The sequence below is a fragment of the Danio aesculapii genome, chromosome 5 (assembly GCF_903798145.1).
Source record: "Danio aesculapii chromosome 5, fDanAes4.1, whole genome shotgun sequence".
In the NCBI taxonomy this organism is placed as follows: domain Eukaryota; kingdom Metazoa; phylum Chordata; class Actinopteri; order Cypriniformes; family Danionidae; genus Danio; species Danio aesculapii.
The window spans coordinates 60,176,400-60,296,769 of record NC_079439.1 but is presented as its reverse complement, the minus strand read 5'-3'; the positions used below and the strand labels follow the sequence as shown (position 1 = coordinate 60,296,769).

The following is a 120,370-nucleotide window of genomic DNA, read 5'->3' as shown; positions in this document are numbered from 1 at the left end:
GTACAACAGGGAATAGAACACAGCCAGGAACTATATTTCTAACTACAGCTCTAGAGGTGTAGTTGCAAGCGTACAAGTTTGCAACGCAGTTTGCGAATGTTCGTTGGAATGACGGATTTGGAAAATGCCAAATCAACTAACTATGTTAATAACGACGCAACTTGCGACCTTCGTTGGCTATTGATCGTTTTCGAAAACGCACCCCTGGTCAGCAAAATAAAACAAGTGTCATGCCTAAGACATAGACCAATGGATAATGTGTTTACACATGCAAAGTATGGTATAAAATATTAATTTAAGGCAAGCACAGGTTGCCGAATTTACACCTAGACAGAAGTCCATGAATTAAGATGTTATTCTGTAGCACAAAACTGACGAACAGCTGATGACGGCATGGTTTGATTGACCATTCAGTGGCGAGGGGGGGTGTAATTCCAGCCCATACGAAGAACAAATTTTAAAGCGGTTTATTAATTTTATTCCATTTTAATTTTGTGTGTAAAAACAATCTCACTCCAATGTGAGCCAAATATACATTCAAGTAGGCCTACACGATTAATCAGAATGAAATTGAGATTGTGATTGCAAATCAGCAAAAGCTATAAGTGCATCCCAAATCGCATACTTATGCACTATTCTATGCCATTTTGTAATATAAATAGTGTAGGTATTGCGTTCACACTGAAAACTCTGAAAAAGAATAAGTGCACTTTAAATACCCTGATGATGGACTTATTCAACCAGTAAAATGGAAGTGTGGAATGTTGGACACTTCACGCACTCAACGACCACAGCTTTGCTCACGTAGAGGTAGGGGTGGAGCTTTCGGGTGGTCACGTTGGATTACTTGATGTATTTTGGATTGTGAAAGCAAAATTCTCCTACGAAAGTGATTATAGCACCTCCTGATGATGAATGCGGTTATACTCATGGCAGATATTATTTAGTAGTTTGGTCATTTACTGTATTTCAGTGATTTGACAACCGTCAAACGTCATCCAGGAAACGGTTTGAATTTCCGTTTTTCGGTTTGAATTTCCGAACATTAGTGTTCCATTTGGGATGACACTACATACATATACTCTGCTGTTCAGTGTGGAAGTGCATAAGTACATAGTGCATAAGTGGATAGTGTATAGTGTGCCATTTGGGGCGCAGTTTATGATTTTCATACACATTTTGTAAGGCAAACACGCAACTGTAAACAGTTGTAAATCTCCTCTGAAGGCCAGAGGGCGCTCTTACGTGGAAACTGCTAATAATGATTTATTTGCATATCAGCATGTTCACAGGAACATGAAGCTTGAATGCTGAAATTTGATTAAATGACCTGCCTGATTCTATTTTCAAGCAAGTCACAGGTTTGCCTTTGTGTTTGCATCAACAGTAATTCAGTGCCTTCAAACCCCCAGTGAGCAAGCCAAAGGCGACAGTGGCAAGGAAAAACTTCCTGTGGAAGAAACCTTGAGAGGAACCAGGCTCAGCTGGGGGAGCCCATCCTCTTCTGGCCGGCACATTCAGCAAATTTATGACTCAATTATTTTAGACTATATTGAAGTATATTAGTTAAAAAATGCTTTAGAACACTTTTAACTATATTGTATTTTATACAATGGTATTGAGGTAAAGCATGGTGAAGACATTGAGATTACTTTTACAATGTTACAAGTTTTTGAATTGTCACTTTAGATATTATTTGGGAAAAAGTTTTTGGTAATATTATTGTAATATATATATATATATATATATATATATATATATATATATATATATATATATATATATATATATATATATATATATATATATATATATATAAATATATTTATTTATTTTTTATTTTGGTTGTTAAAGGTTTTTCAATATCATTATTCTTGTTTTTGGTGGTTTGTACTATGTGTGTCATTCATTTATTGTATGATATCATGTAAACTAGAAAAGTACTTATGGTTTTCGGTACATTCATTCTTCCATGGCAGGGCGGGACACCAAAATTCATCCCGCCACGGCTAGATTACAGCTTCTCGTTCAAAGCATTCAGTCGCTGTTGTTTTTTTAATAGCAGGTTATAATCGCACCAATATGTATTAAAAGGTAAATGAATTATAACAGCGCAAACTTTTCTGTAACCGTAGTAGTGTTGTGCGTTATTTGTTTAACCCTTTAAGGTGACATGCTGACTGACTGACTGACTGACAGGTGCATGATGCGTGAGGCCAGCAAACATGACGTAGCTTTCAGTTAAGATGAACACAGTTTCCATAATTATACTTTATAGATTATACTTTATAGATGGTTCTACATACAATAACTTTATCTTGCTGGAGCTTATAGCCATTTCACTTTACTTTGGGACACATTAATGCTGCTCTGCAGGTCTATTAGAGCCATTTATAAATATTCCTAGCAAATCTAATAAATGTTGGAGACATACTTGTTAAATAAACGCACTAAATTGCACTTCACACAAGAAAATCTGCACTTGAGCAGCATATATTTGAGGGCGGAAATCGGCATGCAAGCAAAAAAATGTGCATGTTCGAATTACATAAATGCAAAGGCGTAGGTTTGCACTTGACATTGGTGGGGACGGGTGAATCAACCCCCCCCCCCCCCACCCCCCCCAATCAACCAAGAATGAACATTATTTTTACATATATATGCAATTATTTATTTAACTGCTATTAAAATATATTAATAATTAATCCTGTCTTTATACAGTTTATTAACATTTAGGCCTGTAGCCAAGGGGGGGTTTGGGTGGTTCGAAAGACCAAAAGTTGGATTATTATTATTATTATTATTGAATTTTTCTTAATATTCAAATGGCCAAATTCTGACTGAGGAAAGTTGAATGTTCTGGCCAGTTTGTTATTTGCCTGCAGGCTTCAGTTTTTAATTTAAAACAAGTTTTAACAGATTTCTAAAAAAAAATGTAAAGATAGATGATAATAAATTTGTATTTTAAAAATAAGTATCTTTTCATATTTTTTATTTAAAATTTTCATTATTTATATAACTGTAATATAAAACTTACAATTTAAAAGCACATTTGTAAATAAACACTTAAAATAGTGAAATAGTATGGTAAGCAATTTGACAGAATGGTTGAAAATATTTTTGCTACATCAAAAAGCGTGGTTATTATAACCAACAAGCTAATCCAGCAAAAATTAGTTCTTAAAATGTCAGTAAAATGCAATATTTCTAATTAAATGAATAATTAAATAAATAATTAAATGAAAATGAGGCGAATAACTGCAAAAAGATTTAGTTCAGGGGTGTCCAAACTTTTTGGGCTGAGGGCCAGATGCAAAAAAAATAAAAAATTGTCCCGGGCCAAATTTTACATACATCACTGTATGCCAAATTTTAAAATCTTGAATCTTCTCTGGGCAAATTACAGTTGCAACATTCATCAGACACTCCTATATAAATTCTCCTTCAGTGAAGGGTTTCCCGTGCTGTGTTCTATTATTCTATTATTATTTACAAAAAGCCTCACGGGCCGCCACAAAACTGATTGCGGGCCGCAGATGGCCCGCGGGCCGTAGTTTAGACACTCCTGGTTTAGTTTGTCTGAAAACAAATAAACACCCCTTTCAATAAGCTGGCGACAGGCCTGATAGTGTAATGTTAAAAGAATGTTTATCGACTGATAAGAGAGAGTTTAATAAAGACTTCGGTTTATTTTAGCCATAGTGCAAATGAAACATGTCTCATATATCAGTATTATGCCTATACACAGGCTGTATTTTTTTTGACAAATTGTTTCACCTGAAATTAGCATGCTACTCTGAGAGATTAGGTGAAACGATTTTCATTGAAATCATTTACTGTACTTTAGCTGTTTATCCTGCAGTTTTCAGAGCATATTATTCAGACTGTATCAGTCTGCTATAAAGATAGACGGTGCGTTAAAACTAATGAAAACACGAACATTAATGCCATTACCATGATGGACTCATTCAGTAGCGAACATGCGTTTAGCCTATGTGACTTACACTTTTGCTGAAAAAAGCACCTTTAGTTCACCTTTTTTTTTGCTGCCGCCATTCTCGCTTGTGTGTCACCCAGCACACCTTATTCCTGCACTGAAAAACAACAACAATCCACTGCTTTTGGCGCTGCTTGTATCTGAAGGCAGCCACAGCCTCTCACATGATAGTAGAGAAAGGCACAGCCAATTAAAATGTACATATGCGTTTTGGGGGCGGGAGGACTTGAGGAGAGGACGTCATTTAACCTGCGTGTCTAGGTTAATGTTGACAGCGCGATTTTTTTTTTAAGTGGATTAAATTATTGGTGGGGACATTTTTATGGTTGGTGGATATTGGGGGGAACGCATCACCACCGTCCACCCTAAATCTACGCCCCTGCATAAGTGATCTGGACTTGTAATACTGCGCTCACGACATTTGTCATCGAAATAACATCATATGTAGTTGGCAGATCTGTGTAAAAGGCCTGTCACCACAGCTAGAAAATAATCCTAGAGGAAACACTGGTATTACTGGCCCTTTTCCAATGAGTCGTACGGTTTGGTAACCTTTTATGCCTGTTTCCACTGTCAACAGGTACAAAAAAACAAATCGTACCGTACCACTTTTTGGTAAGGGTACCTATGGTACCCTTTCCAAAGGGTACCTAGCACAACAAAAGTATACCAAAAGGTGGAGCCAGACCCGCAACTGAACACTATTGGTTTACAGAGAAACGTCCCTAGCTTGTGCACAAGCCAGGAGAATGAAAACAAAAGAAGCGCCATTTTTAAATACACAGCCGAGACATTACATTGTAATACTATATACTTACAATAACGAGCCATGATTGAATAAAGCTCAAACAAACCTTGCTGTTGTGTTGATGAACAGCCACAAAGCCAAGAAAAAGAGCAGAATCTGCCTTGTGTCCTGCTGTTTTTTTACTAGGCTGTCTAAAAGCACTAGTTGTTTCACATTCTCTAGAGAGCTGGCGTGCGTGTGATTATTGAAGGGCTTCTGACATCCTTTCACAAACTGACAAACGTGAGAGTGAAGCCCAAAAAAAGGAGCAAATGATTCTTTCAACAACCTAAAAGATGAACAAACTGCCATGTTTAACTATTATCATCGCCTTTTAAAGCATTATGAACTCGGATTGATGAAATTACTTTCTAACAATGTGTTAACATTACATGTGCTGATGAAGAATAAAATGTGTTAACATTACATGTGCTGATGAAGAATAAAGATGTAAGGTTTGAACAGACTGTATTTGTTTCATATCATTTATGAACCGAAATAAGGCCTAAATGTATGTTTTGGGAATTTTTGTAATTGGTAACATTTCAGAGACTCTAAGGCTCTGTATGTGTTCATAAATGTTTTATTTATTTTTAATATAAATTGCAGATGTTGTTGTTGTTGTGTTAATGTTAATTTGACCAATGCATGTTTTGTCATTACTTTTGTCTGCTGTCCTATTTTGAGAGCAAATATTAGCCTAATAAATAATAATTTTTAACAAAATGTTTAATTTATGAATTATGTAAAAATGTTCTAAAACGGTTATAAAGGTCTTTCTTAGAACCAAATTTCGACTTAAAATTGACGTATTTTCGATGACATGAAAAAGACGTCTTTTCACCTTTCACTTTCTCACCTGTTTACCACGTTGTTTGGACATCTTACAATTACGTCTTTTCGACGACGTAAAAAAGACGTCTTTTCATCTTTCACTTTACCTGTTTTCCACATTGTTTGGATGTCTGACAATGTCGTCTTTTCGACGACTTTTTGCATGGTGGGACAGTACTGTTTCGCATTATTGATCTGCAGCTATAATCAAATCATGTTCATAGAAAGTTTAGTTTTTAATATTTATATACAAATAGGCCTATTTATGTGTATAAAGCATCTGTTTTGTATATATGTGAATGACCCATATAGCTTTACTTTGACATTTCCTCAAGTGAGAATGACGTCGACTGCAACTTTCTGTTAAATGCCACGACCACCAAAAGAGTACCAATGGTAGCATTTGGCAGTGGAGACACAAGCCTGATAAAAATGACCCGTGTCGAGCCATACTGTACCACTTAGTGGAAATGAGGCAAAAGAATAACACATTGTGGTGCAGTCTGTCTGAAAAAGAGAGTGTGCTGGAAACGTTACAGGCTGTGAGCTTTTTTTAAGATCTAAGATAGTGAAACATGAACTGCTTGTTGCTATTTTCAAGCTAGTTACAGCTTTGCATTTGTGTCACAAACATGAAATGACCTACAACATAGCACACAAGTATACATCAACAGCTATATAGTGCCTTCAAACCTCCTGTGAGCAAGCCAACGGCGACAGTGGCAAGGAAAAACTTCCTGTGGAAGAAACCTTGTGAAGAACCAGGCTCAGCAGGGGGGCCCATCCTCTTCTGGCCGGCACATTCAGCAAATTTATGATTATATTATTCTAGACTACAAAAAGTATATTACAGTGTTAAAACAGCACTAAACTGCAAGAAGATAGTGATAAAGGAATTATCATGATACTACAGAACTTCAATGCTAAAGCTATATTCCAACATAAAATGCAAACTGTTCTGACAAAGAGACTCACTCAGGTGTGAGTTAAAGGATACAGGGAGCCCCTGGTCCGTTGGCAATGGTGAAACGTCCTGCGTGGTCACAATGGTCAGATATGAGAAGCTGGCTAAAGGAAGCAAACACAACCGAAAAGTTTAGCTTGACCAACCGATATTCAAAATGACTGAACATGTTCGTTATTTTGTGTATTATGTGTTCTTGAGACTCCAAAGTAATCAATATGCAATATACCAAGTCGTAAACATTAAAATACACATAAAAACGACAGAAAACTGTCACTTTCTTACCTCAACCACGCAGTTATATTGCACTGTAGAAATGACCGCTCGGTTTGCAGAGACACTTCTCGAACTGTTTCAGAACATGGAACGCGTTCCAGGAATGTTGACGTCACCTCAGACTGGGATCTGCATTTGCGAATAAGTGAACTCGACGTGCTTAACTTAAATAAATAAACAAATAAATAAATACATGCATACATAAATAAATAAACAATGATAATCGCTTATTTAGTTGATCATTACCTTGCTTTTATGTTCAATAATTCAGTCTAATTTAGTTATACGTAATACGTACGTAATTACTAACTGCCAGATTCAATAAGACTAGTTTGTGGGGGAATAGGGAGAGGTAACCGTCACTCCAGTATTTTAAGCTTGATTACAAAACACCTAAATCTAACGCAATCGCAATGATTTGTGTAGAATCAGCATGTTTTATATATTTTTCAAATCAGTGTTGAATCCATTGAGAGTTTGTGCTTAACGCACTAACGGTAAGACCCCTACATTGCTCTAAAATGCAAATGTCCAACTATTGCTCATCAATTTGCGCTGCTAAATTGCTTTTTTTTCATTCTTGGCTAGGTGTAGAGTAGTCTGATTTACTGGAAGTTAAAGGACATACATTAAACAAAGAACATTAGATAATTTAACCTGTTTTCAACATCAATTAATCTACAACTTGTAATTTGCGTCAAGAGTTTGAAGAAAGTCTGGTAACATAGCAGAATAAGTCTTAATCTAACTTTGAGACGTAAAGCGGCATTTCTGAAAGAGCTCATTGTTTATGATGGAGTTTTTACTGGTCTGTGAGCGCCACCTACTGGCAGAGAATGATTTAGAATTTTATTCAGACAGTCAATTTTCAATTGAACAGCAGTTTCAACAAAACAATTTTCGTGCAGGTGCGATTTATGTAACACAATTTCACAATTAGTCACACCATTTTGTGTTAACCAATGTTCAAACCAAATCTACACCCATGAGTGTGACATTTGCTCTTTAATGAAAGAGTGTGTAACAGAATATCTTTAAGAAGTTAAATAGCAACCATTTTCTTCATAGGTTATACTTTAGGCAAAAGAGAGGCAAAACTGGGTATAAAATATAGAAATAAGGTAATATCTCATTAAATTTGCAATAATAATAATAATAATAATAATAATAATAATAATAATAACAAGTATGTTTCCAAAGCAGCTTTGCAAAAGGTGCCAATTCTTAAATTACAATCAAACTCGAAAAAGTTAAGGTGTGAGTAGGGTGGCCAGTACAGCTGCTAATCATATACATAGTTAAATATAATCTGCAGTTATACAATATAATGTATTTTTCAACAATTAAAGTGATATATATTTTTCTATTTGTATTTTTGAAATCTTATGTCTTTGCAACGTGTGTTTATAATGCAGTGTCTGTTGGCATTTAGAGAGGAAAGAGTTTGTTTTTCCTAAGCCCACTCACCTGTGATATATATATATATATATATATATATATATATATATATATATATATATATATATATATATATATATATATATATATATATATATATATATATATATATATATATATATATATATAGTAACAGGCCTGTAGCCAGGCTGGTTAAAAGGGTGGTTCTTTTTTCTCAAAAAGTAGACCCTTTTGCAGTTATTTGCCTCATTTTTTATTTATTATGAGATTTAAATATTGCATTTTTGTGTCATTTTAAGCACTATCTTTAGCTGGATTATCTTGTTAGATGGTCATTATAACCACTTTTTTGATCAAAAACATTTCTTAAAGCTTTAGAATAAAGAATTATGAATAAATGTTTATTTTTTAAATACAAATTTATTACATCATATATCATAAAAAATAGGAATCTGTTAAAGTTTTAAATTAAAAACTAGCCTACTGTAATTTATTAAGCAAATAACAAACTGGGCCAGCACATTCAACTTTCCTCAGTCAGAATTTGGGACGCTGAATTTGAGACTTCAGAAAGCGAAGTCACACGATGCAAAAGCCTTCTTTAATAGGTTATTTTCTAGCCATTTTTACAAATTATTATGGCATAGCAGTCAAAATAGGACAAATGAGATCATGTATGGGACATATTCTGGACTTTGTCAGTAAGGAGTGGGTCTTTCAAACCATCCGAACCCCCCCCCCTGGGGGGTTAATAATTCAAAGGGGGGCTAATGAATCTGACTTCAACTATATATATATATATATATATATATATATATATATATATATATATATATATATATACACGTAGGACTGTAATAACCAAGCATTTTAGTGTATAATTCCCCCTTTAGAAAAATCAGGGTTCTGTTGACTAGATCGAGGGCATAAATTCCTAAGTAAATAAATATGGAAAATCCCAACAACTGGGTTAAAATAATAATGTAAATCTAAAAGAGTGTATGTCCATATTAGACTGAACAGTATTAAAACAATGTAGTCATAATTTACTCAATAATGTCTCACCTTCAGCGTTATGTTGTTATTCAGTTAACTTAATCTTTATTTCTGTAGCGCTTTTACAATGTAGATTGTGTCAAAGCAGCTTAACATAGAAGTTCTAGTGAATTGAAACAGTGTCAGTTCAGTTTTCAGAGTTATAGTTCAGTTCAGTTCAGTGTGGCTTAATTTTCACTGCTGAAAGCCCAAACACTGATGAGCAAATCCATCGATGCGCAGCTTCACAAGTCCCAATGTTATGACCAGCAGGGGGCATCAACTCATAATTAATGTGACTATACTCCTCTTCTAATTGTCCAGGTGAAACGATTCAGATTTGAAAGTAGATTTGAGTAATAAGTTATAGCTTAAAAGGGCTAATAATTTTGACTTAAAAATGTTTTAAAAAAAATAAAAACTGATTTTATTCTAGTCGAAATAAAACAAATAAGCCTTTCTCCAGAAGAAAAAATATTATCAGACATACAGTGAAAATTTCCTTTAGGAATCAAACATCATTTAGGAAATGTTTAAAAAAGAAAAAAAAATTAAAGGGGGGCTAATAATTCTGACTTCAACTGGACGCTCCATAAAATGTTCAATTTATACTTGTAATTTAAAGTTTAATTTTCAAGTACTTTAAACACTTGTGTACAAACAACCTGAAATATAGTAGACTATACAGCAGCATTTTAGACAACTAATAATTCAAAACATCCAAACACTGAACACAACCATTAAAAGAAGACAGTTGGAGTCAAAACAGACTGATAATTCCCATCTTAAATGGGATCATAATTACATTTTTAAGTATTTCAAGTGTTTGATATCAGGAAAAATACTATGAATGTACTTATTTTATATTATGTATATTATTTGTGTTTAACAGAAGAAAATATTCATAAAGGTTGGAAACAAGTGGATGATGATGAGTAAATGATGACCAAATTAACATTTTTATGTGAACTCTCATACAACTACATCCAATCACTGTAAGAAGGCTGCACTGTAAAACCCAGTAAGTTAAGGTAACTCAAACCGTTTGAGAAAACCGATTGCAAAACCATTTGAGTTTAAAATCTAATCTATACGAGTACTGTGAACTTGCTTTATTTAAGTTGAAGTAATGAGGTATTTAATTAACTCATTACCTTTAACACTGAGTTCAAAACTCTTTTCAAATGAGTAAAATTAACTTTCAGTTAATTTTGAGTTAACTACACTCATTTCTTTGGATAAAGTTGACTGCTGGGTTTTACAGTGTAGTTAAAATAGACTTTAGCTGGAAAATTTATCAACAGCATTAAACCAGACAAACACTGCAAATAATGTTATAATTATTTTCTATTAATGAACCACTATACAGTAAATATATACCAAAGGACAAAAATACTTCAAAATTTGATTTAGTAAAAGAACAATAGTACAAATGAAATCAAAACAAACTTCTTTATAGCACTTTTTTTTGTTAAAAGACAGTAAACTTTTTAAACATGACATACAAAATATAAATCACACATTTATTTTCTCAAGGGCACAATATAAAAGAGTATTTTCATTTAAAAACATTTTTAAAAATGCCATCATGCTCGCTTTGAATGGACGTTCTTCTTCTGGGACATCCTTGGTCTCGGTAGTTCTCCAGGTGGGATGAATAAATCTGCAGGTTCTGCTGATGTCTGTGTTTTTGCAGGAGTTGTAAAGTCTATAGTTGCATACTGTGTGTTTTGAACACTTGAAATCTGTCTGTTTTCTCTGCCGGCCACATTTTCAGACTGCAGGACTTGAACGTCTGCATAATGTAAACCATCCTCGTTTGGTTTTCGTTTTTTATTGACCTGGGCATACTGTGGTTCAGATGTCACGCAGTCATATACATGGATGTCAACATGGGCCTGCTTTGGGAAAGAAGATGCTGTCACAAAAATATTTACACATGTTTGAATAAAAGTGAAATGTTGTAGTGTCCTGTTCAATTAACACACCTGATGGGAAGGAACTGAAGGTGGAGCTGCTATAAAAGACGTACATTGTTAAATCGTAACATCACAAGAGTTGGATAATCAAATAACGAACACTGTTGTGATAATCAATGAATTCTTTTATCTATTATCTAATGTCATAAACGTTTGTTTGATTTCTTACCTTTTCCTTTTGCCCGTTTCTGTGAAAGTTTTCTTGGATTTATTCCCCATCTAAGGAAAAAAAACATACTCACATTTTAGTGTGGGTTTGTTTTTTGTTTCCCTAAATGACAAGTTGATAAAAATATTCCTTAAAAATGCACAAGCTCTTAAAAATGTACAAGTACAGCTTTGTATAGTATAAATTTGTATAATTTTTTTATTGATTGGACTACTATACAGTTGAACCCCCCCCCCCCCCCCCCCCCCCCCCCCCTTGATTTTTGTTTTCTTTTTAAAATATTCCCCAAATGATGTTTAACAGAGCAAGGATATTTTCACAGTATATCTAATAATATTTTTTCTTCAAGAGAAACTCTTGTTTGTTTTATTTTGGCTAAAATAAAATCAGTATTTAATTAAAAAAAAAAACATTTTAAGCTCAAAATTTTGTGTCTACAGAACAAACCATCGTTATACAATAACTTGCCTAATAACCCTAACTTGCCTAGTTAATCTAATTAACCTAGTTAAGCCTCCTTTAAATGTCACTTTAAGCTGTATAGAAGTGTCTTAAAAAAATATCTAGTCAAATATTATTTACTGTCACCATGGCAAAGATAAAATAAATCAGTTTTTAGAAATGAGTTATTGAAACTATTATGTTTAGAAATATTGAAAAAAAATCTCTGTTAAACAGAAACTGGGTGAAAAAATAAACAGGGGGCTAATAATTCTGACTTCAACTGCACTAAAGCACATTTATTTTATTTTATCTGGATAGTGTGTTACTTAAATGCACTGAATTGAATCAAGTACAAGTATTTCAAGTACAACAAATTTTAAGCTTCAAATAAAAAACTGATTTTACAGTATTTTTGTTTACCATAAATAGTTTAATTACATTAAGTAGAGAAAACATAATTATGAACATATAATTGTAAACATGTGTGCAATTTTTTTTATTGAATTGGTTAAAACACTTAAAAACAGTTAAAATCCTAGCTGACTGGAATTTATATTAATGTAACCTACACTGTAAAACCCAACAGTCAACGTTAACAAACTCAAGATTTATTGAACGTTAATTCAACTCATTTGTAAAGAGTTTTGAATTTAGTGTTAAAGGTAATGAGTTAATTAAATACCTCATTACTTAAACTTAAATGGAGTAAGTTCACAGTACTCAGATATTTTTTTTAAACTCAGATGGTTTTAGCAATCGGTTTCCTTAAACGGTTTGAGTTGCCTTAACTTATTAGGTTTTACAGTACTGTTGGCTTCAGTTCTCTTAATTTATTGGGTTTCACTGTGCTCAAATTGCTTCGTTTACTTAAATGGATTAGGTTCACAGTACTCATTAGGATTAGTTTTTGAACTTAAATGGTTTGTTGCAATCGGTTTCCTCAAATGACAGGAGTTATCTTAACTTATTGGGTTTTACAGTTTATAGAAGAATATTAATGTAATTGTAATTACAATTAAAGTGAGTTTATTTCACTCAATTTGCAATGGGTTTTGTTTCGAAAGATATTATTTCTGTAATAAGCGCTCTTTTTAAAAGCAAGCTAAATATATAGTTTTCTGTCTCAAAAAGCATATGAAAATAAAGCCTCATGGCACATAAATGCTGGTTCGTCTTTTCTCTAGTTTAAAACGCGTTTGACAACATTTACGCATGTAAACTTACGATATCAAATATGAACAAACACAGAGGATCATGTTTCCTCCCAAAAATCCTACTCGAAAGTTATTTTGGGCAGAACACCAATTAGTAACAGTAATAAATATATTTCCTCCACATCAAGATCCTACTGACGTCAAACAATCACAGACCCGGTCGAAAATAGCTTAAATATTCCGTAAACTGTTCTCGGTACGTTTACAGGAGTTGAAGACATATGGATATACTTACTTGTCCAGTGTTTTGGTTACATGGCTCCCCATGGCAGAGGTTGTCGTCAGCACACAGTTAGCCTTGTGTTGATCATTTGCTCATTTTCCATTTCCTTGTTCTTCTGTAACCGGAGTGCTGCAGGTGTTCCTGTGAAAAAAGCTACCTTTGTACCGCGAACTGCAACGCCCCTATCGTTGAGGCTGATCTTAAGGTCACGAATGTTTTACAATCTATTTAAAGACGTTGAATTAAAATCCTTGCAGTTATTCATTCATGAAAAGAATGAAAGAAGTTTGGTATAGCAACAAAGCCATTTCCTTGTTTATGCACACATTAGTGCCATTGTTCACACTGGGCAGTTTGTATTGTATCCTGGCTTTACTGCGAGTGTAAAAGTTATGTTTATTTCTAGACGACCAATGATTAAAACTATCGTTTTGATTTTATTTATTTTTTTTTTTTTAGTAATTCAGTTTTTATTTCCAAAAAAGAAAATATACAAGTTTTACAATCAGATAGAAAAATACTTTTAACAGCAATCACCCCTTATACCCCCATCCCACCCAATTATATGCACATCAGGAAACTCAGGATAACTGTAGTTTACACCAAGCAAGTAAATAAATCACATAAAATTTGACTTTCATAGTATCATATGAGGGTTGACTGTCTAAGTTTTTTTTTATTTTGATGTTTGATGATAGATTTTTCACAGTCAAAATGTCCAGTTTAGGATGGTTGATTCATGCTGTTGACAGTTCCAATAGTGAATGCATTCATTCATTCATTCATTTGTTTTCTTTTTGGCTTAGTCCCTTTATTAATCTGGGGTCGCCCTTCCAGCCGCAAAACATCACTGGGAAACCCATGCACACTCATTTGCACACATACATACACTATGAACAATTTAGCCTACCCAATTCACCTGTACCGCATGTCTTTGGACTGTGGGGGGAAACCGAGCACCCGGAGGAAACCCACGCAAACGCAGGGAGAACATGCAAACTCCACACAGAAACGATAGTGAATGCAACCAGTGCTTAACAGAGAGCTCATGAGGAGGTTTCCTATGGCAAGCCGTTTTGACTTTTATTCATTCTCAGGATGTGTATTCTTGATATCAACAATTTAATTTTTGATATCAACAATTCAGCTCTTGATATCAAAAAGGTAATTGTTGTTATCATAAATTTAATTGTTGATATCAACAATTACCTTTATGATATCAACAATTACATTTTTGATATCAAGAGTTGATTTCTTAGTTAAAATGCAATTCTTGATATCAATAATTTAATTGTTAATATGAAAAATTTAATTGTTGATATCAATAATTTAATTCTTGATATGAGGAATTAAATTGTTGATATCAAGAAATACTTTTCAAGTAGTAAAGATGTTCAATTGGTTAAACAATTGGTTTGTCACTAGTGAAAATGTTAATTTCTGATATCATGAATGTAATTGTTACTAGTGAAATTAGTAATTTTAGATATCATAAATTACTTCCCTAATTGTTGATATCAGAAATACATTTTTAGATATCAGAAATAACAAATGTAACATGTTGAAATATAATTGCACATATCAAGAATTAACATTTCAACCAGTGAAATTAAGTTCTTGATATCAGGAATTGACATTTTTACTAGTAACAATTCAATTGTTGATATCAAGAATAGACATTTGCACTAGTATCCATATGACAACTGATATCAAAAATAAAAGCTTTTACAAGTAAGAATTGTATTTCTGATATGTAAAATAGAATTTTTAACTAGTAAGAAATCAATTCTTGATATCAACAATTACATTTGAATGGCAGTCTATTGTGACATTTAACTAGTGAAAATACAATTACAGATATCAAGAACTATAATTCTTACTTGTTGAAATTCAGTTTCTGATATCAAGAATGAACATTTTAACTACTGAAACTGAATTGTTGATATCCGGGATTAACATTGTTACAAGTGGAAATGCAATTCCTGATATTAAGAATTCGCATTCTGGATATTAACAAGTTGTTATCAACAATTTAATTCTTGACATGAAAAATTCTTATCCGGTTAAGCAATAAAAGTAAAAATGACTTGCCAGAATAGTCGTTTTGTCTCATAACAGGATATAAATTCTTGATATCAAGAATTAAATTGTTGATATTAAGAATCCAAATTATTGATATCAACAATTGTATTTCTGCGAATGGTGACATCATTGCTGATATTAAGAATTAAAATTGTTACTAGTTGAAATTTAATATTGATATCAACAATTACCTTTTTTGATATCAATACTTAAATTGTTGATATCAAGAATACATATCCTGAGAATGAATAAAAGTCAAAACGGCTTGCCATAGTTTCCAGCTCTGTACCAACATCTCTTTGTAGCAGTTGAAGCAGCTAACCAAAATTTACAGACCTTTGCATTTAAGGGAAATTGAGAGTTATCATTCAACAATAACAATACAGGATCTTTGGGGAAACAAATTTTTGAAACTTTAAATTAAATGTGCAGCACAGAATCCCAAAGTTTTTGCGCCTCCACAAATTCCCACATCATATGTAAAAAAGGTCTCACTCTGGTTCACAGAAAGGATGTGGAGCTAAACCTATGGTATGTCGTGTGCGTGTAGTTAAATATGCCATGTGAATAGTTTTGAAGTGAATAAACTGGTGATAAACTAACATATTTTTTTCTAATGCTCAATCTTTCCCTCCCACTCAAGTTTAACATTCAAAGACAGCTGGGCATTAAACATATAGCAGCCTCTTATTTCACAGTAAATAATATTGGTATCACCTCGTATACTCAATTCATGAAGTGTATTTTATCACTACTAAATTAACCTGGATACAATGAAAATGCACAAATGTGTGTGCTTTTATACTCAACCTTTTACCAAGACTGACTTAAAGGGATAGTTCACACACACACACACACATGCACACACAAAACGCCTTGTCATTTACTCTCCCATTTGGTTTTAAACCTTAGATAGAAGATATTTTTAGATTAAAAATAGTTTTTTTCCTACTATGGAAGTCAATGGATGACAGCAACCAGCATTTTTCTAAATGTCTTATTTCATGTTCAACAGAAGAAACTCAAAGTTTTAATCAAGTAAAAGATGAGTAAATGATGGTAGAATTTTCTTTTTCGAGTGTATTTTCAATTTAAGATGTGCCATCTGCCATGTTATGCTTCATTCAGCATTATCAGTTGACCATATGCTTTCAATTATGTACTGCATCATAGAAGACAATGACCAATTTGACATTCGGCATTGATAAAAACATCATACCTGCATGTTTGTGCTGTATTTGTAATGTGATCTTTGAGGGTCAGCATCAAAGATCACCTCAAAATTCCAGACTGAAGTTGATGAAATAATTGTTCATAACCTGAAATCTGAAAAAATTGTGCTAAATAACAATAAAAATGGTTCATTGGCTTAGAACTATTGTGGGGAAACCACTATAGGTAAATAACAGCATCTATCATTAAACTGATAGGCCTAGTTCAGTGTTTCTCAACCACGTTCCTGGAGAACCACAACCAACACTGCATGTTTTGGATGTCTCCTTTGTCTGTCACTCATTACAGGTCTTTCAGTCTCTGCTAATGAGCTGATAATCTTAATCTGGTGTGTTTGGTTAAGGAGACATGCAAAATGTGTAGAGCTGGTTGTCCTCCAGGAACGTGGTTGAGAAACACTGGCCACCCAAAATTTTAAATGACCTCACCATTTGATCTCCCTGATGTAAATAAACTGTAATGAGTTTTCGTCTCTGTTATTAGAAGCTATTTTGAAAAATGTTGGTTGATGGTACCCATTGATTTCTACAGTGGGAAAAAATACTGTTGATGAGTACCATCAACTTGATTTGTTTAAAATAACCTATTTTGTGTTCAACAGAAGAGAGAAACTCAAATAGGTTTTGATTATACTGAGTAAATGATGACAGATTAAAATACTGATGAAAAGTAGTAGAATAAACCAACAAACAGCTTTTTGTTAAATGGTAGAAGCTTTAGATATGCTTCAATAATATATATATACATATATATATATATATATATATATATATATATATATATATATATATATATATATATATATATATATATATATATATATATATATATTAGGGCTGCACAGTATATCATTTCAGCATCGATATCGCAATGTGATCATTCGCAATAGTCACATCGCTGGATATGCAATGTTGAGTTTGTACTATAATTTATCATTTGCATGTGTTTTTGATTGTATAATGATTTTAAAAGCATTCAGGTATAAGAAATTGTAACATTTGTGACCTTAACTATGACTCATTTTATTGAATTATTTTTATCATTCAGTTACTGTACTTGAATACTGTAAGACTCGGGAAATGATAAAACACTCTTTCAACTGTATCTTTTTCTTCACTGTATTTACAGATTGTTATGCATGAAAATACTCACAACACATGCAAATACAGAAATGTACTGCATATAGCACAGACCACAGCAAAAATGTGTTGGGGGATTGTTTTATTAGATTTTATGGAGATGCACTCCCACTGCAGAATCATCCCAGTTGATATAACATTAACAATTCTTTCCAAATAGAGATATTATGTCACGTGGTGAAATTATATCGCAATATATATCGCAAAATAAAAAATAACGCAATGTTTGATTTTTCCAGTATTGTGCAGCCCTAATATATATATATGTTTATATATATAAAGCTGTTTGTTGGTTTATATATATATATATATATATATATATATATATATATATATATATATATATATATATATATATATATATATATATATATATATATAGCAATTTAGATATATTTCTATATTACGTTTTATTGATATTATAGCATTAATCTCGTTCTTATTTGTTTCATTTATGTTTAACTAACAAATATCAATCGCATAAAGTTTATTAGTAAAATAATGTTAAGAGTATGTAATCCAAATGGATGGAAATTTTATATGCAATCAGAATACATAAATCACGTGCTTAAATATTTTTTTGAGTGTTTGCTGCTTGAGATACATGGTGCAATACAATCAAAAGTTCAAAAGGAAAAGGAAATTAATACATTTATTTATCAACCAGTAAAGACATTTATGATATTACAAAAGATTTCTGATTCAAATAATGAAGTATTTTAAAAATAATTTTGCTTTTTATTCATCCTGAAAAAAGTAGATTTTACCCCACACAAAATATTAAGCAAAAAAAATTTGCACAATCGCCTCACAGCAAGAAGGTTACTGGTTCGAGCCCCAGCTGGGTTAGTTGGCATTTCTGTGTTGAGTTTGCATGTTCTCCCAGCGTTCGCGTGGGTTTTTTCTCCGGGTGCTCCGGTTTCCCCCACAAGTCCAAAAACATGTGGTATAGGTGAATTGGGTAGGCTAAATTGTCTGTAGTGTATGAGTGTAAATGGATGTGTATAGATGTTTCCCAGTGATGGGTTGCAGCTGGAAGGGCATCCACTGCATAAAACATATGCTGGATAAGTTGGCGGTTCATTCTGTGTGGCGACCCCAGATTAATAAAGAGACTGAGCTGAAAAGAAAATGAATGATTGAACTATTATTAACTGATAAAACTGAGAATCAAATCAGGATATTAGAATGATTTCTGAAGAACCACGCAGAACACTGAAAATGAATGATACTGAAAATTCAGCTTTACCATCATAAAAATAAATTACATTTTAAAATATATTAGTAACATTGTAATCTTAATTTATAATAATACTGTTTTGCTGAATACAGGAGACTTCTCTGAAAACATTTTTCAAAAATCAAATTACGCCAAACTTTTGTCCTGCAAGATTCTTTGGAATGGTTTAAATAAAAAACAAAAAACAGAACTTCAAACTATTCAAAATATCTTAATTATTTAATAAACAAACACACGAAAGTGCTGGGCATTCCAACTCCATAGACTTTTCTATGGAATTCTGCAGGATTTATAACATCTTGACTAAACTTTAGAACGCTCCACTTGATTAACTTTTGCTTTCCTTCTTTTCCACTTTAATCTTGAGCTGGTTGATTTGAGGCTCCAGATCCTCAGTTTTTCGTGGAGCCTGAATGCAGAGGATCCCGTCATGAGACAGAGAAACCTGCACCAGCAGCGGATCGACACCCATTGGCAGGATATACGTGCGGGTAAACTCACGACTCACAAAGCCATGCTGGTCCATTCTCTGAGCGTGACGGCCGCTCACTTCCAACAGGTTGTCCACTGTTCGCACACTGATCTCGTCCGGTGTGAACTGGCACACGTCCAGCAATACTCGGTACCAGTCGTCTTCACTTTCTACCTGTGAGAAGCCCCTCTCTAGCTGCTTGTTGATGCGGGGCCGAATGTAGTAACCGTGGTACAATACAGGGGCCAACAGCTCCTTGGGGCTCAGTGCTGAGGGTGAGAGAAGGAACAAATCATTAAGTTACATCAGTAATATATTTTTTGGGATTATTCAATTACAGATCAGTTACAAATACAGTGTATCTGGAAAGTACTTATAGCGCTTCACTTTTTCCACATTTTTAATGTTAAAAGCCTTATTCCAAAATGGATTCAATTAATTTATTTCCTCAAAAATTCTACACACAATACTCCTTAATGACAATGTGAAAAAAAGATTTTTTGAAATTGTTGCAAATTTATTAAAAATAAAAAAGCTGAAAAATCACATGTACATAAAGTATTCACAGCTCTAAATTGAGCTCACGTACATTCTGTTTACACTGATCATTCTTGAGATGTTTCAGCAGCTTAATTGTAGTTCACCTGTGGTAAATTCAGTCAATTGGACATGATTTGAAAAGGCATACACCTGTCTATACAAGGTATCAGGGTTGATAGTGCATGTCAAAGCACAAACCAAGCTTGAAGACAAAGGAATTGTCTGTAGACCTCAGAGACAGGATTGTCTCTAGGCACAAGCCTGGAGAAGGTTACAGAAAAATTTCTGCTGCTCTGAAAGTTCCAATGAGCACAGTGGCCTCGATCATCCGTAAGTGGAAGATGTTTGAAACAACCAGGACTCTTCCTCGAGCTGGCTGACCATCTAAGCTGAGTGAACAGGGGAGAAGGGCTTTAGTCAGGGAGGTGATCAATAACCCGATGGTCACTCTGTCTGAGCTCCAGGGTTCTTCTGTGAAGAGAGGAGAACCTTACAGAAGGACAACCATCTGTGCAGCAATCCACCAATCAGGTCTGTATGGTAGAGTGGTCAGACGGAAGACACTCCCTACATGGAATTTGCCAAAAAGCATCTGAAGGACTCTCAGACCATAAGAAACAAAATTCTCTGGTCTGATGAGACTAAAAGTGAACTCTTTGGAGTGAATGCCAAGCGTTACGTTTGTAGAAAACCAGGCACCGCTCATCACCAGGCTAATACCGTCCCTACAGGGAAACATGATGGTGGCAGCATCATGCTGTAGGGATGTTTTTCAGTAGCAGGAACTGGAAGACTAGTCAGGATAGAGGGAAAGATGAATGCAGCAATGTACAGAGACATCCTGAATGAAAACCTGCTTCAGAGTGCTCTTGACCTCAGACTGGGGCGACGGTTCATCTTCCAGCAGGACAATGACCCAAAGCACAACACCAAAATATCAATGGAGTGGCTTCACAACAACTCGTGAATGTCCTTGAGTGGCCCAGCCAGAGCCCAGACCTAAATCCTATTGGACATCTCTGGAGAGATCTGAAAATGACTGTACAACGTCGCTTCCCATCTAACCTGATAGAGCTTGAGTGGAATATACAAAAATTCCCAAAGACAGGTGTGCCAAGCTTATGGCATCATATTCAAAAAGACTTGAAGCTGTAATTGCTGTTAAAGGTGCATCAACAAAGTATTGAGCAAAGGCTGTGAATACTTATGAACATGTGATATTTCAGGTGAAATTTCATATTGTCATTATGGGGTATTGTGTGTAGAATTTTGAGGAAATAAATCAATTTAATCAATTTCAGAATAAGGCTGTAACATAAAAAAATTTGGAAACACTGAAGCGCTATGAATACTTTCCGGATACACTACTTTTTACATGAGTACATTTTTGAAGAAGAAGAAATTATTTTACTTCCTGCAATTTTATTAAAACAAACAAAATTCTAGTTACATTTTAAAATGACATTATTACTTCTATTTTATGAACATTAAATTTGGTAAGTGAACAATCAAACGTGTGTGCATTGTTTTCACGTTCTATACTATGACGGCCATGGAAAACAATTCTCACTTTCTCTGGATTTTGGATTCATAATTATCAGAATCAGAAAGAGCTTTATTGCCAAGTATGTTCACACATACAAGGAATTTGTTTTCATGGCGGAGCTTCTACAATGCAATAGAATTACAGAGACATGACAAAAGACAGATAATAAATATATTTTAAAAATAGAAGTAGTGAATGCAAATATACAAATTGACAAGTGTATGTACAGGTATATTACCATTTACAACGTTATATGTGCAGCTGTTATGAGCAAATTGGCATGTAAAGTGTGTTGTTAAATAAGTGTATATGTGTATAAAAGTGTATGGCAAGTAGTGATGTTGGTTCCACAATTATTATCATCAAGTGTTCATGAGATGGATTGCCTGAGAGAAGAAACTGTTTCTGTGTTGGGCTGTTCTGGTGCGCAGAGCTCTGTAGCGTTGACCAGAAGGTAGAAGTTCAAAGAGGCAGTGTGCTGGGTGTGAGGGGTCCAGAGTAATTTTGCAGCCCTTCTGCTCGCTCTGGATAAGTACAGTTCTTAGAGAGTAGAGAGGGTTGTACCAGTGATTCGCTCAGCAGTCAAAACTATTTGACATAGTCTTCGGAGGACGGATTTGGTAGCTAAGCTAAACCAGACAGTTATTGAAATGCCGAGGACTGATTTAATGATGGAGCACAACACGGAGGCGGCCATCATCGTCAACGCCATCTTACGTGTTTGTGAGAAAACTTTTTGTTTTATTCCATAAACTACTGATGACCTTTCTTTTCAATTTCAAATAAAAATGTTTGATGTTTATTGACGTTTAAATCATTTTTAGACAACACAATACTGATGTTTTTACCTTTTTGGAAGAATTAAAAATTCAATATTTGATTTGAAAACACAGATTTCCCATTACAATAATTAAACAACTGACCAACTGACATTTTCTGAAAAAAAAGCTCTAATTTGCAAGATTTTTTATTAAAAATCTAAGGGCAAAATGATACATTTTAATTTTAAAGTTAATAATTAAGACCAAGGATGTTCATTCCACTGTGGCAACCTCTGATAAATCAGAGACTAAGCCAAAGGAAAATGAATGAATGAATAAATACTTCCACATATAAAATCAATATATGATATTTTTCATGGAGAGGGTAATAAATGTAATAAAAGAATTATGAATCATGTTTAGAGATTTTACTATTTATACCAGAGATGCCCATACTAGGGCCCGTTGGCCCTCAGTAACCTTTGATTTGGCCCACCATGCCATCTGAGAAGAGTGAGAGACTGATAGGAATGGGTTAGAGACTGTCAATTCAAATGTAATGTAACCCTTTGTTTGTTTTATTGTTAAAATCCAACTGAATGTTTTAGTTAAATGGTGTAAATTAATCAGATTTAGTTTAAATGTACACACTGACACCCCACAATGCAGAGACTTTAGTGAGCAAATCAGGTCAAAGGCAGATTCTGCTTGACTAGTGTATTCAGCAATGAACTCCACTGGCTTATAAATGCGATTGTTTGTTTTTATTGCAATAAGTTCTCATTTAAAAATTAAACTGCATTAGATAATACAAATTAAAGTAATGTTTTCTATTTATTTTGAAATATTATGAAACCTTTAGGAAACTTTAATGTAATAGTGTAATAGTTTGGTATATTTATCTTTGGCCCACGGCTCAATGATATTTGTTTTTTGTTTTTTGTGTGTTTGTGTGTATATATATATATATATATATATATATATATATATATATATATATATATATATATATATATACACACAGAAATATATTACATCACATTACATTGCATATATAAACATCACATCCTTACAATGCATCCAGTGGCATGCAAGTAGAATAATATTTCATGCTTATTCGGCATTCCATTTAACTCTGTATTGTAAATTTCAGAACTTCCTCATTCCTGTTTGAAAAGGCACAGTTTATGTCAGACTTTGAACTTATAAATGTCATGAGACATGCACTTTATAACATGCCCAAAATGTACTATGTGTACTAATGTTAGTTTTATATAGTTTTGAAAAACATTTAATACATAATTGGTTACATTACATAATAAAAGTTAATATATTTTGTTAATGATATACAATACAATTATTATATTATATTATATTATATTATATTATATTATATTATATTATATTATATTATATTATATTATATTATATTATATTATATTATATAAAAAATGGGGATTGATATTTTATAACCTAGAACCAACCATACCGTCACTGTAAAATATTTGACCTTAAATTTATGGTAAATTACTGGTTAATAATTGAATTACTTTGACAGTAAGGTACTGTATGTAAATTTACAGTAAATTACTTTGAGGTACTTCATAATAAAAATAATTCTGTAAATATTTCTAAATATAAAAAAGTGCCTGTACTAGCATAAAAGTTAATGTGTATTAATTTCTTTGTTGAATAAACTATTAATGTTTGAATTCCTATAACTAACATATAAACGTTAAGCCATTTTACAGTAATTTGCTGTAATCATGATGCCAGCCTTACATCAAAAACAACAGTAAATCCAGTAAAGTGACACTCATGTAATTTACTGTGAAAAACTACAGTAACATGTTGTGAAATTCTGGGAATTTATCACAGTGTTCTGATAAAATGTCAAATTGTCTGTTATTTCAATTATTACCACTAGTGATGTTTTATAAATATTATATATGAATATATATAATAATTAAATATGAAATAATACAATAATATTATGTTAATGTATAGAATTTATAAAAATATTTGTATCACCTTAATATTTAAGATTAAATAAAACACAACACATACAAAAACTAAAAAGATATATTTTTGTGGACACTCCCACCACCCAAATATTAATAAATTCAGCTGTTTTGTTAAAAAAAATATTTGACGCAAATTGTAAACAAAACTGGTCGTAAAGAGTGCTAAACTAGGTTTTATTTTCAGCTACTTTATTATTTTGATAAAACATTTTGTATCACTCTAAGACTTCTTAATCCCCTCTGCCAATAAAAACCCCGAAAAGATTAATTATTATGTAAATTATTATCAAATACATAAACACTTATATAACAGTTTTAATACAGAATTTCCTGAATATGTTTGTGATATTCAAGTTTGCAATCTTCACGTACTTTTGAATAAATAATTTTATTCAGATAATCAGAGATATAACAGTATACAGTTGAAGTCAGAATTATTAGCCCCCCTGAATTATTAGCCCCCTTGTTTATTTGTTTCCCCAATTTCTGCTTAACAGAGAGAAGATTTTTTTTTCAACATTTCTAAACATAATAGTTTTAAAAACTAATTTCTGATAACTGATTTATTTTATCTTTGCCATGATGACAGTAAATACAATTTCACTAGATGTTTTTCAAGACACTTCTATACAGCTTAAAGTGACATTTAAAGGCTTAACTAGGTTAATTAAGTTAACTAGGCAAATTTGGTTATTTAGGCAAGTTATTGTATAACGATGGTTTGTTCTGTAGACATTCGGAAAAAAATATAGCTTAAAGGGGCTAATAATTTTGACCTTAACATGGTTTTTAAAAAACTTAAAACTGCTTTTATTCTAGCCAAAATAAAACAAATAAGACTTTCTTTAGAAGAAAAAAATATTATCAGACATACTGTGAAAATTTCCTTGCACTGTAAAACATATATTGGGAAATATTTAAAAAAGAAAAAAATCAAAGGGCGGCTAATAATTCTGACTTCAACTGTATTTATAATCAGATAAAATTAGATAATAGAGAAGGTCATCTCATTGTCATTTATGCATAAGAGTATGTTAAAACAGAAAAATCTGCCCTTAAGGTGATAATTATTATAATCTTCTTGAAGACAAGAAATGTGCGTGTCAATAAATACACTTACAGATCAAGACTCGGGTTCCTCTTACATTTTCTATTTTAATCCTACAGTACTTTACACGTGGCAGTGAGTGTGTTTTGGCAGTTGGTCTCTGAACCTGCTGCACAATTGTTTGATAAGACGATTCATAATCAGTAATGAAGGGAACAACAGGTTCATTTTGGTCACGTCATGTGTGGAATTCTAAATATAAGCTGTTGCTGAGGCCTCACGTTTCCATTTACTGTCAGAGCGCTGGTGCTAACATTATTGCTCAAAACAAATAGCGTCCACAGATGTATCCTTATTTCACATAATTATAATGTTTTGCTAATTATATTGAATGTTAAAATCAAATATATGAGTGTTATGAAAAGTCATTTTAAAGTTATGAACACATTAAAAGCATGTAAGCCAACAAGAAATGCACATGCAGTATGTTCTGCCTAAAGACATTGTCTATTTTTGTTAAGTCCAAGCCTGATTTTACTCACCTTCTGCAAAGTTCTGGTCATAGATTCGAGGAGGAGTACACATCTCATAATCCATACTCATTGGGTAAGCGTGAGGAACGGTGCGGTCGGCCATTCTGACCTCTGCAAAAGCTGCCAAGAGATTACTGGAGTATTTACTGGATTGACAGACTTCAATTACACAAATTTTCAGAGTGTGAGAAGAGCGGAAATATAAAAATGGAGAGGGGTGGAGAAGACTGCAGGAGAAGGGAGATGAGAGACTGCGCACTTGAGACGGGAACGTGATAAATGTTGCTACAAATAGCTTGTAGTAAAAGCTGCAGAGGATACACACACACACACACACACACACAAGCATGGTGAATAGATTTAGTGGCAGGCTCAGAAAGCAAAACAGCAGATTTAGTGCTCCAGGTTAAAAAAAATAAAAGATTAAATGAAATGCTGTTGTTTTGAAAGGATTTTATGCTATATCTTGCACTACTAAAACAGCAGCCTTGCCATTTCTAGGTACAGTGAGTCAAGGAAAGGGTGCACATTTTAACTTAACATTTTATCTTTTAATCAGTAGAATAGTTATGGCTTTATACGCTAAATAGTTATATCTTTACGGTATATAGTTACGTAAAAAAGTTTATAGTTATACCCTTTTATGATATGTTTGAAATGATTTTTAATACCAGAAGCTAAACATTTTGAAGGTGTTTGGTTTTAATTGTTAGAAATTTGAGTACGCAGTCATTTACAAAACGCTTGAAATTGAAGTTCTTGGGCCCTATCAGGCGCAAGACGTGTTTGGTGCGATTTGTTGCTACTTTCAGACCAGCGCAACAGTAATTTTCCTGTTTTGCACAAAGTTGTTTAAACTACAAATCCATTTGCACAACTTTGTGGACTTATGGATGTTCCGGTCTAAAATGAGGTGTGTTAAGGCACATTGTTGGTGCGTTGCTATTTTGAGGAACTGAAATAGACAGTCTAAAGTCCAGAGCGTGTTAGTTATGCACCTATGAAGGTCCAAACGTTAACATATTGCTTAATACACACAGGATGTACAGCAATACACAAATATCTTTACATATAAAAACAATTTAAAGATTAAAACGTTACAAAAATTATTATTTTCTACTTAAATAGAAAAACCACTAACTCCATGCCTTCTTCAAGTCTGGGGGCTTTTTTCGGTTTATTCATGACAATTTTCATTTGCATAATGTTATTATTAGTAGTAATATTTATAGATGTATGGGGCATAAAAATAGGATGTGTGTTAGGATATAACTCAGTTTTTTGACCACACTTCATTATTATTGTTCATTTATTCATTGCTAGAATTTAGAACTGAATTTAGAAATAGTTTCGAAACAAATCTTTGCACTTAACAAACTAAATTAAATATTTAGGCTAATGGATGTCTTCAGCGTTTGCACTGTTTCCTTATCCATGAAAGTAAAGGAGTAAAGTAAAGAGTAAAAGTAAAGTAAAACGAAAGTAAAGAGGCCGAATGGCTCATTCTTTATCCTCACAAAACAGATGGTCTGTTTAACTGTTTTCTCACTAGTGAAGCGTTCAGTTTTTCCACTTACAAAGTCCGCCATGTAAATAGCAAATGCGCCATGGCACAATGCAACTGACTCTTAAAGGGAATGGGAGATGACACTCTGATTGGTTTAATGCACGTTATGCTTTATGCACGTTATGCAGAGCATATTTTTCCATCCTTAAAATTGCAAAAGTGGATTCAGACACACCCTTAATGCTTTTGCGACATGCACTTTAGAGTTTGCGCATAGATCTTTAAAATAGAGCCCTTTATCAGACAGACAGATATGGCTGAAGGTTTTAAGATCGAAGCAGCTTTTAAGTTTCAAAAGCTCAAATTTCAAAAGTTTAAAGACTCTCAAATGGATTAATAGTGTTAATTATAGTGATCTAATAATAGTAATAGATTAATAGTGTTAATAGGGAATTATGTATGGCATCATGCACCGCACAAGTGTACAACCAGCGAGTTAGAAAATTCCCATAATGCACTAAGTGAGTTAACTCATGTCACTCATCTGTGACTCATTACCTCCACAACAAATACATCAATAATCATTAGGATAGTTCTTACTGTAGTATTTCTCACAAATGTTAAGTGAGATCTGCTTCCTACACTGTGCTGTTTATCTGACGCAGCCGAGGCAGAGAGGCACTCTCTGACAGGCAGGTGGAAACGGTGGGCGGGGAGAACTAGCATATGCTTATTTCATGCGACCGCCATTTTAAGACACGAAAGCGAGGCTGCGGTGGGATAAAACCTGGAAGTATAGGCTCAGCACTGTAAACATTGCAGCAGCATGCTGTGTACTACAAACCTCCAGCTGTTACCATGATTTTAAAACTTCACTTTAATATCATCCACTTTTGAAACAATTAAAAGCATATTAGGCATCAAACAACATCACAATCTATTTAAGAGTAATACGCTCAAGTGTCCCCCTAGGCTTCAGTTCATGGCACCAGGTAAACAGTGGGGGCTTCCCTGCTTGCTTCAGCCTATGTAACCCGCTGAGCAATGCAGTCCACTGTAGCACATCCTCATGTTGACTAATAGTGTTGTCCTGGTACTGAAGTTTTAAAAACGTCCTTTTCCCGCTAACATTTAATTACTGCAGAGTGCGTTCTTAAACAGATGATTTGCCATAGGGTTCACCAGTGCTCAACAGAAGTGACTGTGATTGGCTGAGAAGGTCATTAGTTCACAGCTCTTCAGTGAGTGCAAACACAGATACACGGAGACTGGAGCGTTTAAAGCCGCAAAGATCAGTCGAGTCATCAGCGGATCGCTCGTCTGTGCTCGTCTGTAAACAGCGGTGAAGTGTGGTGAACTGATGACCTCCACGGCCAATCACAGTCATTTCTGTTGAGCACTGGTGAACACAATGGCAAATCAGCTGTGTTGCGTTCAACAGCACTTAAATGTTAGCGGGAAATTGATGACTTTTATAAATTACAATAACGAAATTCAGTATCTTGACAAGTCTAATATAGCAAAAGAATTAGTTCACTAACTTGAGTTTGATAAATGGCATCTAAAACGCGTGTTTGGGAAAGATAACATTAGCTAACTAGTGCCATTTCCCTTAACTTAGCTGAAAATGATATCCCTTTTTATTTTCACTTTCCATTCAGAACGGACCTTCGGGTCACTCGGAAAGTTTAAATTTGTGTCACTTTCTCTTTGCTGATAAGATATAGGCTGCATCCAAAACTGCATACTTACATACTATACAGTACGCTAAAATCAGTATGCGAGCCGAGTAGTATGTCCGAATTCATCGAATTCGAAAATCAGAATGAGAAAAGTACCCAGGTGACTTAATACTTCCGGCAAGATTCTGAAGTGCGCATCCCATGCATGCGCCCCATGAGCGAATACATGAATGGGGGTAAAGCGATGCAACTGACGCAGGTAGGTCAGGTGACCATGACAAAATGGCGGATGTAGTACGTCCGAATTCCATTCATACTTTTCACATTCATACTGTATGTACTTTTCTAACAGCAGAGTAGTACATTTAAATTCTAATGCAGTACCTACTGAGTAGTAGGCGGTTTCTGACGCAGCCATACAGCCAGGTAGACAACATTCATGTGTGCGATTCTTCTGGGTTTCTTCCCACCGCAGCCTCGATTTCACTTTTTTAATGTCGGCCGCGTGAAATCAGTCTATTAAAGGCACAGGCAACAAAAACAGCTACATTGTTTTCAAAGCAGAAAATTTCTATATTCTGAAAGGTATAATAAATAATCTGATGAGTTTTTTGAGCTGAAAGTTTACAGATAGACTCTGCAAACACAAAGTATCTTAAATCTTGAAAAGGGGGTAAAATAGGTGCCCTTTAAAGAATATAGACTGATAACATATCTATTAAGACTGCTTACCTCTCCAAAATGATGATGTCCATTCAGCATGTGCCAGCTCAAGTAAGCCCTGTAATATGTTGTCCGGCCGAGGGCTTGTTCATGGGGATTGACTTTGTATGGTGTTTAGCCTGGCACAGTTTTCTCAGCCGCGTTCATTGTCAGTTTCTGTAAAGACTAAAACCTCCAAAATACACATGGGCACATCACCTCACGGGCATCCTAATCTCCGTTGGCATCAAATCTAGCCACTGGAATGCCAAGCAACTACAAAGTTGACTCAATCCTGGCAGGTTCACCGGAGCAGACAGCGCAGTTTCCAGTGCTCTGAACACACGGGGGACCATCAGCACAATTGAGGGCTCACGCTGTAATCCAGCCGGTATCTGCGAGAATTGAAATCCGATCAGCTCTTTGGATAAATGCAGAGAGTGATGGAGGGGAAGGGGAGAATACAGTGGGAGGGCTGCAGTGAAAGAGGCAAATCAACATCATTTACATCATTATTCCAGAAAGATCCACAGTGGGCTCGTCTGCCAGGGGCCGTCAGTATCCCTCTTCTATTTAAGTGCGTAGACAGAAGTGGCAGCAGATTTGCAGAAGCGGCCCAGACACAAAATGGACATCGCCATCCATCCCTCGTTCAGGCGCTCCTTATTTCCAGTCTTCTTTCCCGGCCGGCTCTTAAACCAGCAATTTGGGGAGCCCATGACTGAGGCTGATGTGATGCCCTCATTGTACTCCCAACGATCTTCCTTTCTTCGCAGTCCAAGCTGGATGGAGAGCGGAGTTTCTGAGGTGAGCTACAAAACGTTAGTGTTCAGTGGCTTTATAAAAAGTTGTTGTTGACTTCAGTAAGTTTTTGGTATTAGAGTTACTGTATGAGGAATGTTCAGGAGTCACACGTCATCCTTTAAAGTAAAATAAGATTCTTTTTTTTGTTGTTGGACATAAAAGAAGATATTTTGAAGAATGTTGAAAACCAGCAGCCATTTACCTTCCAAAAAAGGTGGAAACAATGTTTGATGAATTTACAAATTCATTATTGGGTTGACTTTGCCTTTAATGTTTTTAATTAGTGAACAGTTGGCTATACACTTAATACTTTTGATTTCATTTGTTAATGTGTTAACTTTTTGTAATAACAATCATAATTCTATTTGAGGGGCGTCACGGTGGCGCAGTGGGTAACACGAACACCTCAAAGCAAGAAGGTCACTGGTTCTTTCTTGGAGTTCGCATATTCTCCCTGTGTTCGCATAAATTTCCTCTGTGTGCTCCGGTTTTCCCAACAGTCCAAAGATATGCTGTATAGGTGAACTGAATAAACTAAGGGCATCCGCTGCGTAAAACATGTGCTGGATGGGTTGGCGGTTCATTTTACTGTGGCGACCCCTGATTAGTAGAGCCAGACGGAATCTGCTGAGTTTTTTTTTGCTATTTCTGCTTAGAATTGTGCTATAAATCTGCATATTTCTGCGGAATTATTTTGGGAGTATCATAACTAAAATCTTAATACGTGAAATAAAAAATAATATCTTTTTAACTTTTATTTAATGTTTAAAATGCAAATCCAATTAGATTCACTTTATTTGGTAAACAAAGCAAGTAATACATCTACTAAAAGACAGAAAATATTACTGTTCAAGCTGCATTGTACATAAATCACATGGACATTTTCACATTAGTCAATAATATTACTGTAATTAATTTAAAAACTGAATAAATATAGATTTACAAACACTTACTCAAGTAAATAAACAGAATTAATGATGGGCTAAAAATCTGCAGAATTCTGCGGAAAATCTGTGGAATTCTTTGTGCGCAGATTCCTGTGTGGGCCTAGTGATTAGTAAAGGGACTAAGCCGAAAAGAAAATGAATGAGTGAATAATTTTATTTGAATAACACTTTCATACATAAAATGCAACTCAAAGTGCATCACAAGCATATACAAGTTTGAACTCTTTGAATGATATAAACAAATACAAACAAAAACAGAAATCAAAATAAACAAAAAACAAATATATTCAAATACTAAAAACCAAATAGCCACAAGAGAAACCAGACATACCAACACAATCTCATGGCAATTCGTAACTTTTTGATTTAGTGGCTAATTCGTACGAATTCGTACGATCTAATTCGTACAATTTAGTACGATTTGCTCATCCCCCAATGGCGGTTGGGTTTAGGGGTGGGGTTAGGTGCCACGCCTTCTTTTTAAAATCGTACAATTTCGTATGACTGAACTCGTACGAATTTGTACGAATTAGCCACTAAACTGACAAAACGTAAAATACTTACGTTTTCTCGTGAGATCAGGCTGGACATACACACGTATACATAAAACACACATACACACACTCACACACACATCACGCAGTATTATATTCATATTTAAGTGTCAATTAGACAGACTTATCTGACTTCAGTTAACAAGTAGGACACAAATATTTTAGAAAACCATGTTATACGTAGGGCAACACGGTGGCTCAGTGATTAGCACTGTTACCTCACAGCAAGAAGGTCACTGGCTCAAGTCCCGGCAGGGTCAGTTGGCATTTCTGTATGGAGTTTGCATGTTCTCCCCATGTTCGTGTGGGTTTCTTCTGTGTGCTCTGGTTTCCCTATGCATGTTCAAAGACATGCGCTATAAGTGAATTGGGTTAACTAAATTGGCCGTAGTGTTTTAGTGTGTGTGTGTGTGTGTGTATGTGAGTGTATGGGTGTTTCCTGATAAACAAGGGACTAAGCCGAAGGAAAATGAATGAATGCTGATTTGAAGGTGATTTGAATAAACCAAATTGGCCGTAGTGTGTATGGATGTTTCCCAGTACTGGGTTGCAGTTGGAAGGCTTGTGTAATAAAAAAAAATTATGTTTTCACCAAAGTACAGAAATTGTTTCTAAGTTTTTTGCATGAGAAATATTTTACAGTACTTTAGAAATACACAGAAATGTCTCTGTCAGTTTTTTCAAACTATTACATTTGATTTACCAAAGTCACACAAGTGGCAATTTCACATCAGTCACATCCATAACAACACTTTTTCCTCATAAATGCAAAAATGTCAAATAAAATAAAGTCGATCATTTTTGTTCTATAGAGAGCCATCTTTTATCCTTTTGATTCGCATTATTTCTTTTGAGTTGTGCAGTTTTATTTACAGAATTTACAGAAGAATTCACAGAAGTATGGTGTGTACTTCAAACTATGCTTTTTGGGAGGTTTGCATACTTCAGAAGGGTTTTTTTTACGAATTCATTGTTGGCTGGACTGTGCCCTTAATGTTTTTAAACAGTTGGAAGTACACCTCAGAGGTTTGTATTGTTATTTGGTCACATCCATAACGCATGTTTATTTTCCTCATTTTAAATACAAAACGTGTTTACAGATTGATATTTTTCTGGTCCCTTAACTCTGTGGCCAGTTGTTCTGGAAAATATAAACAGATGTTTCAATATAATGCTAAGATGAACTTTCTATGGAAATTTATGTTTTTACTGAAAACATCACATCCATTATGCTGGAATTGCTCATATGCTGGATAAGTTGGCAGTTCATTCCACTGTGGCAACCCCTGATGAATAAAGAGACTAATCTGAGGGAAAATGAACGAATGAATGTTATAGATTATCATTATTTTATGATGTTATTTCAGTTTTTTAATAACTAAATAACTATGACTGCAGGCAGCTGCACTAAGTATCTGCTGTTTTTTAAAATACTGCATGATCGCAGTGGATATTTTGCGAATTTCATTCATGATTTCGTGCTGGCACTGTATCTTTAAAGTGAAACTGAAACATGCAGCTTTCATTTAGAAGAAAACGAAGCTAAACAAAACAAAGATTCAAGTTAATTTCAATTTTTAGATAATTATTAATTGATTTATTCATATTTTTAATATGGCTGAAAATCAAAGAAATATCAGAGTCATATTTCACCCTAAAATCTAATAGAAATCTTTAGATAGTTTTAATATAGAAAGCATATTTGTGGAGCTTTTAAGCTTGCATTGTGATCACTGCAGGAAACTCATTCATGGATTCCTTTTCCTTTAGCTTAGTCCCTTTATTCATCAGGGGATGCCACAGCGGAATGAACCGCCAACTTATCCAGCATATGTTTTACACAGCAGATGCCTTCTCAGCTGCAACCCAGTACTGGGAAACATCCATACACTCTCACATTCACACACATACACTACAGACAATTTAGTTTACCCAATTCACCTATAGTGCATGTCTTTGGACTGTGGGGGAAACCAGAGCACCCAGAGGAAACCCACACCAACACCAACCACACCACACCAACTGACGCAGCCGAGGCTAGAACCAGCAACCTTCTTTCTGTGAAGGGACAGTGCTAACCACTGAGCCACCGTGTCTACTGCAGGAAACTTTAAAGGGAAAATTAAATTGGACTCTAAACAGAAACAGATTTGTTAATAGATTTCACAAATAATTACAAAGAAATGGCAAGAAGCACATTCAGTCCAAAGGGATATTTTTTTACTTAATTTGTATTTTGCTGTAAACCAAAAGCATTATTCCATTACCATAATAAAACCTGCAATAAAATAAATGTTGTTTTGTAATATAAAATAAAAAAATTTTTGTATTACTTTACATATTGATTATTTGTATTAATATAATAGCAGTGAAAACCGTGCTGTCTGCATGATTAAAAAAATGTATTAGTAATACAGATTTAAGGAGAAATGTGTTAAACTGTGGAATTTCTTTGTTTTTATTGTGTCTCCTTAGGTGAAAATGGAAAAGGACCAATTCTCTCTAAATCTGGATGTCAAACACTTTGCACCAGAGGAGCTATCAGTGAAAATCATCGGTGATTTCATTGAAGTTCACGCTAAACATGAGGATCGTCAGGTACTATAATCTTGCAGTTCACAGTAACCCAAAATCTCATCCCTGGCTTTGTTGTTTCAAATCCACACGTCATCACCATCATGACTTGTGCCACTACTCAACACGTTATCCACAGTGAAGAATTCACTATTTATTAACACCTGCTAATGTTTCTTTTTCCACACAGGACGGTCATGGTTTTGTCTCACGGGAGTTTTTGAGAAAATACCGTGTCCCTGTTGGTGTGGATCCAGCCTCCATCACGTCCTCGCTGTCTTCTGACGGTGTGTTGACAGTGACAGCCCCGCGAAAGCTCTCGGATGGCCCAGAACGCACCATCGCCATCCCTGTAACTCGTGACGACAAAACCACCGCCGCTGGCCCTCAGAAGTAAAGATGCTACACTTCATCTTTCAAACTTGTTGTCTCAACATGCTTATGCTACATTACATGTAAAATAATCGTATTAACCCAATGCTAGCCTACTGATGGCCAAATGTTTATGTTCTCTTAGAAAACATTCAGGGTTGAAATGGCATCAAAACCAATGGCGTCTTTCCCAAATGAAATACATTTTCTTTCACAATAAAGTATTGTCTGCTGCTGATGCCACCAAACAAAGGAGCTTTTGTAGCTTATGCAGCTCTGACTGCAAGACAAAAGTATTTGAGAGTAGGAGTCTCTTTCGCTGGCATTTTTTATAAGACAAAATGGGTCATTTTATCGAACTTCAACAGAAGAGAGAAACCCATATACTTTACGTTTGAAAGTGTAGAAAACAATAAACTATGACTGATTTATCATTTTAGCTTTAGCCTTTAATGGTGGATTTGGGACCAGAATACAAAGCGAAAAGGTGTAAATAGTTTCTTGAAAAAGTGAGTATTTAACTGTTTTGACCTGATTTGTTTGTGTTGAGGCAGATTATGATTGCTTTTCTGTTGCTCAACAACAGTGATACACTGCTTGAAACAGTGGCTACGATCTTAAAAATAGTCAAAATGTTGATCTTAAAAGCGTAATAAATAATATGGTGACTTCACATTACTGCAAAATAAATGTTACCACAAACATAATGAAAGCAAATATAAATAACATTTGAATGTTATTTTTCAGAAGGAGATATCCGTGCATGTGAATAACTGGCAAGAATTTATATTGTTTACAATCACTGAGACTATTCAGTTTCTTATTAATGGCTGACTTATTCAACAATGTTAAAGCTGCTAATACCAAACTGTATCAGTCTATTTTTTTACAGAAAACTAATATGAGCAAGCTCTGACTAAAGTAAATGATCCTCATTTCCTTATATTTCTATCACTCCTTAATAAAGGAAAGGTTTGAAAGGATGGTTCGGTTAAAAGTTTAAAAGGACATTCACTCCGTTTTACTTTCCCTCAAGTGGTTTTAACCCTTTATAAGTTTCTTTCTTTTGTTGAACACTAACTGGAAGCGGTAAACCTGAGAAAAGTGATGACAGAATTTTGCGTATAAACTGAATTATCCCCACTAGAGGGCAGGAGTGAGAATGAGAATTTCAAAACATGGCTGTGCACTGAACACTGCTTACATTCCTCATTAATCACAGATTACACTGAATTCACCTATCAACGTTATTAAATTTTGATTACTGTGGACTTTCTAAACCAGTGTGACCTTCTTTTTTGCAGTGTGTGTGTATATATATATATATGTACACTACCTGACAAAAGTTTTGTCGTTGATCCCAGTTATAAGTGCAAAAAATAATAACTTGACTTAGTTGATCATTTGGAAAAGTGGCAGAAGGTAGATTTTTCCGATGAATCATCTGTGGAACTGCATATCAATCATCACAAATACTGCAGAAGATCTATTGGAATCCGCATGAACCCAAGATTCATCAGTCAAGTTTGGTGAAGGAAAAATCATGGTTTGAGGTTACATTCAGTATAGAGGCGTGCAAGAGATCTGCAGAGTGGATGGCAACATCAACAGCCTGAGGTATCAAGACATTTGTGATGCCCATTACATTACAAACCACAGGAGAGGGCAAATTCTTTAGCAGGACAGCGCTCCTGTTCATACTTCAACCTCCACATCAAAGTTCCTGAAAGCAAAGAAAGTCAAGGTGATCCAGGAATGGCCAGCCCAATCACCAGAGATAAACATTATTAAGCATGTCTGGGGTAAGATGGAGGAGGAGGCACTGAAGATGAATCCAAAGAATCTTGATGAACTCCTGCAAGAACGCTTTCTTTGCCATACAAGTTATTTGAGTCATTGCAGAGATGTATGAATGCAGTCCTCCAAGCTCATGGGAGTCATACACAATATTAATTATTTTTCCACTGCACCATGACTTCATATTCTATACAGTACATTATTTCTGTTAATTAACAAGACTTTTGTTTAAGCAAAGTCAAACCTTACTGTCCTAACAAAATAATTAAAAACCAAGGCATGATGTTATTTTGTAAAATAAGCATAATCTCGAGGCCTTTGCCTTTAATATTAACCACTTCTGATACCAAATGATCTAATGACTATCATTTGTTGTTCCTAAAACTTGGATAGGCAACAAGACTTTTGTCCGGTAGTGTATATATATATATATATATATATATATATAGTTGAAGTCATTATTAACTCTTCTAAATTATTAGCCCCCCTGTATATTTTCCCCCCAATTTCTGGTAATTGGAAAGATTTTTTTAACATGTTAGCATAATAATTTTAATAACTAATATCTAATTACTGATTTATTTTATCTTTGCCATGTCGACAGCACATAATATTTTTCAAGATACTAGTATTCAGCTTAAAGTGCAATTTAAAGGCTAACTAGGTTAATTAGCTTAATTTGGCAAGTTTATATATACCTTGGTCTCCCAAGATGCAAAGCTGATATGATGATATCTAGAGAGAACATGTAGAGAGAGTTCCAGTTATGGATGTGGCATTAAAAACCATAATGACAGCTGAAATGTCTTTGAATAAATCAGTAAATGTATGAATGGATCATTGGATGGTTAAAAAAAATATATTTTTATATATATCCTAAAATATATTTTGATTACCCCTCCCCCTCCCTTTATTTATGATGGCCGCCAAAATACTTTTCAATTAAATTAATCTTTATTTGTATAGTGCTTTTACAATGTAGATTGTGTCAAAGCAGCTTCACATAAAAGATTACAGTGAATTGAAACAGTTGGATTAGTTCAGTTCAGTGTGGTTTAATATTCACTGCTGAGGGTCCAAACACTTAAGAGTAATCCATCAATGCGCATCCATCGATAATAATATGATATAAAAATCTGCTGACAAGAAAAGATGAATTTTTGAACTATTATGAGAAAGAAGTATAAACGTCTTGTCAGTTGATATTAATAAAGCCATAATGGACAAATTTGTTTATTATGTCCATATCTATTCCTGTAGATATGGTCATTTACTAAAAATGTGTTGAAGTAGTACATAGTGCAATAGTGCAGTGGAGTAAATTAGTCAATAACATTTGACAAGGAAAATTACCAAACCTCAGTGATTTAGGGAAAAAATAGACCGCTGCTTGAGCAAAAAAAGTAATTGCTATTAGTATTTTTATTAATATTTGACTGACTTGGATAACTCAGTGAGTTGAAACTAAAGCTGATTTAATTTTGTAACGAGAATTCATCATCTAAATGCATTAATTTGTTTCTGTTTTCTCAGTTTCACTCACACACTGAGGGTCTAAGGTCTCTTCTGTTATTTCTTGTCTATTTTGAGTGCCTTTGAAGTGCATTCTGTAGCAGGAGTCCGGCACACATTTAATGTGTGGAGGGTCAAGCTCCGGTTGGTGTCCAGGAAAGCTTCTTGGCTCTCTCTTTGCTCCTGAAAAAGTGGAATTATTATTTTTTTACAGAAACATAGATATTTAGCTGAATATTTGTTGCAATAAATATGTTGAATTTAGAAAACATACTTGTGTATTTGGGCTGAATGTCATCTTTCTTATAGCTGGAATGATATGTGGTTTCAAAATAGTGAGAGAACTGTGAAGAGTAAAAAAAATCAAGATTATTGGACTGTTTAGCACAAAACTGGCAGGCTATTTTGATTAAAAAAACAAAGTGTACTATATTTTTATGCATACTCAGGGTCTCCGCAGGGTCTTAATAAGTATTAAAAGTTGATCAATCAATTTAAAGAAGTTTAAGGCATTAAAAGTCTTAAATACTAATGCAAGGTATTACATTTTGTATCAGCATGCTAAAGTTTGCCTGAATTTAATCTGTGAATATTGGGATGCTGTGTAGTTTATGAAATCGATAAAATCCTGCTGGAGTTGACATCATGCTGCTTTGTTTACTGCAGTAACCAAGGAAACCCCATTATTCCTGCTGTTTTAGGTGCCACCTGCTGGATTAGTATTTTTATTCAGTATAATGTTTAGGATTAGTTTCCTACAATCAGCATTTATTAAATATACTCTAAATTAAAATGTCGCCAATGTTACCGGTTGAAACCTAAAGTGGCGAAGAGGTCTTAAAATGTATGATAAGAGTCTTAAAAAAGGTCTTAAAAGGTATTGAATTTCACTCTTTGATTCATATATACCCTGATGCTTGCAAAGTCGTACGCACAGCCTTTTTAATATACTTTATTTCATAGTATGCATGAATACAGTCACTTGTGCAAAAACAATTCAAAGCACCGGTGCTTGTACTGTAAAAAAAAAGAAACAGTAAATTTACAGTTTCTGTATTTTGTGATTCACAAGGGTTTTCAGTTTATTTATGATTGTGAATTGCATTATTAGATGTTGATACAATACCAACCAATATATGTGGTGTATAATATATGTGTTGTATAATATTTGTGTTGTATAATAAATGTATAAGTGACAATATATCACTTTATACAACAGCTCTGTCTGGTTCTTGAATCTGATGGGCTGATAGCCGTGCAATATTCTGCAAATAACAGCACTCCTACAGACTCTTAACCTCTCACCCTTGTGTATACTCCGCCACATACAGCAACAAGCAGAGGACACTCTACAGTTTGACAAATATTGCAGCTGTTGGACAACATAATGTACTTTTGAGGCTTTTTTTAGTCAAGACTGAAACTATACAGTTTAATTATAAGGATAGTGCCTAATTTAAAATATTTATAATTTCAGTGCATCGGCCGCCATCAGCCTGTCTCTGAGCTGGCCAAAAAAAGATGGTTCATTATCCGCCACAAGATGGCGACAGAGACCGCATAATAAGTCCTTAGAGTGAAAAAAACTCAACATTTTCTCAACGTAAGTTTCAAACTACAGCTGAACAAATCATTATAAATCAGGTAATTGACATTCTGAGTCAATTTCTCTCTTTTGTATGTTGCAGTGCTGTATTTATACCACAGAATCTGATAGTGTTTGCTTTGCTTTTGGCTTTTTCGGGGTTAATTATTGTGATATCCTGATTGCAGCAGAGAAATACTAGCAAATGTCTGTAGATTGATGGCATTTTATGCCATTTATACCATTCAAACATTATGCAAGAGAATCGATCAAATACTAGCTCTAAAGTGATGTTTGTGAACTGACAACGGTTTCTGCTGTTCTGATCGTCAGCTGCAGATGTGTATAAATGGCGGAAGAAAGTATTTCCTCATACAAAAGGATTTTTGAGACTCTCCGTGTTTGATGTTCTCTTTTTATAAAAGCGTCAAACTTTTTATAGCCGTCGAACTGTTGTATAAACGCAATATCATACTCGTAGCAGTACGATGTGGCTGAATATGAGCACTGCCATATCGCACTGCTACGAGTGTGATATTGCTCATTTAAACTATTAAAAATCACTCTTTCTAACTTTTTAATTATAAAAGTTGTTGGAAGAAAGATCAAGGTTCCATAATGCAACTCAAAAGCATAAATAAATGGTGGAAAATAAAATAATAAACACATGAATCACAAAACACGGAAAACAGCTGATTTACTGATATTTTTTACATTGTATATTTCTGGCACAATGCAAAAATTGCCCTGACATTTTAAACGAAAGGACATGGAGCAAAATAATAAACAACTGAATATGCCAAAAAATAAAAATAAATTCAAAGACTTTTTTTGTTGCTCATGACATTTGATAAGATACAAAATCAGACACAGACCAAGAATGAATACTCTCAAGTACCTGTGTTCATGCACATGGAGTACTCTGAAAAGCTGTACATTATTGTGTTTGTATATGTTAAAAAACAAAAACGTTTATTTTTTGTAATCTCATAAATATGGACGCTTTAAATACTTTGTGTTTGACTAAAATAAATTTTACTTTGAGCTTTTTAAGCATCTCATAAAATAATGCATACACAAAATATTGAACTGTGGAATTTAATGTTTACCAGGTTTCAACATAATCAAAATATCATATTTTGTACTTAACAGAAAAAAGAAACTCAAACAGGTTTGGAACAAGTGGAGGGTGAGTAAATGATGACTGAATTTTATTTTTTGGGGTGAACTATCCCTTTAAATCTTTATTAATTGATCAATTTCCTATAAGAAACATGTATAGAGCTTTTTTACTGACTGTTACACTTTAATACTCTTCATAACATACACCTCCATACATAACTCTATTAAACCAGTAGTATGACCAACTAAATATGCTTATTAATAATCTGACTTCAAATATCCACTATAAAAATAACCAGCTAATTAAAAATGACTAATTACTTAAAAGATTACTTATGAGAAAAGCACTGCAACACCATAGGCCACTTGATATTTTATAATTACGTAAATTCAATCATTTTAAAATGTCTCAAATTAAGTGTTTTATCTAACATTAATACCTACCTGACTCGGAAGGGGGCGTCGTGACGCTACAGTACGCCGTGTGTCAAAACTCTCTTCAGACCAGTTTCCAATGAGAGTGGAATTTGAGTACAAGTCCTCGTTGGTTGAGCATCGCCATCCATACTGGCGGAATTTCATCTCATCTGTGAAATCGTACCAGACCTCAGACTGACCAGAGGCACGGACCGTGTGTTGAAAAGCATGGCGGTTCTTCATCCAAGCCAATACCTGGCTTTTATTGGACATCATCTTTAGAGAAACTTAAGGGATATAATAATATACATTTCTTTATTAAATTGTTTTGTTCACAGTAACCAGAGTTAACGCTATAAATTACAAATAAATATATAAATAAAAATTTCTATTACTTCTATCAATTAAAATCAATACAAAAATATTAGAAACCCTCACATTTTAATTAATTTAATCAGTAATTTAATTGCAGTACAATTTGTTTCTAGACATTGTAAAAATAGAGTTGACTTTACACGGTAAAAAAATCCTGGTTGCCTTAAATTTTAAGCTAAATCAAATCTTATGAGTCCATTGAACTTATATTATGTTAACCTGACTTAAAAACAGCTTGCGTAACTTATAAAATTAAGTTAGACCACGATTAGTTTAATAAGTTGACCTAAAAACATATGCTGTCAGGATTAATTGATCATATAATTTTTTACAGTGTAGACATTATAGAAGTCGATTGGTTTTACTTTAAAAAAGTGAGAATCCTAAACCCGTTGTCATTTAAGTGACAAGTTGACTACTTAAAAACAGTAGGCTATCCAATAAATGTGTTGTAACCTGGAACTGTTAGTTGCCTTAGGTTAACCCAGGCCTTATAACTTTCTCAGGGTTGCGGCTGGTCATATGACGGAATAATTGGCAGTTCATTCTGCTGTGGCGATCCCAGGTAAATAAGGGACTAAGCCGAAGAAAAATGAATGAATAACTTTTAGAATTATGAACATTAATAATTTTAAGACAACTGGTTTAGTCATTATTTCAAAGTAAATAAATAACATATAGGATAGTTAGGCAAACATTACCAGTAGACAGTACCATTATAGTATCAAAAATTAAAATTAAAATTAATACATAATTTCCATTATAATCATTAAAACCAATACACATTCTGGTTGTTTCTTTTTTGCAAGGAATAGTTTTTCCAGCAAGTGATGGTTTAAACCATCAGATAATTATCTGACAGTTTCTAAGCAACGTACAGTAGCCTTTAATGTTTTTAGTCATCCATTTATTCATTTTCTTTTCGGCTTAGTCCCTTTATTAATCTGGGGTCACCACAGCGGAATTAACCGCCAACTTATCCAGCATATGTTTTACGCATGTCCTTCCAGCCATAACAAACCCATACACTCCCATTCACAAATACACTGCGGCCGATTTAGCTTATTCAATTCACCCAGCGTCTTTGGACTGTGGGGGAAGCCGGAGCACCCGGAGGAAACCCACGCGAACATGTACATTACATTATGTGGATTATTTTAACTACGTAAAAGCACTTTAGAATAATAATACAGCGTTTTTAAAACAAAAGTTAATGTCTTCAACCAGACCACTTAAAGCTTTTTGTAATAGTCGCCATTAAGTTTATACGCGTAGGCCTACTCTTTACGTATTTATCTATTGAAGTCTGAAGTTAAATCCTCTGAATTATTATATCATGGACTCACCTCGCTACAGGAATGTCTAGTGTACAGGATAGCAACTCGAGTCTGATGAACCCAGTGATGGTCTTCATGGAAACGCATGACGCAACTAGAAAACAAATACCTGCTGCTGAAATCGGATCGAGTCATTAAAACAGATGCAATCATCCCTCCGTTGAGTAGTAATTGATTTTCTCTTTAATCCCATTTAAAACTCTCCTTACCGAAACAAAACGTTATAATGAGCGTTCTCACATACAGTAATCACTTCTGATGACATTGGCTATATATGGACTCCTCCTCCTCAAACTATACAAGAAATATCATTAAAATATTCACATTTTTATCATTAAATGAAATCTATTAAAAATAAATATAAAGCATTTATTTTGGGAATTTCCTGTTACTAAAGTTTTGTAGAACCCAATAATTAAGGCAACTCAAACCATTTGAGGAAACCGATTGCAACAAACCATTAGAGTTAAAAAACTAATCCTAATGAGTAATCAGTTAAAATACTTAGGTTAAAAATACCCCAACATATAACCCAACTATAGGTTATTATAGCCCCTTCCCAACTATAGTTTATTTTAACCCAATGCATTGGGGTATACAATTTAACCCAATGCATTGGGCTATTTTGATTAAATGTAATTTTTTTCCATTCTGGTATTACTATTGCTATTATTACAGGTACTACCATAAATTTTAGAAGTATGAGTGTGTAAATTAAATAACTTACAGTTTAAAAAACATTGAAAATGCTTTATTTCCATTACATTTTAAGTTCCAGACACTTAAGTGTTTTTATCTGCTTAATATGGATCAGCTACAAAGCGCACATTTGTGTCATCAAATAATTAAGAGTGCTGGTGAAACGGATATAAAAAACAAGACACAGAGAGGTAATTTGATAAAAGAAAAAAAAACTATATTATTGTGTTAGAGCTTAAATAAATGTAATAACGCAAAAACAACATTGCGTACGCATATTAATACAGCTATTCTGTGTCAGTTAAATCAGCTGACTGTTAAAATTCGAATTTTTTAACCCAACTGGTTGAGTTATTAAATAAATAACCCAATAAAAGATAAAAATAACCCAACAATGCACCAAATATTTAACCCAACAGGTTGAGTTATTAATAAATAACCTAATAAAGGTTAAAAATAACCCAACAAAGCACCAAATATTTTTAACTCAACCATTGTGTTGAGTTTTTTAGAGTGTACTGTAAACTTTTCCAATTGAGTAAATGAAGCAATTAGAGCACAGTAAAACACAATAAATAAAGAGAACTCAAACCAACTAAGTACTGTAAAATCCAATAAGTTAGGCCAACTCAAACTGTTTGAGGAAACTGATTGCTTCCTACCATTTGAGTAAAAAAAAAAAACTAATGTATATGAGTACTGTGAACTTACTCCATTTAAGTTGAAGTAATGAGGTATTTAACTCATTACCTTCAACATTGAGTTCAAAACTGTTTTTAAATGAGTAGAATTAACTTTCAGTCAATTTCGAGTTAACTATACTCATTTCATTTGATAAAGTTGACTGTTGGGTTTTACAGTGTGAAAGTGCTAATTGTTCATATGTATTGTGTCTTGTAAGCACACAATGTTTTGGATTTATGTTAACAATGAGTAAAATCATGCAATTTTTGCAGTTTAATAATTGATGTAAACCTACAGAATTTGTTGCATGTTCAATATTTTTCTTTCTATGCTAATTTGTTATACACTTCTCTCTCCTGTACTATTGTCTTCTTTCATTGTCTGGATTGTTTTTCGGTATTTCATGTTATATGTACACCCGTGTTTTTTTTTTTTTTTTAAAGCAATTTGTCTATTGAAAGAAAGTATTTTGTGAAGATGTTTTGTTTTTATGTTGTTTCCTCTGCATGTTGGAATTGCAACAAAAAAGCCTTTAAAGAAGTATCAGCAGCAGCTCAGTTTTATTAAAATTACTGCATCAAAAAGCATTTTGTATACAGTGTTTGGGTTTATCTGAATGCTAATCATTAAATGAAGTTGCTTAATAGAGATAATAAATGTATAGTGACACCATAAAGTGCAGAGTGAAATCAATAATTATGCTTATTTTCCAGCTGTAGGCAAAACACGATCCTAATAGCAGTAGAAGTCCCATTTCTGAAAGAAAAATACATGATTATTCTTAAACATATCAATACATACAGTGTATACGGAAAGTATTCATAACGCTTCACTTTTTCCACATTTTTTTATGATACAGCCTTATTCCAAAATGAATTAAATTAATTTATTTCCTCTAAATTCTACACACAATACCCCATAATGACAATGTGAAAAAAGAGTTTTTGAAATTGTTGTAAATTTATTAAAAATAAAAAATCTGAAAAATCAAAGCCTTTGCCGTGAAGCTCTAAATTGAGCTCAGGTACATTCTGTTTCCACAGATCATTCTTGAGATGTTTCAGCAGCTTAATTGGAGTTCACCTGTGGTAAATTCAGTTGATTGGACATGATGTGAAAAGGCATACACCTGTTTATATAAGGTCCCAGGGTTGACAGTGCATGTCAAAGCACAAACCAAGCATGAAGACAAATGAATTGTCTGTAGACCTCCGAGACAGGATTGTCTTGAAGTGCAAGGCTGGGGAAGATTACAGAAAACTTTCTGCTGCTCTGAAAGTTCCATTGAGCACAGTGCCCTCCATCATCCGTAAGTGGAAGAGGTTGGGGACCACAAGGACTCTTTCCTAGAGCTGGCCGGCCATCTAAGTTGAGTGATCAGGGGAGAAGGGCCTTAGTCAGGGAGGTGATCAATTACCTTTAGCTCTGTCTGAGCTCCAGCGTTCTTCCGTAGAGAGAGGAGAACCTTACAGAACGACAACCATCTGTGCAGCAATCCACCAATCAGGTATGGTTGAGTGGCCAGAAGCCACTCCCCGCCTGGAATTTGCCAAAAAGGCATCTGAAGGACTCTCAGAAACTAAATTCTGTGGTCTGACGAGACTAAAATTGAACTCTTGGAGTGAATGCCAGGCGTTACATTTAGAGAAAACCAGGCACCACTCATCACCAGGCTAATACCGTCCCTACAGTGAAGCATGGTGGTGGCAGCATCATTCTGTGGGGATGTTTTTCAGCAGCAGGAACTGGAAGACTAGTCAGGATAGAGGGAAAGATGAATGCAGCAATGTACAGAGACATCCTGAATGAAAACCTGCTTCAGAATGCTCTTGACCTCAGAGTGGGGCAACGGTTTATCTTCCAGTAGGACAATGACCTAAAGCACACCGCCAAAATATTAATGGATGGGCTTCACAACAACTTGGCGAATGTCCTTGAATGGCCCAGCCAGAGCCCAGATCTAAATCCTATTGAACATCTCTGGAGAGATCTGACAATGGCTGTACACTGATACACCATCCAACCTGATAGAGCTTGAGAGGTACTGCAAAGAGGAATGGACAAAAATTCCCAAAGACAGGTGTGCCAAGCTTGTGGCATCATATTCAAAAGACTTGAGGCTGTAATTGCTGCCAAAGGTGCATCAACAAAGTCTTGAGCAAAGGCTGTGAATACTTCTGTACATGTGATTTTTCAGGTTTTTAATTTTTAATAAATTTGCAACAATTTCAAAAACTCTTTTTTCACATTGTCATTAAATAAATAAATGAATTTAATCCATTTTGGAATAAGGCTGTAACATAAAAAATGTGGAAAAAGTAAAGTGCTATGAACATTTTCCGGATGCACTGTAGTTTTATCATGCATTTGTTTTTGTTTATCATAAACAAAAGGAGATACGCACATCAGTCTTGACCTCAACCTCAGCAGGCATTAAGGCGTGAGTCTCTTCAACAACACTGCTGGGGAAGAAACCCAGACGAGCTTCCTGCTCTCCATAATACGACCCTTGAACCTTCACAAACAGAACATTCCTGTGACTTTAGGTGTGAAAGAATTTATAGCACACCTCAAATATGATCACAGATTTGAAGTTTGGATTACTAAAACAATACTACCTCATTAATAATGCATAGCCTTGTTATACTTACACTGCCAGCCCAGAAAAGGTTTCCACGGTCTTTCAGCATGGCATACACATAGACAGACTGGCCTTGCTGGATGGGTATGAAGCGACAATCTTGTGGATAATAATCCTGCAGAGCTTTAGCGATGAGAATGGGATCTGACAATATAGGTAATGCATAGTTTACACATGATGTCCTGCACTCCATTAAAAGCTATATCATTGTCATATTATTTATGTATTTTTAACTCTTTTACTTTAGTTTACGAATTTACATATAGGTTCCAAGAAGACATTAAAATAGTCATAAAAATATAATATATTAATATTTTGGGCATTGGTGTTGGTGTTGATGATAACCACAAAAAAATTGTTAACTTTAAAATTCACTACAACATAATTCAGCAAAAAAAAAAAAAAAAAAAAAAAAATCATTAGTTCTGAGAATTTTAATTTTTAAAGTTTTAAACTTCTTAACATATTTCCACTATTTTGTTCTATAGAAAAAAGCTATTTTTTTCTATTAGTAAACATTAAGATGATTTGCAGAAAATTCTACAGTCTTCGAAAGTCTGTGATTAGAAGAAACATTAATTTAGTTTTTTTTGTAGCATTGCATAAATATACCACTCGCTCATATTAACACAATTGTAATGGCATAGTGTTGTTTATTTGGCCTGCATTGCTCAAAAATGAGAATTTGATATATATGTAAAACTTACTATAATACAATTAGTTAACAAATATGTCAATAAGGACGCACAATTCCTAAAGTATACTAAAACTTCATTTTCAGAGCTATTAAAGTAAACAGCAAAAATTTGAATGGGACACCTTTCCTTATGATAAACTTTAAAAGTGATATAAATGTTATTACTCAATTACAATGCAAATAATTGTAGAATAAAACAACTAGGCTGTTAATTGTTGCTTTTGTGCAAAATTGGCCCGTTGCATAAAAATTGGGAAAAAACATCTTGACAGTAACACTTAATATTTGTTTTTTTATGGTATCTCTAATTAGTATAAAAATACAACTGTTCAAAAACATTTCATGCCTGCTCAAGTCCATTAAGCCATATCAATGAAACATTTATTTTTAAGAGTACAATGCAAAAATGAGAAACATTTGTAAAATCTCAATAAATATCTAAAAGTTAAACATGCTGGTTAGAATTACTCACAGCTACACTCTGAATCGGCGCATAGCTTCTTGTCGGAGAGTTTTGGCATGTGTCTGCCAGCCTGAATCGCCAGTGGCAGGGAGCCACAGAGCACCAACAGAAAAGTCCAGTTTGCACAGTGTTTCTCCATCTCTGTGTGTGTCTGATCCTTAGTTGGTTTGAGCAGGGCTAAAGCTCAAGTGGGAGGAGCCCAGCTTATGCCACGCCCCTCATATTTTTAGAAGACAGAAGAAATGGCAAGCAAGCTCCACTGTATCGCTTTTGTAGAATACAAGTGATTTCATTTCATTTTAATGAACCAATTTAAGGCAAAACTTGACAATCGTTTTAATTTCAATTTGCATTTGATACACACAAATGAAAATTGTTTACGGCGCACCTTTTGCTTATAATCAGTGTTTGGGTGTAATAAGTTACAAAGTAGTTACTGTAATTAAATTAAGTACAGTTAACAATTTCCTGTAGAATTTACAGTAACTTACCGGCAGCAGGTTGCCAGCAATTTACTGTAAAAATACTGTAATAATCCTTTAATAATCTTGCTGTGCATGTGTTAACAGTATTGTATATCGTTACTGTAAAATAAATCAAATTTTTTCAAGTTCTGTTTTGATTCACAGCAAATTAAAAATATAATTTAAATGACGGCAAGAATTCCCAGAATGCAATTTTAAAATACAGTAACATACCGCATAACTGTCATACAGTAAAATACCATTCATATTACAGTTAAATACTGTGTAATTTACAAAACATGTATTAGAAAACAAATAATGTTTAATTATGTCATTTTAATGATGTAAGTACCCAACACTGTTTATAATTAACAAAAATTTATTGAAATCACTCCAACCTAAACACACTCTCAGAAATAAAGGTACGCGAGCTGTCACTGGGGTGGTACCTTTTCAAAACGTACACATTTGTACTTAAAAAAAGTCCATATTGGTACCTCAAAAGTATATATTAGTACCAAAAATATTTAAGAGGAACACTCTTGTACTTTAAGTACCCTTGAGGTATTAATATGGACCTTTAAGGGACAAATACCTTTTGAAAAGGTACCACCCAGTGACAGCTCTTTTCTGAGAGTGCAGGTTTACATGCAAACCAACACAGCAATGAATGAGTAAGAAAAAAAACTAAAAAGGAGGCTAGTGCTTTGAACGGATAGCCTCATCACTCACTTCTTACTTCTAGCTATTGACTTACATAGTATTTGTTTTTCATACTATGGATGTCAGTGGTTTTCATCTTTCTCGAAAATATCTTCTTTCCTGTTCAACAGAAAAAATCTCGTAGATGGTAGGAACTGGTGAGCAAATATTGTGTCAATTTTTAAGGGTGAACTATCCCTTCAACATGTTATTTACAATATTACAATAAATTTAGGGGCAAAAACCTGTCATTTACAGCCTTACTCGAATAAAAAAAAAATACAGGCTAACACATTTACATGATAACATACACTGTCTGCTTATTAACTATAATTGGGTTAAGATTGTGCATGTAAACACATTCATTGAGTTTTCGTTTGTCCTTTATGGTTTTATTTTTCTTACAGCTAAAGGTCCAGGTTTTGTCAAGCTTCCTGTAGCTCTACTAACTAGCTTCATTCATGGTCTGCAGAGAAAATTATTAATTCCAAAAAACAGGAAGAACTGCTCCAAGTTTCATAGACTGTCTCTTGTGTAAATATTTCAAATCCTAAATGAATTCATTGTTGCCATGTTGAGGGCCACAGGTCCCATAGCGCTGTACAGAGCATGAGGCCTTTGCCAGAAGCTCAACAAGCCATCCATTCACAGCAGCAAAAATCAACACTCTGGTTCAAAAGATTCCTCATGTTTGGATCACGTCAGATTATTACAATCAGTCCACCAAAGCTAAATGTAAACTGCATATGTAGAAGTCAAAACTTTATCATGTCCAGTTATTTATGTTTATCATGCCTGCATGTAAATCTTCTTCCTCAGTGGCTGGTGGCGTATAGGTGGATTGAAGAGGATTAACTAATGTAATTTTAAAATAATTTTTTTAGAGTATAAGCATGTTATATTTTATACAATAATTCCAAGCAAAGTTCTTTATCTTAATATAAATAATAAAAAAATAACATATATATTAAGCTATTTTATTCAGACTGTCTACAGAACAAACCATCGCTATACAAAAACTTGCCTAATTACCCTAACCTGCCTAGTTAACCTAATAAACCTAGTTAAGCCTTTAAATGTCGCTTCAAGCTGTATAGAAGTGTCTTTAAAAATATCTAGTCAAATATTATTTACTGTCATCATGGCAAGCATAAAATAAATCAGTTGTTAGAAATGAGTTATTAAAACTATAATTTTGAGTGTTTTTATTCCCTATATCATACAATTATAACACTATTTCAATATATTGATAAAATTCAGATTTTAAATGTAATTAATTTGTTCTCTTTGACTAAATTTATAGCATTAATTAATTTACAGGTAGGTTAAAAAACATTTTTGATTTTATTTAATAGAAAAATATGAAGAAGTAGCATAAAGAAATTTAACAACCTTTTGTTTAACAAATATTGTTGAATAACAAGACTTAATCTAAATAATTACCAAATAATGAGACAGAAACAAATCTGCTCCAATAATAAAGAAATGTGAACCACGTCAAGCATGTAAACTGTAGATCAACAAACAAATGAATCATTTTCTAAAAATACTAGTTAAGGTTAAAAAAATCTTTTGCAGGTTTCATATTTTTCAAAGCTATATTTTTTAGTTGATCTGCATCTTTTCTAGTCTAAATGTCTAAGTTTTTGTTGATAATTTGCAATTCAAAAATTCTGTTTCTAACAAAAAATAAATTACATTTTTGCATTTAGCACATTTTTGTTTATGAATGCAATACCAGGCAGAATTTGACATTCACAATGTAGGTTTAGTTTATTAAAACAGTTCCAAGCTATCTCACATTTTTTTATTATTATTGCTCAATCCAGGAACATACAGTTGCAATCAGAATTATTAGCCCCCTTTGATTTTTTTTCTTTTTTTTTTAAATATTTCCTAAATGACGTTTAACAGAGCACGGAAATCTTCACAGTATGTCTGATAGTATTTTTTCTTCTGGAGAAAGTCCTATTTGTTTTATATCGGATAAAATAAAAACAGTTTTAAATTTTTTATGAACCATTTTAAGGTCAAAATTATTAGCCCCTTTAAGCTATATATTTTTTGATAATCTTCAGAACAAACCATCGCTATACAATAACTTGCCTAATTACCCTAACCTGCCTAGTTAACCTAATTAACCTAGTTAACCTAGCCTTTAAATGTCATTTTAAGCTGTATAGAAGTGTCTTGAAATATGTCTAGTCAAATATTATTTACTGTCATCATGGCAAACATAAAATAAATCAGTTATTAGGAATGAGTTATTAAAACTATTATGTTTAGAAATGTGCTGAAAAAACTTCTCTTTGTAAACAGAAATTGGGGGGAAAAATAAACAGGGGGGCTAATAATTCAGGGGGGTTAATAATTCTGATTGCAACTGTACATAACAGTACATAAAACATATACAATATTAATCAATAAGTGGCATTGACAAAACGTACAGCACACTATGGAAAAATGGAAATAATAACATCATTAGGGAAATAAAAAGAAGAGAGAATGAGAAAAACATGATAGGTTTTTGCCATTAAAAGGGTTCATTTAAGATTACTTATACGAAGATCTTAAAAGCAGAGCATATTTTGACAGGTTTTAAAGTTTTCTTATTTGTCGATCCTGAAATCAAGTTTATATAATTCTCCATATTTTTAATCAAGACCACAAAGGCAGGTTTACTATTTGAGAATTTATATTTGAGGATGTACAATTTGTTCAAAAAACAAGTTATCTCACCTGACGTCAGCGTCACCTGCTTTGTTTGCGTGTACTCAGCTCCTCCCTCTAAACTAATGACGCAACGAGAAAGGTGTGGTTTAATTTGCGTTACAGCAGCGCTTCCAAGGCGACCAGTAGTACCTCCCTCAGCTCCCTGTCACCTTGCATGCTAAGTTTGGAGCAGGAACTTCCCAGGTAGGAAAAACAAAGCTTTACTTGTTCTCAGTAGTCAAAAGAGACATTTATATTATCAGCAGACACCTCCATACTGACTTTACAAGAAACTTATTTTGATTATTACACATTCTTTTAAGTCATATTTAGTCGTTTGTAGTTGATACAAACTGCTTGGTTGTTTGTAGTTACACAACGAAATATTATAGTTAATTCAATACTGTTAATATCATAAACATGTCAATATCATAACATGTCAATACTAAACATATCCAGGGGTACATGGTATCTTTTTATATAATTTATGTTGTTCATTATGTAATCATTTGCCTGTGTTTTCTCAATTATGGTTCACAGACAGAAAAGCAACCTGCTTTACTTCAGGAATAAGTCATTTTCAGTTATGCTAAATATGTAAAGTGGTGAAATTTCAGCATTAAGGAGGTTAAAAGTTACCTGTGATCTTCAAAACCTGTTTTAGCCAATTGTAAGGTCTTAATTCACTGGCGACCGAGAAGTCTTGAATGACTACTGGAATGTGAAACACACTGAAACTTTGTTGTGTTGGTCAGGTCTACAAAAGAAGCTGCTAGACAACAGAGACGCCCAAAGGTAATACCGGATTATGTGTTGTTTCCTAGCACACACATTTAGAGAAGAAATCCAAGCTCTATACAGTCCGGGAGGATTAGATATTGTTAATGAATACACCTTTTTTGCTTTGTGTCATAAATATCAGGGTGAGTTCCAACACAATTGTCACCTGTTCCAACATGCTTTTGTCCTTAGGAAGATTTACAAGGAAGAATCACGATAGAACAAACAAATCAACTAATGTTTCCACCCTTCGAAGAACTTTTTGCATCAATACACCCTAAATGTGACACACACTAGTGTTGATCATATTTTAAAGGGCATACCTAACCAACAAAACAGGTGTTTTCTAGTGAACTATAAAAAAAGTTGACGGATTTGACTGGGGGAGATGCTGATAGAGTACTTTTGACTACACCAGGACGGTCATTAGGAGTCCTGCTCTGCTGTGAATTCAAAGAACGAGCCAATGTTTTCATCTAAGAAGGAAAACCTGCCCTCTCCCATCCTGGAGGATTCTTTCTTCCCTTTCTCTTCATCTCACACTGGCTCCAGCCACCGGATCATGGCTCCTACTATGGGAGCGGATGATCTTCTGGCCTCACCCCAGGATGATAGAAGTCCTACTTTGCTGGAAAAGGACCTGATCTTGGCTGCGGAAGTGGGCCAAGCTTTGCTGGAGAAAAATGAGGAGTTGGTCTCTCAGATAATGCAGATGGAGAGTGAGATGGAGGTACAGTATGAATGACGATGACTTATGAAGGCTTTATAAAGGTTCATTCGCACCAAAAATGGTAACTATAAGGTTTTAATGATCAATGTAATTCTATGAGAATAGATATGTCCACAGCTACTGTATAGCGATAATGACACAGAGAAAGGATATAAATCTTCAAATATTTAAAGCAGCAGATAACATGACGTAACTGCAGCGCACGTTTTAAAAAAAACATTATTGCTCACCAGTGTGAAAATCAATATAGTTAATACAAATAGTACACTTATTATTGGTGTGAATGGACATAATCTCTGATATCCTATATTGATCAATTAGCCTAAACTTAAATAATGAATGTAGTTAGCTTTAGCTCAAACTTAATAAAAAGCAGTTTATTTATTTATTTAATTGAGATATGTTTTGATTTATTGTCTAAGCAGGGAAAGTTGTCTATTAATTATGCATTCAAATCATGATATAATGTTTTAAAACATTATAACCCATTACAGAGCATCTGGAAAGTATTCATAGGGCTTCACCTTTTCCACACTTTTTATGTTACAGCCTTATTCCAAAATGGATTAAATTAATTTATTTCCACAAAATTCTACACCCATTAACCCATAATGACAATGTAAAAAAAAGATTTTTTGAAATTGTTGTAAATTTATTAAAAATAAATAACCTGAAAAATCACATGTACAGAAGTATTCACAGCCTTTGCTCAATATTTTGTTGATGCATCTTTGGCAGCAATTACAGCCTCAAGTCTTTTTGAATATGATGCCACACGCTTGGCACACCTGTCTTTGGGAATTTTTGTCCATTCCTCTTTGCAGTACATCTCAAGCTCTATCAGGCTGGATGGGAAGCGATGGTGTACAGCCTTTTTCAGATCTCTCCAGAGTTGTTCAAAAGGATTTAGGTCTGGTCTCTGGCTGGGCCACTTAAGGACATTCATTGAGTTGTTGTGAAGCCACTCCATTGATATTTTGGTGTTATGCTTTAGGTCATTTTACTGCTGAAAGATGAACAGTCACCAAAGTCTGAGGTCAAGAGCAATCTGAAGCAGGTTTTCATTCAGGATGTCTCTGTACATTGCTGCATTCATCTTTCCCTCTATCCTGATCAGTCTTCCAGTTCCTGCTGCTGAAAAACATCCCTACAGCATGATGCTCCCACCACCATGCTTCACTGTAGGGATGGTATTAGCCTGGTGATGAGCGGTGCCTGGTTTTCTACAAACGTAAAGCCTGACATTCACTCCAAAGAGTTCAATTTTAGTCTCATCAGACCAGAGAATTTTGTTTCTTATGGTCTGAGAGTCCTTCAGATGCCTTCCAGGCAGGAAGTTGCTTCCGTCTGGCCACTCTACCATACAGGACTGATTGGTGGATTGCTGCACAGATAGTTATACTTCTGTAAGGTCTCCTCACACCACAGGGGTGGGTTAAATTACGGGAATGTGGGTCTGAAATACGGGAGACTCCCGGGAAAAACGGGAGTGTTGGCAGGGATGGACGGGAGACTCCTGGGAAAAACGGGAGTGTTGGCACTTGGCAGGTATGCCTCTGATCACTCACCTTAGATGGCCAGCCAGCTCTAGGAAGAGTCCTTGTGGTTCCAAACATCTTCCACTTACGAATGGAGGCCACTGTGCTCACTGGAACTTTCAGAGCAGCAGAAATTTTTCTGCAACCTTCATCAGCCTTGTGCCTCGAGACAACCCTGTCTCGGAGGTCTACAGACAATTTCTTTGTCTTCATGCTTGGTTTGTGCTTTGACATGCACTTTCAACCCTGGGACCTTGTATAGACAGGTGTATGCCTTTTCAAATCATGTCCAATCAACTGAATTTAGCACAGGTGAACTCCAATTAAGCTGCTGAAACATCTCAAGAATGATCAGTGGAAACAGAACGTACCTGAGCTCAGTTTAGAGCTTCACAGCAAAGGCTGTAAATACTTCTGTACATGTGACTTTTCAGATTTTTTATATTTACTAAATTTGCAACAATTTCAAAAAATCTTTTTTCACATTGTCATTATGGGGTATTGTGTGTAGAATTTAGAGGAAATAAATTAATTTAATCCATTTTGGAGTAAGGTATCATAAACAAATGTGGAAAAAGTAAAGCGCTATAAATACTTTCCAGATGCAGTGCATATCTATTACTGAATGTTTCTCACAAAAAAAAATACATTTTAAGCTTTGCACCTTATTAATTATTGCAGTAAAACTGTTAAATATTTTACAGATGTATACTACTGATACAAAGTATGGGGTCAGTGAGATTTATTTATATTATTTATTTTTAAATTGCTCAAATTGTGTAAATATATATTTTATAAAAAATATAGTTTATGTTGCTATACAAAATAAAATCACAAATATTTAGATAATTTTAGATATTTTATCAGTTCATTGAGAGTCATAAAAAAAATTATATCACTATTCATTAATTTATTACTTTTCCCTTCGGCTTAGTCCCTCAGGGGTTGCCAAAGCAGAATGAACAACCAACTCCCCTGGCATATGTTTTATGCAGCAGAAACACAGTCTTCTACAGTTAGTGATGCTGTATATCATTATCTATGGTGGCTCTTCATTAAGATTTTATCTATCTCAAATACCAATAAATAGCACCAACCAAAGAATTTTGGCTTAAAATAACAGAGCTCCTATTGTGTTCCTAAGAAGATACAGATGAAGGCAAAATTAACTGTCCTGTGAAATTTTAATTCTTAAAAAATGTTAATATTTGGTATAATATGTTTACAGAACAAGTACATTTCCTATAATATATAAATAATATAATTGCATTATATTTGGCAATTTTTAATTTTTTTGCCCATATTTTGGACCATATTTTTAGCCCCCTTAAGAATGTTTTTTTTTTTGATTGGCTACATAACAAACCACTGTTGGCCAATGGCTTGCCTAATTTGCCAAGTTAACCTAATTAACTTACTTTAGTTAAGCCTTTAGATTGCACTTTAAGCTGAATAATAGCATCTTGCAAAATAACTAGTAAAATATTACATACTGTCATCATGGCAACAACAAAAGAAGTTACTAGAAATTAGTTATTAAAACATTTAGGTTAAAAAATGTTAAATAAATATTTTCTCCATTAAACATCACTTAAGATATAGTTTACAGAATTAATATTTATTAATTTACAGGAGGGCTAATAATTTTGTCTTCAACTGTACATTTACTGTTACATCATTCAGTGCAGATGTAAAAAAAATCCCATCAAGAACCTCATAATAAACATTTAGCATAAAGAACACCTTTAAAGTGTGTGAATTAAGACATAGTTTGTTCTTATGTGTACAACAGGCTATACAGCAGGAAAAACACATGGTGCAGCGCCACCTGGAGGTGCGGGACCTCGAGGCAAGTCAGCGGGAAGCAGAACTCCAGGCTGACGTCTCAGCGTTGCGTGCGCAGTTGGATCAGAAGCACATTCAGGGTCGTGACCGGCGGCGCGAGGAGAGCGAGCAGCTCATTCAGCTGTCCAACCACAACCAAAAACTTGTGGAACAGCTGGCAGAGGTGACCAGTCAGAAACTTTGAAGTGATGTGTCATGAACAGCCTTTTGAATTATTACATACAGTTCACTGAGGTCCACTTGAAATGTTATTGAGATTTTTACTTCAGCATAATTTGTCATAAATAAGCTATTTTCTATTCTGTTTAGACCACCCTCATCTGCACCATTTGAATAGGGACGGTGGATTGTAGAATCATAAAAGTAAATCCCTACTTGTGCAGTATGATTAGCTAACAGTTTACAAATATATATATAAAAAAAAGTTTGATGCCTTGCTTCTAAGATTAGGTCCCAGATTCTGGAAAGGACATCTGTGCCTACTGATTTAAACTTGTGCATGCGTGCTGGACAGCCTACATCCTTTATAGATTGACAGAGCTGAGAATTACATTGAGATTTTGATTCTTAAATACTGAGCACATATCAATTGGTCTGTAATAACAGACAAACCAATAGTGAATGCATGTTAAAACACAATATAGTTGGCAGCTTTGTATTTGTAAAAAGCATCATTGAATTGTGCCTTGTTTAAAGATGTATCCACAGTAAAATTAAGTCAACAATAGGCCAAGTTCTTACTGATGTGATCTGGAATGAAATGTTCATTCATCCTTTTTTTTTTAAAGTTGAGATCAGAAGGAAGGCAAAGCATAGAGTTTTTCCACAATCTGGCACTTTACAACATCTTGTTATCTTCAGACATTTTAGTGTATTCTGTATATAAATGCGCTAGGCACTCTTGTTATTTATATATCACAGCACAAATTGGTGGGCGGAGCCAAATGGTGAAGTAAAAACAGGTGTTCTTGATGTTCTGTGAAGGCGGGGTTTAGACACACTGTTACAAAATAATGTAGCTTATTCCACAACCTGGTATTTTGGCAGACTGACTTCAATAAAAGCTGGACTTGGGCGGTTCATTCCGCTGTGGCGACCTCTGATTAATAAAGGGACTATAGCCGCAATGGATTTTAGCCACTATTTTGATGCCTGAAACAAATTTGGGAAATTCTAAAAGTATTCTATAATCCTTTGCCTAGTGATGGGAGAAACTAAGCTTTTTAAAGCTATGAAACAATTGTTTAAATTACACCAATCGCCCCAAGCGGAGAACCATCGCATTTTTAAAATGTTCGAAACAGTAATGACGTAATAAAGCCCCGTTTACAGAAATCACGTGACCTGGCCCATTTAAAACAAGCTCCAAAACCACTGATTCGAAACAAAAGATTCATAAAGGTTTCAAAGCCTCATGAAGCAGTCTTTTAAATGCAGCCATCACTACTTAGGCCTAATTCTGTGGTCTTTGATAGTTGGATATACATGTTCACCAATTCTTTCCTTCAGAGGAAATTCATGCAGTGTCAGAAAATTTAAGACACTAGTGTGATTACAGCTACGATCACCATCATTTTTTTCTCCCCTGCATTTTATAATCAAGCCATGTCATGAGGTATTAATCTGAAATGATACCTCACAACAAACATAAACAATCTATAGCACTACAAACGTAACTCTAAAAGTAATGATAACTCACAGCAAGCAGAAACAATCAGAAGCACTACAGATGAAACTCCAAAAGAAATAACTCGTAGCAAGCATAACAAATCAGTAGCACTACACATTTTTATGCCAATCGAGAGGTATCAGTTCAGAAAATGGGTTACTGATCAGGGATGAATGACGTAAAACTCCAGATGAGAATTCTTGAATGTTCGTGTTTGTGAAGGATTATTATTAAATGTACAGTTTGATGTGAATTCAACCAGGATGTTTTGAGTTCTAAAACTTACAGTATGTTTTTATAGACCTTTTATATAAAAACAAATCAAGGAAATTTGGATTTCTGTTCATGACCTTTTAACTTCCGGCACATCTTTCTAGAGGCATTCAGTTGTATTGGATAAATGTGTCAAGCGACATGTAAACACTGATGCAGTTAGATAGCCTTCTGGAATGAAGTCCAGCAGGTTTGGGTTTCTGCTTTATGTGAGAAACTGTCTTAGAAATGATGGTTGACGAAACCCCCCTCTCCTCTTTTCTTTTTCCAGGCAGTGTCATTAGAGCATACTTTGCGCACTGAGCTTCGTACTTTGAGAGAAGAAATGGAAGACACAAGTTTCAGCAAATCCATAAGCTCTGCTAGGCTGGACAGTCTGCAAGCAGAGGTATAGACATGTACATGCAAAACATATGTGATGCATACAGAGTAGCATCAAGACTCATTTGATAAAGATAAACGGGTGAATTTTCAAATGTCCCACAATTTGATCAGATTATAATTCAGAGGGTAACATTTAAATTATAACAAGATTCCAAAAAATTAAGAAAACATATACAAATAAAACAAATCAAATACAAGAAATTAAAAATATACATTTTATAAAATAAATAGAACTTTACCTATTGTCATTTTGTACACAAAAAAACTACAAGCACAGCATTCCTATAATAAAGACAAAGTTATGATTCGTTGGTGTGGAGGTTACGATATTTTTAGATATGCAGTTGTTCTATAACAAATCGACTGGTATTTTGAGATGATCAACTTCAATTCATATCAACATAATGCAACAAAAAGTTTATTTACTATTTTCATTTTTCACGATTGATTGTATATCACAGAACCGAGTTTTGAAAGAGCGTTGCACTCATATGGATGAGCGACTGAAGTCATCTCAAGAAGACAACGAGCGGCTGAGATCGGAGAGGGATGGATTGAGAGAGAGGGTGATTGAGCTACAAACCAGCCTGAAAGATAAAGAAACTGAGGTGAGGAATGTTTCTGAATGTAATATTTGGCCATGAGAGCAGAGAAAAGATATAACTAGAGTGAAAATAAGGGAAAAATGGCATTCAATTACATTGTGTTTACTATTAGAACTGAATTGTAGAATTTTGTGATTTGAAGCTGCACCAGGGCTTGATCGTATCTACAAGTGTTGGGAAGTCTGTTTAATACTTTGAAGGATCTTTTTTTGCTAAATAGGCTTATTTTACTAGTCATGTATAATTAAGCAGTTTTACTATTTATAAATCAGCCAATCTCAGTGTCTCAGGGCACTTTTAGCTTAGTTTAGCATAAATCATTGAATCAGGTTAGACCATTAGCACCTCACTCTCCAAAAACAGTTTTCATAATTTTTCTATTTAAAGTTTGACCATTCCGTTGTTAAATCATGTGTTAAGACCAATGGGAAATGAAAATTTATGGCTATGAACTTAACTTTTATTCTGACAAAATTCCTAGACATGTCAGTTTAGGTCTAGGGATGTAACTACAGAAGGGTCAAGCATTAAATAGGAAAATTATCAAAATAATTGTTAAATATTTTGAGCGATAATGCTATGCAATTAACGCTATTGGTCTAATTTGATTGAATTTAGCCAGAAGGGCCCCTACCAGACTAGGAGATGGATTAGGCAATGGTTAACTTTAGGTGACTTGTAAAATGAAGCTAAGCAAAAAAAAAGTGTTCCCCTCCAAAAAGAACTAAACACTAGAGCTGCTTCAATGTACAATACCTTTCAAAGGTTTGAACAAATAAAATTGGTCAGAAGTGACCCTGCTTTTCATTCGAGCATAAAAATATATGTTTTAACCTGATAACTGTCACCCCCCTGTTTAGCATCTAACATTTAAAAGGTTGTAATGCATAAATGCTTTAAAGATTATATAAAAAAACAAAGCATATATAAAGTGAAAATTTGATTATTATAACATATTTTGGAATTTAAAATATGTCAAAACAAGTTATGCTTTAAATATGATATCACAAAATTTAGGATCTCATCAGATAACAGTTGAGACTCTGAGAGATCTGTTCTACAGTATTTCAGTTCTATTTTCTTCACATATTTTGGGTGTGTTTTGTCAAGATTAGAAAATATGTATATGAAAATTAGTTTTGTAAATTTTGAAAAACTTCCCATGCAAAGGTTGATCTATAAAAACTAAATGACAGGAGAATGTGCGCAGCTGTATGTAAACTCTAAGAAAACATATTTAGCTTGAAGTTGCTGTATGTAAGTTTTTGAGTCTTCTAAAGCATAAAAATACCATAATATGTTTGCAGATGTTTAAGAAACATGCCAAGTGAGCATTCTTGTTTATCTGAAAACAACGCTGAAGTCAGATATTCTCCTTTGAATATAGCTGTTACATGCTGGAACGGCTGTCTTTGTTTTGGTTGTTTAACCTGCCCACTGGTAGTTTAGCCAATTATATTTCAGCACCCTGGGCTGCCTTGGTGGAAAACAGCACATTTCATTCATTCAGTCAGGAAGGCTCTGAAAGTGTGCATCCGCGACCGAAATGCAACCTCCGGTGGACAGTAGCAGACTCAGAACATAGTAACCATATGTACTAACAACACAATACATGACAAAATTTGCAGTGATAAGCAATTTGTCTGTTTGCACCAGACAAAACATGACCAAAGTTTAAATACACCCATTCAGAAGCACAAAATAGTGCACTTACTGCACCTCAACGAAATGGTTATGTTTATAATCTAATTAATACATATTAAACCTCTTTAATTAATAAATGCACATGCTGAATCGCTGATAAGTGTTGTCTTGCACTGAGTCACAGTTCATAAGTTCAATTTCAAACGGTTTATTTTATTTTCATGGTCTGAGGTGAACTATCTGCTGCTGCTTTCAGTAGTATGGCAATAAATGTCATCTAAAATGGCATTTAAACTCACATCGTTAGCATTTAACACTGAATAAACATGAGGTGTACCTGAAGTGATCATTGACAGTTTATCCTGTTGTTTAGCTGCAAGAAATAGAAGCCGTTTCTAAAATATAAATTTTAGGTGTTGGTTAGGAAAATAACGCCTTTTAATAGGGAAATTATTCCTTGTGTCGCATGCTTTTATTTAGAACACGGTTTAAATCTGCCTTTAGGCTCGACAGTCAGGCACACTCCTGTTGGTGTAGTCAATCTGGCAACCTGCACTTGCATGTGTTTTGAACCAGGTGTGCAACACCTAGTTCAACCACTGGGTGTCAAACTTACATACTGCACCTAAATATTGACTTAATTGCACCATTTTAAATCATCATACCAGCCATAATAATTAATAAATAAATGAATGTCATTCTAGTGAATGTTAGGAAGGTTTCTACGCAAAGTTTTATACTTTTAAAGGAAGACCCTAATCTTAAACCCACTTAAAAATTTCACTGGATATAGAATATCTTACTGTTATCGTTCTACACTATTTTCAATGACACGCTTTAATTTTAGTCACGCTAAAGCACAGCCTATGCTGTATAAGACAGCTTTGAATGCTGTTCACAGTTCGCCAACGCTTAGAGAGTTTCAGTCTGGGTGTCTCTGGCTCTTTCACAGCTGGAACAGGAACACAGCACAGTGTTTCAGCTGCGTACAGTCAACCGGACCCTACAGCAAAGGGTTCAAGCCTTGGGAGAAGAGGCCAGTCTGGGGGAGGCCACCAGCTTCCCTTTGTCCCTTCAGAGTGAGATCCAACAGTGCCAGGTAGCTTTCAACCCCTGCATAGTGCAAAGGGGGTTGTGCATGCACCCACTTAGCTTGTAGAACATTTTGACAACAATTCAAATAAATTTAAAATCAACAGTATTTGGGTTTTAAGCATGTACGTCCTTGTTTCTCTCTTCAGCCAGCTCTTTCATTTGATATCAGGCAGAACACTTTTCATCTTTACTAACTGGGTTTCATTTTGATCTCCAACAGGCCAAAGAAACCATATTGGCTCATTCCTCTATTCTGCGAGAAAAAGAAGAAGAGATTCAGAGGCTACAGAAAGAGGTTAGCTATGTAATACAGTGACGTCACTACAGATGACTGACTGACGTCTTTATCTTACATTTGAAATGTTTCGTTTGTTGTTTTTGTCAGCTACAGTCCAGAGAAACTGAATTAGAAGGGCTGAGGGAGGAGGTAAAGCTGTTTCGTAACAGTCCCGGTAAACCTACTTACAAGTAAGAACTGAATCAAAAAGCTTTTTTTGTTCTCTTTGTTGTACCTAATGCCAGAGATAAAGTGATAAGCTGAGATATGAATGGAGGAGATTTTGTATTGAAGTCTTGACGGCTTTTGTTTTGTCCAACACAATGTTTTTCTTCCCTCTCACCTACAGAGCCTTGGAAGAGGAAATGATCTTGGCCAGGCAAGAGCGTGACGCTCTCAACCAGCAGCTTCTGAACACCATCAGGCACAAGGTGGCACTGTCTCAGGAAGTTGAGTCTTGGCAGGTTGGTAACTTATATTTATTTGTGGGATTTTTTTTGCCTGGGGTAACTCAGAGGTTTGTCTTGGGATCCTTTCAGTTCTTGCAAGAACAAACTGTAAAGGACACACAAATACTTTATTGTTACAAGTCATAGTTTATCTGTAGCACAGGTGTCAAACTCAGTTTCTGGAGGGCTGCTGCTTTGCCAGGGTTTGGTTCCTTTCAAGAACATTGCTGTCTATGGAGGGTCAGAGAGCTTTTAGTAGGGATGGCTGACATGAAACTGATGTTTCGACACCGTTACGAAATGCTTTCGCTTCGGGATCTCAACACTATGCACTGAAGCATGATCCAAAACACCCAGGTCACCTGACTAAGGTGATTCGAAACGCACAGATCACGTGACTAAAGCGATTCAAAGCATCAATCACATCAGAATGTACATATAAGCGTTTCGAGAATCTGCATTTGACTGACAGGGTCAGAGTAAATCTCTGTCGTATGTAGCCTAGTGGACTGTGCATGTGCACATAGTTACTGTGCGGCAAATTATTATTATCCAAATTTATGTATTTTATAAAGTTACTGTTTTATGTAGTGTACTGGTGTAGTCCAAATAGGATACAGCTGCGGATATGTCATCAATATGGCATGATTTTTGTGACACTTTATAACAATATTTAATATTTTTCACAGTACACTGATGGTAGGGTGTAGGATTGGGGTAGATGTTAATAAAATACAATAAATGGGAAATTTCATTAATAATATAAAGAATTATCGTTAACTTCCGTCCGCAACCATATCTGATCTAGCAACAACCCTGTTTTATGACCAAAACAAGACATATTTATTCACAAAGTGTTCATTCGGATGTCAGACCAATGTTAAAACAAAACACGCAACAAGAACAGAGCATTTCAAACCCACCATCTATAGCTGCATCACCCTGGATTCAAACCCATTATCTCTGCATGCTAGTCAGAAACTCTCACCACTCCACTAAATCATCTGAAGCTTCAACACTACAATGTGGTGTTTAATACGAAACCTCAGTTTGCTTAACATTCTTTTCTGTAGCTGTTCCTGTGGATTACATGAAAAAATGACCACTTGGTGTCTCTGTAGAGTGGGGTTTCGAAACATTTCAAAACTTTGACACATTTGCTTCGACTGTTTCAGTGTTTCATGAAGCCTTGCTTTGCCCACCACTAGCTCTTAGATTTCATTTAAAACATTTCAATTCGTCTTCTGGAGATGAACCGAGGTCTGAGGTGTTTGGAAAGACAAGAAATTAATGACAGAATTTTGGGTTGGCAACCCTCTAATGCACAGTTGTCAAACTCTGCCCAGTTTAGTTCCAACCCTAATTAAACACACCTAATCAAACTAACTGAGTGCTTTAGGCTTGTTTGAAACTTACAGGTAAAGCTGCGGTCACACTGGACTTTTCTCCCCATAGACTTCCATTCATACGCACGCAAATGCGTCAGACCGGAAACACATGTTTGTGCGTCAACTTTCGCAGTTCACTGCATTGCAAAGCTCAAGCTTGGTGATTTCTGACCTGCGAAATTGCATCACTTGACGGCGTGAGACCAATCGAGGATCAAAATATGACCTCTTTGTGCAGAAATTTAAAACATGGACCAATCGCTCGCTTTTTTAAAACTAATCATGTTGTTTAATCCCGCCCCTTTTTGCAGTGCCGTACAACAGGGATTTTGCATGCTCAAACTCTAGTGTGACCGCAGCTTAAGTGTGTTGGAGCAGAGTTGGAACTAAACCGAGCAGGGCTGTTTGACACCCCTGCTCTATAGTATGCAGTGCATGTTTTGTTTATTTATAAATATGTATGATTTACCTTATGAAGAATAGCTCTTGTTTTATTTTTAATGACTAAAAATTTTCTGTTTTAGGAGGACATGCGTTTGGTGATCTGTCAACAGGTACAACTCCAACAGCAAGAGAAGGAAAAGGAAAACAACAAGGAACGGACAGGCTTTCAAAGAGGCACTCGCACCACCAAGTCACTGCGTCTCCGTGGGGAAGAAGGAAGGAAAGGGTTTTTCTCTTCTCTTTTTGGGGGAGACTGACAGAAAAAGAGGTTTCTTGAATGGCAGTTGGCATGTAATCTTTAAAATCACTCCGATTTGTAAATAGAAAGAAATCAAATGTTTGTACTTCATAGCCACATTATTGCATATTTATATTTTTCAGTATTTATTTGCAACTTTAAAAACAAAAATAAATTCATAGCATTTATTATTGTATTTCACAGTCTTTTACTGGAGGGGTTCATCTTTTTTAACTATAATAAAAAGGGCCTAAACATTTAATAAAGCATTATTAAGCATTACAGTCAGTGCCCTTTATGTAAACAAAACGTTCCCACTCTCAAGCCTTCAATAGTTGTCATATATAAAGACAGAAGTGTACCCCAATATGTTAATAATATTACAGATTTGATTATATAATGCAGCACCTTATGAAACATTTACAGAAGACACATAAACACATTGATTTGGAGGGAGACAACATGAAAGTAAAACTGACATAATAAAACTTCGTCAAAGATATATGATTGCTCGTATCATTTGTGTTAGTGTACCTGTATCTAATATCAACTATAGATTTCAAAACATTCCTTTTACAAATACTGTAATGAATCTCGCAGTTTACAATTCCAGGAGGACAAAGGAAAACTTGTAAGGATACTTTTTCCAAATAATATTTTACTGTTAATAATTTCAATCACATAAATAAAACTTGTTTTTGGTGTAACCACCATTTACCATCTTTTACGGCTTAAAAAAAATCTGAGAAAATATTTTAAATGTAGCTGCTGTCCATTAAACAATAAAAAAAAGCCTAATTAACATTTTATTTTACTATAGCGATCTCAGAAGTTACTCCACTTCATGTAAATGTATATACACATACACAACAGTTGTACATTTCGTATGACATTCATTGATTTTCTTTTTGGCTTCGTCCCTTTATTAACACAGCGGAATGAACCGCCAACTTATCCAGCATATGTTTTACACAGCAGATGCTCTTTCAGCTGAAACCCAGTACTTGGAAATATCCATACACTCTCACGGACAGTTTAGTTTTATTTAATTCACCTGTTCACACGGGGAGAACATGCAAACTCCTCACAAAAATGGCAACTGACCCAGCCAGGGCTTGAATCAGCGACCTTCTTGCTTTGAGGCAATCATGCTACCCACTGTGCCACCGTGCTGCCCATTTCATATGACACTCAACAGAGAATTCTGAAATGATGCACTGCATTATAAATTGCTTCATGTAGCACCAGGAGTCTGAATGACCATTAGTTGACCAGGGGTGCGTTTCCCAAACAACGACGTAACTCGCGGCTGAGCTATCATAGTACGATGCATTGTTTGGGAAAAGAACGATGAAGTGAGGAGTGTTTTCCAAAACCCATAGTTTCTCTGTCGCAGATCCATCGTTTGAACCACATTTAGTTATAATGTAAAACGCCCACTCAAACTAAGTGGGGTGGAGTAACAACTATTTTAGAGAAAAAACCCATAATTTTGTTTGTGCAAATTCTATTGATTTACGCACACGCATTTAAAAAAAAATCCAATATTAGTTTTGGTAAAAACGTGCACTCGTTTTCTATATTAATTTGAATATATGTAAACGTCACATATGGGCCAATGTTTTCTTTACAAATATTATTGAGAACATTACATATTCTAAAACATAAAACCACTTAGTAACACATATTCTAATCTCATATAAATCGTTAGGCTAATAGTTGTAATTTACAGTAGGCAATTTATAAAAAAAATCTTCATACTAAAACTTCATAATAACTAAAACTTCATAATAATTATTATTATAAATTTATGATTAATATTATTATTATTAAGTAGAATATTGTTTGTTTGTTTTTTTTAAAAGTCTACCTTTACAATTTGAGACATTCAGACCACTGCAGAAATGTTCTAACCAACAGGCCCATGTCATAAACGGTACTGATACATTTCTTAATAAATAACCTACTATAAGTCAAAACCATTAATGTATGCTATATATTTTTGTTTTCACAATCTTTGGAGAGGTAACATAAATTCTGCTTTTAATTAATTGGTCACCTGAGACACGGCTGCGTTCAAAAAGGCATTTAATGTTTTCAAAGTGCACTGTGAAGGGAACGCAATTGACAATATGAAGATCGCCAAAACTGAATTGTAAAAATACTTTGAAAGCAAATTACACATTAGAGAAATGACTTTAATGCTTTTTATTTAATCATTCCAACACTGATAAAAAGATTATTCCTTGGTTTTACAATTTTTTTTTTAAGTTAAGTGGTTGTAAACTATTTATTTAACATTACTCAATTTGTTTGTAAAATTTTTCAGTGAAGTTGGAATGTTCAAAAGGAATTGGGTATAGGGGGTATAACTGGGAATAGAACACAGCCAGAAACTATGCTTCTAACTACAGCTTTAGAGGTGTAGTTGCAAGTGTACAAGTTTGCGACACAGTTTACGAATGTTCGTTGAAATGATGGATTTGACAAACGCCTAATCAACGAACTATGTTGGTAACAACGCAATGTGCGACCATAGTTAGCTAAAGATGGTTTTCGGAAAACACACCCCAGATGGTCAATCATTTGACAAGCTGCAGCATCAGTGACATTGTAAAGAATGTGCAGTCACTATGTTAATTAGGCACACGTGTACTGTACATGCTATAAAAAACAAAGGCTACAAAAAGCAGTTTTCACAGCGATGATAAAAACCATTTGGGTTTGCCCAAGAAACTCAAAATAACGTTGTTTCAGCTTCCCCATAAAACCATATATTCCAATGAAGACCTATTATTTTGAAGAGTATACCTCAACCTAAAGCTGAGTAGTTAATGACAAAGTGGCCATTAACAGGCAATGTTTAGGTTCAGAGTTCATTTTGTTTCTGTTTGATTTCTGGAAGGTCCAAAAGTTCTGAGAGTCCTTGAAGTTCACATTTTTGTCATGACTACCCCTGAGACCAATGGGGATGTTAATGAACCGTTCTCTCCTGGTGTATATAACCAAGTGTTTTGATTCTTTGTCAGTGACTGCTCAAGTCTTATTCTCCTTTTCATGCCTACTTTGGTTGCTCAGAAGGAAATAAGATACATTTTTTTGCTTGGGTTTGGTTTTAGACTCCCCTTTTCAAAGAAGGTTTGGAATACGTAGATTCTCTTTAAAGGCCTTGGTGATTTGTAAGTTTGTCCTTTATTTAAATCTTTACCTTATACTTCATACTTTTTTATTATGTCTTGGTTCATAGCCACCTTCTAAGACATTTTCAGGCAACAATACATTCATTTCCTCCTCATCCTCTTTCCCTTCATATGGCAGTTCTCTTTCATAATTATCACTAGAAGAACAAGATAGAGTTTCCTCTGGAAAATAGATGTCCTTCTCATATTTCTTAAGTGTATCCATAATACTTGTTTGTAGCTTTTCTGATGATCTCGATTGTTTTGAAGTACAAGATTCTGAATGCATATCGTCAACATTTATTTCAGATAATCCACTTCCATCGCTCTGTTCCAAATCAGTAGCAGTTGTGTATGGATATGACGTCTCAGCCTCCTCTGAGGGGCTAAGAGTAAAATCGGGGCCTATTGTAAAACATGCCCTCTGAATGTATTCATCTTTAAAGTCATCTTCTGATGCAGAATCGTGGTCCTCTTGGTCCATATCCTCCTCGTTCTCTTTCTCCTCATCTGGCAGTTCTCTTTGATAGTTAATGCTAGAAGCACAGGATAGAGTTTCCTCCAGAAAACAGATTCCCCTCTCGTTATTCTTATGCATATCCATAATACTCATTTGTAGCTTCTCAGATGATCTTGAATGTTGTGAACTGCAACATTCTGAGGAACCTGAATGCACATTGTCTTTATTCATTTCAGATAATCCACTTCCATCGCTCTGTTCCATATCAGTAGCAAGTGTGTACTGATTTGATGTCTTGGCCTCCTCTGGCAGGTTAATATTGCTGATGGAATAAGAGTTAACTGCAAAATTTCCCCTCTCAAGGTATTCATGTTTAGAGTCATTGTCTGAAGCCAAATCTCGATCCTCTGGGTTCATGTATGTTTTTGGCCAGGTCAGTGTTTGGTAAATTGTTTGGAATGCCTCAGGGATTAGTGGTAGGACCCTACAAGGTTTTGAAACGTTGAGCTGCAAAGGATGAAGAAGCATTGTGTTATTATAAACGATAGGTAACCTGTACAATGAATTGCATTTATTTGTTCGGTAACATTTTACAGTAAGATCCTATTGCATTAACTAACATTGACTACGTTTACATGGACATCAGTAATCAAATTACCCCCCGTGACAAACGAGATATTGTATGTCAGGTACTGCTGGAAGAGTGTAGTTTTAATGGGATTTGTTACCGCATGTTGTATGGGGGGAAAAAAAACTTCCGCATTTTTGGGTGTGCGTGTAGTCCTTTGCTGACTCAATAGGTGCAGAGACTAGTGTCAAACAGCTGTGTGTGTATGAAATCCTGTCGCAAAACACAGTGAAAATCCTACACGACAGTAATAGTTTGACTGCTGTGTTTACATGTCTGCAGTGCACTTATATAATGTGACTAAAATCGACATACTCCACATGTCTTAATCGGATTTCTGTGTAGTTCCATTGTGACCTTAATCAGATTAATAAAAATAATCGCTGTGTACATGGACTCCTAATCAGAGTATTGTCTTAATCATATTAAAATCTGATTATTGGTGTTCAAACATACTTAGTGAGTGATATATTTGTTAATATTGTTAAGTATTTCTACACTGCAAATCTGCATGAATAATTTGATCATGTTGAGAAATCTGTAGGGAAATCTTTCACCCTAAAGTGAAACACAAGTGTTGTTATGGGTTTACAAAATGTTGAGTTTGTGTTCTTTTAATGCTTTGGTTTCAAGTAGATCACTTTCTTAAGTAGATCAAGAAGATTTTTTAAAACATGGGCCAATTCTGAGAAACAAATCTGCCATCTTGTACTCATCCTCTACTTGTTTCAAAAAAGTTTGAGTTTCTTCTGTTGAACACAAAGAAAGATATAAACTGAAGAATGTTAGAAAAAATAAATCTTTGACTCCCATGGTATTTTTGTCCCTACTGTGGATGTAAATGTTTTTATCCAACATTCTTCAAAATATCTTGTTTTCTGTTCAACAGAAGAAATTCGTCAACATTTAGAACCACTAAACCAGTGTGAGAAAATGAGAAAATTTCATTTTTTGGGTGATCTGCCCGTCCAAATTGGGGTATACATAGATAATAATCTAAGATCTTAGATAATAAATCTATGTATATGCCTGATCTCAAAAGGAAACCTAACTATTTTACGTTTTGTCAGTTTGTGAAGTTTATTTATAGACTAATTTAAACAGGATCACGTGCTTATGATTGTTCTCAGCTAGTCCCACATCAGCCACGATTGATTCTCCAATCAGATGATTTCTAACTCACTCTAAATAACCAGAGTTTTCATATCACAATATCTTGAAGAATCCCTCCCCCTACTCGCCCCTCCTTTCCAGATGGTCGACACGGCGGCCCAGTGATTAGCACTGTTGCCTCACAGCAAGAATGTCTCCGGTTAAAGTCCCTACAAATTCAATTGACATTTCTGTGCAGAGTTTGCTCGTTCTCCCTGTGCTCGCATTGGTTTTCCCAGGTTCTCCGGTTTCCTCCCTCATTTAAAAAAAACATGCATCGAACAAACCAAATTAGCGAACATCTCTACTCTGCCATCCTCTATCTGTCATTAGCTAGAAATAAGCCGGGGAGGAGTTCATCGAGATCTATCTGAGCTCAATCTCCCCTCTCGCCCTGCAAACGGGAGGGAGCCCAGGGCTCGAGGATCTCATTAGCTCACGGCTCTCTCCTGGGACAGCATGCCGAACAATCTTTTAATCAATCATCAGGTAAGTGTGAACTCTTAAAAGTGGCTAATTCGTATGAGTTTGTATGAGTTCAGTCACATGACAATGTACTATATTTGTAAGGAGCCATGGAACTAAGCCTCACCCCTAAACCCAACTGTCATCGGGGGATAAGCAAACTACTAAATTGTAAAAATAAGATATCATACGAATTAGCCACTAAATCAAAAAGTTACGATTTGTTTTGAGATCATGTTGGTATAAAAGTATTAAACAATTTTTGATCTATTAAGTTCCGAATTCAAGTACATACCAAGGCTGATGGAACACGTAGTTTCTTGATGTTGGGCTTAATGTGATTAGAACAAACAAAAAACAAAACAATCCCAGCTAAAAACATAATCAACAGCACAGCCACAATGCCAACTATTAGCACAACACTTCTAGGAGAATCTGAAAAAAAAACAAGGATATAGATGCGTTACCACATACATATACTACATGTTTAGTAAGATTAAAGTCAAATTTATTGACTTACAAGACTGAATTTATCAGATCATAATTTAGTTAAAACAGAAATATGGTAAACTGTTTTGATCTTCTATGTAAATATACTTTCAAAATGTAATTCAAAATGCAGGATTTTCAGCGTCATTACTTCAGTATTTGCTGCTCGAAAAACATTTATTACTATTATCATCAACATTATTTAATATGTTTAAGGAAATTATACTTTTTAGAGGATTCTTTGATTATTATGAAGTTTAAAAGAAATGCAGAAATCACTTGAAGTCTCCTGTAACCTATTATTTACAATGTCCATTTGGATGTATTTAATGCGTAATGTAATTAATTAAATATATCCATTATACCTAACAGAAAGATGCATTTGGTGGTGTTGAAGTTGTTGTTCTTTGAGGCCTGATGATGACTGGCGGAAACACTGACGCAATAGTTCTTACCAGACGGCACATCGTGGAAAACATAGGGGGATTTTGAGGTTGATATCAGAGCTACAAACTAAATAAAGAAAAGAACATTTAAGCAACATTTGTCCATTTTTAACTAAGCAATCCATTCTAAAGTGTGAAGATTTTGTTAAATTTTGGCTGTAATATCAATGATGAAGATTCTGCGTAGGTTATTACCTTAGATTCCCCTGCAGGACTGTTCTCGAAAAGAGAAAGCAGGTAGTCCATTGTTTTAGTCCATGGATTTGATTCCAGCCAATGACTAAAATTGATTTGAATGGATGTTTGGTGTGTTGAGATCTCTACATCTGGAGGACTCAGACGAGCTGCATTAAAATCCAAACACAACCATTTCAAAATTTAAGAACAAAACGACACTGTTTGTCAACAGCCTGCACAAGAGCAAGCTTACGGTGGCTGAGCGAGCTCAAACGTGCATGAAAACAGAAAAAACGCGAACAGATTAAGAAAACATCTTCAACAATTTCACAACACACACAAACACAGATTCGCATCACTACAGAAACACACTTCAAACATCGCAACGGAAATGTTGGGAGACATCGTTTTTCTATATGAATGTGTTTCACAAACCCTCTTTTGTCATCTTGGTGACAGCCATATCACCCTGCAGCCCAAGACTGGTTACTCACTGAAGCTAAGCAGGGCTGAGCCTGGTTAATACTTGGATGGGAGACCACATGGGAAAACTAGGTTGCTGTTAGTTGTGCTCAACCTGCGGACTGTGTGAGTCCTAATGCCCCAGTGTAGTGAAGGGGACACTATAGTGTCAGTGAGACGTTAAACCGAGATCCTGACTCTCTGTGGTCATCAAAACATCCCACTTCTCTTAAAGAGTAAGGGTGCAACCCTGGTGTCCTGGCCAAATTCTCTTCATCGGCCCAATCATCCCCATCCACCGAATTGGCTCTATCACTGTCTCTCCACTCCACCAATAGCTGGTGTGTGGTGAGTGCACTGGCGCTGTTGTCCTGTGGCTGCCATTGTATCATCCAGGTGGATGCTGCACACTAGTGGTGGAGTGGAGTAGAGAGACCCCTCCCCCTCCCCCTCATGATTGAGAAACGTTTTGGGTGTATGGCCATACATGATAGGTAGGGCCAGGCGGATTCTGCGGACGTTTTTTGCTATTTCTGCGAAGAATTTTGGTAAAAATCTGCGGATTCTGCTGAATTATTTTGTGAGTAAAACCTTAATATATAAAATTAAAAATAATATATTTTAAATTTTATTTAATGTTTAAAATGCAAATCCAATTAGATTCACTTTATTTGGTAAACAAAGCAAGTCTCTCATATAATATCTCTACTAAAAGACAGAAAATATTACTGTACATTGCACATATTAGTCAATAATATTACTGTAATTAATATAAATACTGAACTGAATAAATATAAATTTACAAACATTTACTCAAGTAAATAAACAGAATTAATGATGGGCTAAAAATCTGCAAAATTTGGTGTAAAATCTGCGGAATTCTGTGCACGCAGATTCCGTGTGGGCCTAATGATAGGTACATGCGCTATATAAATATACATTACATTACATCTGTCATGATTTCGTACAGATATGAAATAGATTGGCTATTATGGAAATGATCTTGCTCTGTCTGTGTTTGGTTTTTGTGTGTGTGTGTGTGTGTGTGTGTGTATATTGTCATTGAATTAAGTGCTGACCTTTTATAGGACTCCCCTTTTATGCTAATTGCATTCCAAATATGTTTTGGCATTGATGGTTCCAGAAAGGAACTGTAACATCCATAGAATTATTTTATTCCACAAAAGATTCTTTAGAATTTTACAATTTTCTTCTGGTTACAAAAAACAGTTAAAGGAATAGTTCACCAACAAAAATAAAAGTTCTGACATCATTTATGGCCCTTGTACTCTTGAAATGTCATTTGAATAAAATCAGGGCTAAACTAAGTTGGTTTTGAGTTTTTGGCAGTTCGAAACAGCTCATCAAAGCAAAAAGCAACCAAAGAGTTCAGATTCAAAAAGTGCTGTCTGAAATGTTCTTCTTAGATGAGCATATTCTCAGCCTCTATATGTTAATGTTCAGTTATTTCATTGGCAATCAATACAACCTATTAATCTCTATAAAAGTGAAATTACTCTAGCTATTATGGAAATGATCTTGCTGTGTCTGTGTTCTTTTATGTGTATATCATCATTGCTGACCTTTTATAGGACTCCACTTTCATGCTAATTGCATTCCTAACGTATTTCTGCCCTTGATAATTCCAAAAAGAAACTTTATCATCCATGGAACTATTCATTCATTCATTTTCTTTTCGGCTTAGTCCCTTTATTAATCCAGGGTCACCAAACCGCCAACTTATCCAGCACAGGTTTTACACAGCGGATGCCCTTCCAGCTGCAACCCATCTCTGGGAAACATCCATACACACTCATTCACACACATACACTACGAATAATTTAGCCCACCCAATTCACCTGAACCACATGTCTTTGGACTGTGGGGGAAACTGGAGCACCCAGAGGAAACCCACGCAAACGCAGGGAGAACATGTAAACTCCACACAGAATGCAACTGACCCAGCCGGGGCTCGAACCAGCGAACTTCTTGCTGTGAGGCGACAGCACTACCTATTGCGTCACCCTCATGGAACTATTTTATTCCACAAAAGATTCTTTAGATTTTTACAATTTTCTTCTCGTTACAAAAAACAATTTTAAGAACTGTTAAAGGGATAGTTCACCCCCCAAAAAAGTTCTGACCTAATTTAGGGCCTGGTATTCTTGAAATGATTTCGAATAAAATCAGGCCTAATCTAAACCTTTTTAGCAATTCAAAACAGCTCACCAAAGCAATAAGCAACTAATAAAAGTCAAAGAGTTCAGATTCAAAAAGTGCTGTCTGAAATGTTCTTCTTAGATTAGCATATTCTCAGCCTCTATATGTTAATGTTCAGTTATTTCATTGTAAAGGCAATCAATACAACCTATTAATCTCTATAAAGGTGAAATTACTCTAGATTGGCTATTATGGAAATGATCTTGCTGTGTCTGTGTTCTTTTATTTGTATATCTTTTTTATTTGCTGATCTCCACTTTCATGCTAATTGCATTCCTACGTTTTTTCTGGCATTGATGGTTCCAGAAAGAAACTTTAACATCCATGGAACTATTTTATTCCACCAAAGATTCTTTAGATATTTACAATTTCTTCTCGTTACTAAAAACTTTTAGAACTGTTAAAGGCATAGTTAACCCAAAAAAACGTTCTGACATAATTTAGGGCCTGGTATCCTTAAAATGATGACATTTCGTATATAAAATCAGGCCTAAACTAAGTTTTTGGCTGTTCAAACAGCTCACCAAAGCAAAAATGCAACTAAAAATTCGGATGCAAAAATGTCATCTGAATGTTTTTTCTAAGATTAGCATTTTATATATATTTATGATATATATTCAGTTACTTCACTATAAAGGCAATGAATACAACCTATTATTTCTAAAAAAAAAAAAGTGAAATCACTGTAACTACACCCAGAACTCTCAGAAAAATGTAAATCCTCATTTTAGAAGAACATTTCAGATGGCATTTAGAGGCTTTTGCCTCTGAACTCATTGTTTCCCAGTGATGGGTTGTGGCTGGAAGGGCATCCTCTGCGTAAACATATGCTGGATAAGTTGGTGGTTCATTCCGCTGTGGCGACCCCTGATTAATAAAGGGACTAAGCCGAAAAGAAAATGAATGAATGAATACATCTGAACTATTCAGTTCTTTTTAAAAAGTCATTGCAATAAAAAAAGACCCCTTCTGATCCCTTATTTTAAGGAGAATGTCTTGTTTGGTGAAGCTGGCCCTAATTTTAATAGCCTCCTATAATACATAAGAACTTACTGTCTCCATATGGCTGGAAAGAGCTTGTTGTAGTTGTCCAGTTTGAGCTTGTCCCTTTAAATGTTGCCTTGACTCTCAAAAAATAATTCCAATGGAGGTCAAAAGGTGGCTTGTCAAAGTTCAGGTCGCATTTCAGGACGTCTATGTCAGTACAGTTTGGAGACCCAATCCACTTTCCTCCAGACCTATCAGAAAAATTGCAAATGCCATTATGAGCACACAGTAGAAGGTTAGCCCATAACACATAATTCTGTCATTACTTCTTGTCTTTCACAACTCCTGAGACCTCAGTTCATCTTCAGAACACAAATTAAAATGTTTTAGATGAAATCTGAGATCTCTCTCCTTCCTTAGACTTCAATGTTTTAGGGATGTTCAAAGTCCAGAAAAGGAACCAAAACTTTCTCATACTTCAGTGGTTCAACTATAATCATATGAGTGATGTAGTAACTGTTACTATAGTAACAAACTTGCACCCTCACCTAACATGGAAGACATACACTCATTGGACACTTTATTAGGTACACCTTACTAGTACCGGATTGGACCCCTGTTTGCCTTCAGAACTGCCTTAATCCTTAATGGCATAGATTCAACAAGGTACTGGAAATATTCCTGAAAGATTTTGATCCTTATTGACATGATAGCATCATGTAGTCGCTGCAGATTTGTCGGCTGCACATCTTTGATGTGAAACTCCAGTTCCACCACATCCCAAAGGTGCTCTTTTGGATTGAGATCTGGTGACTGTGGAGGCCATTTGAGTACAGTGAACTCATTGTCATGTTCAAGAAAACAGTCTGATATGATTCACGCTTTATGACATGGCGCATTATCCTGCTGAAAGTAGCCATCAGATGATGGTACACTGTGGGCATAATGAGATAGACATGGTCAGCAACAATACTCAGGTAGGCTGTGGCGTTGATACGATTCACAATTGGTACCAATGGGCCCAAAGTGTGCCAAGAAAATATCCCCCACACCATTACACCACCACCAGCAGCCTGGACCATTGATACAAGGCAAGATGGATTTATGCTTTCATGTTGTTGATACCAAATTCTGACCCTACCATCCTAATGCTGCAGCAGAAATCGAGACTCATCAGACCAGGCAACGTTTTTCCAATCTTCTATTGTAAAGTTTTAGTGAGCCTGTCCGGATTGTAGCCTCAGTTTCCTGTTCTTAGCTGACAGGAGTGGCACCCAGTGTGGTTTCTGCTGCTGTAGCCCATCTGCCTCAAGGTTGAATGTGTTGTGCGTTCAGAGATGCTCTTCTGCGTACCTCGGTTGGTTATTTGAGTTACTGTTGCCTTCCTATTAGCTGGAGCCAGTTTGGCCATTCTCCTCTGACCTCTGGCATCAACAAGGCATTTACGCCCACAGAACTGCCACTCACTGAATATTTTCTCTTTTTCGGACCATTCACTGTAAACATTAAAGATGGTTGTGCGTGAAAATCCCAGTAGATCAGCACTTTCTGAAAAACCAACCATGCCACATTCAAGGTCACTTAAATCACCTGTCTTCCCCATTCTGATGCTCGGTTTGAACTTCAGCAGATCTACATGCCTAAATGCATTGAGTTGCTGCCATGTGATTGGCCGATTAGAAATTTGCGTTAACGAGCAGTTCGGCAGGTGTACCTAATAAATGGAAACGCTGCTTTATTCGCAAGTGTTTTTATGCAATATTCCAGTTTGGCTTAAAAGTTTAATTTCCATCTTTGGATGGAAACATGAAGCCACACGAAATGTTTTGGCAATGTTTTTTTCTGGACTTTGAAACCATTGCTTGTCTATGGATGATGAGGGAGCTCTCGGATTTCATCTAAAATATCTTAATCTGTGTTCTGAAGATAAATGAAGGTGCCAGGGATTGAAATAACATAAGTGCGAATAATTAATGACTGAATTTCATTCTTGATTGATTTAACCCTTTAAGTAACAATTAGTTTTCTTAACTCCACCAACATGCTGCACCAAAAGAACTGATTTTGCTGGATCAGTGTTTTAGGTCAGGGCTCTTTTTGTTGAATAAACATGTTCAATCTAAACTCGTGGAATGTCTGAGAAGTGACACTGTAGTCTGACACAGGTCTGGATAATAGGTGCAGCATGAAATACTTCTTTAAAAAGTGTTTTAAAGTCTGGTTACATGTTTTGGGCATGTATGAACTCCAACGTATATCTGGTTCCAGGAGGATTTCCTTGTCCTGGAAGCCATTCAACTGTAGCTTTAAAATCCAACAATCCTACATTCAGGATCTTGGGAGGAGAAAGTGTTGCTGTAAATGAAAAAACAAAACAAAACATAATGGCATTGTAGCATTTGTTTAAATATTCAATTCAGTTCAATTCAACTCAATTGGTCAAAGACAATAAAGGGGTTTCAAGCATCAGAATGAGAAAAGCTTAATACAGCTTTAAATGAAGTTTTTATTTAATAAATAATGACAGTCATGTTTTTCCCATGATTTCCAGAAGACACCATTTAAAATGTGACTCAGTGTAAGTGTGACACAACTTGCATACCCGAAACCTTGTCATGCATACTTAGAATATTTAATGACATGCTAAGGCTTTTTAAACGTCTCACTGCAACCCCGAAAGACTAATTAATTCTCATTTTACATTTTTTTTGACACCATCCTTCATCAAACTTTATATTCCTTATTGTTTAAAATGTAATAAAAATTGAGCATTTTCACTTATTCTTTCAGATATTTTATATCATTTACTAAGTACAGGTCTGTTGTTCTAATTTTAACAAAAAATACATTATGCTGAATGATGATGTTTGGCATTACTTTTTATTAAACAAAAAAAAATTAGTTTTTGAGTTATTTAATCATCTTCTGCCAAGATTTCCTTTTTAAGGATGTGATAAGTCAGTTGTAGTTGTTCGTTTTGTATAATTTATCTTTGTCATGATAATTGGTAGCTTATTGGTAGTAAAATAATGATCATTTGACATAATTACTCTTTATTGCAATATATATTTTTAACAATTAGCTATTTTTGGTCAAGTTTAAAGTATTATCATTTCAATAATGTGTTAAGTAGTTGACATAAAAGATAGCACAGATAAGGTGATTGTATATTATCCTTATGAATATGAAAAAATGGCCCTGAAAAATGCAGTGCGCAAAGTTTTCTCCTCAACACTAAATGTACACTGAAAATAAATTATTCAAAGATGATTCCTTGGATTTACTCATTTTTTTTAAGTTAAGTGCTTGTAAACTATTTATTTGGGCTAAATTTAAACAAACAAATTAAGTTGAACATTACAACATTTTATTTGTTTGTTTAAATTCAACACAATTTGCAACAATTTTGCAGACATCATTTTTTTAAAGTAAATCCATGATCCATAATCAGGGATATCTGAAATATGATGCTCATTACTTGCCTTTATTTGACTTCTGTGTACAGTATATAAAGTCATATTTGTACATTTAATTTGTTGTGGACACTGACCCACACTCAATTTTTTATTTTGCTTCTTGCTCAAACTACTTATCTAAAATGAACTGAAACAACACAATTCTTGAGAATTGTTTGGGACTTAAACTTAATTATTTTATGTTCAATCCTCTTAAATTTGTTAACTTAATCGATTTGTTTTCAGACAACATGAATGAATTGCGTGGAACCCTGCATTTTTTATTTATTATTTGTTACATTTATTTATTATTTTTTAACTTTAAGTTAATTTATGAGCTTTTACAAATTTAAGTGGCTTGAACATAAAACAATTAAGTTGTCCCCCCCCAAAAAAACCCTAAAAAATTGTGTTCTTTCAGCTCATTTTAGATAAATAGTTTAAACAAATATAGCCATCGTCCTCTTTAAGTTTATTGACAAAACCAGGAGTATGAGTGCAACAAAATAGTAGGTAATTATATTATGATGACAGTAAGAATGGAGGTTACCATTGATTTTCCTATATGCATACAAAAAGTACCTTTACATGGTGTCAGATATATCAGCAGCAATGTAAACATGCAGGTCCGAAAACCAGTCATTGTGTCATCAGATCATAGCAATCATCAATCTCCCCCTGCAAAAAACATTATGCAGTACATAACAACACAACATGCTGTAAATAGAAAGATGCAAAATAGAATGAATAGTCTGCTGCTATCAATTTTGGACTTGAAGAGGCAGAACAACAATCTGCAAAACCCTCAATTTACTAATTAAGCTCAATAAAAGTCACTCACCACAATGGATTCATCCTCGTTTCTATAAAACCAGAAGTCCTGAAGACAGCAGACCCATCTTAAATACTTGCAGCTATATTGAGGATTTAGCAAATGGCTGAAAATAAAGTCGACTCACTTATATGACTGAAAAACAAACGTTTTCTCTGTCTAAATGATAAATAGCAGCGACATTGGCAGAAGAACTATCGTCAAGTTTACACTGACACTACATCAAACAAGTTCAGGCAGCTTTACAGATCTAAAGCAGTATTTGGGACTTAAGCCCCTCCCCCCTGTTACGTAAAACATGGAAACAGGTTGTTCCAGTCTTCAGGGTGGAATCTCACCTGTCGGCCTTATCAATCGCCACCCTGCATTCACCTGTTGCAAACACGGTATACCTGATAAGTTCGTACATACCGAAACGCAATTATGCTGTCATGAACATTAATAACAGAAGCCTCATGATAAATGGAAAGTTTAGTCATAAATTATTTTTTAAATTAATATTGTTAGGAGATGTTTCCCAGTACTGGGTTGCAGCCGGAAGGGCATCTGCTGGGTAAAACATATGCCAGAGTAGTTGGCAGTTCAATCCACTGTGATAAACCAGCAGTGATGTAAAGTACCAAATTACAAATACTCCAATTACTGTAATCGAACAGTTTTTCTCAGGAAATGTCATTTGCTAAGTAGTTTTAAAAAAGTGTACTTTTACTTTCCCTTGAGTACATTTTAGTGCTGTATTGGTACTTTTACTCCATTCATTTCCTTCAACCTTCAATTACTACTTTTTTTTCCTATGGTGATTGGCTGAGTAGAAAAATCAGTCCTGCAATTCTTTTCCAGTCAAATCTCACATAGACAGTATATTGCATAGTACTGAACAACCTCAAGACATGGGCGCTTTAAAAATGCAGCAAACCTTTTGGAAGAATTAAAAATGTCCAAGAAGATGTCCAAAATCTTTACACGCAATGATCAAGAGAATGTTTATAGACTGCATGTCACTGATGAGAAAATGATGGATGTCGACTGTATGATGACTGAAATCGCCTGACAGCCTTAAACAATCACTAAGGGCCCTACAGTACACCCAGCGCGATAAGGCGCAAGACGTGTTTGCCACGATTTGTTGCTATTTTCAGACCAATGCAACCGTAATTTTCACATTTTGCTCCTTGTTGTTTAAATAGAAAATCAATTTGCACCACTTTGTAGACTCATGGGTGTGCCGGTCTAGAAAAGAGGTGTGTGGACCAGTGGTGTAGTCTGAAAAAAAAAGGTGGTGTACTATTACCCACCCAATCCAAATTTTAAAAATAGGCAAGGAAACAACGAATGTCAATGTTTCTTTGATTCATTAGCTCTCTCTGTCTCTCTCTCTCTCTCTCTCTGTCTCTCTCTCTCTCTCTCTCTCTCTCTCTCTCTCTCATATATATATATATATATATATATATATATATATATATATATACTAAACATCAGTTACCTGTAACTATTGACTTCCAAAAAAAGTCAATGGTTACAGGTTTCCAGCTTTCTTCGAAATATCTTCTTTTGTTTTCAACAGAATAAAAAAGACAAACCGGTTTGGAACAAGTAAAGATTGAGTAAATGATGACAATTTTCAATTTTTTGGGTGAACTATTCATTTAAAAAGGAAAAATATTTAAACAAATTTATTCATTTTAATCCCAATTCAATTATTTATGCTTAGGTAATAGTGACCCCAGCAGACCCGGAGATTGGCTGAGTATATTGAGCTGTATTTAAATGTATATGAGCCTATATATATATTTATATTTATATATATATATATATATATATATATATATATATATATATATATATATATATATATTAGCCTATACTCAAGTACATTTTTATCCAGGTATTAAATAAAACTGCCACTTTTTTTTAAATTCATAATAGCATAAATATAAACATATTAAAAACTTAAAGACTAATTTACATATTTTACTATCATAATATAAGTTATTATAGGAACACATTTTTAATACGCAATGGTGCAAGTTAAACAAAAATGCACCAACTGCAACAAATGAAGATGCGAGTTAAAAAACATTTGGTATACTGTTAAAAGGGACGCAAATACACATAAATTAGGGACGTTTAATCACCAAAACAAGTGAGTATACCGAGTGTATGATCCTCAGAAGTCGTAATACCCAAACAGCTCGTGGAAAAAAGTAGGCATACTGAGTATACGTGAGTATAGCAAGGACTACACCACTGGTGTAGACTGCAGTAGACCAGCTGAAAGCAGGCCTAAAGTTCAGCGCAGAGCGCGTTAGCTGTGCGCCTCACTTAAACATTGCTTTATACACAGAGGATGTACAGCAATACACAAATATCTTTTACATATGAAAAAGAATTCAACTTAAATTATTACTTTCTACATAAATATTAAAACCACTACCTCCATACCTTCTTCATCTCTGCGGGCTTTTTAAGTTTATTCACATTTTACTTTTGTATGATATTTTTATTATCATTAGTATTATTTATTATATGCATATTTATATTTGTTTTAATAAAAACAAGCTTAGATTTGTCCTGAACCATATGGGGCATAAGAATAGGACTGTTTTTTGACCACACTTCGTTATTACTGTTCATTTATTCCTTTGCTGAAAATTAGAACTGAATATAGAAATAGTTTTGAAACAAATCTTTGCTAGATGAAATCTGAGATCTTTGTTAGATCTTTTTAGATGAAATCCAGGAGCTCTCTCATCCACCATAAACAGCAGTGGTGACGAGACCAATACAAAAAACATCCTCAAAACAGACCATGTGTCTTTAGGGGTTCGACTGGAATATTATCAAACTACGAGAATATATTTTGTGCACATTAAAAAAATAGTTATCACTTATTTCAATGGATCTTCATCTCAGTGTCAGTATAGGGCACACAGTCACGAGAACAACGTCCGCCTGGTTGATGTGCTCTGTTTCAAACTGAACAAGGCACCAGGGTATATCTTATGGCTTTGTAACAACTGTAGGGTGAGAAGTTAATGACAACTACTTTATTTTTGGGTGAACTAATCTATTAAATGTCTTCCAAGTGCTGAAAGCACAGTTGTCCGTGCGCTTACAAGACATTCAAATAGTTTTTTGAATAAAGCAACGTCTTCATATAAGATTAACATTAAATGACAAATTAATTTTAAAAAACTAAAAAGAAACAGCGGCCATTTTAAAAATGAAGGTACTCGTTCAGTCCTTTACATTCTAAAACTGTAATCCTCTTCTTAAAGTGTTTTTAATAACCTTGAAATTTCAAGAAAGTTTTAAATGGATTAAATGAGTAAACCTTTTTTTTTTGTTTGGCCTTTTTTAAGATAGGACAGCATTGAGACAGGAAGCAAAATTGGAGAGATAAGGGGGTAGGGAAATGTCTTCAAGCCGGGATTTGAACACAGGACACCCTGATGTGCTACTGCGCCATATGTAGGCATGCTATCCACTAGGCTATTGCACCTACAGCTTGATAGTAGATCTGTTCTTGTATTGTTTTGTGAGTGTATAAAATACAACATTTTGTGAGATTTGTGAGTGTAGTTTGCAGTGTAGTGTAGTTTTGTCATTGAACTTCTGTTATTGCAAATCATGACCCATGTTTATTGTGTAAATTTTATAATTTTACAGAAAGTTTCTTGCAACATTACTAGAATGAATATTTGTTAATGGAATTTTCTTCTGCAGCGATGATATCACATTGTGCTGTGACCCAGTAAGTGGCCTTCTGCTTCTTCTTATATAATCTAAACCAACATGTTTAGTCCAACTTGTACTGCACTGACAGACAGATGCTGACCAACAGCAACAGACACTTTGTCAGATCAGTGTCACTGCTGTCAGTCTAGTGTTCACCATTGGCATTTGTTTTCACCGACTCAACATGATTAATTCAAATGTTTGAGAAGTAACCTACTGTAATTTGGCAGTTGTCCAGATTAGGCAGTGTGAAGGGCATTATTGTAGTCTAATGTTTTAACCCCAACAATGTTTTCTCTGTGAAAGGCTCCTAAAGGTTGCTGGAGGTCTCAGCTGTGCATTATGCACTCTTAGCTGTGCAGCTACGTGAAGTTTTAAAGCTAACATTTGCTGAAGTTATGGAACAAGTGGGACAAAATATTAAACTATTCAGAAATCAGAAATAGAAGTGTTCTGCAGTCAAATGCAATAGACCAGGGTTATTCAATTGGCGGCCCGCAGGCTGAACTCAGCCCCTGAGGCGATTTGTTCCAGCTCTATCAAAAATAAATGTAGTTAAGTTGAAAAACAGCTGCTATAGTTATGAAGTGACGTGCATCTGTTCAATACAGCACGAGCTCAGTTGAGGGCTGTGCAGAGAGTAAGTCACTCGACATTAAGCGAGTGGCGCGGGCAGCCGAAAACATTTGGATATGTTTGTGGAAAAGGCCTTTTGTACAATGCACTGATTGTTATCATTAATAGGGATGCAATGATTAGTCGATTTCACTATTAACCACGTTTAAATTCGTTACGATTACCTGCCAGACAGCCTCGGCTGGAGAAAAACAACTTCTCCCGGATAGCAAGGTAAGGAGACGCTCTGAAATTCTTGCTCCCTGTCAAGGACATCTCTTGGACTCTACAGGCTTACACACACACATACACAGCTACAGATAGACAATCACCACCTAGCCCCTCACTCCACGCCTTCGTGTGCTTTCACCCACTGGAGGGGGTAGGCGGGTCTGTGAGCAGCGCTCTTTAGCTGCAGGACCGGATGGCTGCCCGCCCTCATCGGACTATAGCCACATCCCCTGTTCCAATCCCGTTGCAATGTTATGTCTATGTCTATGTGTTTATGTGCTTGACTGCTGGGGCTTTTTTTCCCCCCCTGATCTCACACTGCCCTAATTCAAGGGCAAGGTGAGTGGGAGTTTTTTTCACCTCCCTCTCCTGAAATTGATCTTACTTCCTTTTTCTAAATGCTACCTCCTGTTGACCTGTTTTCCCCTGAAATGTGATGTTTGTGTATGGTCGGGGGCGATATGACAATTTCACTTTATGACAGTGTATACGACTACATGGAAGTGTATGTGACAAATAAAGGCCTTTGATTGATTGATTGATTGATTGATTGATTGATTGATTGATTGATCAATCAAAACGGCTTCTCAACACTGTGTTTCTGTTGCAAGGAATGAAACTACTTCAACTAAACAAATTTATGTCAACTGTGTGCTAGTTTAAAGTTCTGAGCTTATACTGAGGTTACTACACACACACACACACACACACACACACACACACATTGTATTAACTATAGCAGCAGTCCGTTCACATATTGCTTTTTTTCCGCACGCAAGTTCATTATTTCCAGTGGAGGCGTGCGCATATTGGGAGCGGTGCACGCATGGCTAGCAAGCGGACCAACGCACTTGCACCCTCCAGGCGCACACAGTAGAAAACATCTCACGCTGTAGTGGTGAGAGCTGTGTGTGGCTTTCAGTGCAATGTAAACAAAAGATATGTTAGACGAATTATTATAAATGATTAAAATGATTATGTATGAACGCAGATACTAACATACTATTTTTTATTTATTCTTATTTTTTATTCATTTATTCATTGTTCTGTCATTTATTTTCATTGTAAAATGATCACTCATGTTTAAATCAAAAACTTTTTTCACTTATTTTTAAGTCCAAAGAGAGAAATGGACTATTGTTTATTGTTAATGTGGACTATTATTAATATTTTGGGCTGTATTTGGTTACTGAGCAGCAATAAACAACACTTTAAAACATAAGCAGTTTTCTCATAATTTTCTTAACTAGTAGTATTTTGAATTTAATAAATTCATAATAATCATGATAACCGTGAAACCATGATTATTCTTCAGACTATAAGCGTACAACCAAAATCTATAATCGTTGCATCCCTAATTGTTATGCAGTTTAAAACATAACTTATGAATGTGTCTGAATGTAGAAGAAGCCTACTCGAGCAATGCACTGCTTTTGTTGTGCTTTGAAATACAACATTTGAATATGTTTGTAAAAAAAAAGCCACAATGCAGTGATGTTATGTGGTTTCAACATGTTAACGTTTTAATGTAGAAAAAGCCAACATGGGTGTCTTAAGGAGCAAAAATACAACATATGGGCTCATATGCTGTTGTGTCATCACTCATATTGCAAGTCATATCTCTCCGGACCCTAATTTGGGATGTTTTTCATGAACTTGCCCACATGACAAACTAATTGAATAGCCCTGCAATAGACCTTCACTAACACTAACACTAGCAACCCAGGCTCGTTGAAAATATGTGCCTCAGTCTATAATTTTGCAAATTGTAAAATATGTTGCTCCTTTTTTTATTTGGTGGAACATTTCAGATGAGAAATCCACTAGAGGGCGCAGTCTATGTATTTGTAAATCTAAATAAGTTACTTTAGGATAGGGGTTCCCAAACTTTTCAGCACATGACCCCCAAAATAACAACGCCACTATCCTCTGAGGTGATTTAATACACAAACACAAACCAATAGGCTTATATAAACACGAGGAGCACAAAGACAACACAAAAAATACTACAGTCAAACATAATTTCTTATAGTCATTTATTAATTTGTTTATCTTAACATTAACCTAGCCTAGTGGGTGGGCACGATGTTTAGGGCACAGCAGGTCATGGCTTAATTTTGGAGAGCGCTACATGGAGATCACACGGAGATCATCCTCCATGTTCCGTATATTTATATTTTGGTAATTATGGATAAAAAATTCATTCATTTATTTTCTTTTCAGACCCTTTATTAATCAGGGGATGCCACAGCGGAATGAATCGCCAACTTATCCAGCATATGCTTTGCGCAGCGGATGCCCTTTGAGCCACAACCCAACACTGGGAAACACCCATACAAACCCATGCGAACACGGAGAGAATATGCAGACTCCACACAGAAATGCCAACTGACCCAGCAAGGGCTCGAACCAGCGAACTTCTTTCTTTGGGGCGATTGTGATTTTTGGAAATACCTACAAACCCCTCTCCATTGTCTTGCATGCCCCCAAGGGGTTCTAACTCTTACATTGGAAACCACTGACTTAGAACAGGGGTGTACAAACTCGGCCCTGGAGGGCCAGTGTCCTGCATATTTTAATTTCAACTCCAATTAAACACACCTGAACCAGCTAATCAAGCTCTATCTAGATATACTTGAAACTTCCAGGGAGGTGTGTTGAAGGAAGTTGGAGCTAAACTATGCAGCACTGTAAGAAATGGCCGGGATTTCAACGGTAAAAAAACTGTAAAAATGCTACGGTAAAAATCCGTAACCTGGTTAACAGTATGTTTCCTTAATTTATACGGTAAATAACTGTAAATTGACTTTCCCAGAATTCCCTGCATGGCACACTACTTTTTATGCTTTTTGTTGACATTACCATAGATCTTTTTAGTTGTTTCCCCATCAGTTATGTACATTAGAGATTTATGTTACATCTAATGTTGATAAACAATGTTTATTTCATGACTTTTATGCGTGTTACCATACTGGTGTTTAGTAGCTGTGTGAATGACACTGAGCACCTTCTATACACTGATAAGCGTTTCTGCGTGTGGGAAAAGTTGTTTGTGATGAGCATTAGTTCATTATGTTCATATATTTCTCATCAACACCTGTATATGGCTGTGTTAACAAGTCTATCTGTGTAACAAAAGATGTTTAGATGTTGGTAATTCAAAATACAGACATATTACATCTATAAATTAATGAAATACGGTAGTTTACTGTAAAAATGAGGAATTACTTTTACGGTTTGTACCGTATTTTTATGGTAAAATACCACAGCTGTCGTTTTTTTACTGTAAATTTTACTAATTTATTTTTTACAGTGAGGACAACGGCCCTACAAGAGCGAGGTTGGACACCCCTGACCTAGAACCAGTGAACCACTTACCTAAACCTTTCCCTAAACCCAACCAATCATGTTTTCAAAAGCAAACCTGACAAAAAAATGCTTTGCGACCTCACAGTTTTACCTTGACTTTGCATTGCTTTGATCTCTTTTGTAGAACTGTTTTTCACTGGACTCGAACCTTGCAAGTTCACCAATGTACAAGGTGAGCTACTGAGCAAAGTGACCACGCCAGAAAAATTGTCCAAATGGAGATAGAAAGATTAGGCAAACATATCCAATTACAAATCATAGACAGTGTTAAATAGTTTTGTGTTGTTTATTTGGTGCTGTGCAAAGAACTGCACAAAATAATCATTCACTCATCATTAAAATGTCCCTGTAGATATCATTAATGTGAAAAGGAACAAAAGTGATTGCCGTCACATTGCCCCGTAGCGTTCATTTTACCTACAAACTGTTGCCAAAAATAATTCTAAGTACGTTCTTGATATTTCATAAAAATGTAGGTTGAAGCATGTATTTCCAATGAGCCTGTGTTGCCAGGGGCGTGAAAGTGCCTGAAGCTATCAATGCACTTTAAAACTATTTACATTACCCATGTAGACGCTGCAGCTAAATTCAGTTTTCACTCCGCCCTTAGTTCGTGTTTCGTAAGCTCAGTTCAGAAATTTGCGTCAGTCACATTGTACGACATATTTACCTTATCCATCTGAGGTCCTCTAGCCTCTGTGTGAGCAAGCAAATCACAGGGAAAACCTTGACTCATTCACTAATTATGCCATAGATCTCTATTTCTCTGTACATTAGTACATATTTCAGCTTGAGCTCCAGTCAAACACATTGGAGCAGTGGGCAGGGTTGGAACTGGAGTCTGCATGACATTATCTTTGTTGCAGATCCCAATATTATTCAGGCGGAATTCATATTTCCATTCCTGATGGAGCAACCACTGGTTGTTACTGTTCATAACAATGTGCTCTACTGCACCACAGTTCTGACTATACTGAGATATTTGGTCAATGTGAAAAAAACACTTGTAATATCTCATGCATAATGTATACTTATTCAGTACACACCTTACATTGTCCTACCTGCCATTATAAAATAACCTCAAAGAAAAGCCTTTAAAGTCTCACATGCATCAGAAGCTGCTGAGACTTTTATTTCAGTATGCTGATGTACTTCTGACTGAAACTGAATATTGAGTAAGGGATAAGACTTTATTTTGCGCATCATTCTCTCATAGCAAACTAACGGTAATAACGGCATGGGTAAGAAAATTGTGGCCGAAGCCATCAAACAAAATCAATAAGATAAAGACTGACACCTCAAATTTGGAAGCAAACGGTCTTTGATTGAAGATTACCAAAATAAATGTCTTTTTTTTCAGCACAGATTAATTGTTCACCAAAAGAACAACAAAGTGCGCTAGCAAAATAAAGATTGTAAATTCATTTGTAGGGTATCCAGAGAGTTATGGGGTTACAATAACAGATACAGAGGTTGCCATCTTGTTTTTATACGTTAGATCTTGGTCTTATACGTTGTTCTTATAAATAAGATAATCAATGAATATACCTCAGTAGTTTATCTCAGGTTACTTAGGGGTCACATAAGACCAAAAACAGCAAAACCTTCAATACAGGATGGGACCAACATAGAGGTCTTGGTGTTCCTGGACTTTTTCAGCCATCATTAATGCCTGTAAAGAACTGCATTATTTTTCAGTATGGCAAACAGAGCTTTGGTTGAAATGCCTGTTCTGTCCAGAGTCGGTGGTGGACTAGTGCCTTTGGAATGGTGAAGGTGGTTTTCTGAAGTCCCCAAAGTCTTAAGAAGGGCTTCTAGTGAATTTGTGTCCTTGTATTTAACCAACGTTGACCCCAAGACCGACCTGCAGCTTGTCCGCTCTGTGGTTGACAAAGGCACCCATGATCAATGTGGCAGGAAGAGGGTAAAGCCGCTTCTCCAGGACCCCACCAATAATACAGCGGCTGTCCATCATTCCTAAAAAACATCAAAATGATTGACAATAATATGTGGTTTTTACAATAAAGGCATTGATTTTAAAACTTTGAATATACTATACATACATTTTATAAGATTTTAAGAAAAGTAATATTTTTATCCAATAAAAATACATTAATACTAGGACTATCAAGTCGGTCATTTTGACTGTTTTTTTAAATTTTGTAATTAAATAATTTTGTTTAAAAGGGCCATAAAACCCCCGTTTCAGTTCAAGTCAGAAATTTTTCCAAAAATAATCCAAGATGAGCTAGCAGAGCAGGGGAAAAAGAAGGGTTTTTGTCAGTTGGCTCACCAGCTCAAGAATTATACAATCCGTGAGGAGACGCATGATTTTAAAGTTTACAAAGTTAAAATGCAAGGAAATAAACAGTCAGTAATTTAATGCTGTGACATCTACGGTAGGCTATTCATATTCATATAATATTTAACCCCAATTTGTGTCTGAATGTGTCTGAATGGTAATGAACTCAACTGATAAAAGACAAAGTCCGCCATTCTCCAATTCTCGTACAACTCTCCCGACAAAATGCTTGCTGCACACAAACAGGTTGGCTGTATCGAAGGCGCTGACAGCATTGTGGAGAAAACTATGCAACAAACTCCGTGCATCATGGAAACAAACACTTAAACGGCCTTCATGAACGACATCTGAATGCACAATAGATTAAAAGCATGTGCTCTCATGAATAATTAAGAAGCAGGGTCTTCTCACTGGATAAGAAAACTCCAGTCTGATCTCACGAGAAAACGTAAGTATTTTACGTTTTGTCAGTTTAGTGGCTAATTCGTACGAATTCGTATGAGTTCAGTCGTACAAAATTGTATGATTTAAAAAAAAGGCGTGGCACCTAACCCCACCCCTAAAACCCAACCGTCATTGGGGGATGAGCAAATCGTACTAAATTGTACAAATTAGATCGTACGAATTCGTATGAATTAGCCACTAAATCAAAAAGTTACGAATTGCCGTGAGATTGTGTTGGAAAACTCTATGAATAATATTAATAATGCAAAACTCCACTTTGACTTTGATTTTGATGGCCATAAAGATCCTACTGACTACATGCATTTCAGCATCCGCTACTTTTTCATTGTGCCTCTGATGCCTAGCACTTTCTGACTGCAAAAACAGAACTTTACTTCAGAAATCTCTTTCAAATATTCAAAAACAACATTTCAACTGTGGTGAAAAAACTCTCCAGCTTGCTGGACAAAGTGAAATACACACCTTCCCTGGCCGTCTAGTAACTTGTACACAATTATATCCTATATAACAATAAAGATTGTATTTTAAGGGTAATCACTTCATAAAATAGGGTGACAGACAATCAAAGCTTAGATCTAAAATATCAGTAAAAGCTTTTAATGCTATTCAATTTGGCAGGGGCGGACTCGGAGAGGTAAGCAACCTCTTAGGGCTCCATGGAATGAGAGGGCCACGAACAGTTCCAACACGCCTATATTAATCATATAGGTCTTTTATAAATTTTCTATCATATGTTAAAAAAAGTCCAACACAATCTCACGGCAATTCGTAACTTTTTGATTTAGTGGCTAATTCGTACGAATTCGTACGATCTAATTCGTACAATTTATTACGATTTGCTTATCCGCCAATGACGGTTGGGTTTAGGGGTGGGGTTAGGTACCACGCCTCCTTTTTAAAATCGTACAATTTCGCACGACTGAACTCGTGCGAAATATAACCATTCTATAACCATTAAGATTTTAATGTTATTACTTCTTTTCAAAACCGGGGAACGTTCCTTCTGTACTGCACATGAAAATATTAAAATCTAACCACAAATATGGCCCATTAACTGTACATAGTTAGTCTGTGAACTTGTTTTTTTATTTGTGAATTTATTGTATTTAATTTTACATTGAGAAGATAAAGGTTCCACTTAGTTTATTTGCAAAAAAAAATCCGAATCTACAGAGAAAAAAAAAATCTACAGAGAAAGAGAGTATTTTGAGTTTCAGTGCTAGGGACCCATATCTTAAATTGCTTACGGCCCCCAAATCAAATCCGCCCCTGCAATTCAGTACAGTCTCTGTAAAAAGCAATATCTTAAAAAAAGTGAGTAAACCCGTTGCCTTAAAAGTGTAAAGTTGATTTTACTTAAGACATGTAAAGTTTTTCTGTTGCAACTTAGAAATATTAAGTTTATTTAATTTTTATGATTTACTTAATCATTTTAAGGGAATGCTTTCTCAGTTTTTTAAAGTAAAGCCAACTATCACTTTTACAGTGCGTGAGTGGTCAGAATAACTGCTTCATTCAGAACTGTGGCAGTTGTGTTGAACTGATCAAATGTATAAAGAAAGGTCTCTAAAGAGGGTTTTTATTTAAATATGCATTTCTGCTTAATTAAAAAAAAGCTTTTTTAAATTGTGCAAATATTTCTAAATATTACAATTTTTACTGGATTGTTAACAAATATATGCTGCTACGGTGAGCATAAAAGACTCCCAGAAACCAAACTTTTGAACTGTAGTGTTTAGAGTAAACGCCTGTTCACACCCAGCACAATAACTATAAATATAACGATAATCATATTTGTGTTCACACTGACAAAGATAACCATCTGTTGTTTCCAAGATAATCATTATCTTTAAATAGTTTTTGAAAAGAGGGTTTAACATCAAGCAGAGCTTCTCCACAATGTTGTCTGTAGCTTTAAATTTTGTTTATATTTCAATGGATTCTGACTGGCTGTCAATGTTTTATTGTTTATTAGCTGGGAAAAGTCATTCTGAAAGTGATCCAAATGATATCATTTCTCAACATCTTTATCATTATAGCCGTGGTCTGAACACGGTCTTTATTTTAATCTTTATAGTTGCTTGTTGTTATATTTATTTGCTGGTTTCATTTAACCTCAACAAATCAGTGACAACAGTGAACTTCTACAGAAATTTACACTATAGCAAACCATTGCGTGACAATCTCATGTCTGTTTTTAAAAATGCACATGCAAAGGGTGGTGAAAGATGTATTGAACTTTGTTAATGAGTTAGGTTCCAACCCAAAAATTTGATCTATGTACACTCTGACTGAGAGTACTGTTGCAGTGTAAGTATTGGCAGTATAAAAAGTACATTTTCATTAGGAGTAGTGGTTTAAGGCATTCCAAGTGAAAAGGCAAAGAGTTACAATAATACTTTCACAACTACTCATTTATTCAAAATTCAGTTTTGCCCAAAACTTCTTCTCTTTTGATCATTTTATAATGAAAGAAACAAATTACTTTGGCTTAAATATACTGTAAGATTCAGTAAAATGGTGTTGGCATATTTGCTGAACTTTGTGATTTATTCGTCTTAACATTATAGCAAAAGTATTTTTTTTTTTTTTAGTGATGAAGCTTAAGATTTTAAAGTAGCAGGGACATTTACTCTTGTAAATTTAAGGGTGAATTAAAAATAACTTTTTTGTACATTAGCTTTTTTGCTTGAATGTACAACCCCAAATCAGAAAAAGGTGGGACAGTATGAAAAACACCAATAAAAAAAAAAGAAAGTAGTCATTTCCAAATTTAATTTTACTTGAATCATTTAGCGGTTTGATACATGAATGTGCTCCACGCCGGTTTCTGCATCTCGTTTATATACACTATGAACAGCAGCTACGCTAATTATTCTCTTTATTCTCTATTTCCACCTGGGGATACTCATCCCGAGGCCCTCAGATTATGCTGCGCCACTGATTCGATCCAAGATCGGCGACGACATGATCTCAAGGTTACCATAATCCTGGACCAGGCCACATCCTGAGCAGCTGCTGTGGTGGTCTTGGAGGAGTGGAGAGCATGAGACTGATCCCTGTGACGCTCCAGGGACAGACGAGTCTTCACTGAGGTCCAGCTTCCAGCCTCCGACGCCTTGACTGCAGCTCTGCACAAGACGTTTGGCCAGAGGAGAAATGGTCGTGCTCAAGTGAGCCTGGTTTCTCTCGAGGTTTTTTAATTTTTCACTTTCGCCAATTGATGAAATTTTTTCCTCGCCACTATCGCCACTGGCTTGCATGGTTCGGGATCTGCAGAGCTGCGCATCGATGGATTTGCTCTCCAGTGTTTGGACTCTCAGTAGTGATTATTAAACCACACTGAACTGAGCTAAACTGAACTGAACTTAAACTCTGAAAACTGAACTGACACGGTTTTAATTTACTATGGTCTTTCATGTGAAACAGCTTTGACACAATCTACATTGTAAAAGCGCTTTATAAATAAAGGTGAATTGAATTGAATTGAATTTTATTTTATTCCAGACAATATGAACACAAAATATTTCATGTTTTGACTGGTCAACTTTATTTTATTTGTAAATATACATCCTTTCCTGTCATTCAGACTTGCAACACATTCCAAAAAAGTTTGGACAGGAGCAAAACAGTGATCTCCAATCCCTCAAGCCGCACTGCATCAAGGATCCTCATTCACCTATAAGCGATATCGCCACATGGGCTCAGGACTACTTTGGCAAACCTCTGTCAAATAGCACAATATGTAGTTACATCAACAAATGCCAGCTAAAACTGTACTGTGCCAAAAGGAAGCCCTATGTTAACAGTGTCCAGAAATGCCGTTGACAAAATTACACCTGAAACACTTCATCACTTGGTGCCATCAGTCCCTAAACATCTTTTAAATGCTGTGAAAAGGAATGGCAACATTACAAAAAGTGATAAATTCTTTACTGTTACAACTTTTTTGAAATGTGTTGCAAAAACCAGTGTTGGAGTATGTGTTTATTTAAAAACAAAAACTTGAATAAAATAAAATAAAAATTATGAGGAACACATTGAATAAAGTTTTGTTGTATTGTCTGCAATGAAATGCATGTCAAAGTAAATTTGGAGATTTTTCATATTGTCCCAACTTTTTCTGATTTGGGGTTGAATAATCTACACTGTAAAAATATCTGATAATAAACAGGTTCCGTATATTGTGATTTACAAGTGTTTACTGTTTATTTACGTTTATGAATTGCATTATGGGATGTTGATCTCTGCTTTGTCGACATCGGATGTTAAAAACTCCAAAGCAGAATTTGAAAAGTTAAAACACTAACCCAGACAATGCATCACCTCAAACCAATAAAAATATCAATAAAAGTCACTTTTTCAAACTTTTCAACGGCAAAAGTTTGTTGGAATGTAAATGATCTTATTGGACTTGCTTGTATATTGTTTTAAATATTGTTCAATAAAACAAACAAAGTTTAATCTCACACACTGTAAATTAATAAATGACAAAAGTCAAGATAACAAATATATTTTTGTTGCTTTAACTTATTTTAATAAGTTAATCGGGTTTCAACTAAATCTTTTAAGTTATACAAAGTTTAACTTAATATTTTTAGTCTGTTTGATTGATGCAAGTTGAGATGACTATAAAAGTATATAGAAAGTGGAAAAGGAAAAGTGGCTAATTAGTACAAATTTGTACGATTTCATTCACCCGAAAACACCTGATTTTAATAAAAGAAGGTGTGTCTCTAAACTCCACCTGTCATTATTCCCATGAGATTGCCTTGAATCAATCACACAATCAGTATATCTGTAGTTATTACCTCTGAAAACCATTTTAGCTTCAGGAAGTTCCATCTGGTAACCAAAGGAAAAGGTTGTCTCTTGGGTCCTAGTACTCGCCTCAAACTCCACTCCCACCTGAATCTAAAGAGATTCAATTTTAAAAAATGCTGTTTTACTACACTATTACCTTCTCTCGTCATTGAATATTTTGAACAAAGACATCTTTCAACACCGTCATACCTGTTTGTTGGCCCTGTGGTAGTAGCTGGCATGTGCGCCTCCTTTACCTGCGTTCAGTGTTGCAATCCAATTTGCCCCTAAGGTGCAAAGAGCATGGGGGTAAAAGTGTCCATTGCCTGGAGAAGCTTTACACACTTAGGGTACATTATACTTGATAGTACCAGGCTAAGACTAATTCCTCTATTTTTTTTAAAGGAATTTAGAATTTAGGACTTGGATAGGGTGGCAAACCAGTTTTTTTTTTTTTTTTGAAGCAGAACAGCCCAGTGTCCTTTCACCCATTTATAGGCCTATAGTAGAGTAAAGCAGTGATTGGTTAGTGATCAGCTAAGACATTAGTGTTTCCACATTAGAGGAGTGTAGTTTTCCTCATTTGAGGACCTGGTGAATAAGTGTTGCATTTTGATTGGTTGTATTTATAAACTGAACTAAACTGTTCCTATTTACTGTGACCTTTTATGTGAAGCTGCTTTGACACAATCTACATTGTATAAGCGCTATACAAATAAAGGTGAATTGAATTTAGAAAAGGAAAGCAAGTAGCTTTCTGTTAGATTTGTGTGTTTTAGGTGGAGTTGTGTGTAGTGTTTTGAAAAAAGTGTTTTAGGCAATTGAATACTGAGTTCAAGGCTGAGAAATAGCTTCTGGTTTTAGACATTTGCTGTGTAGTTTTGCATTTTAAGTGAGATGTTTCGCAAATTGTGACATGAAAAGATTTTGTTTGTAAGCTGTTAGAAAAAACTGTAATACGGGCTTTATTTTCGATCAAGGTGCAAAGTCTAAAGCGCAGGGTGCAAAGGAATTAAGGGCATGTCCAAATCCACTTTTTTAATGATAAAAAAATACGCTCTGTGCCACAATGCATGGTCCAATCAGAGTCTCATCTCGCATTCCCTTTAAGAGTCAGTTATGTCATGCCATGGCGCATTTGCTATCTACATGGCAGACTTTGTAAGTGGAAAAACTGAACGCTTCACTAGTGAGAAAACAGTTAAACAGACAATCTGCAACGCGAGGATAAAGAACGAGCCTCCTCCATTTGGCCTCGTTACTTTACTTTTACTCTTTACTTTACTCCTTTACTTTTGTTGAGTAAGGAAACGGTGGAAACTCACTCCACTGAAGACATCCATTAGCCAACATATTTAATTTTGTTTGATAAGCGCAAAGATTTGTTTCAAAAATATTTCTAAATTCAATTAAAATTTTCCAGCAAAGGAATAAATGAACAGTAATAACAAAGTGTGGTCTAAAAACGGAGTTATATCCAAACACACGTCCTATTCTTATGCCCCATACAGTGATGCAGACGTCTCCAAAACCCGACAGTTGGACAAATCTAAACTTGTTTTTACTAAAACACATATAAATATGCATATAATAAATAACACTACTACTAATAATAACAACATTATGCAATCCAAACTTTCAAGAATAAACTGAAAAAAGCCGCCCCAGATGGGGCATGCAGGTAGTGTTTTTTACATTTATATATAAAATAATAATTTTTGTAACATTTTAATCCTTTAATTTCTTTCATATTTAAAGATATTTGTGTATTGCTGGACTTCCTTTGTGTATTAAGCAATGTGTAAGCGTTTGGACCCACATAGGGGCAAAACTAATGCACTCAGCACTGGACTTTAGACCAGCTTTCAGCTGATCAATGGCGCGGTCAATGGCGCAAAACATGAAAATTACTGTTGCGGTGGTCTGAGAATTGCAACAAAATGTCTTGCACCTTATTGCGCCGGGTGTATGATAGGGCCCCAAGTGTTTAGAATGACTCATACTGGTGTATAACAAGTGGCAGTCTGACCTGAGTACTGGCCTGCCAGGGTGAGTATGCCACCTTCTTCTGCTCTACCTCGATGGTATACGAGCTCACCCCCCAGTACCAGCTGTGGGGAAACACTTTGAAGAAAGTGTGCAACCATGATAACTGTCACAAAGATGAAAAAGACACATATTAATAATAACATATTGAATTATTAATGTTTTTGAAATGTAAATGGTGGCTTTGCAGTTGCTAAGGTGTTCTAAAAGGTTGCTAAGGTGATTGATTGCCAACATAGGAGTGGTTGCATGTTTTAGTATGCTATGCTAATGCTAATGCTAACATGTCCCTATTGGTTCAACGCGTTGTTATAGTGTTTTTACAGTTTCTAGGGACTTGCCAGGGAGGTCCATATGTAGCTCTTAAGGTGTTCAAAAGGGTTTTCTGTGTGTTATGTGTGGATTCAATGTTCTACTATGTGGTTACTGAAGTGTTATAAGTGGTTTTAATGTGTTGCTAAAGTATGAGGTCACTAGGGTGTAAGCAGTTATTGTGTTTACTGTGCTGAACACAATGTCCCAAGGCATAAATGAAGTTGCGAAGGTATTCTACAATCCTTCCAGTGTGTTGGTATGCAGTGTTTTCAATATTTTAGTGTGCTTTGCAAATGCTAAGATGTTGGAATTTAAGTTTTTCAGAGCATTGCCACAGATTAACAAGTGTTTTGGTAAGACTTTAGTGACTCCTGGCCCATGATGATTGCTTTAAATCAGGGATTTCTAATATTTCATATTTGCATGTGTATTGTTCTTTGATGCTGGATAATGGACACATGACAAGCAGGTAGCAAATATATATTTAATCTGTTTAGTTACAATGAATGCAGAGCAAGGCAAATAATAGATTACAGTATGTAACAATTTGACTTAATAGGCAAACAGAACAATTCACCACAATAACATAAAGGGCAACTCTTCCAAGGCAATGTAGAAAAACCTGTTCTGAGTGAAAGACAAACAAATGCACATTCCTGTGACAGCTATAAATCAGTCTGTCTTCTACCAAGGAATTAAAACAATCATACCTGATTCCCTCAGAACGTCAGGGTTGGCCATAGTAACCGCAGCTGTAAAGTCACTACCTCTGTATTCTGTCTCAAACTGCCACGTGACAAACTGTGCCTGCTGAGTCTATCAAAGAACAGGAAGTCAGTCCACGTTGAGTCAAAGTATTTAATTAACAGAACATTCTACTAACCTGAAATACGGCTTTAGCTCTTATTTTCTCACTGAGATGGAACAAAGAGTGTGCATTTAAGCTGCCAGAGGAGTCCATTTCCCCAATAAGCATAGGTGAGTCCTTTATACACAGAACAATTTGTGGATAAATTCATCATATGTAATGTATACGATATATTTTAGCCATTTGAAACACACTTAAAGCAAGAAGTCTCTTATAAACCTATTCATTACTGCCCATTAGGATTATTTTGGCTACATTGATTTTAAAATCTGATTTAACAAATGATTGTTTTAAAGGTTTTTTAGTGTTCATTCTTTACATAACACACTGTAGGTTAAAAGTAACTTATAATAAAAATGTTTTCTAACTCTAATGAGAGTAACGCAACGTACATGTCAACAGTCGACATCAAATATCTGCATAAAACACCCTATATAAAACATGTTTCTCAACCACGTTCCTGGAGGAACACCAGCTCTGCACATTTTCCATGCCTCCTTAACCAAACCCACCTGATTCAGATCTTCAGCTCATTAGCAGAGACTGAAAGGCCTGTAATGGGTGGGACCAATGACTGTAAAAAAATATGGATGATGTTTTCCATTGAACGATTTGAATGCAAAACGCTTCAAGACGGGCTCAATCTGTTGCAAAACACTGCTTAAATTGGAGCCTGGGCATGCACAGAAGAGGCTACCTAATGGAGCCAGAGGAGGAGCCGTGAAATCAAGCTTCCAAACAAACGCTTGTACGTCAAATCAACCATTAACCATGCCACCCAAACTTCTCATTTGACCACCCGTATCTGCACAATATCAAAGGCTCGCTAATATAAATAAGCACTTACATTTAAAAACACGTAACAATACACAATTTATTAAAAAACTGTGTGATGTAAGCTGTTATAATTTAATTAAAACAATATATGTTGGACTGCAAAATAACCGATCTTGTATACACTCTAGCCTGAGTTAGACTAAGCTATGGTGAGCACAAAAACATATTTCTATTATAACGGGCTGTTGATATTTGTTATCTTTCCAGGGGTAGAAATAACACTTGTAAAATATGAACAATAACATATGAAAAACACATACATTTTTAGAAAGGTTTTTATTTTTAATTAATAATCAACAGGACCTAAAATATACACACCATAGATAACGATTTACCATGTGGTTCATCTAAATATCAACAGGATATTTACACATCCCATCCCAGCACTATATAAAATAATCCTCATCAATTTGTACAATAAACTTAGCAGTATTCATAAATCAACTGATGTCTATCTGCTGCTGCAACATTGCTTGTATATTGTCTATCATTTTTTGCCTTTGCTTTCATTTGGTTTATTCGATGCCTTAATAATATCTGGCAAAGAGGAATTTACATTCATTTTAAAGTTTATTAAGAGTTTTAAAATAAAACGCCAGCGGTAAATGATGTATATAAATGATAATATAACATTTACTTCTCTGTTATTTAAGATTCAGTTTCTAGAACATCAATATTTTTTTAACAGCAAATTCAGTAGATTAACACAATAACATGCCGAAACTGAAAATATCAGAGACGTCCTGTAAATCAAATTCAAATAACGTTACAGGAGATCGATCGAGACATAGGCTGACATTAGTTTTGTCTTCCTAATTAATTTTTCAGACCCATAAAGAGAATTACTGCTAGATAGTGATCACCTGTATTTTCTCCGTCATGGCTAGGCATGTATCAGCAAACTAATAAAGCCGGATAAAGCCCTCACTTTACTGAATAAACAGTGTTCCACCAGACCCTGTAGGTCAGAAAGTGTAGTTTACTGCTGAACAACTCATTTTATTATGGTAAAATAACACAGAAATCGAATAATAACACTTTAATCTCCTCCTGAAGCTCCGACAGTCTGTTGAGAGAAGCTGTCAATCACATTCACAACTGTCAATCATGATGACACGCCCCGTTTTTATAGCATTGAATTACTGCTCAAAAAACATACGCTTTACAAAAATTAACATCTGAACCTTTAACAACTTGATAACCAGTGCCTCTATTAACCAAAACCATCTTTCGGGACATTTTATTGCAAGTGTAATTATTTTTTTATTTGGGTTCAAGTCTCGCTGGTTAACACAGAGGAGGCGGGGTTTATGACTTGTACTGCAGCCAGCCCCCAGGGAGTGATCTAACGGTCATGAGCGTCACTCAAAAACAGGCGTGTGGCACACTTGGGTGTGACAGACAAAGGAGACATCCAAAACATGCAGTGTTGGTGGTCCTCCAGAAACGTGGTTGAGAAACACTCATTTATAATACACAGACATAGATAAAGAGCATTAAAACAATAAATGTGTAAAACACTGTTAAAACCTTTTAATGTAAATTGTCCACTATATATTAAAATGTTTTCAGTTTAAATGTATTTATTTATTTATTTGTTTAGAGGGCAAACATGATCAGTATAATACCATGGTTTACAGTAGACACACACTACACAGTCATTCTGTGCATAAAGAGTTTACACAGCAAATCTTGTCTGGCATATTTAGAAGATTCATTTGATGACATATAAACAGACTCTATTTATGATCATAGTACAGCTCTAAAATAGAAATTAGTAATAGTCATTGGTTGTTATTAGTTACTATTAGCCATCTAGCGCACATATTATGATAGATCTATATAAAAAAATATTTGACTGTTTTTCTTTTCCTAAAATGGCTTAACTTTAGTGCTGTAAAAAAGGTACTTTATGATATGTTGCCAAATGGTAACAACATCCAATAGTGGCGCTAATTTGGAATTTCACGTTTTGTGTAAATCATCAAAAAATTATTAATTACAGGGAAAGTTTTATTTCCTTATAATTAATAATTTTTTTAATGATTTAGTTTGTGTTGCAATATTATAAGCTATTATAAGTATATAACACAGAACTTATAAACACCTTATACATACTTTCCAACAACTGATATTCCATTTTCTTTTCAGCTTAGTCCCTTTATTAATCTGGGGTTGCCACAGTGGAATGAACCGCCAACTTATCCAGCACATGTTTTACGCAGCGGATGCCCTTCTAGCCACAACCTATCCCTGGGAAACATCTGATATTCCAACAGCTTTTATTTATTCCATTCTTTTTGCTGAATATTATTGAAATCAATTATAATATTGTACTATCATGTATACAACATACAGTAAATATAAATATTTTCTCCAGTAAGTCTAATATATCCAGATGCATCAGAATAATGTAGCTACTAGCTAACAATGTTTCTATATTATACTTTCTACTATACTATACCTGTCAGGTTTCTGCCACTTGTAAATTCTTGTTTTGAGTCCAGACACTAGTTCCGTCTTGTCCTGTATGTTGTGCTCGGCTCTACTTTTCTCAGGTCGAGCACTCCTTTTCTGTCAATGTGCTCAGACTCTGTGCACTCCTGCTTGATGTGGGTGCGTGAGGTCTGCGTGTGTTTAGGACGCGGGCTCTTGTACTCGTGTTTTGTGTTTGTTCTGTCTGCATCGCGCTGTTTCATTCTCAGCATCTCAGTCTGGTTGGTTTCGGTTGGCACTGAGATGAAACATGCACGTTGCATATGTGTGAGCACACGGTAAGGTGTTTTCATTTATCGTGTGCTCATGTCTGTTTATGTTGATGTTGTCTAAGCACGTGGCTCGGGGTTTACATTGTGGCCACGTGCTTTAGTGGTGTGTTTTGTGAGTACTCGTATTGGCTGCGTGTTCTAGTCTCAGTTTGTGCGAGTGTAACGGAGGCAAGCTAGTAAGTGCTGTGCAGGTAAACCTCACTCCTCTGACCTTTAAAGGTGCTCTAGCGACAGACACTAGAGGCCATGGTCTTTAGCCTACTTGGTAGAGCAACTGACTCCCATGCGGAAGAACGCCGGTTCGATCTCAGCTCGGAGCGGGTTGGGTGGTGTAGGGCCGGCGGGGTTACATGAGCACATGGCTTGTGTTTCTTTGTCATGTGCACACCTGTCTATAGTCTAGTCCCACACTTGTTAACCCATTATAAGTCTAGTATGTTCACCTGTCTGTTTGTTAATTATTTCTGCTTATATTCTCCTCATGTCTGCTGTCCTGTGCCAGTTCGTCATCGTATCCTGCCTTGTCCTGTCTTCCAGCCCTGATCCTTGCTAGTCTGCCCAGTCTAGTTTGTTTTGATTGTTTATTTGTTTTGTTAATGTTTTCCCCCTCAGGGTAGGTTGTTTTGCCTTTTAATTTAATTTAATTTAATTTAATTTAATTTAATTTAATTTAATTTAATTTAATTTAATTTAATTTAATTTAATTTAATTTAATTTAATTTTAAATAAAAACCCATTTTCCCTGCACTTGAGTCCTCGCTCCTTTTCCCCACCTCAAAACTGTGACAACACCTGTCTTACCTGCCTCTGAGCTAACCGAACTGTCTCCATCACTGCTTTTATCCAATGTCCAATCTGCATCATTCTCATGGTCACTAAAACCCATCTCAGCTTCACTTTCATCTGCAGGAAGAGTGTCCTTTTCTTCTTTCACTTACCATAGAACATGGTGGTCCTCATTAATACACAGTTGCCTGTATTTATCTAATCAAAAGTATTACCATTAAAATTTAGATTTTATAATGCAAAATCCATTAACGTGACTAATCAACATTATATTACTAGCATTCATGTTGTTATTGTTACAGCTTAAATGATCACAGCTGACCTTGCTAGCTAGCTAACCCATTGCAATATTGCACATTGCACTATTGGACAGTGTTGCCATTTGGCAACACACACATTTGATAAATTTACAAAAAACTAATTTGATAAAAACTTTTGAGAGTTGTGAATATGTCATCAACTTACTGGAGGTGATGTCTCAGATTTATTTGTGGATCTGACATCATTTGATCCTTTGTTTTTATTGACGTTTTCATTTGCCTTCAGCAACTACTCACAATAAATGCCAGGCTGTCAGAAATCGCGCCACAGAAAAACACTGCACATCATGTGACTTAACCAAAGCACATCATTGGCTAAACTAAGGTCTTCTCTTTCCAACAAAAAAAAATGAACGCTAGTCTTAAAGAAACAGGGAACATAAATATCATGTTGCCTTATGGTAACACTATGCGTTAAGAGTATTTTCGCTATATTTTCCACAACTCATCCAATAAGTAGATTTTACCATATGTTGGTAGAACATTTTTACTCATTTACCATAAAATACAAAGTAGTACAATCACTTACTCTTACTCAATCACTTACATATACTCTTCGTATATTTTAATAAGTACATATCAGAATAAGTACATGGTTTCATTTACAGTATATCATCCTGCATGATGACTGAAAAATCTCCACACATATTTTTACAAGCATTAGTTAAAACATTAAAGTAGACTTATAGTACTCTTGATAATAATTTTGGATAATAATATTGTTCAAGTCCCAGCCCTTATGCTACAGACAGACACTTAAACCCTAACATATAAAGAGAAAAGAACATAAGAACATAACAAAAGCCAAATCAGATTCTTACCGTTTCTTTGCTGTCAGTGTCTGATTGTAGATGCTCAGCATGGAAGCGATAACTAGACGGAGCAACAGCACTGAGGTGAAATGTGTGACTGACCTGAGGTGAGACAGAAACACAAACGCATCCTTTGGCTAAACAGTTTGTGCTAAATTGTTGTAAATGTTAAATGTAAAATGCTAAACTTAATTTTGTAACTGAACAATATTTATTGAACAAACCTTGAAAAAACTGCTGAGGGTCTTATTTATTACAAGCTTTACACCTTCAATCTGATGTGGAAATACATCTAGATACAAAAACAATAAAATTACTCAAACAAACCATCACCAATAATGAACCATCTCATTTTTTTTTTACATAAGGGGCTATATGTAGGAGTTTTTCAGATATTAACCATTTTTATTGGCTGTATTATTGTCGTTTTATTGCCTGTTTTTAATGCAACTCTTTCATTCAATTTTTTTTCGCAAGTCTATACTTTCAAGTCTTTTTTCACATAAAACAAAATTTTTTTACATCTTTTTTTGCATAAAAGCATTTTTATTTTTTGTGGCAATTATGAGGATGGGTTGGAACAAGTTACCTCTTAATTGTCTTCTCGGAATCCAGAAGAGCATTAAAGGGATAGTTCACCCAAAAATAAAAAAACTCATTCACTATTTACTCACCCTCAAGTGGTTTTAAACCTTTATGATTTTCTTTCTTCTGTTGAACACTGAAGAAGATATTTAAAGGTGCAATCCTGTAATCGACGACCTCTATAGTAGGAAAAAAATACTACAGTATGCATGTCAATGGGTTAACAGTTTCCAGCTTTCTTCAAAACATCTTTTGTGTTCAACAGATTTAAGAAACCCAAACAGGTTTGGAACAAGTGAAGGGTGAGTAAACATTCAATTTCTTTTCGGATTAGTCCCTTTATTAATCTGGGGTCGCCACAGCGGAATGAACCGCCAACTTATCCAGCATATGTTTTACGCAGCGGATGCCCTTCCAGCTGCAACCCATCACTGGGAAACATCCATACACACTCATTCACACACATACACTACGGACAATTTAGCTTACCCAATTCACCCTATAATGCATGTCTTTGGACTGTGGGGAAACCGGAGCACCTAGTGGAAACCCACGCGAACACAGGGAGAACATGCAAACTCCACAGAGAAACGCCAACTGGCCCAGCTGGGGCTTGAACCAGCCACCTTCTTGCTGTGAGGCGATTGTGCTACCCACTGCACCAGCGTGCTGCCAGGTGAGTAAACAATTTTCAGAAAGAATTTTCAGTTTTTTATTGAACTATACCTTTAAAGGTGCAGTAGGTGATTTGCCAAAATGCTAAATGGTTAGCATAATATCTTTGAAACAAAGTCCCTCCCCTGCTGTCCAAAACCATGCCTCCTGAATTCATGAATGCGCACCTTAAAAATGACAGTAGACAACCCACTAGATCACATCATTGGCCAGTTAGAAAAATGTACAGTACTTTATAATACTACAATTCTGATCAAAAAGCTGTGTTATATCTAGCAGGTTTTCAGTTGTGTAGCAAGCAAATCTTGTCTGTGCAATATTTCATGCATGCAAGGATCGCTGGTCTCACTCTGTCATGTGCTTTGTCCTAAAGCCACTACTGCATGCTTAGTGGTTGGCCGGTGGGGTGCAGGAATTACACCTATTACTAAGCCATACTTACATGCTGGTTCAGACTGAATATTCAGAGTAGCATGGTAAACAATATAGGGAGCAATAAACAATTATGGGAATTATCGGCCTGACAAATTTTTATTTAATGAACATTTTTTAGTTTTCTGCCTTACCCAGAATATAAAAATACATATAAACACATTTAGATCATTTACTTTAATCATTTCTATAAGAATGTGAAGAGACTTTCAACCAGCACAACAAAACATGTTTCTGAAGACAATCACCTACTGTACCTTTAAGCCAATGAAGAAAAAGCCATTCTTTACTGTAATGCCAATCAGATCAATATAGTTCATAAACTGTATTTTCATATTAACTCAAAATACTGTCCTACTAAAGCAAAAGACCTTTTGTTTTAGTTGTCCAGCCAATTAAATTATAGGTAGAACACTGTAAATCTGCCAAATAAAAAAAGCAACTTACTCAAGCTCCTTTTTTACATGTTTAATGGGGTTGTTGTGAATGTCCCAAAACTATCAATATCATTGTTTTTCTTTATCCAAAAATGAAGTTGCAGTATATCAGACTACCATAAGTGTAATGTGCCAGGAAATTTATATATATATATATATATATATATATATATATATATATATATATATATATATATATATATATATATATATATATATATATATATATATTACTATGAACAGATGATTTCTGAATTAATTTAAAGTGATAGCTCACTCAAAATGTGTTTGAGTTTTTTTTCTTCTCTAGAACACAAGAGAAGACATTTTGAAGAAAGTTTGAAACCTGCAACCATTGACTTTAATTGCATTTGATTTTCCAACTATGGATTCCAATGGTTACAGGTTTTCAGTTTTCTTCAACATATCTTCTTATGTGTTCAGCATAATAGAGAAACTTTTGAGCTTTGGAACTATCTGAACATGAGTAACTATTAAATAAATTAAAATTTTGGATGAACTAACCCTTTTTTGTGTCTATTTTGTCATTGAGAAGAGCTCAGCATATAGACCATTTCAATATGGTCATGTGATTGGCATATGAACATTTCCTGCTTGTTATCAAACTATTTTATAACTGTAACTAGAGGCAATTCAATCATAACTTAATGTTAAAACAGCTATCATAACATTATTTACCAATATGTGGCTCTTTTTAGATTCTCGGAAGCTATAGAAATTAAAAATGTAAAACAGGAAATACATTGGGACCATTGTTATTGTTTACATCCCTCAAAATGATCTATAATTACTTATCTGAGCAGTTTAGACGGCATTGGGATTAGCAGGGACATAGTTAGGGTATTTGTAATCCTGAAGCTAGTTTGGGGCCTGTTTGTTCGCATTTTTCTACATATAGCCCCTTTAAATACATGAACATGCATACCAAAGCAACACAGAAGGAAAACAATAACAGACCTTTACAATTGCGGTGCAGACCATCAAAGCTCCCTGGGTTAGGCAGCCGTCCATCTCTCCTATCCCATCGTGATAAGGGTCTATCTTGTGGAAAGGGGGAGTTTTGTCGCCCGGGGCGGGTTGACAGAGCCAGCACACTGCCCATGAGATCCCACAAGCCAAAAGAGAGGACCCCACACTCTTAAACTTATCTTCTGAAGTGGGAGAGAAAACAACAGTTTGACATACTAATACAGTAGTGTTGTAGTAGTAATTGAAATAATATCTACAGTTATATAATATCTTGTCATTAATTAACTTTTTTTATTTTATTTACCAAATCAGTGACATCATTTATGAATTTGGCACTGAAAGAGTTAAAATCCTGTAATTTTCTAAGCAATTTAGTAGTTTTGATCAGGACTGAGGTTGATTAACAGATTTATACAAAAAAAAGGAAAAAATATTAATCTGATGCATTTTTACAGCAGCTTAATTCAGTGGATGTTTTCATCTCGAACATAACAAAAGGTAGTCCATTTGAGTGTATCATTGAGTTAAAAAAAAAAAATCTAAGCTTTTTCTCAAAATATGTGTCAAAATAAGATTTGCCACCAAAAATCATTCTGCTAGCTGAAACACAGAAAAGGTATGGCCAAATTAATACTCAAAATCACCCCAGAGTGGATGAAACATCCCCAACAGCACATAAGGGTTAATGATAAGTTAATTAATGACAAGATATTCTATAACTGTAGATATTATTTCCATTATTACAACAACACTACTGTATTAATATGTCAAACTGTTGTTTTCTCTCCCACTTAATCTGATGCATTTTTACAGCAGTTTAATTGAGTGGATGTTTTCATCCCTAACATAACAATAGGGTAGTGATTTTGAACAGCGCACAAGGGTTAATTTAGCAAAATACAAAGACAATACTGGTCATATGTGACCTGGACAGTCTTGCGTTATGTTCTACAGTGCATGGGTCAAATTTATATATATATTTTTAAATACCAAAAATCATTAAATATTAAGTAAATGTTCCATGTTCTTTCTTTAAATATATCAAACCTCAATTTTTGTTTAGTAATTGGGATCACTGAGAACTTTATTTGGACAACTTTTTGCAGTGATTTTCTCTGTATTTTTCTGCACTCTCAGATTGCAGATTTTCAAATAGTTGTTTCTCTGTCAAATACCGTCCTATCCTAACAAACCATACATCAATGGAAAATTCATTTATCAGCTTTCAGGTAATGCACAAATCTCAATTTCCAAACATTAAAACAAAAATTATCCAGCGTCACACATTATTCATATTTTACATTACATTTCTAAACAGCACTGAGCTTAGCAAAGAGACAACTAAATAGTAATATTACATAACATTCTGCACATTTAATAACACATGTTATCAAGGAGTAACAGTTGCATTGAAACGATGGTCAATAATCATGCATTTGAGACTTTCATGGTAGATTTTAAAAGTCTGTTAACTTACGCTGAATAAACGCAGGTGCTATTAAAATATGCAAAAATAATATCCAGAAACCATGCTGAAACGCAAGCGTTACAGATGCAGTGACCGCTGGAAGGGAATAAGGTGAAAGGATGCTGAGGGATGTAATGACAGCTCAACTACAGACTCTAGCGGCGGAACCAGCTGATCAGTGCAGTCATTTAAAGAGGAGCAGCTCTGAAAAGCCTCCGTGCAGAAACTTCCCGGTGTTGTCTCTGAATAGCGCTGAAAACGCGATGTTTGGATGATGAAGGAAACGTTTTAGCAATATTTTATCATTAGAATATGGTATTTCTTTGACTCGACACAGATTAGAATCTTTTAACAATAAATTTCACATTAAATCACAGAGCGTGACGTCATATGGGCACATTCATTTCGGTTCCTCTAGCGAGTCAACAAATTTCCGTGACTCGATTCTTACAAACAGTTCATTTCAATGAGTCGATTTAGTCACGTGAATATTGACGCTTTCAAGTTCAAATAAAGTATTCTTTGTATACACGTATTGCTTTGTGTTCATAAAACTGTTATTAAGTTCAAACATGGTATAAGTTAACATTCAAACAAGTTGTTTACGTTTTGTTTACCAAATAAACTGAAAGAATCAGCGTGCTCATCTCTAGGTTCAATCTTTCAGTGACTCAAAAGAACAATTCCTGTACGAATCGGACATCACGGACTGGTGTCAACATGGCAGATGAAGCAACTAGGAAAGCAGTTTCCGAAATACCGCTTTTAAAAACTAATTCAGGACCAAGAGACAAGGAACTGTGGGTTCAGAGACTTCGAGAAGAATATTTAGCACTTATAAAGGTTAGTTACTGCTTGTTAGCAAAATTATCAGGGAGCTATAACGTTACTAGCTGCATGAATGAATACGTGTCATTAAGCTAAAGTATGTTCAGTCTTACTGACAGGCAGCTCGTCATCTTTAATGCGTGTCAGTTTGCGTACAAACCTTATATGAACGTCAATTTTAAAAATGTGTTGTTTACTTATTGTGTTGTCTTGCAGTATGTCGAAAATAACAAAGCAGCTGATAATGATTGGTTTCGTCTAGAGTCCAACAAGGAGGGCACAAGGTCAGTTTTTAACTGTCACTTTAACCAGGTCTTCATTTAAGAAGTAATGATGAGTTTTATATAGTTTATAAGATATCTTTTTTCGTGTGTAGGTGGTTTGGAAAATGCTGGTATATTCACGAGCTTCTCAAATATGAATTTGACATGGAATTTGATGTAAGACATTCACTTCAATTCACATCTATTTAACCCAATGGTCTCAAACTCAATTTCTGGAGCTCTGCATAGTTTAGATCCAAACACCTCCAATTCACACCTGCTTTATAGTCTCTAGTAGTCTTGAACACTTTGGCAACAAATAAACACCTTTAAAGTGCTTATGCCTTTATTAGGCTTTTCCTGTTAATGTTTCATTTAGGGAAACCCCTGAGATAAATATGTGATATCTCTGAACTTTAATAATAAATCTATATAAAATGCTGCACTTCCCACCACCAGTCGCAATGACTTCTGGGACTTCGAGACCAAGTTCTTTGCGCAAGTCTGCATCAGTGCGTCCTCAATATCACGAACACATCCGCAAACCTTCACACGTCCTTTGTTCTTGCAGTATTGAGTTTTGGAACTGAACTTTGGCAGTTGATGATGATGTAACATAAGGACGCAAGATCGCTGAAGAACGCATATTGAGAAACAGCCCTTAATTAGTTGGGTCAGCTGTGTTTGATTAGGGTTGGAGCAGAGCTGTGGCCCTCCAGGAATCCAGTTTGAGACCTATGCTTTAACCCTTTTTCATCCTTTAATTGTCTTTTTCAATTATTTATTGCAAACATTTTGGCTGTGTTCATGCAAACACCATAACGTATGGCAAAAAGAAGCTTCTTCAGGATCCTTCAAGATAAAAATGTTCACATTAAAGCCCATTAAAACTGCAATATTTCATTCTAGTCAAGCCATTTTAACAAAAAGTCCTACATTGTTTGTTAACAAGCTTTCACTATGTTGCCAAGGCTTCAGAAGTTTAACACATTTTAAAAACAATCTGTAATAATTTGCCATGTGTGGCAAGTGTAAAAAAAAACAAAAACAAAATTTGACACCTTTATGATTTTGTTTTTACTACTGACATAACTTCTCACACAATAGTTTAGTTTATTAAATGTTTTATTTAAAGTCCACATAGCGCATTTTGGTTGTCAGAAATAATACATTTTTTCTCAATGTCCAGATTCCAGTTACATATCCTGCCACAGCTCCTGAAGTGGCCATTCCTGAGTTAGATGGGAAGACGGCGAAGATGTACAGGTTTGCTTCATATGTTAATAGTGTTTTTTTTCTCCACGTTTTAATATTTTGTTGGAAAGCCTCTCAATAAATAATCCAAACTGTCTTTTATCACAGAGGTGGAAAAATCTGCCTGACAGATCACTTCAAGCCACTGTGGGCAAGAAATGTGCCAAAATTTGGTCTGGCTCATCTTATGGCTTTGGGAGTAAGTTTCATGTCTTAAATAAAATGTGTTATGTCATTTAATTCATAAACAGTTTTTGTTGTTGTTTTACATACTATTGATCTCATATCAATGAACAATCTCTGTTATCCCTTAGCTTGGACCGTGGCTTGCAGTTGAGATTCCAGACCTCATTGCGAAAGGCTTAATTCAACATAAAGATCAAAACAGCTGAAAACAGTAGAAAAAAGCTTTTGCATTTCACTGTGTCTTAATAATGCAAACACAAATGACAATTTTAACAACAGTTAGTTTGAAATCACGGGTTGCTTGACCTGTGGTTTCATATTTTTGATTGTTGCTTCACAGTAACCGTACTTAACATTCATGTTTGTACATATATTTTTTCTTTTCTTTCTCAGTAGATCAGTACCGTTCATGTATGTTTCATCAGTAAAACCTGGTACACAAATGTGAGACTGTTTCAGTTTGTGGAATCTCATGTTTATTTGAAAGCCTGTAAGGATTTAAATGGTCAAACTTTCAATTTAAAAGAATAATTCTCCCATACATAATAAATTACTCATTATTTATTCAGCCTCAAGTGGTTCCAGAGCTTTAAGTGTTTCTTTTTTCTGTTGAACCCCATTTGACTTCCATATTAGGAAAGTTCATGTTTAACATTTCTATTTTATAATCAGTTTTCAACATTCTTCAAACATCTTCTTTTGTGTTCAACAGAAATGTAAACAGGGGTGTGAAAAGGGGGATTAAATGACAGAATTTCCATTATTGGTTGAACCCTCCTTTTAAGTCTTGTTGCTTAGTAGAAAAGGTCAGAGTATAGTTAGTTGATAGTTCAGTTAGGATGTTTAAGTAATTTTTTTAAAAACAAATATGCCTTCAAAAATAACATTATTGGTGTCCATTTTGAGACAAAACAAAGGCACTGGCATACTTTAGGGTCAGTCTGTGCAAGTTTCTTTTAGTTGAAATGGTTTAGACTTACATTTTAGTCAGGGACTAGGCTTAAACCTTGTCTGTGAAATTGGGGGTAAATATTTTATTTCAATAAAAAATGTGTAAAAATTATTTGTAAAAATATACAATTAATTAACAAATAGCAGGGCTCAACAATAAGGACTGCACGATGGCCCAGGCCCAGCATGAGATATGCTTAGCACAATAGACGGGATCGTTACTAGTTCTGCTTTGTCATTAAAGTTTCATTTTTAATTAATGCAACTATTTGTCAATTGCATGCAAATACAGACTTAGAATCGAGAAACAGTTTGTGCTTTTAAGCCTTTAAATGCTACCTTCTCTGTGATTCCGTAAACACTGTATTACTTTCCGGTTTCTCTTATCTGATTGGATGATGTGAGCATGTTTTTTTTTTCCGTAACCTGGTAACAACCAGTACAGCGAAGAGACGGCAATATAACAGCAGCATCAAATTATGAGGCTAAAAGAAAACGTTTGTTTCTAATGTCTTGGTAGCAGACATTTACGTGGGTACAACATGACGAAAAGTATGAAGTGATGTTTTGCAGTTTGCCATCAGTTTGGCAATGATTTTAAAATCATTTAGAACTACAATGAAATACTTGCGGTGGCGCAGTAGGTAGTGCTGTCGCCTCACAGCAAGAAGGTCACTGGTTCGAGCCTCGGCTGGGTCAGTGGCATTTCTGTGTGGAGTTTGCATGTTTGCGTAGGTTTCCTCCGGGTGCTCCGGTTTCCCCCACAGTCCAAAGACATGCCGTTCAGGTGAATTGGGAAGGCTAAATTGTCCATAGTGTATGAGTGTGAGTGTGTGTGTGTATGGTTGTTTCCCAGAAAAGGGTTGCGGTTGGAAGGGCATCCACTGCGTAAAACGTGCTGGATAAGTTGGCGGTTCATTCTGCTGTGGCAACCCCTGATTAATAAAGGGAGTAAGCCGAAAATAAAATAAATGAATGGATGAAATACCTGCACATTTTCCATACTACTCATTTTGTTTGCATAAAACTTTGAATTTTGCTCATTATACATTTATTAATATTGTAAAAATATTTAAATTCTAGATTGACAGATGTTATTTTTAAAATATGTGGCTAAGAAATTAATAGCTAATAACTTTTTTTTTTTTTTGGCCGGGCAAGTACAAATCTCAACCACTGATCTGATCAGAGCGTTAAACCCTAGGTAATTGGTTGATCAATTCCTTTTTTTTTATTTTTATAAATGTTGCCTTGTAAGATTTAGTGAATGAACATTACTCACAGGCTGCAGAATTAAAGCTAGCTTTTGAGATTTCTTTAACAATGAGTACAAAAAGTTATTTTAATAATATAAAAATGGATTACTTATTCAACTTGATTGCATGAATCAGGTAATTTAGTAAAATCTGTTGTTTGTTTATGTTTAATAAGCCTCAACTAAAGGATACTTATTATGCCCCAAGAGCAGGGGTTTCAAACTCAGTTCCTGGAGGGCTGCAGCCCTGCACAGTTTAGTTCCAACCCTGCTCCAACACACTTAAGCTGCGGTCACACTGTAGTTTGTGCGTGAGAAATTCTGTTATACGGCGCTGCGAAAGGGGTTTGATTAAACAAGATGATTAGACAAGCCTCAGGGTGATCAGGTGTGTTTAATTAGGGTTGAAACTGAACTGTGCAGAGCTGCGGCCCTTCAGGAACTGAGTTTGACACCTGTGCCCTAGAGTGTGTAGGCCAGGGGTCCTCAACCCTGTTCCTGGAGATCTACTGTACCTTCCTGCAGAATTCAGTTGCAACCCATATCAAACACACCTGGCTGTAATTATCAATTGCTGTTCTGGTCCTAATTATTGGTTTATGTGTGTTTGATCAGGGTTGGAACTGAACTCTGTAGGAAGGTAGATCTCCAGGAACAGAGATGAACTTGAGCAAGATTGGTGTAGATGATGCTTTAGCTCAAAATACCCCACAAATAATTTATTACACTTTAAAACTGTCCTTTTTTGGCTTTGATCTAAATTGTGCCGTTTTGGTGACTTGGCGCTTTCAATTTAAATGAGATTGTGCTCTTTTTATAAGATGCGGACCTACTAACCTACTAATGTGTCAGCATGGTAGCGGATCCAACACAGCATTAATGTTGTCTCTGAAAAACTGAAAGTGTCAGTTGGTAGTCTATGGAGACTACAGTGTTCACTAAAGCTCTACATTTATAATGCCTCTTAGTCGCTGACATTATCTTCAGCAGGTATGGTGAAAACTCTTTAATGGCAGACGGCTGCTTCTCACTTGGGGCTGTCTATGCTAATGAGTAATCATCACTAGTGGGTGGGACTTTCCCCCTCTGATGACGTAGAAAGGGATAATGTCAGTCAAAGCATTTCTGCAGACTGCTTTTATTAATCAATTGTGATTATACACTCATCGGCCACTTTATTATGTACACCTTACTAGAACTGGGTTGGACTCCTTTTGCCTTCAGAACTGCCCTAATCCTTCACAGCATAGAGTACCAGCAAAAAGGTACTGGAAATATTCCTCAGAGATTTTGATCCAAATTGACATGATAGCATCACGCAGCTGCTGCAGATTTGTCAGCTGCACATCCATGATGCTAATTTCCCGTTCCACCACATTTCAAAGGTGCTTTATTGGATTGAGATCTGGTGGCTGTGGAGGCCCTGTTAGTACAGTGAACTCATTGACATGTTCAAAAAAGCAGTCTGAGATAATTCACGCTAACCAGTACCATTAGAGGCTGGTTATATTCACATACTGTTACCACACAACTGTGTATAAACACCTTATTGAAGTGTTTTTGCATAATATGTCCCCTTTAAGGTAGAAAATACAAAAATAAAGAATGGTTATTCCCAACAAAACACTTTTTACCATTATTTTATGATTAAATATGACTGTAAGCCAAAGAAAGCAATAGCCTTAACACACATTCTTACATGTTTTGCAAATGTAATCCTCATTTTGCATACGCACTAAGATGAGGAATAGCTCTACACTTCTAAACTGGTTGAGTGAGTTGACAGGCCCTTTTAAATGTCATATTTAATATAGCAGTCTGATTGATGGAAAATAATTTATTGATATTGTAAAATCAGCAGCAGGAAAAGAAACAGCCAGAGCAAACTGTAAATGTCAGAGTTGGTCGTTTCACAGCATTTTGTACTTAGTTAAATAAATTTGATACAATTCATTTTCATATAAAATGTATTTTACCTTAAATTTTAGCTTTCAGTTGAACTTTTAAACACAGTTACAACATCACATGTCATAGATCATTCTCCTAGTCATATTTAATATGATTGCTGGCACATATCAGCTAAAAAAAAAGGTTTAAACAGGTCACTGTGAACTCATAGAAAAGTAAACCACATTTTCAATCAGCTTTCAATTGCACTTTAGGCATGCATTGTCAGGTCACAAATATAATTTCTAATTCATAATCAAATAAGATGGCACACATCAGCAGGAAATAGAAACAGTCAGATAATAAATGTCAAAGATGATTGTGTCATTGAGAACTATAAGAAAACAAAAGGATCTTAAAGGGACAGTTCACCAAAAAAAAAGAAAATTCTGTCATAATTTACACTCTCTTTACCAATTCCATTCTACTGCTGAATAATGTTGGAAAGCAGCGGCCACTGCCGTCCACAATAATTTTTGTTCCTATTATGAATGTCAATGGCTTCTGGTTTCCAACATTCTTCAGAATATCTTGTCTTGTGTTCAGCAGAAATTTAGATCCCCTTTGAGTGTGAGTCAATCATGAGCAAATGTTCATTTTTGGGTGAACTATCCTTTTAAATACACAGTTCAACTACTTTTATATCACTGTCGAACATAAACAGACATGTAAACAATCCAGTCTAGAACCTGAGGATCTCCCTGAATGATGCATTGGCTCTGATTTTCCAATCAGTTTCTTAACCCTGAGAAATTACATCTGTGTTTGGTCATGAGAGCACAGATAGTTTCTCCACATCCCCAGCATGGCTGTATATTATGAGCAGATCCCAGTTTCAACTTGCACACTCCACAGTTACCTGAAGTGTTCGATTTCGATGGACTCTTCTTGTTTTGGGCAATGAGCTGTTTGAGTTCGGTTAAGATGGTCGTATTGGGTGCAAGAGCAATGTCTGTGACCTCTATGCGTGCTGGATCATAGACACAATCTTCTTCTAGGCCACTGGGCACAGCTTTCATGCCACAGTTAGGAGGGACCCAGGCAGTGTCATAACCTTGACTGTGCCAGGTCTTCTGTAGGGCATGGTTGTCCTTATCAATTTTTTTTACTTTTCCACAATCGACGCTTAATTTCAGCACTACTTTGTCAGTAATTGGGGATCTCAGAGGGTAGCGCTCTGCTTTCTTCTGGTCACGGCTCACATAAACTCCAGGTCCCAGCATTCCATCTGGTGACGGCTGAAAGCCTGTACTTATGATCGCACGAGCTACTTTTACAGACGTACCATGATACATGGTGTAAAGTCTTCCTGATTTGGGTTCTTGGTTTGCCTGAAGATGACGATCCTCATCATAAAATACCTCCCAGCCATAAAATGAGATGGATGCCATCTTTGTTCCCCCTGTGGATTAAATGAGATTACATTAAGTAATTGCTTGAAAGTTTGACACCTAAGTCAAACATTTGGACACAACTGTTCAATCTTTATTAGCCTTTTCCATCATTTAGAATCAAAGTCCAGTCAAAATGATGACAATAACACTAATGAAAGTGATCTAGCCTATCTTTGTGTACAAAAATGTTTAACAATCTTTAAACTGACTGGCAACAACAAACTTACGTTTCAATTTTGAAAACAAGTTTTACTTTTTAAAACAAAAACATTTCTATTAACAGACATTATTGCAAAACACGACAGTATGTTAAAATCAAAGTACATTTGACAAAATCTTTAATCATACCAATCAGTTCCTTACGTAAGTTATGTTTAGATTTAGCTTAAACTTCCATGTGAAATATGAGTTAACATTAACAATACGCCGAACTTCCGCTATAGTTCCTGTAAAATAAAATATGTAAATTAAAATATTCTCGAGCTATTCACAGGTTAAGATGAGACTGCATTATTTTAAAGCAAACGTACCTTAAAATACTTCTCACAGGTGAACAAGAAACGACATGAAACTCCAAGTCTTAAGTTGTTCTCACAAATCCAAACTTTCGCTTTCAATTTCTTCGCAAGGCGTCTTCCTCTTATGCTGAGCGGCAGAATAGATGTCCTTCATCTAAAGGTGAGACGTTTATATTTCTTCAAATTATATTTAGCAACTTACTGACTGTCACTGACAGCATTTGTATTATTCTTAAAAACGCTCACTTTCTGAAGATAAATTAATATTACACGTCAATCAAACTGTGTAGACCCGCCTTTATTTCATACAATAGCATTTCATTGGCCAGAATGCGTTTACGCATAAACGTGTCACAAGGGTTGTTGCCATGTCCGCCTATAATAAGCACAGGTTTAAGGCCACAGCTAATGGCCTTGCTCATTTAACGAAATGCCACTTGTCATTTGAAGTGATTTAAAAAAAAAAAAAAGAAACAAAGACAAATGCATTTACGACCTAAAATGTACTAATAAAAATATAAGAAACGTGTTTCAGTCAAAGAAGAGAATCACTCTAGAGAGAACATTTCTTTGGAATTCTCAGGATGAAATTAATTGGAAAAAAGTTTGGCTCTTACAAATTTTGTGTTCCCAACAAAGTTAAAGACTTACATTTAAAAGTGTTACACAATATCTACCCCACAAATGAAATTGTATCTAAATTCGGTAATCCAAACTCAAATTGTGTCTTCTGTAACTCAAGCATCGAATCGACTGATCATCTTTTTGATGATCAAATGCCCACATGTTAATGTGTTTTTGTCGGATTTATCCATCTATTTTTCATCAAAAGGTAAGTTTAACATTGATTTTTCCATGTGTGATATAATATGTTACTTTTCTCATGACAAACATAACATAGAATTTAAAGGCAATTTATTTATGTAGTTGGGTAAATATTATATTCACAAATGTAAATTTTCTTCATCATTACCTAAGTTGCAGAATTTACTTTGTGACTTAAATTGTTTAATTACTACTTTACAAAATTTTACAGCTAAAAAGTGGTAAAACTGAAAATTTATAAGGACTTTGTAAATATTATTTAATTTGATAATTTGCCTCTTTACTGTTTTTTGTGTCATGTTATTTTATTATTTTTTTATTATTAATATTATTATTATTAGTAGTATAAATTTTACTTGTTTATTATTGTACTTGATGTCATCCATTGTTATGGTTAATATCTTTGTATTGCTAAAATACAAAAAAAAAATATATATATATATATATATATATATATGTATATATATATATATATATATATATATATATATATATATATATATATATATATATATATATATATATATATATATATATATATATAAGCATAGGAACTTAAAAAACATGTTTGGTCGATATTTTGCCGATATGTCAGCTTTTAAGTAGGACCAGACAGATTCTGCGGACATTTTTAGCAATTTTTTCGAAAAATGTTGTATCTGCGGATTTATGCTGAAAGATTTTGAGAGTATCATAACTAAAAACTTAATATGTAAAATAAAAAAAATACCTTTTTAACTTTTATTCAATGTTTACAATGCAAATCTAATTAGATTAACTTAATTGGTAAACAAAGCAAGTCTCCCATATAACACATCTACTAAAAGACAAAAAACCATTACTTTACAAACTGTATGTAAAACTTATGCAAACTTATGTAAATTAATATACTCATGATGGGCTAAAAATCTCTGGAAATCTGTGGATGCGGAAATTTGCGGATATATGAATGCTTAGATTCTGTGTGGGCCTACTTTTAAGCATTTTGAGCTTTTTTTAACACAAACACAAAATTATATGTACATTTCTTGTAATGTTCTTTTTTCAAATGTTACTCCTTTTCCTTTCCCTATACCTTCTTATTATACCACAACAGTACAAGGGGGCAGACTTAGTGATTCGGGGCCCCTAAGCAATTCCAGGTAGGGGCCATAGCATTGAAAATGAAAACACTCTCTAGATATTTTTTTCTCTGTAGATTCTTTATTTTTTGTAAATAAACTGCATGTTAAAATGTAAATTTTAAGTGGAACCTTTATCTTCTTAATGTAAAAAGAAATACAATAAATTTACAAATAGAAAACAAGTTCAACAACAATAGCCTTATTTGTGATTAGATCTTAATATTTGCAAGTGCAGTACAGAAGGAACATTCCACTAGGCTGTTCATAGGGGCCCCTGGATTTGAAAATAAGTGATAATGTTAAAATATTAATGGTTATAGACAGTTTTTACACCATATGATAGA

General features: G+C 35.1%; 10 protein-coding genes across 14 annotated transcripts; 3 read left to right on the top strand and 7 right to left on the bottom strand.

Moving 5' to 3' along the window:
* Positions 1–10,641: 10,641 nt before the first annotated feature.
* On the bottom strand, positions 10,642–13,482 carry zgc:193711 (uncharacterized protein LOC569781 homolog). 4 transcript variants are annotated; one of them, XM_056457064.1, is made up of 4 exons: positions 13,354–13,482; positions 11,461–11,510; positions 11,301–11,329; positions 10,642–11,213 (listed from the first exon to the last, which is right to left on the bottom strand). In XM_056457064.1, exons 1-4 carry the CDS (start codon positions 13,383–13,385, stop codon positions 10,899–10,901), a joined length of 426 nt encoding a protein of 141 aa, XP_056313039.1. In that variant the 5' UTR covers positions 13,386–13,482; the 3' UTR covers positions 10,642–10,898. The 4 variants fall into 4 exon arrangements, with proteins under 4 accessions (XP_056313039.1, XP_056313040.1, XP_056313041.1 ...); XM_056457065.1 differs by having other exon boundaries at positions 10,642–11,210; XM_056457066.1 differs by having other exon boundaries at positions 11,301–11,326.
* Positions 13,483–19,235: 5,753 nt separating this feature from the next.
* Positions 19,236–26,239, bottom strand: hspb2 (heat shock protein, alpha-crystallin-related, b2). Its single transcript, XM_056457063.1, has 2 exons — positions 25,969–26,239; positions 19,236–19,776 (listed from the first exon to the last, which is right to left on the bottom strand). Exons 1-2 carry the CDS (start codon positions 26,060–26,062, stop codon positions 19,364–19,366), a joined length of 507 nt encoding a protein of 168 aa, XP_056313038.1. The 5' UTR covers positions 26,063–26,239; the 3' UTR covers positions 19,236–19,363.
* A 4,141-nt stretch (positions 26,240–30,380) lies between these two features.
* On the top strand, positions 30,381–41,664 carry cryabb (crystallin, alpha B, b). The gene is made up of 5 exons (XM_056458581.1): positions 30,381–30,657; positions 34,631–34,753; positions 34,920–35,122; positions 41,148–41,184; positions 41,574–41,664. The coding sequence occupies exons 1-5, from the start codon at positions 30,478–30,480 to the stop codon at positions 41,583–41,585; spliced, it is 555 nt and encodes a 184-aa protein (XP_056314556.1). The 5' UTR covers positions 30,381–30,477; the 3' UTR covers positions 41,586–41,664.
* On the bottom strand, positions 38,181–43,401 carry cfap68 (cilia and flagella associated protein 68). The gene is made up of 4 exons (XM_056458582.1): positions 43,256–43,401; positions 41,562–41,821; positions 38,685–38,754; positions 38,181–38,593 (listed from the first exon to the last, which is right to left on the bottom strand). Exons 2-4 carry the CDS (start codon positions 41,808–41,810, stop codon positions 38,409–38,411), a joined length of 504 nt encoding a protein of 167 aa, XP_056314557.1. The 5' UTR covers positions 41,811–41,821; positions 43,256–43,401; the 3' UTR covers positions 38,181–38,408.
* Positions 43,402–45,170: 1,769 nt separating this feature from the next.
* mia (MIA SH3 domain containing) lies at positions 45,171–48,612 on the bottom strand. Its single transcript, XM_056458583.1, has 4 exons — positions 48,440–48,612; positions 47,281–47,414; positions 47,034–47,144; positions 45,171–45,385 (listed from the first exon to the last, which is right to left on the bottom strand). The coding sequence occupies exons 1-4, from the start codon at positions 48,567–48,569 to the stop codon at positions 45,362–45,364; spliced, it is 399 nt and encodes a 132-aa protein (XP_056314558.1). The 5' UTR covers positions 48,570–48,612; the 3' UTR covers positions 45,171–45,361.
* Positions 48,613–52,437: 3,825 nt separating this feature from the next.
* bicdl2 (BICD family like cargo adaptor 2) lies at positions 52,438–66,396 on the top strand. Of its 2 annotated transcripts, XM_056458578.1 has the most exons (11): positions 52,439–52,512; positions 53,064–53,103; positions 53,281–53,818; positions 57,149–57,364; positions 59,415–59,531; positions 59,989–60,135; positions 62,729–62,875; positions 63,092–63,166; positions 63,257–63,339; positions 63,498–63,612; positions 65,510–66,391. In XM_056458578.1, the coding sequence occupies exons 3-11, from the start codon at positions 53,555–53,557 to the stop codon at positions 65,684–65,686; spliced, it is 1,341 nt and encodes a 446-aa protein (XP_056314553.1). In that variant the 5' UTR covers positions 52,439–52,512; positions 53,064–53,103; positions 53,281–53,554; the 3' UTR covers positions 65,687–66,391. The 2 variants fall into 2 exon arrangements, with proteins under 2 accessions (XP_056314554.1, XP_056314553.1); XM_056458579.1 differs by lacking the exon at positions 62,729–62,875 and having other exon boundaries at positions 52,438–52,512; positions 65,510–66,396.
* Positions 65,206–80,841, bottom strand: crfb12 (cytokine receptor family member B12). The gene is made up of 8 exons (XM_056458577.1): positions 80,629–80,841; positions 80,370–80,465; positions 78,558–78,687; positions 76,399–76,583; positions 72,682–72,830; positions 72,406–72,553; positions 71,847–71,986; positions 65,206–69,813 (listed from the first exon to the last, which is right to left on the bottom strand). Exons 2-8 carry the CDS (start codon positions 80,428–80,430, stop codon positions 68,884–68,886), a joined length of 1,743 nt encoding a protein of 580 aa, XP_056314552.1. The 5' UTR covers positions 80,431–80,465; positions 80,629–80,841; the 3' UTR covers positions 65,206–68,883.
* Positions 80,842–88,598: 7,757 nt separating this feature from the next.
* si:dkey-71l1.1 (uncharacterized protein LOC569883 homolog) lies at positions 88,599–109,595 on the bottom strand. The gene is made up of 10 exons (XM_056457062.1): positions 109,491–109,595; positions 108,002–108,195; positions 105,119–105,186; positions 104,904–104,996; positions 99,387–99,488; positions 99,214–99,319; positions 98,172–98,294; positions 96,353–96,429; positions 96,151–96,253; positions 88,599–90,549 (listed from the first exon to the last, which is right to left on the bottom strand). The coding sequence occupies exons 2-10, from the start codon at positions 108,144–108,146 to the stop codon at positions 90,410–90,412; spliced, it is 957 nt and encodes a 318-aa protein (XP_056313037.1). The 5' UTR covers positions 108,147–108,195; positions 109,491–109,595; the 3' UTR covers positions 88,599–90,409.
* Positions 109,596–110,166: 571 nt separating this feature from the next.
* On the top strand, positions 110,167–112,587 carry ufc1 (ubiquitin-fold modifier conjugating enzyme 1). The gene is made up of 6 exons (XM_056457061.1): positions 110,167–110,324; positions 110,526–110,593; positions 110,686–110,749; positions 111,762–111,838; positions 111,935–112,025; positions 112,141–112,587. Exons 1-6 carry the CDS (start codon positions 110,202–110,204, stop codon positions 112,216–112,218), a joined length of 501 nt encoding a protein of 166 aa, XP_056313036.1. The 5' UTR covers positions 110,167–110,201; the 3' UTR covers positions 112,219–112,587.
* Positions 112,588–116,040: 3,453 nt separating this feature from the next.
* Positions 116,041–118,343, bottom strand: gig2p (grass carp reovirus (GCRV)-induced gene 2p). The gene is made up of 2 exons (XM_056457060.1): positions 118,090–118,343; positions 116,041–117,567 (listed from the first exon to the last, which is right to left on the bottom strand). The coding sequence occupies exon 2, from the start codon at positions 117,554–117,556 to the stop codon at positions 116,897–116,899; it is 660 nt and encodes a 219-aa protein (XP_056313035.1). The 5' UTR covers positions 117,557–117,567; positions 118,090–118,343; the 3' UTR covers positions 116,041–116,896.
* Positions 118,344–120,370: the final 2,027 nt, after the last annotated feature.

Bases quoted from the DNA above. Each gene is read 5' to 3' on its own strand.
- zgc:193711 (XM_056457064.1), bottom strand. From the start codon at position 13,385: ATGGGGAGCCATGTAACCAAAACACTGGACAA. The intron at 11,511-13,353 runs GTAAGTATATCC...TTTTTTCCTTAG, and splicing joins GTAACCAAAACACTGGACAA to ATGGGGAATAAATCCAAGAA. The intron at 11,214-11,300 runs GTGTGTTAATTG...TCTTTCCCAAAG, and splicing joins CTTCAGTTCCTTCCCATCAG to CAGGCCCATGTTGACATCCA.
- hspb2 (XM_056457063.1), bottom strand. From the start codon at position 26,062: ATGGCCGACCGCACCGTTCCTCACGCTTACCCAATGAGTATGGATTAT. The intron at 19,777-25,968 runs GTGAGTAAAATC...TCTCACCCTCAG, and splicing joins TGACCAGAACTTTGCAGAAG to CACTGAGCCCCAAGGAGCTG.
- cryabb (XM_056458581.1), top strand. From the start codon at position 30,478: ATGGACATCGCCATCCATCCCTCGTTCAGGCGCTCCTTATTTCCAGTC. The intron at 30,658-34,630 runs GTGAGCTACAAA...GTGTCTCCTTAG, and splicing joins TGGAGAGCGGAGTTTCTGAG to GTGAAAATGGAAAAGGACCA. The intron at 34,754-34,919 runs GTACTATAATCT...TTTTCCACACAG, and splicing joins CTAAACATGAGGATCGTCAG to GACGGTCATGGTTTTGTCTC.
- cfap68 (XM_056458582.1), bottom strand. From the start codon at position 41,810: ATGATGTCCAATAAAAGCCAGGTATTGGCTTGGATGAAGAACCGCCAT. The intron at 38,755-41,561 runs GTAGGTATTAAT...TACTCTTCACAG, and splicing joins GACGCCCCCTTCCGAGTCAG to TTCTCTCACTATTTTGAAAC. The intron at 38,594-38,684 runs GTATGTTTTCTA...CCACTTTTTCAG, and splicing joins CATTCAGCCCAAATACACAA to GAGCAAAGAGAGAGCCAAGA.
- mia (XM_056458583.1), bottom strand. From the start codon at position 48,569: ATGGAGAAACACTGTGCAAACTGGACTTTTCTGTTGGTGCTCTGTGGC. The intron at 47,145-47,280 runs GTAAGTATAACA...CTGTTTGTGAAG, and splicing joins ACCTTTTCTGGGCTGGCAGT to GTTCAAGGGTCGTATTATGG. The intron at 45,386-47,033 runs GTGCGTATCTCC...TTTTTCTTTCAG, and splicing joins AGGTTGAGGTCAAGACTGAT to AAATGGGACTTCTACTGCTA.
- bicdl2 (XM_056458578.1), top strand. From the start codon at position 53,555: ATGTTTTCATCTAAGAAGGAAAACCTGCCCTCTCCCATCCTGGAGGAT. The intron at 59,532-59,988 runs GTATAGACATGT...TGTATATCACAG, and splicing joins TGGACAGTCTGCAAGCAGAG to AACCGAGTTTTGAAAGAGCG. The intron at 63,340-63,497 runs GTAAGAACTGAA...TCTCACCTACAG, and splicing joins CCCGGTAAACCTACTTACAA to AGCCTTGGAAGAGGAAATGA.
- crfb12 (XM_056458577.1), bottom strand. From the start codon at position 80,430: ATGACTGGTTTTCGGACCTGCATGTTTACATTGCTGCTGATATATCTG. The intron at 78,688-80,369 runs GTACTTTTTGTA...TTTCATTTACAG, and splicing joins ATATCTGACACCATGTAAAG to CAACACTTTCTCCTCCCAAG. The intron at 69,814-71,846 runs GTATGTACTTGA...CATCCTTTGCAG, and splicing joins TACGTGTTCCATCAGCCTTG to CTCAACGTTTCAAAACCTTG.
- si:dkey-71l1.1 (XM_056457062.1), bottom strand. From the start codon at position 108,146: ATGGGCAGTGTGCTGGCTCTGTCAACCCGCCCCGGGCGACAAAACTCC. The intron at 104,997-105,118 runs GTTTGTTCAATA...GTCTCACCTCAG, and splicing joins CCCTCAGCAGTTTTTTCAAG to GTCAGTCACACATTTCACCT. The intron at 99,320-99,386 runs GTTAGTAGAATG...GTTCTTTGATAG, and splicing joins GAGCTAAAGCCGTATTTCAG to ACTCAGCAGGCACAGTTTGT.
- ufc1 (XM_056457061.1), top strand. From the start codon at position 110,202: ATGGCAGATGAAGCAACTAGGAAAGCAGTTTCCGAAATACCGCTTTTA. The intron at 110,750-111,761 runs GTAAGACATTCA...CTCAATGTCCAG, and splicing joins AATTTGACATGGAATTTGAT to ATTCCAGTTACATATCCTGC. The intron at 111,839-111,934 runs GTTTGCTTCATA...CTTTTATCACAG, and splicing joins AAGACGGCGAAGATGTACAG to AGGTGGAAAAATCTGCCTGA.
- gig2p (XM_056457060.1), bottom strand. From the start codon at position 117,556: ATGGCATCCATCTCATTTTATGGCTGGGAGGTATTTTATGATGAGGAT.